General features: G+C 45.6%; 2 protein-coding genes and 1 non-coding gene across 7 annotated transcripts; 2 read left to right on the top strand and 1 right to left on the bottom strand.

Annotated features, from left to right (window-relative positions):
* Positions 1-10,530: 10,530 nt before the first annotated feature.
* On the top strand, positions 10,531-64,076 carry TTC39A (tetratricopeptide repeat domain 39A). 5 transcript variants are annotated; one of them, XM_053655470.1, is made up of 18 exons: positions 10,531-10,586; positions 32,226-32,330; positions 40,088-40,219; positions 41,083-41,159; positions 42,410-42,477; positions 44,158-44,222; positions 46,213-46,312; positions 47,766-47,831; positions 49,701-49,809; positions 50,266-50,333; positions 50,416-50,475; positions 51,327-51,488; positions 55,905-55,996; positions 57,974-58,094; positions 59,786-59,897; positions 60,296-60,410; positions 61,503-61,619; positions 62,084-64,072. In XM_053655470.1, the coding sequence occupies exons 1-18, from the start codon at positions 10,534-10,536 to the stop codon at positions 62,205-62,207; spliced, it is 1,746 nt and encodes a 581-aa protein (XP_053511445.1). In that variant the 5' UTR covers positions 10,531-10,533; the 3' UTR covers positions 62,208-64,072. The 5 variants fall into 5 exon arrangements, with proteins under 5 accessions (XP_053511445.1, XP_053511449.1, XP_053511446.1 ...); XM_053655471.1 differs by lacking the exon at positions 10,531-10,586 and adding an exon at positions 21,184-21,310; XM_053655473.1 differs by lacking the exons at positions 10,531-10,586; positions 32,226-32,330 and adding an exon at positions 39,572-39,640.
* LOC119051814 (U1 spliceosomal RNA) lies at positions 26,529-26,691 on the top strand. The gene has a single exon (XR_005082999.2). It is a non-coding gene; the product is annotated as a U1 spliceosomal RNA (small nuclear RNA).
* A 7,341-nt stretch (positions 64,077-71,417) lies between the features above and the next one.
* On the bottom strand, positions 71,418-120,096 carry RNF11 (ring finger protein 11). The gene is made up of 3 exons (XM_037148767.2): positions 119,491-120,096; positions 74,693-74,862; positions 71,418-73,338 (listed from the first exon to the last, which is right to left on the bottom strand). The coding sequence occupies exons 1-3, from the start codon at positions 119,611-119,613 to the stop codon at positions 73,167-73,169; spliced, it is 465 nt and encodes a 154-aa protein (XP_037004662.1). The 5' UTR covers positions 119,614-120,096; the 3' UTR covers positions 71,418-73,166.
* Positions 120,097-120,853: the final 757 nt, after the last annotated feature.

Below are 120,853 nucleotides of genomic sequence, written 5' to 3'. Positions count from 1 at the left end.
ACCAAGGCCATATGCAAAGGCTGACTGAGAAGGTGGTGTTGGGAGTTGTGTAGGTCGCGGTTTGGGGTTTCTTTGCCCCTTACAATTCAGGAAAAAGGTAAGTTGACTTGAACAACCTTCTTTTGCACTGGGAAAATGAACAGATGTTTGAAATGCTTTTAAAATATTTTTTTTAATTAAAAAACTCCAGAAAAGAAAAATATCTGTAACTTATAAACACCAACTTTCAATGTAATATGTACCCTGATCTTATGTATGTTTAACTGGATTACATAGATTCTTATCTTTTGTTAAAATATGTATACTCAGTGGACCAATATAATATTAAAATATGTATATATTATATAAATATAAGTATATATCTCTTTATCTTTATGCTCACTTGTGTAGGATGACTGTCTTAGAGTTGTTTGTGATTACATTTGACATTGTTGACTCTGACTTCTGAGCCTGTGCTTAAAAAGGACAGATAAGTATTCCTGAGAGCCAAGTGGCAGTATTTACAAAATGTTAACAACTAACCATCTTCTACATCTTTGGTCAGGTTTCTCTCTTTATAGAAAATTCTCTGTTTCCAACTACTAAATTGTAGCCTGTAACTATGAGAACAATAAACTTAAAGTAATAATAAAACCCACTCTCCATACATCCTATTTGAAGTGGAGTGTTGCATGGTTCTCTGCTGCGTCCATGCTGTGTCCAAAGTAGGTCTACAGTCAGGATTAAGTGTAATGTGCTTGTGACACTGACTGGTGTAGAATATATAATAAATGTTAGCTATTATTTTTAGTTACCAAATTCTGGGTTGTTTTTTTTTTTCCATCCTCACCTGAGGACATTTTCTTTTCATTGCTTTCAGAGAGAGAGGAAGGGGGAGAGAGAAGCATCTGTTGGTTGCCTCGTGCACACACCCAGCTGGGGATTATATGCCCCTGGACTGGGGATCAAGGATGGAAGATGGAACTCACAACCTAGCTGTGTCCCCTGACCAGGAATCAGACCTGTAACCTTTTGGTCATGGGATGACGCTCCAGCTAGCTGAGCCACACCAGCCAGGGCAAATTCTGATTTTTGAAGGGTAGGAAACATGTATACAAAGGGACAGTGACTCAGATGTGCGTGCATAGGTGGCTTTGCATACATTTGTTGAATGAGGATTTGTAACATGGATTCTAGAAGGTCAGTGTGGTGTAAAAAGTTCATACAGTCCTGGGGTTGAATCTCTGGTCTCTCATTTTTGAGAAAGATAACAAAGTTGTTTAGCCTCCTTGAGCATTATATTTTCATCTGATGAACAACATAATATCTAACTCATAGAATTGTTCTGAAGGATTTGATTCTGATGGCTTTTTAATAATATGAGTGGACACATGCAGTCTGAGTCTTTGTGTTCAAGGGTCAACTATTTTTGATGTGCAGTGAGGAGTCATATGTAAGGACGGCTGACCTAAGTTGTACATGGATTTTCCACTGTGTGTGGTGAGGGGGTTGGTGCCTTTAACCACCCCTGTGTTCTTCAGGGGTCCTGTGTTTTAATTTTTTAAATTAGGCATGTTATTATTGAAAATAGTGGAAATAGCTATTGGTTATTGAATGTACATTATGTATGAAACACTGTACTAAGCACTTTATCTGTGTTTTTGTTGTTGTTGTGTAATCTTCACAAGAGCCCTAAACAGTACTATTATTATTCTCTATTTTAGAAATAGGGAAACAAGCTCTAAAAAAGTTAAAATAATGGGATTTACATTATACAGCTACTAAGTTGATGAGCTAGGAATTGAACTCTGGTCTCTGATTCTTAAACATGATACTTTTTCCACTTTACCATGCTTTGTCTCATTTTGTGTGGAAAAAAAATGCTTATAGGAAATTCTGGGAACAGAACATGATAAATAACAACACGTGACATGTATTAAGTTCCAGACAGGATCCTTAGTGCTTTGCGTATATTAGTTCCCTTAACACTCACAGCAGCAGGGACCGTGTAGTGTGGAGATGCTGTTTTTGTCCCCACTTTACAGAAGAGGTGCCCTGACCAGGCCAGTTATTCAGCTGGTGAGTGGCGCAGGTGGAATTTGAACCCAGGATACTGGCTCCAGAATTTTAATCACTACTTGTATTCCACACAGCCAAAGTAGAAATATAAATAGAATAATCCATGTAACCCCTGTACTTGGGGATTAATGAAATAGACCTATTACACACAGCACAGTGGCATCTTGCAAAACATTTTCCTGTTCATTCTTATGTTCAGTCCTTACCAGGATTTGGAATAGTTTCTGACACACGAAAGCACTCAGCCACTGTTAGTTATTACTGTTTCCATAAATGATAAATAAGTGTATAGGGGAGATAGCCAACCTTGCTTCAATTAAAGAAATAAATATTTTAAAATCCTGAGGCTAGCAAAAATGAAAATAATTTTTCAGTGCTGGCAAAGCTCCGGACAGAATACGTACAAAGGCGGGGCAGGCTTTTGTCCCACGTCCGTGTGCTAAGCCTTCAGTCGAGATTCCAGGTGACTTGATTTGAGGAGAGAAGAGGAGCCTCACCTGACATTGTGGCAGTTGGCAGTGCTTTGGGCACTTTCCCTGACAGAGAGAGTTGGGAAAGTGATGATACTATTTCTCGGAAGATAGTAACTGCCCTTTAGAGTAAAAGCGGGAACAGGAGGACAGAAATGCAAATTCTCAGGCATAGCCCCAAATCTGTATTAAGAACTGGAAGAGTACTAGAATGTTCCATTGGCCAGGTGGCCCATTAAAATCCATGGGGAATTACAGAAGGCACTGAGTATGGGCAGGTCTTTTAAGACAGTATGGTTCTAAGCCCTGGCTGGTGTCGCTTGGTGGATTGACTGCAGACCTGCAAACCTAAGGGTCACCAGTTTGATTCCCAGTCAGGACACATTCCTGCGTTGTGGGCCAGGTCCCCAGTAGGGGGCACCTGAGAGGCAACCACACAATGATGTTTCTCTCCCTCTCTTTCTCCCTCCCTTCCCCTCTCTGTAAAAATAAATAAATGAAATCTTAAAACAAAACAAAAAACAGTATGGTTCTTGGACGTGGGCGGCCCAGGAACCCTTTTAGAATACACAAGGTGAAAAATTGGAACTAAAGTGTTACTGGCCTTTTTCATCCTCAAAGTTGGTTTTCCTACTATATAGCTAAATGAACAGAAGCTGAAGCCCATGAGAACCTAGATGCCTTTTATTAAAGTTTCATTTCTGATGTATCCATGAATTACAATAAAGATGACTATTAAAAAATACATGAGAAGGTAGGCACAGGGTAAATTGTGAATAGTTTGCCTCACAGATGCAGGGACAGTGCATTCTAGGCAGAGGGCGTGGTTGTATATGAAGACAAGTGGGTAGGACAGGGATTGTGTGCTAGCAAGCAGCAAGAATGTAAGCAGTGTGTGGGCAAAAGAGTAGTTTTGTGTTTGTGTGTAAGAAATATGTCCTTGGAAGCGATCTGGAGGGTTGCTTTAGGAGGGTAAGGCAGGGAGAGCAGGTAAAGGCTGTGGCGTTCATTCAGGCGAGATGGTGAGGACCGAGGTGTGGCCGTGGCCGAGGCCTGGGAGAGGGGGGCAGATTTAGGAGAATTACCAGCCCTTAGAGTCTGATTAGACAGACGTAATACGTCGTGGGTGGTGATAGGAAAGAAGTGGTTTGCAAACATCAGAATCACCTGGAGAGCTTGTTAAACTACAGATTGTGAGTCCCAACCCCCGAGTTTCTGATTTCAGTAGGTATAGAGGGGGGCAGAAAAATACAAATCTGTAACCAATTCTCAGATGATGCTACAGTTACTAGCCCAGGGATCTCACTTTGAGAACCACTGGAATAAAAGCTAACTTCCAAGTCTCTCTGTTCTCCTGTGAGTTTTCTTGAATCTACTTCTTTAGTTTGCAGTGCTATTGAACCTGGTCATTCTGTACTTGACCTGTGGGTTCTGCCTCATAGTATTAAGAACCTCTAATCTTTTTTGTGAATAGAGTTTTAAAAAATAATAACTGCAGGCTAAAAGACAGCACTTACTATGTGCCCATACTACTTGAAATACTTATATACTGATTCATTTTAATCTCCATAACAATGCTTTAAGTTAGGTATTATTTTCATTTTACAAATGAGAAAGCTGAGGTACAAAAAGGTTAAACAGTTCCCCCAAGATCATAGAGCTAAAAAGTGCCAGAGGTAGAATTCAAACCCAGGCAGCTGGCTCCAGAGCCTATGCTCAGTCTCTCTGCTTGGCTGGAAAAACTAAAACAAAAACAAAACGTACATTAAAATACTTGCGATGCATGGATCTACAGTGCACCTGTTACTCTCAGACAGCTCTCTATTGTGAGAAAATCGTTATCCCCTTCACCTTTGCTAAGGGCACTGTGTTCTGGGTGTTGCGCTGGGCCAGGCACAGAGGAGAAGACTGATTTAATGGCCCTGCCAACAGTGGGGTGGTGGCAGAGCTAGACACCTGCTCACGATTAATTCCGCGCCCTTGCTCACTGAGGATTGTGATGGGGATGCTGAGGCACTCGGGGGAAGGCGAGAATAGTTCTTGCCTGGAGGACTGGGGAAGGCCTCCCAGAGGTGTTATTCCAGGACATGTTATTTTGCCCCAGGCGTTAGGAAACACACAAATCGTGACTTCTGAAAGAACAAAAGCACAGGTCTCACAGGCCACCCCTGGATGGCAGGGCTCTGTTACTGCATAAGGCAGGTGGGCTCCCAGGAGGCCTCATTTAGCTGTTCAGTCCTTCGGTGAATCCAGCTGGGTCCAAGGCCTGACCTTCAGGTTTCGAAACCTGATTTTCATCTGTAAAGAAGAGGTCCCATGAAGCCAGTTCGCAGGAACTGGGCAGGGTGCCCCCTGCCTCTGAGGCGCCTCACTCTGTGGCCAGCGCTGCTGCATCACTCTGGTGAACACAGTTTTTAGATTAATGTGTTTAATCGGGTTGTAGTCTGGTTTGGCTGGTTGGGTAGTTGTAATGTCTCTATGGAGTGATTCTGCTTATCTTTGCCCGTGGACTTCACAGTGTAACTCCTCCTAAGGCAGACTTTCCCCAGTTTCTGAGTGCTTGGTGTAGCATCTTAGCGGCTAGACTCTGATTCCTCCCCTTGATTGATTGATTGTATTGTTTACCAGTAGTGTATGTACCAGGCCCTTTCCCTGACCCACCCTCCCCAAACCATCCATGACCTAACAGGACACTGTTAGGATACTGCCTTAATCTCTCTCAGATCGACCTCTTCTCCAGTCAGCGCCCCCGCCCCAGTTCAGGTCTTTATCGTCTTTTTCTTTTTTTAGGCTTTTGCCAAAGCTTTCTAATCTCCTCCCCATAATCTGTTTCTCTTTCTGTTTCCAAACTCTCCTTCATGCTGCAGTCAGATTCTTCTAGAATCAAAATCTGCCCCTATCACTCCTACAGTAGAAGATGCCCCTGACACCCATCACACTCAGGTTAAAACCCTGACCCCTTAGAAGGCTTGTCCTTCATAACCTTAATTTCTCCTTGGTGTTTAATCAGTAATGGCTTGAACATGCAAGTTGGCTTTTTTCCCCTTTAAACAAATCTTGAGAGCCCTGGCTGGTGTGGCTCAGTGGATTGAGTGGCAGCCTGAGAACCAAAAAAGTCACCAGTTCAATTCCCAGTCAGGGCACAAGCCTAGGTTTTGGGCCAGGTCCCCAGTAGGGGGCATGTGAGAGTCAGTTGATCGATGTTTCTCTCACACATCGATGTTCTCTCCCTCCCTTCCCCTTTCTCTAAAAATAAATAAATAAAAATTTTTTAAATCTTCAGAAAATGCTACTTGAAGGAAATAAAGGTAACCCTAATCTGATTATAGAGTATGAAATCCTTCTAAAATGTCCAAAACTTTACTCTCTAACTTGGTATTTTTCAAACTACAGGTTGTAACACATTAGTTGGGTCATGAAATCAGTTTAGCAAGTCAAGCAGCATGGAAAACCTAGAAACAGTGGTGCGGTAGAATGAACTCGTGTGTGCCAGTAATCATCTTCAGTAATTACCAGTCTATATTCAATATTACTAATGTGAAGTCCTACTCACTTAACTTTGTCAGTATTTTAGTAAGTAGGTTTTTCAAAATCACGAAATAGAATTTGTTATTGAATATGTTTGGGGCTACAAGATAAAATGTTTGAAAGCCACTGATTTTTTAAACATCTCTTTTCAAGTAAGAAATGTAGGGCCTAATGTTACGTGTCCTTTGCTTCTATAATGGGCACCCACATTGTGGTGCATATTATATGTGGGGTTATTATATCCATGGCAGGTAATCATTATATCCATGTATAATTCGCATCCTTATTTATTCCCTCAAAAATTTGGGCAAAGAAGTGTGCATTATACACAGCCAAACACAATATCCAGGTTAATATCGCGAAAAATGACCTCATGGAGGGGAAGGTGTGTTTTTGCCAAAAGCCCGTATTTCTTTCCCACCTCAGTAAGTGTGTGGAGTGTGTTCAGCTGCCCAAGACTTAGGGGCTTGGTTTCAGCCTCTCCTGTCTGGTTTTTCTGGAGTCAGAACTTGGGAGGACTGTGTCACAGTCATATGTCACTTAACAGTGGGGACATACTCTAAGAAATACGTCACTGGGTGGTTTTGTCATTATACAGACCTTGTACAGTGCACTTACCCAAATCTAGATGGTACAGCATATTACACAGCGAGGCTCTATGGTATAGCTTATTGATCCAAAGCTACAAACCTGAACTGTGCACTGTAGGCACTGGTTCCAAAATGGTAAGTATTTACGTGTATTGAAACAGAAAAGGTACAGTAAAGCTACGGTATGAAAGATTAAAGATGGTGTACGGCGTAGGGCACTTGCCGTGAACCGAGCTGAAGGACCGGGAGTTGCTGTGGGCGAGTCAGTGAGCGTTGCTCGAGCGCGCAGGCCTGGGGCACCGCTGTACACTGCCGTGGACTGTGAACACTGCCCGCAGCCCTCCCCACTGCTTTCCGGCAGGGTCAGAAACAGCATCACTCCAAATACGTAGGGCTGGGGACAGGCTCCTCTGTGCTGAAAGGTCAGCGACTGTCGGACGGGGCGTAATGCGTGCACTCAAAATCTAGGCGCCGTGAGTGAGAGGGACTCCATCGCCACACCCCACAGGTATTACTCCCGTCAGAGAAAAAAATTCCTCCTGAATTACACATCCTTCCATTTCTCACGGGAAATTCAGCTTCCTTATTATCTTGCCGGACCATTGTCATCTATGTATCGTTGACCAAAATATTGAGTAGCGCATGACTGTATTTCGTGGAAAGGCAGAGACAAGGGAAAGTAGCTGACACTGATGAACTTCTCTGAGGCGGCCATCGTATTCCCCCCTTTACTCCTCACAGCACTTAAAACAGAGAACGTGATGTATAAAGACATGGGAGGGACTTGGCCAGGACCCCCTCCCTCACCTGTTAGAGATCAAGCCAGGTTCCAGCCCAGGTGCCTCAGCTCTGAGACCGGCTTGTCGCCCACCCCAGGCTGCCTTTCACACACCTTCAGAGACCAAGTAGCAGCAGAGATCTAATGCAGCAACCCTGGGCCTTAAGCAAGAACTGATGTTCTCAAAGAAATCCCTGGTTCATCACAGCTTCCTGAGAGGGTTTCCTGGCCTTGGAGAAAGAACCCAGATCTTGGACTCTGATAAACATGGGTCTAAATTCTGGCCTTACCATTTCCTACCTATGTGACTGGTTAAATCTCTTAACCCCTTGGGGCCTCAGTGGGGATAACAGTTACTTCACTGGCTTGTGAAGATGGGGGATGATGGATTAAAGTCTTTGTTCCTGTTACATGGCAGAGAGTCACAAAGAGCTGTCATGTCCGTTTTTAAGAAGACAGAAAAGCTAATAATACATTTTAGGAAAATGCCTACGATTAAAGGGCGTAAACACTGATCATCTTGAAAGCTTATTGATCCAGAACTTTCCCCTCTATGAATAAAACTAGCGCGTAGTAGGAGGTGCACGTAACATACACTATGTGTCCGGCACTGTTCTGTACTGTTTGCATTAGCTCATTTGGTCCGCACAACAACCCTTTTGAGAGTTGCTGATATTCCCATTTTAAAGATGAGAAAGCAGAGGTTAACTTGCCTGGAGTCACAGTTCTCAAGTGCTGAGGGGCCACGTCTCCAACCCCGGAAGTCTGGCTCAAGAGCAAGGGCAAGAATAAAACTTTGGTCTTCTTACAAGAGTCAAAATAAGCTTTGGGGAAGTGGTTCGTAAGTGGCGCATGCATTCTAGGAGCTTGCGTGGCAGACAGACTGGGGCCCAGGTTAAGCTACAGACGAGTCTGGCTGCTTGGGTGGAGTCAGCTCTGCCATTCATTTGCCTGCCTCTGTGGTCTTGAGCAAAGTACTTAATCTTCTGCCTCACTTTCTCAGCTGTGGAAATCGGGGTTGTAAAAGGAAACACCTGATAGAGTTGTTTTGGGGATGAAACAGGTAAAGGGTTCCCATAATGCCCAACAGCATTTTAAACAAATTATGGTGATAATGAAGATACTGATGAAGAAGATGGGGGGCAAAAAAAAAGGTGGGAAGAACAGGAAACAAGCTTTGAGGTTTGAGTTACCTGGGACCAAATCCCAGCTCATAATCTGATCTCAGGAACATTTCTAAACTTCTGACTCAAATATTCTCAAAACAGAGTTGTCCGGATTAGAGGCAGTGTCTATAAAGTCCCTCGGCGCAGCGCCTGCCAGTTAGTAGAGACCGTACGTCTTAGTTTCCTCTTTGCTTAACACCAAGCACCTGCCATCTGTAGCCATGGTGCTAGGGTTTATGGAAGACACAAATGTGAGAGAAATCTGAAAGGGAGACCAGTATGGTCATCAATAACTAATACAAGGTAGTAATAAATGCCAGGAGAAAGATAAAAATGCAACCTCCAAAGAGGAGGGGATTCCTCCATTGGGGAAATACAGGAGGGCTTCCTGGAGGAAGTGGTGTTGGCTGTGGGCTCACAGGCTAGGTGGGACTTTAATCCCATCTGGGCTAAGACTGGGCTCTGGGCCTTTAAGAGACCAGGCTTCGGAGGCCCTGTGGTATTCGCGTCTGCCATCTGGCTGTCCGCATCGCCCAATGCTGCCAAGCTGGTCAAGGCTCTGTGGACTGAGGGGCTGGGGCCCACGGGTGCACTGCAACTGGAATTTCCAGATCTGGAAACTCGAGCTTTGTGGTCAGACAGGCAGCATTCTTGGGCCCTTGTTGATCCAAGACTGACATGAGTGCTCAGAGAAAGGGGGAAAGGCCACATTTTCTCTGTTGCCCCCCAGGGAAAAGTGGGAGATGCTGCCCAGGTGGGCCTTGAGGCTTCCACCCTCTGCCTTGCCCGTGCCTCCCACTCTGATGCCCAGCCCCTCTGTGGGCCACCAGCAGGGTCTGGGGAAGAACCAGATGGCACACACCGGCCTGGGTGACAGACCCGCAGAGCTCAGTCTCGGAGGCAGTTGACACCTCAATCTGTTTCATCAACTGTAAAAATGGGGCTGTTTCATAAGATTAAATGAAGTAAGAACTTGGGCAAAACCCCTGGTTTCAAGCTTGGCACAGAAAATGTTTCCTTGTCAGAATCAGTCACCATCTATTAAACACATGATTTGTATCTAGGACACAAACCCAACGAGGAGACAGAAATGGTCCCTTCGCCACCCAGCTGCCGCCTGGTGCTCAACCCTCGCCCCCAGTCCGGTCTCACTGAGGGAAGTCTCCAGGGGCCCCTCAATCCGCCCCTTATTCTCCCACCCCCCCTCCAGGCGCTGTCCTGCCCCTTGTCCTTAACCCAGCCTCCGCTGAAGCCTGCTGGGCTGGGCTGCCAGGGCCTCACCTGGCTCCAGAGCTGATTCTGCTACTTGTTAACACGTTACTTAAAACTTTTAAATGCATATGACTTATGACAAAAGAGGGGATTTCAGGGAAACTTGGTACTGAAGACGGCTTGTGGCTCGTTCTCTGACCACCACCTCCCACGGGAGTCTGTGAACAGGGTCATGACCCAGTGCCGGGGCAGCAGCCTCCACTCCGGGCCCAGCCTGCCCCTGCCGCTGCGGCCCCTGCAGCGGCCCGAGACCCTGACTCCATGCAGGTGAGGCCATGGCAAGGCAGGTTCTGTACTCAGACAGAGGGGAAAGGCACTGGTGACAGCAGCGGTCATCTGTATGAGGGACGAGCTCTAGCCTGGGAGTGGAGAGGCCTGGGGTGGTCCTGGCAAATCCACCAGTGACCCTCTCTGTGACCTTGAGCAAATCCCTGGCCGTCCTGGACCTCAGTGTCTTCCTGGGACTAATGATGGGTCTTGATGGCGCTGGACGAAAGTGGTCTTGCCCTGGGACCCCAGGTCTGCTCGTGGGTGGCGACACCGACTCCCTTGCCGTCAGGAAGGCGCTGGCCAGGCCGGGGCGGAGCCTCCGGTCTGACCCCGCCCGCCCCGTCCAGGTGCTGCCGCCACCAGGGGCCGCCCGCGCCGCCCGCCGGGTCCAGCCTCCGTCCATGGCCTTTCTGACCGCCCGGAAAGGAGCGGCCCCTGGGAACAGCGACTGCAGGTACCAGGCGGGGCGGGGACTCTGCGAGAGGCGCAGGAGGGACCGAGGGGCCGCTGGTGAACAACGAATGGGAGGGACAACTGAGGGGGCGTAGCTGGAGACAGGGGTGCGCGCGGCTGGGCTAACGCCCCGGGCACGCGGGAGGGGCAGCCTGGCCCGTCTCACACCTCCACGTGCCCCCTGCTTGCGTGTTACGGCCCCCATTCTGATCCAGCCCGGCTTCCCCTGCCGCGACCTGCAGGCAACCTGCAAGGGCAGCTCCAGTGAGCTGGACCTTGGTGGGGCTGTGCGTCAGGTTCGGCCCCCTGGCTCGGCTCAGGGGCGCCCCTCGCGCAGCTAGTCCTCCTCGGGGAAGCGTGAGTGGAGGGATGACAGGTGAGAGCAGGCACACTACCCGCCTGCCGGGCTGTCCACATCTCGGGCAGCAGTGTGGGGGGGAAACCCCAGGTCCCAGGTCCGGTCCAGGGTGGAATCGTGTGCACCACAGGTCCTGCCAGGTCGACCCGTCAGAGATGTGTCAACGCCTCCTGTGTGTCGCCCCCACCTGCCCAGTTGTCCCCACCTCCTGGATGAGTTGGTGTCTCTAGATGTGTTCCCATGAAAGAGAAGAGGAGACAGCCCTGACCTCTCCTCTGAGATGTCTTGACCCTCAATTATTTTCCTATTTAAAGTCTGCTCGGGGAAGGACAGTGCCGCTCCCCAGCAAGGCCTCCATCTGACTGTCCTGTGAGCACCTCAGACTTGGCAAGACCTACATCAAACTTTGCATCTTCACCCCCAAACCTGTTCCTCCTCCTGTTTTTCCATCTCAGAAAATGGCACAGTCATCCACCCAGTTGCCCAAGCCCCGGAACCTGGGCGCTATCTCTCCTCCCTTGCCGCCACCCCAGTCTCCAAGTTCTGCCGGTTTTTCTCCTGGATGTCTCCCAGAGCTGTTCATTTCCTGGGGACTGTGCAGCAGCCCCTCACTTTCCCAGTTCCCCAGACTCCTCCTTTCCATGCATCCTTCAGACTGGTCTCTTCTAAAACACTCACCAGACCATGTCATTTTTCTGCTTTAAAACCCTTCCATGGCTCTCTGTCACCGGGAGGTTAAAGTTCAAGGCTCTCGAGGCGGGAGGCTGTGGCCTGCCCAGGCCTGTTTTCCGTCACTCCCTGACCCTCACACTGTCCACCAGTGGACAGTCCACCAGTGCCAGCTGGCCTTACAGTGCTCTCACAGCTGGGCCAGGCTGCAGGGGCTGCCTCTGCCCGGAATGCCAACCTCCACTCCTGGAAGACTCAACTTAGGTAACCTGGGGTAGAGGGGCTTCCTCACTCAGCCCCTGAGTCAGACTCAGGGCCTTCCAGGGCCCCAGCATCTTTGCTTCCCTCTCATGGCTCTCATTCAGTCTTTCAACAAACACTGTCGAGCATGTACCATGTTCTAGGCGATTGTACCAGGTGCTGCAGATATGCTATCACTTCACACATACAAGTCCCTGCTCTCAGGAGACCATGTTCTAGTGGGAAACAGACTAAACTAGTAGGCAAATAAACAAGTAAACACCAGATAGATGATGTGTAAGGCTTAAAATGGGGTGATGTGGTAAACAGTAAAATCAACCATGCCCAGAGCATTTTCCGCAGAGAGGACAGCTCTGGTCAAAGCCTGCGGTGCACCTGAGGAGCAGAAAAAGGGGGTGGGTTGTCGAGGATCAGTGCCAATGGGATCTCGGAGGCCCGATGCCCAGAACAGGGATTTCATAGTGTGTTGGAAACCGCCAGAGGGCGCTAGGGAGGAGGACTTACAAATTTAAGGACGATCCTGCCGCACCGAAGAAGGAAGGAATTTGTGCACCGACCATTTTGACAAAGAGTCACGGTCACCTTTTTCTGCCACTCCACTGCACATGGAGAGATGACAGTGTTCCTCTGCCCCCCGTGTCCCAGGAGTCCAGCAGAGAATGGGGCTTAGGGTGTGCTTCAGCTTCGTGAAACACACGGGGGGATGACTTTTGAGGAGGGTGGGTCCCCCTGGCTAGGGTGCTGAGGAGTGGCTGTGTCCCCAGGGGGTTCTCGCCTGGGGTCTGTCCTCCCTGTAAGAACCCAGTCGTGCTCAGTCCTGTAGGCCCAGGGAGCCTCATGGGTTTCCAGTGTGTGTACACCGCTGATGCCACAGGGTGGCTGGAGGCAGGGAGCCCGGAGCGGGAGGCGGGTGTGATGACCCAGAACAGATGCTGGGGTGTGGATTAGTAGGACAGAGGGAATGGGGGGAAGGAAACTAAGAAGGAAGAATGGAGAAGTGGCGAATGGACAAGCTGGGAGGCAAGATCCAGAATCACTAGTGACAGGGAGGTGAGAAGGAGTGAGGAGGTGGGAGAGGGGGGACTCTGGCCAAGCAGAGTCCGAGACAGCCCTCCGGGGGCCTGTGTGAGGGAGTAGGCACGAGGGCCTGAACACATGCACCTTTCTGCTTCAGGGAACCTGCTGGAACTTGCTGGACTCAGATACTTAGGAAATTAATTGCTCCCAGTTGCCCCCACCAGGACTCACATCTGAGGCAAAAACCCAAGTCTCCATTCTCCCAGCTTGGGACCTGGGGCTTCACCTCATTCCTCACCCGCCGTGCTCCCCGGTCACCCACAGCCTGGCCCAGGGGTGGAGAGCTTGGGAGAGGGTTCAGACCCTGCTCTGCCACTTACTGATTGGCTCTCTGACCTCGATTCAGTTACTTGGCCTGTAGAGAACCTCAGTTTACTCAGCTGAAAAATCCTGGCTACTCACTGAGTAGTGGGAAGACCTGGCGAAGCCACATAGGTAAAGGACGTAGTCAGTGTTCTGTAAGTGCGAGTTTACTTCCTTCTTGCACGGGTAAGAGGTAACCTTCCTGCAGAGGTATCTGCATTGAGCAGGGGATTCTGAGAGGTTTGGGAGTCAACCGCGGATTCCCGGCACCAGGATTCGGTGGTGTGAAATGAAGGTTGCTGGTGTTGCTCCGACACCAACAGGAATCCCCAGATGGGGGTGCCGTGGAAAAGGAAACTTTACTAAGTGCAAACAGCTCAGTTGTGAGACAGCACCACCCTGAAACCCGCCTGACTCTTAGGCTAACCTTTCACCAGGCAGGTCTGGAGCCAGGCCCTTCTCTGGCCAGACAGCTCTGATCTGCTCCCGCACTGGCCTGCTCTGTGCCAGTCGGCTGTGCCCTGCACCGATCTGCCCCGGTGAGACTCCAGCCAGGAGAAAAGCAGTCTTTAACCTTTGGTGGAAAGGAAAAGTCTGCTCTCAGAACCAGGGAGGGGTGAGCTGGCTACAGAGACAGAAATCCCTGCTCCCTGGACCATGATTGGTTCCTCCTTGTACACCTGAGGGCTCCAAATTATTACAGTCTGATTGGTCAAAAAGACATGGTTCAGCTTGGTCAGAATGGAGCCACTCTGGTTGGTTGGTGAAGAAGCTGATGGGGATGTAACTGTGATAGTGGCACAGCTCTGATTGGACGGGAAAACCCAATCCTGCTGGTTGACATGGGATTCCAGGAACTCCTCTATAAGGGCTGGCTCAGCCGGCCAGACACAGTGCAGGCTGGCAGCTCAGTGCAGGCTTCTCCCTGCCGTGCAGTTTGTGTGAGAGTTCGCTGTGTAGAAATGGCTGGTAGGCTCTGCTTCTAAAATTTAAGTCCAGTTAGCCACAGGGAGCCGTTCCAAGTAGGTATCCTCTTTCTCAGGTCCTCAGTATCTGGGAACTGAAACAAGAAGGAAATGACAACCATGAATCGTACATAATGTGGACCACCACCTACGTGGCCGACAAATAGGGCCCCTCCCCAGACATACTAGACCTGTGCCCCCATTTATGGCTGCTTCTGTAGGAGTCAGCACCAGGAACAAAGGGGGAAGTGCGGGCAGGCAGATCGTTGTAAGTGGCCAAGCTGCTCCGGGAGGGAGGGCCCTCTCCGAGAATGGCGGCCTGCTGGGGCTGCTGTGGACAGAATCGCTGCCCTTGGTTTGAGCCTGAGCTCCAGGAGCTCTCCGACCCCTCCACAGAGGGAGTTTCTGTTGTGGGTTGGTGAGTGGGATCCTTGGGCAGCTTTGGTGTCTCTTCCTTGAGACTGGATCTGAGTCGCAGATCCAGAGTTGAGTACCGGACTTACTGTTTACATTCCAAGATTCTGCGATGTTGAAGCTTCTGATCCCAGGATCCTAATAACCCCTGTTGCCTCTCAAGAGTACCTTAGGAAGTAGGGAAGAGTAACAGAAGGTTTTTATGATTCCGTGGCCCTTCTCCAAGCCCCTCCGCCGTCCTGGAAGGAGCATCCCTGCAGAACTTCCGCTTCTGGGAGGGCTGAACGTATGTCTTCCACCATCTTCCTTCCCAGAAGAGAGGAGGAAATTTCTCAAAACTCAAGACTCCTAAGCTTTGCTTCCCTTTTCTAAGACCAGCCCTTCTCGGGTGAACAGCAATGCAGAAATCTATTCCTTTTAGGTAGAATTATTCCTCCACCCTATAAATGGCCCATGTCCCTCAACAGGACAATTATATTAGGATTTAGGACACTGGGTGCGCCATCGGGTGCCCTGGCCAGGTAGACCTGTGCAGATACTTCGCTCCTTTGGATTCCCATCTTTTCCCACGGGATAAAGTTTGTCCCTGCCTGTCCCTTCCACAGCCTCAGCTTTCCTCTGACTCCCTGGAACGGTGGGCTCCGGCAAGCACCCACCCACCCCCAGATAGACCATCTGAGTCTCATATTGAAGGTGACTCTGCTGTCTTTCCAAGATACTGGCTGGGTGGGTACTTCCTTTACACCTGGCTGACTGAAGGGCACACCCAGGCACTGGCCCTGGGCACAGGCCAGTCAGAGGGATGGCATGTCCACGGACAGGCTCAGCCCACAGCACTGTGCTCACACCGTAACCCTTCTTGCTTGCCACTGATCCCTCAGCCCCAGCTTCTCTCCCAGAGGCCCTCTGAATTAGGCCCCTGCCTCTAGAAGCCCCCCTCCCTGGCCACCCCACTGTCTCAGTGGTCTGTAGTAACGTGGAGGTGCTACTTGATGGTGCTGCGTGCCCTTGACGGTTCCCTGACTTGACCTGCATTGGCCCCTTCAACCCACTACAGCTCAGCCTGGGAAGGTCCGGTTCCCACGCTAAAGGATGAGGAAATTGAGGTCTCCTCCTGCTTTCTCAAATACACAGACAATGAGGGTTTTTTAAGTCTTAATTTTGAATTCTGCTTTTAAAAAACATTTTCCCACCTTTTAGAAAACCCATTTATATAGCAAACACTTATTGAGCACCTCTGTGCCAGGCACTGTCTGCGCACTGGAAACGGAGAACAAAAAATTTTTAAAAATCCCTACCCATGTGGAGTGTAGAATTTAATGGGGAGAGAAAGAGAATAAATGCATCAGCAAAGTATGCAGGATGTCAGATATCCGGTGCTATGGAAAAACAAATGCAGGAATTTGAAGTAGGAGGGCAGGAATTCCATTTTAAATAGAATGAATGGTCAGGGAAGGCCTCACGGAGGAGGCGGAATTTGAGCTGAGATCTGAAGGGGGTGAGGGGGTGCCCAGGTGAGGATTTGAGGGGAGAGCATTTCGGGTACAGGGAATAATAGCATGTGCAAAGGGCCTGAGGTGGGAGCAGGCTGGCTACTTAGAGAAGAGCAAGGAGAGAAAAGGGAGGTGGTATCAGAGAGAGCTATGGGGTGCAGGTGATGCGGGGCCTTGTGACCATGTGAGGACTTTAGCTCTTGTACTAGGAAACACGGGGCGCGGTGTTCGGAACAGGAGAGTGGCATGATCTGATTGAACGGGTCTGGTCTGTGTGGAGAAAGGACAAGAAGGGGACAGAGGCAGAAGCAGGGAACTAGTCAGGAGACGGTGCAGTCATCCCGGCACATACATGATCCACGAACACAGTTTAAGTATCTGCAAGTAGTTCACCCTGCAGATTCACAACGATCCATGGAACTAATTCCTTATTGATGGGTATTTCGGTTCTTTCCAACTGAGGCTTTATTACAGAAAACACTGATGAACACCTTTGTGCCATAGATCTTCATGTCAGACATGTTTGCTGTTTAGGTGTTACTGGGTCATCTTTCTAAGGCTTTCTGTCCATAATTCCAGTCACCCTGAGAAAGAGGGTGCCCCTTCCTGTGGCCACTGGCAGTGTGTGACCTATCACACCTGCCCTTAATGTATATAATGTGTGTCCAAAGGGTGTGGCTCCATCCTTGTGGTCCTGGCCGGGCCTGGATGCACATCTTAGGGGACACCCCTCTTGTTCGGACGGCCTTGCGTGGTCCCAGAGCTCTTTCGAGTCCATTTACTTATTTAATGCTCACCACAGTCCTGTCGTCCCTGCTCTGTAGGTCGGGAAACTAAAACTCAAAGAACAGCAGTAAAGACCCTGTTCCAAGTGCTGTATGGATATCACCTCGTTTAATCTTTGCAGCAACCTGGTGAGGTGGGTGCCATCAACACCCCCATTTCAGAGATGAAGTCCCTGGTGCAGGGTGTCAGCAGGGGCGTTAAGCCCTGGCTTGCAAACCTGCTCTGCAAGCCACTCCTGGCCCTGCCTCAAGCTAGTAGGGCGACTTGCTTGGGGCTGCACAGGTGGACGTGGTGGGCCTGGAAGCTCCTGGCTCTGGAGCCCACGTCCTAGCCGCTGACAAGATGCTACTCAATGCCAGAAACCCTCAGTAGAGCGCTGCCTCTTTCTTCCCATCAAAACTGGTCTTGGTCCCTTGTGTCTGACTGGTGCTTCTTCCTCAGACCCCCCTGCAACGGCTCTTGGAGACCAGACTTTGGTGGAAGAGCTCAGATCCCAGCATGGAGGGCACCAGAGGGCCCTTGTGCTCCTGGTCCAGTCCTCTTTCCTCTTTAAGTTGGACAGGAAGGAAACTAAGGGCCACAGTGGGGCAGTCACCTGCCCAAGGTCACACATCTAGTGGGGGTCTGAACCAGGTGTGCGGGGTGGAGGGGTGGCAGGAGGCTGGCCCAAGAAGCAGGCCGGGTCCCCCCCAAGGGCCCCTCTCCGGGGAACGTTGAAGAGCTGTGAGGGTCGCAGCTGTCTGTCTTCAAAAGCCCTTTGTTGAGGAGCCTGCTGACTTGTTGTGAATTATTAATGAGACCAAGCCTGTAACCTGCTAGGTGGGACCCACTCACTTGAAGACAACCCTGTTTTACAGTCGCCAGCTTCCTGGAGTGCGTGGCCCTAAAGTCTGAGGGCTGGGGGCGGAGCTTCTGGGCTGGCACAGCCAGCGGGGTGGGGAGAGGAGGTGGAGATGAGGGCGCTTCTTGCTAAGGAAAGTCCTGGAGGAAGGGACTGAGGAGGGGGGGGGGAGAGGTCTCCCACATAGTGCTCAGTAAGCCTTGCAGTATCCTTCAGGGGGTGGTACATTTGTCCCACGTTTACAGATGGGAAGACCGAGGTGCAGAGAGGGAGAGGCGGGGCTGACTTCACAGCTTAAACTCTTTCTACAACAATGACACCCTTTTCACATGTTCACACTCCCTTCTCTGGGAGCCCCATTTCCACTTTCCCCACAGGATAAATAGTCAAGTCCTGGGTTTATGCTAGGGCTAGGCCTGAGTCCAAGTCCCACTGGGTCCAAGCCTCTACTGGGAGACAGTTACTGCAGAGCTTTCTGGAGCCTTCTGAGGAGGTTTCACCAAGCAAATGTTTATTGAGGGCCTTCCTAGGCTGAGAGATGGTGCAGGTGAAAGCGGCCCACGCGAGGGCATCAGGGCCGTCAAAAACTACGGGGGGGGGGGGGGGCCAAGCAGTGTGTGCTTGTGGGCGGGGCCAGGGCGGGGGCGGGCGGAAGGAGGGAGGAAAGCAGGCCTCTGTGGGGTGTCCCAGGTCCAGAGGGCTAGGAAACGGGTCCCCTGGCAGGGGAGGAAGGGCCGCAGGACGCTCTCCTGTCCCCAGGGCTTGGCTGCCAGCCCAAGCTGGGGATGCGCAGGCGGCCTGAGCAGGGTCACCTGGGTTGGGAGGTGGAAATCATGGTGACTCACAGGCTCCTTCCTCAGGGCTGGGACTGGGCCCCAGTTCCCAGGGGCTGGGAACCGCTGGGGCAGGGCCCTCCTGAGAGCTGGTGGGCCACTGTGACGCTCTGACTCACTGGTGAGTGGCTCTAGTATCACTGTCACTGTGGGGGTGTGGGGAGAGTCACAGCTCCAAAGGCTGCTCATCCGGCAGAACCTCAGTCGTCATCTGTAAAAGGTGGGGAGCAAAAGCATCTACCGTACCCCGTACCCCACTGCTGCTGTCAGCAGGCCCTCCCCAGCAGGCCCTCCCCAGCACCGTGCCGCAGGCCGGACAGGGCTCCGCACATGCTACACGCGTGGTCCTGACCCTCACCACGCTCCTTTGTCATGAGCAGTGCTGTTATTTCCATTGTACTGAGGAGGCAACTGAGGCTTGGAGCGGTGGTTAAAGTGGGCATTAAATGAGATAACCTTCGTTACACACTTAACGTGTGTGCAATGCAGTAAGCCTCTGATGAACGTCAGTCATTACTGTAACCATTACCTCGGAGGGAAATGAGCAAGTGCCGGCCCAAAATCGGTGCTGAGGGAGTCCTCAGGCACTGACACAGGGGTGTCTCACCAGGCCCCAGTCTCCGGAAGCTCCCAGTCTGACGGCAGAGGCGGTCACAGGCAAACCTCTCTCCACCACCGCCACACACAGCCCAGGGTGAGTGGGGCGAGTCAGGGGGGATGAGGGCCGTTTGTGCCCAGGAAGCCTCCGAACTGGCCAGGGAGGGAGGGCCTCTCGAAAGAGGCAACTTCTGCACTGAAACCTCCAGGGTAAGCGGGAGTTTGGGAAGATGGCAGGTTCTTAGTAAATGTTAATTGACTACAGTAAAGATTTACCTTGAAGTGAATGTAGTGTAGAGGACCTCTCATTCACCTGGTCCCTCCCAAGGCTCTGGAGGAAACCTTTCCATCATAAACTTCTGGACTGACTCATAGTTAAATGAATGAATAATAAGTGACACGGGAGGAAGGTGTATTCCAGGCAGAGGGCACAGCATGTGCAAATGCCTAGAGATTCGAAAGTGCGTGGCAGGTGACAGGGCCCCTGCCTCCGCCAGCCACATCACCCCGGCCCCTCTTTACACGTGTTGCTGGTCTTCTCACCAGCTTGGGAAACTCCAGCTGTCACCAGTGTGCCTTTGCCCACCTTGGTGCTCTCATCCACGCCGTTCTCCCATCCGGTCCACCCTTCCCATGACGTCACTGTATAGAAATAACCTAAACTTCGACGGTCAGCTCTGTGCCCACCTTCTCCAGGAAGCCACCCAGACCCCGCCAGCCTACGTAGCGCTCTCCCTGGTCTGGATTTCTATAGCCAGTGGTGGCTGTCGTTGCAGCCTGCTCCTTGTCGTGACTTCTCTTTTTGTGCCTGTGTCTGAGAATCCCAGAGGAGCAGAGAGCCTTGCAAGTGAGTGTCAAGCCTCTGCTCACATCCGGGCAGGAGAAGAACTCACTACCTTTGCAAAAAGCCTGTTCGGATTTAAACAGCACTCCCCTAAACCTGCCCCCCCTGCCACTGGGCCCCATCGGCCTGGCTCTGCCTGGACCTAGTCCAAGCCCTCTTTCCACCACAGCTGCTTCCGCAAGCTCCTCCTTTTCCTCTTCTGACATTCTATTGCTCAGGGCTGATCCACCGGTGCTAGAGTCCCTCCTCCTTCTGTCCCCTGCCCATGTGAAGGGACAGCTCTAATGGCAGCCACGTGGTCTGATGAGTCATGGTTAAGAGCATCTGGGGCCTAGGGGTGATGGCTGGTTAACTCCTCACGGGCCAGTGGTTCTTCCTGCCAGGAGACCAGGTGGGCTTCAACCCTGGCCCTGGACATAAACCTCAGGGCTGGGCCGGCAGTGGGCATCAGAGGAGTATTTTAGACCCCCACGTAGGCCCTGGGGATTCAGGGTGGAGCCAAGGGGGCAAGAGGCAAGAAAGTGAACTTCGTAGTCAGGAGGGCTGGTTCCAGTCACAACTTGCCCTCTGTTAGGTGAGTGGTTTTGAGCTAGTCACATCAACGCTGTACCTCAGTTTCCCCATCTGTAAAATGGCCGTGATGGGGATTATCTGAGAAGGCAAATGTGACCTGTTGGCTAGCAGAGAGTACCGAACCGCATTATTTTCCACCTCCTTGTGTTCTCAAACACAGTCACCAGCGGGCACGTGGGTGCAATTAAAATCCAAGCCTGATTCCGGGAGCCCCCCACCAATGAATGCAGTGGGATGATGGAGGGCTCAGGTCCAGGCGCTGCGAGGCAGGAGCTGTGGAGGAGGGAGAGTGGCAGGTCTAGAACTTTCCGGCCCCACGGAGGTGCGGCTGTGCAAGGCAGGAGCGAGCTCTGGGTCCCTGGGGGCCGCGCAGAGACGGTACCGGACATGGGCCGTGTAGGCCCTGGGCACCCGGGGCTCTCACCTGTCCGAGCCCGAGGTGCGGGGGTGTGGTGGGGGTGCATTCAGCTTGCGGGCCACGGCCACGGCCCCACTGCGCGGGTGGGCAGCCCGAGGCCCGGCCCGGCCCCGCCGCCTTCCCCGCCCCCGGCGCGCCCCTCCCCGGCCGCCGCGTCCCTGGCTCCGCGGCACAGCGCCCGGCTCGGGGTTCCGGCGGCTGCACCTGGGCCGCAGCTGGCGTCCGGCGGGGGCACGCGGCCCGCCCCGCTCCGCGATGACCACGGCTGGCGCCCCGGGCGCCCTGCCCGCAGGGTAAGTGCGCGGCGGGAACCGCTTGGGGGGCGCGGGCGGGTCTGGGCCCGGGGGTGGGGCGGGCGCCCGGCCGGCCTCCCGCGCACCACCTGCCCCGCAGCCCGCACTGCGGCTTCCAGCCCCTGCCAGGCGGCACCGCGCCCCCACCCCGTCCGCCCGTGGGGGCTGCGGCCGCGGGGAGGAGGGGAGAGGGCTGCGGAAACTCGCGCCAGGAGACTGGAGGCGCGGGCGGTCCTGGGTCCTCACGCCCCTCTGGGTCCCAACTTTCTCATCCGTAGTGACAGGCCTTTACTACAGTCAAAGCCGCCTTCCTCCCCTAGTGGCGTTTACACCTGTGGGTGGTCTCATTATCACCTCCATTACAGAGGAGGAAACTGGTCTTAGGTCACCCAGGAGGTGAGAGGTGGGTCCGGGGTTTGAACCCAGCTCCATCGGAGGCCAGAGCCCCCACCGGCAGGGCACGCGACCTCATCTTCAGGGGTGTTTGGAGGAGTTAAAAGGCTCAGAAATGAACCAGCCGAGCCCACTGGGTGCAGCCGGAAACAGGGCAGGAAAGATGGGTGCTGTCACTTTCAGTGTGGCTCTCCTGCCCACCACACTGAGAAACCCCGTAGGACCCCACACTGTCCCGGGAGCGGTGACAGCGATGAACTGCTGGGAGATAAGGACCAACTCTGCATTTCATAGCCCCTGGTGCTTAGGGGGCGCCGCGGGAGCCTGGACTGCCGGGAGGTTGCTGGGTGGAGATCCGGCCCAGGTGCGCTGGGAGGGGTGCCGCCCGGCCTGGAGCCTCAAGGCCAGGGACAATATTTGCCAAGGACCTCAGGGCTCACACAGGAGCAGTGAGTGAGGTGACGAGGCCGGTGCCAGCCCTCAGCTGGAGTCCTCCATGGGGCCTGGGTGAGGGTGTTCCTCCCGGAGGGCTTGGAAGGCGGGTGGCCAGGGGACACTCAGAGTTGTGGGGGGGTTGGCTGAGGAGTCTTGACTTGCCCTTTTGTTGTATGACTTTGGCCAAGTCCTAATCCTCCCTAGACTTATTTCTCTTTCTCTTTTTTCCGTCTTTCCTTCCTCCCTCCCTTCCTTTCTTGAAATTACTGGTGTGACATTGTTTTAATAAAATTACACAGGTTTCAGGTGTACAGTTCTATAATACATCATCTGTACATTGTGTTGTCAAGTCTCAAGTTCACCACCCCAAGTTAAGTCTCCTTCCATCACCATTTATTCCCCCTTTACCCTCCTATTTTCCCCACCCCACGTTCTCTCTGGTAATCACCATACTGTTGTCTATGAGGTTTTTGTTTTTGTTTTTGGTGGGTTTTTTCATAATCCCTTCACCTTTTTCACCCAGTCTTCCATACCCCTCCCCTCTGACAGCTGTCAGTCTCTTCTCTAATCTATGAGTCTGTTTCTATTTTGTTTGTTAGTTTATTTTGTTCATTACATTCTGCATATAAGTGAAATCATATGGTATTTGTCTTTCCCTGACTAGCTTATTTCATTTAGCATAATACTCTCCAGGTCTATGCTACCCAAAGCAATCTATAAATTAATGTAATTACAATGTAATTCCTATCAAGATACCAATGGTGTATTGCACAGAACTAGAAAGAACAAATATATCAAAATTTACATGGAACCACCAAAGACCCTGAATAGCAACAGCAATCTTGGAGGAATCACGCTATATGGTACCAGACTATACTACAAAGCCATAGTAATCAAAACAGCATGGTATTGGCATAAAACAGACATATAGATCAATGGAACAGAATAGACAGCCCAGATATAAACTTATGCCTTTATAGTCAATTAATACTTGACAAAGGAGGCAAGAACACACGATGTGGTAAAGGTAGTCTATTCAATAACTGGTGTTGGGAAAATTGGACAGATATCTGCAAAAAAAGAAAGAAAGAAACTAGATCATCTTCTTATACCATACACAAGAATAAAATCAAAACGGAGTATAGACTTAAATGTTAGATTTGAAACCATAAAAATTCTAGAAAAAAAAATAGCCAGGAAAATCTCAGACTTTTTTTTGTAGCAATATTCTGTAATATATCCCCTCTGGCAAGAGAAACAAAAGGAAAAAAAATAAACAAATAGGACTACATCAAACTAAAAAAGGTTTTGCACAGCAAAGGAAACCATCAACAAAATGAAAAGACAACTCACTGAGTGGGAGAGCACATTTGCTGATGATATAGCTGATAAGGGGTTAATATCCAAAATTTATAAAACAACTCATACAATTCCACACCAAAAGATAAACAATCCGAATGAAAAATGGGTAAAGAACTTGAATAGACACTTCCCCAAAGAGGATATACAGATGGCCAATAGACATAGGAAAAGATGCTCAACATCACTAATCATCAGAGAAATACAAATTAAAACTACACTGAGCTATCACCTCACGCCAATCAGAATGGCCATCACCAATAAATAAAAAAAAAACAAACCAACAAATGTTATCAAGGATGTGGAGAAAAGGGAACCCTTCTGCATTGTTGGTAGAATACAGATTGGTACAGCCACTGTGGGAAACAGTATGGAACTACCTCAGAAGGTTAAAAATGCAACTGTCTTGTTACCCAGCAATTCCACTTCTGAAAATATCTGAAGAAGTCCAAAACACTAATTCAAAAATATATATATACACCCTTATGCTCATTGCTCTCTAGACTTCTTGTCCCTCCTTTGAAAAACACAGGGAGGCTCCTGATGGCTCCTTTCCTGCTCTGGGCTGGTCTTTGTAAATCTGGAGCCTGCTTAGGTCTCTTCTGCACAGCCTTGACTGAGTACAACCCTACTAGGTCCAGAAAAGTGGTTTCCAGATCAGAAAGTAGGCACAACAGGGCACTTACAAGAAATTCTGAACTCCCAGACTAGACACCACATTTATCCCTCTTCCTTGCACACTTAGATCGTAGCCCATACCCTCTCTACAAGTCCAGGCTCCTCTGGCCCCTTACAGGCCTCCAGGTCAGTGAGCTCACTCTGCTATCACTGTTGGATCTTCCTCCTATTGAACCATACCCACCCACCTGCATGCTCTCCAGGTCCCTGTTTTCTTAGAGGCCACACAGGTCCATCTGCCTCTGGCCCTTGCCCTGGTTAATGCCATCCTGGTGGGGTCTGAGCAGAGCAGAGTCAAAGCAGTGCCACTTTCACCATAGACACTCATTCAGTCACTCAACAGACACCTCTGAGGCCTTTCTGGGCCTGGTCCTGTGTGTGAGGGTCAGTGGAAAACAAACCAAGCTTTCAATCTGCACCACTTCAAAAATCATGAAATAATAACTTCATGCCAAGATGGAGGTGTAAGTAGATATGCTTTACTTCCTCACACAACCAAAAGAAGGATAACAACCAATTTAAAAACAAAAAACCATCAGAACTGCCTGAACATCAAACTGTATGGAAGTCCAACACCAAGGAATTCAAGAAGAAACATTCTTCCAGACTGGTAGGAGGGGAAGACACTGGCAGCTGGAGCAGAGAAGACATGCTGTGAGGCTGTGGCTGGCAGACCAGGTGGTCCCACATTTGTGTGTAGATAAACCAGGAGGAACAACTGGGGAGTGAGACAGTCTGTGCAGCCCATGGTTCCACCACCGGGAAATAAAGCCTCAAAACCTCTGGCTTGTAAAAACCTGTTGGGGTTGTGGCTGTGGGAGAAACTTCCAGTCTCACAGGAGAGTTTGTTGGATGGGCCCATGAGGTCCTAGAATGTACACAAAACCATCCACCCAGGAATCAGCACCAGGGAAGTACCTAGAAGGGTGCAGTTCTCTTGTGGGAAGTGGGGGAAGTGACTGAAAGCAGGGTGAGAGCTGAGCAGGTGGCATTGTTCCCTCTCTGACCCCTCCCCCAAATACTGCACCACAATTCAGTGAAGTGCATTGCCCTGCCCTGTGAATACCTAAAGCTCCACCCCTTACAATGTAACAGGTGTGCCAAGACAAAGAAATATGGCCCAAATTAAAAAACAGATCAAAATTCCAGAAAAAAGAACTAAATGACAAGGAGATAGCCAACCTGTTCAATGTAGAGTCTAAAACACTGGTAATCAGGATGCTCACAGAAATGTTTGCGTACAGCTGCAAAATAAAGGAAGAAGTAAAGGCTATGCAAAGTGAAATAAAGAAAAATATACAGGGAACCAACAATGAAGGGAAGGAAACTGGGACTCAAATCAACCATTTGGAACAGAAAGGAAAAATAAACATTCAACCAGAACAGAATAAAGAAACAAGAATTCCAAAAAATGAGGAGTGCCTTAGGAACCTCTGGGACAAGTTTAAATGTTCCAACATCCAAATCATAGGGGTACCAGAAGGAGAAGAGGAAGAGCAAGAAATTGAAAACTTATTTGAAAAAATAATGAGAGAAAACTTTCTCAATCTGGCAAAGGAAATAGACATACATGTCCAGGAAGCCCAGAGAGTCCAAAGAGGAGCACACCAGGACACATGATAATTAAATTGCCGAATATTAAAGATAAGGAGAGAATCCTAAAAGCAGCAAGAGAAAAGAAGAAAGTTACCTACAAAGGAGTTCCCATAAGAATTTCAGCTGATTTCTCGAAAGAAACCTTACAGGCAAGAAGGGGATGGAAAAAGTATTCGAAGTCATGAAAGGCAAAGACCTACATCCAAGATTGCTCTATCCAGTAAAGCTATCCTTTAGAGTGGAAAGGCAGATAAAGTGCTTCTCAGATAAGGTCAAGGTAAAGGAGTTCATCATCACCAAGCCCTTATTATATGAAATGTTAAGGGGACTTATCTAAGAAAAAGAAGATCCAAATTATGAACAGTAAAACTGTTCCTAATTTAAACTCACAGCTATCAACAACTGAACCTAAAAAAACAAAAACAAACAAACTAAGCAAAGAAATAGAACAGGAACAGAATCACAGAAATGGAGATCACATGGAAGGTATCGGCAGGAAGGGTGGAAGGGGAAAATGGGGGAGAAGGTAGGAATAAGTAGCATAATTGGCAGGTACAAAATAGACAGGGGGAGATTAAGAATAGTGTAGGAAATGGAGGAGCCAAAGAACTTATACGTACAACCCATGGACATGAACTAAGGGTGAGGGAATACTGGAGGGAACAGGGGTACTGGGCGGAGGGTGATCAAGGGGAGAAAAAATGGGACAATTGTAATAACATAATCAATAAAAAGTACTTAAAAAATCATGAAATATATGCTTACCTGGCAGGGGAGACACCAAGATCACAAAAGTGGGTTACCCTAGGTGAGGCTTATCTAGTGCGCTCTGGATGTGCTGACCCCTGCGATTTCCCCAAATGTTGGCAATTGGACTGCATAATTTGTGTCGTGGGGGACTGTGTTCACGCTCTCCCCTGGCAAAAAAAAATTGTGAACTATTTTAAGCCTTCAGAAAAATATAGCAAACAGCGAAGGGAACTCCAGGCCTTTGGCACTCAGCCGTTTCAGAACACGCCGTCACGCCCCGTTTGTCTCACAGTCTTTCTGAGGAAGGAGCCCTGGCAGAGAACCTCTTCCCCTCTTCCCTCTGCAGAAATAATCGCCATTCTGAATTTCAGTTTTATCATTTTGTATTCGTTTTTGTTCTTTTTCCAAGTGTGTAAGTCTTAAAAAATATGTAGTTTGTTCTTTTTTTAAAAATATGTATATAAGTGGAGCCACACAGTGTGAGTCGTTCTGTGGCTTGCTTTTCCCACTTAGTCCGAGTTACTGAGTTTTCTAGATCCTTGTGGCTCCGGCCCCCAGGTGCCCGGATGGTGATACACCACTTGGTATGACCCCCGTTTGCTTGTTTATCCAGCCTCCTTGATAATTACTGAGGTGGTTCCCAGTGTCCTGCTATTCAAACAATGAATGTTCTCATACAGTTGTCCTTTGCATGTATGTGAGTGTCCTTCTAGGTTGCCCCGTAGGAGTAGAATCACAGGGTCTTAAGGTATGTATACTCCTTTTAAAGTTATCTCGCCTCATTATAAAAGCAGAGGTGCTCAATAAGAGAAATGATGGAAATACATAATCTTAGAAACAATAACAATCACATTTTCTGAGTCCTTCATGTGCTTTAACATGATCTCAGTTGTTCTTCACAGTATATGGGAGGTTCCCCCCATCTCCCATTCATTGATGGGAAAACTGAGGCTCATAGAGGTTAAAGCATCTCGCCAGGTTTCTTCAGCAAGTACTTGGGTGACCTGTGGCTTGAGTCCAGGGTTGTCTGCTTTCAAAGCCCTTGAAGGCCACGCTGCACTAGGTCATGTCACCTCACTCTATGCTACATGATGATATTTTCTTTATGCAGAGCTAAGGGGGATTCTTTGGAAGTGGACTCACAATCGTGTTTATAATTTAGAAAGGTCACTTTGGAAGTGCCACATCCCTACAGACATAATGTCTTCACCCCCTGAGCCAAAGTTCCCCCAGATTGGTGAAACAGGGAGTAAAAAGCCAGCTCAGACCCCCATCTGCTCCCTGAATAACATCCTTGCCCTTTCTCCACTCTCCCACAGCCACCTCACCCAGACTGGGTCAGGGAAGGGGAGTTTTCTGCCCCCCACGGGGACTGAGGGTCTCCCTAGCTCTACCCAGCTCTGCCCATCAGTCACTAAGGTAGCAGCTTCCAGGAAGATTAAAAGCAGGGCGGTGAGACTGCCGGAGAGAGTGGGGTGGCTCCTGGCTGTCTGATGCTCCCCACCCGGTTTCCAGCCTCCTTCTTACCTTGGCCTCAAGTGTCCCTCCCCCACTATGCCAAAGCTCCTGACACTGGTCACCATCCAGCTTCATTCTCCAACCTGCTTAGTGCCCCCTCTAATCTTCTGTTTCCCCAAAGCCCAGAGGAGGGGCCCCCATCACCACTTGGGAGCTCAAGAGTATAATGGCCTGGTGGCTTGGAGCAGAAAGACCTTGGGGAAAGCCTGTGGACAAGTGGGGACCTCAGTCAGCCAGGAGAGGAGAAGGGTTTGCTCAAGCTGCTTTTGCAGAAACATTTCTGTCTTCTTCCAGGCTTTTGGGAGGAGCAGACTGGGTTCCTGTCTTCACTTTCTTATCTTTCAAATGTAGATAAGAGCCTGCCTGCCTCTCCCGGCTGGTAGGAGGATTGAGAGGACCAATTAGTCATCAATTTAGATGACTTGAAGTGATAATTTGGGGTGGTTGTTAATGCTGTTATTAAGTCACTGGGCCCAAGGTCCCTAGGCTTCCGGAGCTCCCCAGCCCCTCCCTCCCCCAGCAGGCCTTCCAGAGCCTCTGCCTCCCTGCCCCGCCCTGTGGCTTGGGCCTGCTCCTCACTGTGGTGTCATGTCTCCAGCCCTTTGCTCACACTCTTTCCCCTTCTTAGACTTCTTTTCTCCATCTGGCCCTCAATTCAGTGCCATCTTTTCCAGAAAGCTTCCCTGTATGCCCCACCCTCCCTCCAGGCCTCCTCAGTCCCCAGTGGACCCCATGAGGGCTCTGGCCATCACAGCCTCTGCCTGTCACAACCTCTGCCCTCGTCTGTGGCATCTGTTGTTCCCATGAGCTCCGGAAAGGCAGGTCTAGGTCTGGGTCTGCTCTGTGTCCCCAGGCCTGGCCAGGAGCTGGAGACGAGGGGTATTTGTGGGCGGGAAGGAGGGAGAGGTCACCTCAGGCCCAGCACCATAGTTAAGTAGAAGAGGTGCCGGGGCCGCCAGGGGAGGGCACGCATGCCTGTGTTGTGTGTCCATCTCTCTGTGCCTCCTTCTCTCCAGGCTCCCCAAACAGGTAGAACCTCTTCCTCGGTGGGGGTGAAGATGGTGGTGGTCAGGGGGCGGGGCGTTGCACAGACATGGGGGGTAGGCTCTTGGCTCTGGAGCTGGGTAGAGATGGACATAAGCCAGGACAATGGACTTGACTCCTTGGGGCTGAGCGGGTGGGCACTGGCTTGGGCAGAAACGAGTTAGAACCCGTGCTTGGGCATGTGACCTTGGCCAAGTCACCTGTCCTCTGTGCCTGGGTCTCCTCATCAGCAGTGGGGGAGGTAACCCACTTCACGGGTCAGTGAGGGCTCAGGGAGACAATGCCAGTTAAACACCTGGGGCCGTCAGTGCTCACTGCCTCTTCATCCGTCCATCCAGCTGAGCTGGGTGGACAGAATGGGCTCAGCCCTGGGCACAAAGGAAGACACTTTCCCTGTCTCATGAAGAGAGGGACAGGGCTGCTTCCGGTGGGGCCATTTTGGCCACAGAAAGGCACTTGGTCTTCATCCTAAGAGCACTGAGAAGGCAGTGGAGGAGTGCAAGACCCGAAGTGTGACATGGTTATGTCTGGATTGAAAAAAAACTTCCTATCATGAGAGGGATAGATCAGAGGAAATAATACTTCTAAACATTTTCCTTTTTTTTTTTTAAAGAAGGATTTTATTTACTTATTTTCAGAGAGAGGGGAAGGGAGAGAGAAAGAGAAGGAAAAAAACACCACTGATGTGAGAGAAATATCAGTGAGTTGCGTCTTGCGCGCCCTCAACTGGGGACCTGGCCCGTCACAACCCAGGCATGTGCCCTAATGGGGAATTGAACCAGCAACCTTTCAGTTTGCAGGCTGGTGCTCAATCCACTGAGCCACACCAGACAGGGCTCTAAAATTCTTCTTAAAAATAAACCCAAACCAAACTAAAACAGAACAAACCAAAACAAAACCCTACCTAGAGGCTGCATGAGTTAAAACAAACATCCTTTGAAATACATTCCTGAGCTTCCACAGAAGTAACAGAAATCCTCTCAAGCCAACAATAAAGAGAGGGCTGAGATTAGGCTGGTGAATGAGCTACAGCCTCAGCAACCTGGGGGGATTTACAAATTCCGGAAACCCAGAACCTTGAGTTGTAACAGCCCCTCAGGGGAAGGGAAGTAAGGTCTTGGGCCTGCGCCCCCTCCACATGAATCTGGGGCCTTCAAAAGTCTTCAGCAAACAGGGACATTAATCAGAACAAAACATCCAGCCACCTGCAATGCGAGACAACAGTTCTGGTGGGGACAGAAAGGTTCTGTAGAAAATTATATTGCCCTCACACAAATTTTGGGCTTCAATACAACACTGTCTTTGTCACCTTGAATGTACTAAACAGAAAAGTAACTAAAGCAGACTCAGGGTGGCAGTGCCCCAGGGTATCTGGTGAAGTGAGTGAACATCCTCCCTGGAGGAGCGGCCTCATCCCAAGGGGACCGACCAAGGAGGAGATCAGGGTAAAAGTACAAGACACACAAGGACTCGAGTCCCTGTGAACGACAGGCACCAGAAGCAAGAAATGGCAGGATTAGTTTCTTGGAGAGTCTAACGTGCTAGACTTATGATATATAGAATATAAATGTGTAAATGTGTAAAAAAAAATTTAAAGATGTGCTTGAATCAATAAGCCGGGAGAAAAATACCACCCAAAATGGGCAAGCATATTTGAAAAAGAAAAAGTAGAGTTTCTGGAGATGAAAAATACAACTATTGAAGTGAAGAGAATTAGTGAAACGGACGATCTAAAGAAATCACTCAGACTCTAACAGAGAGAGTCAAAGAGGTAGCAAAGAAGAGAGTAAAGAGACATGGAATACAGAGTAAAATGGTCTAACAGAGGGAGGGAGAAGGGGTGGGAGGAGGAGTCTTCCCCGAGACCCGGCTCTGGGGGGGCACGGCCACTGCAGGCGGTGGGCTAAGAGGTGTTCAGGAGGGAGAACTGACAGGATTCAGGGATGGAGTTGACGACAGAGGCCGGACAGAGGACTGTGTTCAGGATGACTATGAAATTTGGGGCTTGAGGAGCTAGGTTGCGGGGCGTGTCGTTTATCAAAGACTTGGGGAGACCGGGTTTGGGAGAACAGACAAGAGTTGACTTTTGAATGGGACGAGTTTCAGTTTGCCCGGGAAGATCCGCTGATGCATCTCGGAGGAGGAGACTGGGCCTTAGAGCTGGGCCTTAAGGTATGTGTAGGAGTTTATCTGGTGGAGAAGGGACTTGGTCTTCATTTATGGGGAAAAGGATCTTCGGCAAGATCATGGAGGCCCATTTTGGAACCTTCTCTTACTCTAAAGAGACCTCTTGAGACGAGACATTCTCAAAATCATCAGCTAGGACTTTGGGAGCTTCTAGTTTGATCTCTCATTTTCACATGGGGAAGCTGAGGCCCAGAAAAGTCAGAGATTTGCTCTCTTAACCTTAGACTCTCATTCATTCATTCACTCACTTAGCAGATACTTAGAAACTCATTTTATACCAGATACTAGATGCTGGGGGTGTGGCAGGAAACAAAACAAAGATTCTTTCCTCAGGAAGCATATATTTCAGCAGAGAGAGACTATAAACACAAACACAAAAATAAGTAAAAACTGCGTGCCAGAAGGCGGTAAGAGCTATAGAGAAGTGGAAGGCCTGGAAGGTGTTGGAGGTGCTGCTGGGAAGGCCGGGCAGCCCTGCAGGCCCGTGCCCACTGCAGCCCATTGTGACAGAGCCTCGGGTTCTAGAGCACTGGCCGGAGGGGCCAGAGAAGGCCCAGGGAAGGAGCAAGAAAAGGACCGAAGCGGAATTTAGTGGGTGGGCTGTGCCCCCTAGGGGGGCACAGAAAAGCCCAATGGGTCAGAAGGGCCACAAAGATTCCCTTTACGCCTGCGATGGGTAAGACAAATCTCTCTCTTCCTTGCCGCTCTGTCCTCCGTCCCCCTCCACCCCCTCCACCCCATCTCCGACGTCACTCCAATCTGCCCTCCTTCCGCCTTTAGGAACATTTAGAAGTGGGTCCGAATTGTCCTTGTGTCCCAATGGGTGGCCCGGAGGAGCTCGTGACAGGCACCCAAGGCCCACCAGGGAGGTCAGGTGGGCCCTGGGCCCTGAGAGGCTGTTCTGCGCAGGAGTGGGTTGAAGTCGCCGGAATCACGCCCGCGTGTCTCTCCTCAGGACTGCTGTGAGCAGCCTCCATGAGGCCCTGGACCAGTGCATGATCGCCCTGGACCTCTTCCTCACCAACCAGTTCTCAGAAGCACTCAGCTACCTCAAGCCCAGGTGAGTCTCAAGCCCAGGTTGGGGGGGGGGGTAGGAGGTGCACCTGTGTGTGCACCTGTGGGAGCCCATGTGCGAGTGTAGGGACGGGGGTTGCGGGGTCGTGGAGAACCAGACATCTTCTGAGAGAGGGCCCCTAGGAACTGAATGCCTTCAGCCTTCTGGGTCACGGTGACCCCTGGGAGCCCCATAAACACAGCCCTGTTCCACAGCTGTGAGCAGCCAGCCCTCCCCAAGGTCACTGTGACTTCCTTCCTCCTAACTTCTCCTGGCCCCTTCTATTTTGATTTCCTGTTCCCACTGAACCCACCAGGGGCTTCTTCCCCATCAGTTAACACAGCCCCTTTTCTTTATTTTCTCCCAAAGTGCTAAAGACTAGGGCTGCCTTTTTGGGTAATAATCCCAGTCACTTAGCTAATTCTTCTAGGGTTACTGCCTTATTTCTAAATGATCTGTTTTTCGCTTTCTGCAGTTTTTCAGAAACTGAAATTAACATAAAGTTCTCTCTGTTACTTTCTACATTTAGACTCATCTGTGGGTAAACAAGAAGTTAGCTTTCCTCTACCTCTGCCCCGTCTCCCTTCCCTCACCTCCCTCTTATCATTGTATCACAATATTTGGCTAAATCAACAATAAATGTTTACATTATTATAGCTATGTAGTTAATGCTCACCACAGAGACAAGTTGTACATGTACAAAGGAAAAGACTACATTTCCTTTCCAGAGTTACTAATTGTCTCATTTTTTTCACTTGCCTAATTTACTATACATTTTCCCTGAATTCTTTTTTTTTTTTTAAAGATTTTATTTATTTATCTTTAGAGGGGAAGGGAAGGAGAGAGGGAGAGAAATATCAATGTATGGTTGCCTCTCATGGGTCCCCTGCTGGGAACTGGCTTGCAACCCAGGCATGTGCCCCGACCTGGAGTCGAACTGCAATCCTTTGGTTTATAGGCCCGTGCTCAATCCACTGAGCTACACCAGCCATGGCTCCCTGAATCCTTTATAACCACTCTGTTAGACCCTACTATTGCGAGCTCTTCCCTAAAAGCTCAGACATGTGAGGTGGGCACTCAGTTCCCCCTTGTCCCGGAAACCTGTCCCCCGGAGGACAGTCCTATCTCTAGCCCCGCCCTAGCCGTCTCCCAGAACTCCCCCCGGCTTTTTCTCTCTTGAATCCTCCCTCATTTTACCAGAGCATGACCTCTAGAAACTTCCCAAGAAACTGTTGCATGTATATAATTCTTTCTCATCAGAATTTTGAAGGTATTGTGCCTTGTTTTCTAGTCTCTACTGTAGCCGTGAGAACCCTGATTCTTCTCACTTTGCACGTGACCTTTATTCCTCTCTGGGAAAGAGGCTCTTCTCTTTTATTTCTGCACGTTGTAAACTTCACAATGACATGCTGGAATGTAGTTTTTTTGTTTTTTACATTTTATTAATTTATTCTTAGAGAGGGGAAAGGAGGGAGAAAGAGAGGGAGAGGAACATCAGTATGTGAGAGACACATGATCAGTTGCCTCCCCGCAGGCCCCAACTGGGGACCTGGCCCCAGGCATGTGCCCTGACTGGGAATCAAACCAGCGACCTTCTGGTTCGAAGGCCAACACGCAGTCCACTGAGCCACACCAGTGAGGGCTCTAGGCCTTTTTATTTGGTACATTTAACTCGAGACTCTGTGTTTCAGTTCTAGAAAATTCTCTTGGATCATCCCTCCAAGTTGTTTCCCCTTCCTGAGCTTCTTTTAAGTCGGATGTCAGACTTCCTCGGTCAGCCCTCTTCTAAGCCTCTTATCACCCCCTGCCCCCAATTCAAAAGGTTTTATCTTTTTGTTTTTTTCTGATTTCCGGGAGATCTCCTCAATCTTATCATTAAATCCTTCTACTGACTTTTCTTTATTCTTATAATTAGCATATGTGATTAATTTCCTACTACTCCTCATTGTTCTCTAAATATTCTCAGTTCTTTATATCTGTGTTTGGAATGTGAGAGTCCTTAGCTCAGGGTCTGGCCCAGAGCAAGCACTCGAATGAGTATTTATTGTTATTATCACCAAGAATATTGTCTCTTTCAAACTTGTTTTATTCTTTTCCTGCGTAATCTCAGCCTTGCCCAGGTCCCCTATTCTGTTTAATGAGGGAAGTCTCTACCTGTGCAGGCTTTCCCTAACGCCCGCTGTTGCCTGGCTGTTGACATGGTCCTATTTAGGAGTGAGTTTCTTAAAGGGCCGACTGGAAAGTCCAAGCCAAGCAGCCTTGTAACTGGTGGCGTCAACTTCAGGATGATCTGGCCACAGATGTCCACTTCTCCAGAGAAGCCTCCTCCATTCCTCAACCTGGACAGGGAGCCCGGCTGCCTGCACTCGGGTTGGGGTGGGGGCTGTGGGGGTGGTGGGGGCGGGGCCTCATCGTGTCTGGGGCCTGCTTACCCTCAATCCACTCTCTTCAGCTCTAGGTTGTCCTCTGCCACACCTGGTTCCTCAAGCTCCCAGGAAAGGCAAAGAGTGAGGCCAGGGGTCCTCCTTCCCCAAGCCTGACCTGTCCAATATCTCTAGTCTTGACTGACCCATTCATTGTTCTGCCGGGGTCAGTGGCTCAGCTTCTGGGGGGCGGGGTTTCCAAGGCAGGATGATCGCCATGCGTCTTACAGCAGGGCTCCCGCTGCAGCCCCTCACCTCATCCCCGTCCTCTGAGGGGATCGGGCGTGGGCTGGGGTCAGGCCAGGCGAGCAGAGGCCTGCAGCCTGAGGGCAGCCATCCTCTGAGGCAGGCCAGGCCTCTTCCTGCTCTGTCCCCAAACATCCGGTGTCCCCTTCCAGTGTCTTTGGAAGGCTCCTGACTCCACTTCCATCCTGGTCATTCCCTGTTCCTTACTCAGCCCTGACCCCCAGACTGTGGCTGCCTCCCCTCAGTGGCCAGGCTGCCCGGGGTGCAGCTGCTCTGCCCGTCCTACCCACTCCAAGCACAGACACTAGCCCGACTCCTTATCCCCTAAAGCCCAGCTAAGACTGGCCATCCCTTGGTCTAACTTTAAACTGTCCTGCAGACACGGGGCCGACAGAAGGGAGGCGGGGCCCAGAGGAAACTGTTAACACCAGACGCCAGCTGCACCCGTCCCTCAAGTTGTACCCACCACAGAGCCCCAAAGGGACCCCCTGCGGCCCCTCCTCATCACCTTCCCTCATCCTGAAGGTGGCACCCCAGAGAGACAGTCTTCCCACGAGGCCACCTTTTACCACACACGGAAGGCAGTGCAGCTTCTCTTTATCCCTATTCTGGAAAAGGATCTTTGCTTTCTTTCTGAATTTAGGAGTTTCCCCCTAAACAGTAGGTGTCAGTAGCGTGCTCCTCAAGCTCCTGTGACAAAAAATGTTTCCAGATGTTGCCAAATGTCTGGAGGCGGCAAAAATACCTCTCCACCCCAGATAAGGACCACTGCTCTCCAGAAAACAATTCTTGCTCAGAACGGCCTTCCCTCCGCAGTCATGGCCATTGAAGCTTGGAACGATGCTGGTCTTCAGTTCCGTTCACTGTTCCTCGCTGTTTACCAAGTGTCTCCTTTCACCGTCCTAATCCCAGGCGGTGGGGGCTGTTACTGCTCTTTTGCCTTCAGGGAGCTCCTGCTGGCCCCGCTCCTTCCGTTTGTCACTGGTTGAGTAGTGTTGTCTTTGTTTCAAGTTCATTTTGATGGACGCTGTGTCTGTCCCCAAACGCTGTCTCTGGAACATGGTAGCTACTCCATTCCGGTCTTCTTGATGAAAAAATGATCGTAGCTGACAAGTTGCAGAGCCAGGATTCAAGTCCAGGCCCACCCAGCTCCACAACCCATGGCCTCGGGGCTGTCTCGGATCTTGAGCAGGTGGAATAGTTTACTCTGGGTGGGAGGACTCACACCTGCCTCCTCCACCACGAGGGAGGGAGGGCGTGTGCCAAGTGCAGGAAGTTCAGCGTGTTTTCATGCTATGCCCTGGGGCTCCGCTGAGGAAAGAGGCAAAGCCCCTCGCTGAGAGTGAGGGGCAGGCTGGGGTTGGGGTGAGGGAGGAGAGGGGAAAAGTTCTAGTGTGCCAGGTCTGGCTGGGGTTGGTGGCCTCTGCTCAGAGTGTGCCTGTGTGGCTGGTGGCTTCCTTCAGGGTTGGTTGGGACAAAGTGGGCAGTTGTGCGGCCATGGTTCCTAAGTGGGTGCAGCAGGAGGTTGGAAGGCTGAGCAATGAGTATTTCACAAGAAAGCGGCTGCTATGAAGAAGTAAGTTGAGACATCAGGAAGAGAAGACAGGCTGGAGTGGGGGGAGGGGCGGGGCGCTGAGCCAAAGTGGGAGGGTAGGGAGGTGGCATCATTTCCGGCTCCGGAGGCAGAGGTATTCTGTGGTATGATGAGGTCAAGGTGTGATCCATGGGAAGGGGTGGTTTGGGCACCTGTTCCTGGTTCATTCAGCAAAACCTCATGAGTGTTCACCTGGGCCCAGCCATGTGCTGGGTTCTGGGGCTGCAGTACCGAGCGAGGCTTGGGCTGTTCTCAGTGAAACAAGCACTGAGGGGTGTCAGGAGTTATACCTGGACCCCAAACTCATGGGGAGGGGCTAGTCAGGAAGGCTTTAGGGCTGGCCACTTAATTTCTGGGGCTCATTGCAAGATGAAAATATGGGGTCCTGTTCAAAAATTGTTAAGGATTTCTAGACAGCAATAGCAGAACATCAAACCAGGAGAGCGTGGGGCCTTTTTAGGCAAGAAGCCCAGTGCCACTGCACAGATCCCACCATGCAGCCAGCTCTGGACGCCTTCCTGGAGGAAGTGACACTGAGGCTGAGGTGGGCTGCGTGAGGAGTCAGCCAGGTGGAGGACATTTCTAGGCAGAGCGAATGTTGTGCAGAGGCCTTACAGTGATGGAGGGAGGGTCTGGTGCATTTGAAGAACAGAGGCACTTGGCCTGGTTGGAGTGAGGAAAGCTGAAGCAGGTCCCAGGAGGGAGAGGGCTGGGTGGTGGAAGGGGGGCTGGGAGCACAAGTGCCCTACAAGGTGGTCGGGCTGGAGAAGAGGGCAGTGAGGTGGGGTCTGAGAGGACCTGGATGTGCAATAGGAGGGCTTTAATTACAGTGAAGGAAATAAAAAGGGAGGTGGTAGGGTGCTGTCCCCGCCTTCCGGTCTAGTGCAGCCTGCCCAGAGAGGCCCTCGGAAGTGGGGCCTCAGGCTGGGACTCAGGGGGTGCCCCAGGAAGGATCAGTGGGGGTTGGGTCAGAGCCAGGAGACCCAGATGATGGGGACAAAGATGGCAGACAAGCAGCTGACAAGGGCCTGAGACTTGGCTGCTGGTGTAGGCAGGAAGGGCTGGAGGCCATTGAGCTTAACCGACCTCCAGGTGGCCACGGAGTCCCTGGTTCCACACCAGCTCTTCTGAGGGCTCTTCCAGTGCCCTCCCCCTCTTCAGAGTCGGTCTGGACCCAGAAGGTGGGACCCTGGTGGGCATGATGTCCCATAGCCGGTCTAGCTCGGAGGTGAGGGGGCTGTTTCTCCCAGGGGTCCGGATGCTGTATGTGCAGATGAGAAGTCTGTGGTGTGCACACTGAACTTGGAGTGTTTGAGGGCAGGGAGGTTGTGATACCTCTGTATCCCAAATCCCAGTCCATTCCATAGTTGGGGAGCTCCCAGGTGGTGGGCTGGGGAAAGGCCAGGACCATGCTGTGGCCTTGGGCCTTAGACTGGAAATTCCACTTTGCCTGCCAGCTTCCCTGGGATGGGGTGGGGGGGTGCTGTTCCTCCTTGTGGGCCCAGCACCAGACTGGGTTCAGCACGTGGTTTGAGTGGGTGGAGCTGGGGTGGGGGTTAGGGGAGAGAGGAAAAGAAAGTCAGGGGCTTGAAAATTAGAGAGGCCTGGCGGGAGGGGGCTGTCGGGAGGGGGGCATGGCTTTGGGTCTGTGTGCTGGGGAGAGACCCCTCCCCATGGAGAAAGCTTTCATCCGAGGTAATGACTCTCGACCCTGGCTGGACACAGAGAGACTCACATTTATTGATCATTGGCCATATGGCATCCTATTTAAGCCACCCGAGGTCTGGGAGAGAAGGATTATTGTATCCCTTTTACAGAGAAGAAACCTGAGGCTCAGAGAGGCTGCAAGACTCACCAGAACCACACAGCTGGTAACTAGCAAGGCCAAGATTCCAACCTGTGTCTGAGGGACTCTGAAGCCTGAGCTCTGCCCCCACCGCGGGCTTCGGACTCCTTGCCACAGGCCGCTGCCCTCAGACTGAACAGTTCCAGCAGAGATCTGGGAGGTGTCCCAGCTGGGCTGCTGAGGGGGGGGCCAGCCATTCGTCTCCTTCCCAAACCTTTGACTTCCAAGGATAATGTCACCTGAGGGCCACTCAGAAGTGGGGTGGGGGGCAACTTAATTTACAGAGGTGTTTTGTGAATGAGAAAAGCAGGAAAATGCATAAAGTCACGTGATTATGACTGTACAATAGAACAGTCTATAAACCTTGGTCATCCTTTTGCTCTGCAGTTCCCAGTGTAAGCCTAGCACTTAGGAGTTTCATAACTAATTAACAAGGGGATGAAGGGAAGGGAGCGAAACCACTGCAGCACCTACTGTGTGCCAAGCAAGGGTATTCCCCAGCCAGCACCACACGGAGCTCGCTGGGCAGGCCAGCGTCATCACCCCCATTTTGCAGAAGCATAAATCAAGGCCCAGCCACACTCTGACTTCCCCGAGTGCAGAGAGGGACTGGCTTTGTTCTCATCCCTCCCTGCCTGCCGCTCTCTCCGTGTGTTAGACTGAATGTCCCCTCCCTCACCCCCAGCCCCAGCACACCCTTTCACTGAGGGCTGGAGGGGGAGGCTGCTGCCTGAGGTCGGCTTGTTTGGTCCTGTACGTGCCGTTGAGGACAGAGATGTGTCCCCCACAAGCTCTGTCCCGGAGGTGCCCGCGGTCTGGGGAGAGAGCTGTGCTTCAGCAGATGTAGGTGCAGTGGGGGCCTTACTGTGGTCACAGACACCTGCCCCCTGAGGAGGGAGCCCTGGGTTCCCAGTGGCCTGGGAGGCATTTAAAGGCCCCGACAGTCAGGCGACATGAGGGTAGGGGAAGGGCATTTCAAGCTGAGGGAACAGCATGCGCAAAGGCCTGGGAGCAGGGCGAGTGTGGGGTTTTCTTGCGGAGAGCATGTGTGGTTGGGTCTTGAATGTGATCAGATCACAGAGCGGAAGTGACAAGAGGGCTGGGCTGGAGAGGTGGGCGGGGCCCGCACTGAGCGGAGCCTCGGACCGGAGCGCTATCTCTCGGGATGTGGGAGCTACAGAGGGTTTCACCAGAGAGACACAGTCAGGTAGGTGGTGGAATGGGAAGAGGCAGGAGGTGGGAGGCCAGTGCGGAGGTCCAGGAAACACGCACTGGACAAGGCCAGTGGTGGGGCTTGAGGACAGAAGAGACCCCACCGACGGGACCTGGGCTCCGCCTGTGGGGGGCAGGGCAGAAGGCGAGGGGCCGGCCCAGGCTGAGGGAAGGGAAGTGTGGTCTCGGGCCAATTTTAACTGAGCTTCACAGCAGCCTAGTTGCTGCTCTCTGTGCAGAACGGAAGAGAAACTGAGGCTCAGATCTGGAAAGTCACTTACGGCCCCCTCAGCTGGGACCTGAGGTCTTTCAACCTTGGACAAGTGCCTTCCCCTCCTTGGCCCCCATGCAGACGGGAGAGGGGATGGTGGCTGGTTGACACAGGGCTGGCTGTCTCTGGAGTCCTAGGAGTTGGGGCTCTCATGTCCTTTCTCTCCGGCAGGACCAAGGAGAGCATGTACCACTCGCTGACCTATGCCACCATCCTGGAGATGCAGGCCATGATGACCTTTGACCCTCAGGACATCCTGCTCGCTGGCAACATGATGAAGGAGGCGCAGTTGCTGTGTCAGAGGTCAGGCCACGGGGCGGGCAGGGCTGAGGGGTGGGGAGGCCCATCCTTCTGTCACACTGGCCTATCCCAGGGCCTGAAGTGCTGTGATGAATGCTGCTCCTTTCAGCTAGAAGGATGTGTCCCCAAGTGCTAACACCGGTCCCTGTCAGCACTGCCTGGGTACCTTCTTGTCCGAGCCACTGACTTAGCGGCTCCCAGGGGCCAGGTGTGATTGGGAGGAGGCCAAACCTGGCTGTCCCTTAATAAGCCTTTGGCCTTGGGCGAGTCCCTCTGGGGACCCGGCTTTCCCCGTCTATAAAATGGGTATGATGATAGGGTTGTCCCGGGGGCTACAGGCAGGTGCCATCACAGGACCTGCCGTGTAATGGGTTTAGTATATGCTAACTGCTTAACTCAGTGAGGCGACAGACCCCGCGTGTGGTGCGCATGTGGCCGTCATTCGGCGGGCACACACTCGTTCTTGCCCTAGGCTAGGCCCTGTGCTGGGTGCTGGCCACCCAGGGAATCGTCAGGCCTGGGCCGCTTGACGCTCACACTGCCTGGTGGGAAGACAGCCATAGACAGAGACAGCTCAGCCTGGTGCCCAAGAGGTCGTGGGGGAGCAGGAAAGGCTTTTTGGAGGAGGTGGTGCCAGAGCTGGTGAAGGGTGACTGGGAGCAGTGAGGGAGGGGGGAGCTCCAAGCAGAGGGAAGAGCCGGGACACCAGTGTGAGAAAGCCCTGAATTTGGGGGAGTTGCCAGGCGTTCAGCGTGGGGCTGGGGCGGGGGGGGGGGGTCCTCCGGGAGGGGCAGATACAGTCAGAGTCCAGCTGGGACCCTCACGCACCTTCCCTGAATGATGGGAGGCCCCTTTCCGCTCCCTAGGCACCGGAAGAAGTCCTCCATGACAGATTCGTTCAGCAGCCTGGTGCACCGCCCCACTATGGATCAGTTCACGGAAGGTGTGGCCTCCCTCATCCAGGATGTCTTCTCTATCCTGCTGGCCCCAGGCAGCCCAGTTCCAGGCCTGGGAGGGGCAGGAAGGGGCAGTTATCTTCCCAGTCCCACTGAGGGGGCAGGGCCCTGGCCTGATGCTGGGACACTCGTGTGCCAAACCTAGGGACTTTTGAGGAGTGGCTCTCAGGTGATGGGAGAGCAAACAAGACTCACTTCCTTGATGGCATTACCTGCTAAGGGCCTGGAAATCCAGGAAGGAAAATGCATAAAGTCTGTGTACTTTGTTCCTCAGGCCAGGGGGGCTCAGCGTTGCATGTGCAGTTAGGGTTATTGGCCTGACTGTAGTAGTGATGGACCCCTTGTGCCCCAGGGGGAATATGGGCTAGAAGCTGACACAGGAGGGGCGGGAACTGAAAGCAGTGGAGGAGATGGTCCAGGCTGCCAGCGCCTGCATGGCGTTTTCAGTTCTGCAGGCAGCAGCAGCCACCCATGAGCGATTTGGGGCTCTTCAATATAGGGGCAAATGTCCTTCCCCACCTGGAGAGCCCTAGAAGATTCCAGCAAGAAACAGTGCATGTGATGGTGCCATTCTCTGCTTCATACCACCCGTAGCTCCCTGTGGCCCACAGGACCAAATTGGTGGTCCTCCCCCGGGATTCAGGGCCGTCTGCCAAGGGCCCTCTGCACCTGCCCCTGGTCTTGCCTCACCTCGCCCCGATTTCCACCGTCTGTGCCTCAGCTGCCCCCCAGCATCTCAGTTGTTTGGCTCTCCTGGGCTTCTTCCTAGAAAGCTATGGCTTCCTCACTTTTTGTTCCTTTTTCAACTCAAATGCCCTTTCTTCTGGAAGTCTTCCCTGACTCCTGGGCTGTGTTAGGTCTCCTTCCCTTACTCTCACAGCTTCTTTGTTCATCCATGCAACCCAGCGCCTTCTCCTTGCCCAGCACAATACGGTCAGGGTCTTGGAGCCCAGCTACACTGATGCTTGGGGGGAAGACAGCAGGCCGAGGGCCCTGTGCGGACCCTCTGGGTGTTGGGATGGGGAGACCAGGAGCCGGCAAGGGGGCAGGAAATGTAAGCCGATTCACAACAGCGATGAGTACTGCACAGGCTGACCTGGGTGATGGGGTGGAGGATGGGGAGGGTACTGACTCAGGTTCCCTTTGCTTTTTTGGGAAGTGGGGGTGGGGAGGATTTGGCCCAAGCCTCCTGCCAAGAGTCCCAGGAGGCCACAGGGCTTTGGTTTTCTCCCCACAGAGGAAATCCACGCTGAGGTCTGCTACGCAGAGTGCCTGCTGCAGAGAGCAGCCCTGACTTTCCTGCAGGTAGGAACCCTCCGCTTGTACAAGCAGCCTGGGGATTTCAGAAGGTGGATCACAAGGTGAAAGACAGAAGGGCCTACAGCCACCATGATCGGCCCCCTGGTCGTGGTTGGAGCGACACTTCCAGCCCTGGCCAGGCTCAGTAGCAGAGGTCATGGGCTTTACCCGCTCCACACGGAGCACACGTATCCCATCCGCTACCAGTATGTGCTTCCAGCTTGTGACTGCTGCTTTCCTGCTGAGGGTCACCTGGGACACAGGCATTGTCGCAAAGCCTGTTTTATATAGGTTCATTCAGCCGACAAGTTGACTGGCAGTGTCTATGACATATGAGGCTTTGTGCATACAGTACAGACGTGCAGTATTTACATGCCTTATACATGTTGCATGTTTGTGTTTATGTACAGCTACATATATTATTTAATCTTCATCTCATAGGCCTGAAAAGGGGAGGGTCTCAGGGGACAGCCACTTTCCCAAGGCATGTGATTGGCAAATGCGGAGGTGGGATTCGGACCCAGGCCTGGCTGTAAGGAGCTCATGCTCCTTACCACACAGCAGTAACCAGGGGAGCCAGCACCTCCTGATTTTACCAAAAAGTTGGGTGAGCATGATCACATATAATCATCAAGCAAATACGTACATTAGGGTGGAAAACACATATGAAATGTATTGCTGGGTGCTGTTTATCTTTGCTATTTTTCTATCTTTTTGGTGATTAGGATTGGATTAATCCGAACCCTTCACTGGGATCACTGTACTAATTGCATCAGGAACGGCCTTTTATTTTCTTTGTTAATCCTAGTACTATGCACAGTAAATAAACAAACGGCTGTGAACTGGCACCCCCCCACCCCCCACCAGAGGACAGAACATTGCTAAGCGAGTCTCCCCCCCTCCAGGCCCCTCTCCACCCTGTTCCCTGCCTCCCTCCCAGAGGGAAGCCACTAGCTAGAGTTTATGTTCATGGCCCCCCACCCTATTTTTAAAAAAATAGCTTTTTCATCTTCCGATTCGTGTCTGAACAGCGTATTATGTTTTAGTTGGCTTCAGTCTGTGTGGGACTTGCCTTCTTCAGCCCGGCCCATGTGGCTGGGTAGCAATCCTGTGACCGTACCAGCTTGTTCATTCGTTCTCCTCCTGAAGGGTATCTGGGTCGTTTCTGGGTCTTGGCTGCTGTGAACATTCTGGAAGGTGACTTCTGCAGCCTGTGTTTGTCACTTCTCTTGGGTGTGAACTCAGGAGTGGAACTGCTGGGGGGGCTCTAGGTGTTAGTGCTTTAAATTACAAATGTGATCCACAGCAGCTTGTGAAAAAACACAAACAATCCAAAACCAGGCGTCCCTCTTCCTTCCCCACTCCCTGTCCTCACCTACAGGAGGCGCTGTGAACCTTGGGTGCATCACGAGGCCTTTCGCCAAGGGCATAGTACACCTGCAAAGCTGGTGGGGGGGCGGTTGTAGTCAAATCCCTGGGCATTTTGGAGGTCTTGATTAGTAAATAAGACCCTCACCTCAAGTTCCAAGGATAAGGAGGCTGGTTTGGCTGACCTCTGACCCCATACCCTCAGGGCCCCTCAAAGAGCTGGACCCAGGAAGGGGAAGGCAGAGTCCAGAGCCTTGTGTGATCTTTCTCGCTGGCTACCCACCCAGCCCCAGGTTTTAGCATCTCTCCCTCCTGCAGGATGAGAACATGGTGAGCTTCATCAAGGGCGGCATCAAAGTTCGAAACAGCTATCAGACCTACAAGTGAGTGGGGCTGGCCTGGGGGACCTGGGGTACAGTATCTGCTACCCCATGTATCGGGCTGCTTTGGGGAGCTGGAGAACACTGGCTGGAGGCAGGAAGCCCAGAGTGCTGGCTGACCTCAGGCCACTGTCTGTGCCCCCAGGACCTCCGTTTTCTGGAACACTGTTCCCCTTGTTTTCCTGGGTGTGTCTCAGTTCCCAAGTGCTTACTCTGTGCCTGACCTTGAACTCACAGAATATGAGACATAGATTCTGCCTAAACAGCTTGGGCTGGTGGGGGGAGGGGGAAGGACACGGTGATTTTGAGAACAGCAGCAGAACTCCTACACACCCGTTAAGGCCCAGTCCAAACACCACTTTCCCCATGAAGCCTTCCTTGACGTCTGCAGAACACAGGGGAGTTTCCACCCCCCGCCCAAGTTCCCCCCTAAGAGAGAAGCTGAGGGCCAGATCATTTCTGTGCCATCCCAGTACGTCCCCGTCCCTGGGCAAGGTATAGGCCATGTTTATGGGTGAAAGAATGAAGACTCAACACAGAGCAGGTTTGCCTAACATGGCACCACAAATGTCTACCATTCCAAGTTAAAAAAGCTCTGAAAGTACATCTCCCCTCACCCCCACTGCCCGTTTGGCATTAAAAAATCATTTTCCATTGAAAGTTGACTTGAATTGACTTGAGGCTATTTATCATCTCTTTTCCCCCCATTTAATGTGACCATTTGCCTGCGGAGCTATTTCGAGTTTGATTGCAAGGTATTGCTGCTATAACATCCGTGCAGTACGTGGGCACCACACGCCCTGTGGGCCCCTGCTGGGAATGTGCGAGGGGAACCAGACAAGCCTTCTGCCTCCTCTGGTCTCCCCACCAGCCGCCAGCGTGATGTTTGCCAAGTGCAAACCTTGTCAGGCGCCCTCTGCCAAGTCCTGAGGCTCCTCTTGCCAAGTCGTTCCCCTGAGCCCCCCGCCCCCCTCCTCGCCACCTCTCCCGCTGCACTGCGCCTCGGGCGTTCAGGCACTCCTTCGGCTCTTCAGACGTGCCAAATTCATTCCTAGCTCACGGACTTTGGACACGTTGTCCTCCCTGCCAGGAACATTCTTTCTGTGCCAGGCTCATCCCTCCTTATCCCTTAGTTTTCAGCTCACATGTCAGCTCCACCGGGAGCCTTCCCTGAACCCAGACTGGGTTAGGCCCCAGCGTTTTTTTTTCAAGGCCTTTCTTACCTTCACAGTTGACTCCATGGGGGTCTGTCCTGTAGAGAGGGACACTTGTGAGGGCAGCGGGTTGGTTGCTTTGCTCCCTGCTGCCCTTCAGTGTCTGGCACAGAGAGGCCACAGTCAGTGTTTGCTGATTAAAGTCCTCGAGGTACTCAAGGCCGGGGAAGAAGACGGCACACAATTAAAGCCTCTGTCCTGTCCCAGGCAGGCTGGGACATGGGTGTGTGGTACAGTTGGTGGCCGGGGGAGAGAGGGCTGGATTCTAACCAAGAGACTCCAGGAGACCTCCTGAAAGACGGGGTGTTGGAGTTAGCCCAGTGGTTCTCAACTGGGGGTGATTTTGCACCCCTCCCCCATGAGACATTTGGCAATGTCCAGAGACATTTTGGTTGTCACAGCTGGCATCTAGTGAGTGGGGGCCAGGCATGCAGTTCAACATCCTGTGATGCACCCCCCCCCCAAAGAGGGTCATGCAGCCTAGAATGCCAGCTGGGCCCAGGTTGAGAGAGTATTTTAGACAAAATACAGGGCACAGGCAAATGCCTAGCTGTCAGACAAGGCAGGTGCACTATGGCTGATATGGCTGACGCTGAGGACAAGGAGCGTGTGCTGTTATAGTGGGAGATGTGGCTGGAAACTCCTTGAACATCAGCCTTCTGGGTTGCCAGGACCGATGTAAATCTGCGTGAGTCCTGAGATCGGCTGGGAATGGGGGCAACGTAGGTCCCGCTGGAGGAGCTGCAGCCCCCACAATGTGACTTTGCTTCCCTCTGCAGGGAGCTGGACAGCCTCGTGCAGTCCTCACAATACTGCAAGGGAGAGAACCACAGGCACTTTGTGGGAGGCGTGAAGCTTGGCATGGGCGCCTTCAACCTGGTGAGTGGGAGTGCCCCTCCTCATGTCCAAGTGTCTGGGCTCAAGATTAGGCTCCCCTGCACGTCCCAGCCACACACGTGTTCTTTGCTGGGCTCCTGTGCTGGGCCCTGTGCCGACCCCAGGACCCAGCAATGAGCAGATATGTTGCAGCCTTAGGGGCTCATAGCTGGGGGGCGGGTGTGCTTGGGTGCTGGCACTGGCTCCAGAGTCCCTTCTGTGCATTCCTTCCCAGGTCAAGTTGAAAGTTTGAAATCTGCCACAGTGGCAGTATTCAGAGCACCAAAAACTGACAAACAGTAAATCAGGGCCTTTTCAGCCCTGGGGAGCTGGCGGCTGACATTGACTGGTGGGGAGAAGGAGAGAGGCCCGGAAACAGCTGGTGACCCACGGGGACTGGAGAGCCAAACTCTTTTCTGGGGGAAGCTTTCTTCCTGGAGGGGGTGGTATTTAAGCTGGATCTTGGATGACCCCATAGGTGGAGGAGGTTTTCCAGGCAGGGAAGGCCACGCGAGGCAGAAGGAACAGTGTGAGTAGAGCAGGGAGGCTCAGAAGAGCCGTGCCTGCTCCTGGGAGCAGCTGCCCATGGAAAATTTAGCCTCCTGGCCTGGGGACTTTTCCAAAGTGTGAGTGAGTGAGTGTGTGTGTGTGTGTGTGTGTGTGTGTGTGTGTCTATGTAAAGGGGTAGGGAATACAGAGCAGGGCGGTTCTCTCCACTTCAGGCAAAGCCTGGTCCAAGAGCAGGCCTTGGGGCAGGGATCCCTGCCCGGGTGTGAGTTTGCTTCCTTGTATGTAAAATGGGAGCAGTGATTCTAGGCTGAGTGCTGAGGAATACGGCTGCAAAGTGTGTTGGATGCAGGTTATAGCCAAACTCTCCTGGGTTCAAGGACTGGCTCCACCTCTGATGAGCTTTGGCGTCTTGGACATATTCTGTCACTTACCTGTGCCTCTGTTTCCCCATCTGTCAAAAGGGGCAGTAATCCCTTCTGTGCAGGACTGTTCTAAGCATGGAATGCAGTGACGGAGCCCCTGGTGCCAAGTAGGGATTCAATGTAATAACAACTACAATAGCTGATTATTACATGCAGGCCCCCTTCTATGTGCTTTACACATATTAATTTGACCCATCTGCACAGTGCCCTTATGAGGTAGGGGCTCTTATTATTCCCATTTTACGGATGAGGAAACTGAGGCATAGACAGGATGTGCGTTGCCCAAGGTGACCCAGCTGGGAGTGGTGAGACTAGGATTCGGATGCAGTCTGCTCCTGTCACTGAAACACTTCTCTATCTGGGGAAGCTGGCTTTCCCGGGAACCCGGGGGCATTGCAGACACAAGGCCTGCGCCCCCAGGATTACAGACATGGGATCTGTGCCCCCAGGATTAGACACAGGTCCCGAGTCCCACTGGGCACACCGGGGCCTGTCCGTGTGCCCATCTGCCTTTGTTCCTGCAGACGCTGTCCATGCTCCCTACTAGGATCTTGCGGCTGCTGGAGTTTGTGGGATTTTCAGGAAACAAGGTAACTACCTGCTTTCTGGGACCCCCAACCCACTCAGCCCCAGGACTGGAGCTCAGCCAGATGAGGTGGGGCTGAGGGGCCACAAGGCCCAGGTGCCAGTTCTGGCCCAGTCCCCCTCAGTGTGTGGCCCTGGACAAGGCCCAAACCTCTCTGGGCCTCAGTCTACCCTCCAGTCAAGTGGGGCCAGTGACCCCTGCCTGGTCCCTCCCAGGGCAGAGGTCTGGGGCTGGGGTGGCTGTGGAGGGCAGCGCTGTGTAGGGGCCTAGGGGCGTGTTGTCTGTGCATCACAAGCATCAGGAACTTGGTTCTTCTCCCCTCAGAAGACCTGGAGCAAGTCCCTTCCCCTGGGACTATCTTCTGGTTGGGACTTGCCCCAGGGAAGCCCTGCTGTGCATCAGGCCTTGAGGGCAGAAACCGAACTCACTATACCGAGGCTTTACTGAGGGCAGGACACTGAGTACCTGGGAGAGGATCAAGGAGGGCTCCCTGGTGGAGTGGGCCTGATGTGATGGAAGGAGCATTGGCCTAGAAGGCATCCCCTTCCCCCCGTGACTCTGTCTTTTCATTAAAACAAGGGGCTTTTTCTCCTTTTAAAAATCAGGTTGGTGTCTCTCAAACCCGAACTTTTTCTGGCCCTTGCTGATTTTTGACATGTCCATGGACCGCTATATTATTATTACTTATATATTATTTTTCTCAAAAGTGGCTTGAAATTTTTACTTAAGCTTATTTAAAGTGAATATACAATACAGAACACCTACGTTATTTAGCATGATAAGAGCATAGCCATATCAATAAGCCCTGTGAGGCCCAGACAGTCTTATGAAAGCCCAGCTGGGCTGCGTGGTCTGCCGAGGCTGAGAGAGGGGGTTCAGGGCGATCGCGATGTGCAGCCGGCATCGGCACGGGACCTGGGTGCTCCTGGCCACGTCAGACGGACAGAGAACTGACAAGGGAAGACCCTCTCATGGGACTCTGCTTCCTCGCCTGCCAGCAGACTCTGATACCTTGGCAGCCACCTGTGGTCCATGGGCCCAGGTGGGGAGACACTCACTGGAGGCTCTGAGAGTCCCTTTCCGTTTTGTTTTCTTAAGAAGGCCCTTGGGTCATGAGTAGGCTTTCAGGATGATGATGGGAGGGAAGAGCATGAGAAAGGCCAAGAGGTGGGACAGTGTGGCTGCCTGGCCAGGAAGAGAGGGTGACCAGGCCAGAATGGAGAGACCCCCAGCACAGCGCCAGCTCTGTCTTCATCCTGAAAGCAAGGGAGCCATGGAGGGTTTGAGGCAGGGGTGAGGCAGGTCAGACTTGTGTGTTACAAAGAACAAGAACATCCTGGAGGGTAGACTGAGGCAGAGGCTGCGGACAGGGATACAAGTGGGGTTTTGGCCTCTTGCTCCTCCCCAGTCAGGCTCTGGAGCCGTCTCCTCCAGGAAGCCTCCCCAGACCACAGTCCTTGTGGTCCCATGTGCGCCTTGAGCCTGTGGTTAAGATTATCTGCCTCCTTGTCATTCCTCTTCCCCTGATCAGACTGGGGCTGCTCAGGGCCTCAGCACCCGCCACAGGCCAAGTAGGCCAGTGAAGGGAGGAATGGGTGAGGGGCTGTCGAGGAGGTGGCCTTGGCAGTGGTGTGTGCTGCCCCCAGGAGGGCTTCTAAGATTCAGAGAGGGTCAGCCCCTTGTCCAGGGTTGCACAGCCTGGGAGCAGCTGACCTGGCCTCCTGGGTCTAGCACTTTCCTACCCTCCCCCAGCTCCAGCAGCAGCCCTCACAGCTGTCTGGGGATCTCTAGGCCCCTGTTCCTCCTCGGGTCCCAGCCCGGGCCCTGGGGAGCCCGGGCCTTGCTGGCCTCAGCCTGTCCCCTCGTCCCCCAGGACTATGGGCTGCTGCAGCTGAAGGAGGGTGCCTCCGGGCACAGCTTCCGGGCCGTGCTCTGCGTCATGCTGCTGCTGTGCTACCACACCTTCCTCACCTTTGTGCTCGGTAGGAGGCCTCTGGGAATGGTCGGCTCTGAGGGCAGGAGGGTGAGGGGCTACACACCTGTCTGGACCCCTGAGACTGGGGATGGGGCACTGAAACCACAAAGAACAGCTACATCCACTGTCCTGGGCCTGGCCCCTGACCACTCCCTTCCCCACAGTTTGACTGGGGTCTGGCCTCTGTGTTCTCATCTGTGAAACGGGGATGCTCATGTCCACCTACGAGAGGGTGTGAGGACACTGGAGGCAGCTCCTTGGGGTTCTGGACACAGCCTTGGTTGGCAGTGACTCTTGGTTATTACGACCTGTGATGTGGCTTCTGCACTGTCTTATTTAATCCTCACCTCACCGTGGAGAGAGGAGAGTATTACCCCCATTTCACAGAGGGGAAAACGGGGGCTGGGGGCAGCACAGGGGCCAGTGGCGGTGGTGACATGCGTTGTGCCCCCACCTCCCTCAGGCACCGGGAACGTCAACATCGAGGAGGCAGAGAGGCTCCTGAAACCCTACCTGAAGCGATACCCTAAGGTGAGCTCTACCTCCTGGCAGGTGGCCCAGCGCATGTGTGCCCCACGGCACCCACCCCAGGCCCACATGTGTGTGTTTGCAGGGCGCCATCTTCCTGTTCTTCGCTGGAAGGATTGAAGCCATTAAAGGCAATGTTGACGCAGTGAGTAATGGGGTGCAGGCTGGTGCCGAGGACCCCTGGGGGGTTGGCAGTGCCGCAGGAAGTCAGACACAGAAATAATGTACTCAGTGCCGGGGCCCACGGGGAACAGGGCCCCAGGGGAGAACTGACAAGCCAGCAGCAGTGGGAGCGGCACTTCCAAGGCCGTCTGGGAAGCCGAGGGAGGCGGTGGCATGGGGGCGGGTAGCGTTTTGACAGGGAGATCGGGACCTCGGCACTCCTGGACAGGGAGGTGCTGGAGTAAGGCAGGGACAGGAGAACACGCACTTACTCAGGGCACGTGATAGGCCGGAATCTGGTGAGTGCGGGGCTCCACAGCGGGACGGGACGGGAGCCACTGAAGGGGTTACAGAGGGGAGACCGCAGTCCCGCCGGGGACCCGGGCACTAAGCCAAGGCCTGGGCCGGACTCTGCAGTGTGGAGTTCTGGGGTCTCCCGCTGGCTCTGGCTGTGATTCCTCAGGCATCAGGACAGATGCCCCTGGTCCAGGTCACTTCACAGCAGCTACAGAAACCTTTGGAGCTTGCTCTGAGGCACAGGCATCATTACATCACTTTCATTGGAACATCGTCCACTGCCTGTTATCCCTCCGATGTAGCTCCTTCCTGTCCTTTCACTTAGTGACCTGCAGACTAGAGCCCCAGCAAGGGCAGCCACTGGGTCTAAGGTCATGTGAGACTGCGGGGGGGGGGGGGGGGGGGATGATCAGGACTGAGGCCAGTCTGCCGGCATGGGGCTGGGCCCGCAGGGGAGTCGGTGGGAGCAGGGGGTGCGGGGCGTGGTGTGGGCGAGGGCCGGGGCGCCCTCGGGGACTGACCAGCAGGTGCCCGCAGGCCATCCGGCGGTTCGAGGAGTGCTGCGAGGCCCAGCAGCACTGGAAGCAGTTCCACCACATGTGCTACTGGGAGCTGATGTGGTGCTTCACCTACAAGGGCCAGTGGAAGATGGCCTACTTCTATGCCGACCTGCTCAGCAAGGAGAACTCCTGGTCCAAGGTGGGCTCACACCCAGTGCTGGGGGGCCCTGGGGGGCCAGGCCGAGCCAGACCAGCCATGTGCCCCCAGACCAAGGGCCAAACCCCTGAGTGGACAGAGGTGTCTCTGCTGGAACTTAAACGGAACTGTAACTTCTAATAGGACTTAGGGCTGGAAGGGACTAAAGACCGCGGGGAACAGAGAAACTTCAGACCTGTAATGTGTCTGTCAAGAGTTTTAGTCACCAGGGACAGAAACGTGGCTCACACTGCAGGCAAGTGCTGGCCGGCAGCGCCTTTGGCTGTGGCGGAAATGTTCTATCCCTGCAACACCCATGGTGGGAGCTGCCAGCCACATGTACACACTGAGCACTTGAACTATTCCTAGGGAAACTGGATGTTTTTATTTTTGAGTCAAGTTTAAATTTAAAAGTCACATGGACTAGTGGCCACAGTATTGGACTGTGTGGGTCTAAAACACACAAGGCTCATTAGTTCATACAGCAGAGAATTCTAGGCAAACTGACTTCAGGTAGGGTTGGATCCAGGAATTCAAATTATGTCATCTGGGCTTGGTTTTTCCATGTGTGACTGTGCTCTGCTCTATGACATCTTCACTGTGTAGGCTGGTCCTCTCCATGAGACAGGCAGGGTGGCCATGGGCTGCCTGCCCCAAACTGGCATCTTCCCTTCGGTCTCAGCGGCAGTGCCACGACCTGAGCCTTCCTGGTCTGGCACAGACTGCATGCCAGTGCCTGCAAACAGAGGGGCGGGGAGACTGAGGGATGGGAGTAGAAGAGGGGTGATTCCCCAGAAGAAAAGTGAGGTGACGTCCCCAAAAGAAGTAGCATTGGGGGGAGGGCATTAAGGAGATGCCATGTAGGCAAAACAAAGCAAAACAGGTACCCACTGTAGGTGAAAACTTACAGCATCCAGATAAGTGGTGAAATAAGTATTAGCCATTATCATCGTAGTAATGATAGCACCAAATTCCGAACAGTTTAAGAATCATTTAGATCACCAGAGAGCATCCATCCTGGTATTGGCAAATACGCAGCACTGTGTCTCAGTGAGTTTAGGTCCCCATTTCTCATCCCTCCCCACCTCTGTGTGGAAGTCCTTTTCCAGGACCCTGCCTGGGGACCAGGCTGTAAGGGAATTAATTCTTGGGGTCTGGGCAGGTGGGGCTGGGGGAAGGGCGGGCTGTCACTGAGCTCTCACCGCGTGCCCAGCACTCGCCACTTCCTCCACACCACATCCCCTGAGGCAGAGGTCATCTTCACTGGGCACACGGGGCCATGGAGGCCAAGAGAAGGTGTGCGACTTTCCTCGCCAGCACTGCTGTTGGTGCGGACTCTGGATTTGCAGACAGCCCTGTGTGACTCACAAAGGCCCCTGCTTTTCCCAGCTTGCCCCGAGGCCACCCTGCTGTTAAAGGTGCTCCCTGTGGGCCTGGCATTCATTCTTCATAGCTTCCCACTCCCAGTTAAGAGCACAGGCTCGGGGAACCTTTTTGAACCAGTGACCCAGAAGCCCTCCGGTGGAGTGGGCCGGGCAGCTGGGGCCACTTAAGAGGGGAAAAGGTGTGGGAGTGCGCACAGCTGCTGTGGGCAGGAGAGGCAGGCAGTCTGGCTGTGAGCCGGCTCAGTCTCCAGCTCTGTGTGACTTTGGGGTGGTCAGCACCCCTCTCTCTAGCCCTTTCCTCAGAAGGGTTTCCTGTGAAAGTGGGGGTGTTGTAGCACCCTGAGTTCTGGGGCCTCATTTATTCCTAATGTCCAGTCCTTGGCCATTTCAGAGCCAGCCAACTTTCAGCTCTGGGGACTTGGCCTGGGGCTATGGCATCTCCCCCTGCCTGGACCTCACACCCCGGCGGAGCTCTGTGTTTCTCTCGGTTTGAGATGGCTAGAATCGGGCGGCGACCCCTGTGCAGCGCCGTAACAAGGGAAACAGAGAGCTCATGCAGCACTGGGCAGCCCCGCCGAGAAGACAAGAGAGGCTTCTGGAAGAGGAGACATCTGCACTGAGTTGTGGAGGAGGAGGAATTAGTGGGGAGAGTGGAGGAAGCGAAAGGACACCCATGCCAGGAGAACGGCAAGGTCAAAGGCTTGAAATCCCTGGTGCTGCTAAGAAGCTGTGTCGCCAGGTGAAGGGCTGTGGGTAGAAGTTCAGGGGCACTATGGGAAAACCATCCCTGTTAGGTCACTTGCTGTAGATTCCTGAGGACAAGGACTAGCTGGCTGCACAGACCCTGGCAGAGTAATCCAGAAAACTGTGTCATCAATGGGCAAACAGTCATTACTGGGGAGACAGGGCTCCCACAGGGGAGGAGGCTGCTGTTTTCCAGCAATGTGGCCCCAGATTATTCCTTGGTAACTTGATGTCCACGGGTGTGAGAACTCTAGGTCACTGCACCCACCCTTCCTCCTGGTGACTCAAGGGGGCGAGCTGTCCAGGGGGGAGCCGGAGAAAGCTCTTAACAGAAGCCATTGGTAAGCCTGGCAGAGAAGGAATGATGACATCCTGGGCAGAGGACAGGCACAGTCAAAGGCTGGGGCGAGTTTAAGAAGTGGTGGGGAATAACTGGAAGAAGAGGAGCCAGAAAAGCCGGTCACGGAGCCCTGACTGGCTGTTGGGGCTTTAGTCTGGCAGGGAATGAGCCCAGGATGCTTGTGGCTTAGCTTTGGGCTTTAAGAAATCTCCCCTGCAGTTGCTGGGCACCCCTGCCTGAAGCCGAGTGCCTCTGATGTACTCTGGGAAGGCCCCGGAGGCCAGCGTGGTGGGAATGACACGAGGGGGCGGAAACAGTGGAGGTGAAATTGGAGAGGACACCGGGGAGACTGGCTGGGGCCCCCGAGAGGGGGTTCGGGTTTTATCCTAAGTGCGGTGGGATAGCATGAGAACATTTCAAGGATGAACTGATGTAGTTTGACTTAAAAAGATCTATGGAGTGGGAAACGGCTCGCAGGGGACAGGCATGGGAACAGGAAGGCTGCTTAGGAGACGTGTGGTCTAGGGCAGCGGAAGACCCCTGGTGGCCTGGAGCAGGGAGGCGGCGTGTAGGCTGGTGCGATAGACAAGGTGAACCACAGAGTCAGTAGGACTCAAGAACTGGATGGGAGGTGAAGTCAGGAGGACTTAGTGACTCAGTGCCAGGACGGGGAAGAGGGAGAAGGGATGGGTGACACCAGGAAGTTAAAGACGGGACAGGAAACAGGCTCTAGCAAGGGGAGAGATTGTTCCCACCACACCCGACAAAAACCAGCTTTTCCTCATTTTGTGAAGGGCAGACTGAGGCGCTGAGGGAAGAGAACTGGGAGTAGCCCTGAGCTTCAGCATGGGTGGGGCTGCCAGGTGGAGGCTGCTTTCCACCTTCTCCAGAAACTAGACTCCAGGATGTCCTGCTTCCTTTCCTCCTCCACCCACTACACTTCTTTCTGGGCTAATGGCAGGTAGGTAGGTAGTTCCTTGGCAGCAGCCCCGGGTGGCAGGAGCTGTGGTGCAAGGCTTGGCCACTGGAGGGCAGCACAGAGCCAGGCTCCTCTGGCACTGGATTTTTAAGGGGGAAGGGGCACAGCTTTTCAGGATAGATCTTTTTGGGAGGAGGAAGGGGAGTCTGCACAGCCGCACCTTCCCTCCCTGTGGACAAGGTCCTTAAAGCCACACAAATATGGTGTCACGCCCAGCTCTGCCCCCAGCAGCGCTGAGGTCCTCTTAGGAAGCAGAAGGTGGGTACAGATTCCTTTCTGGCATTGTCCGCGGGATCAAGTAAGGTGATGTACGTACAGTGCCTAGAACAGAGTAAGGCAGTTCCACCCAGGGATCCTGAACTGAGCCGTGTGACCCAGGGCCATGCTCACTCTTCTTGCCTCACCCCTCTTCTTTTATGCATCCCAATACTTCATGCTCCCTATTTGTATCTTTGCTATACACAAGCTCTGCTCAGGCTGTTCCCCTTCCCTGGAAGGTCCATTTTCAGGGTTTCTGTGAATCTCTCTGATGGCCTTCAAGGGCTCGGTCTGAAGTAACTGCTTCCCAGAAGCCCTTGCTGCCTTGCCTGTGTCTCCATCCTGGCCTCAGCACTCACCGCCCGGCACCCGCTGGTGGCTGGAGTTGTTCTGTTGCTTCACAGTGGAGAGGGTGGCAGCGGCTTAGATGTGGGCCCGTCCTGGATTTAACTCCCAGCTCAAGTCCTCAAGTTGTTTCAGCTCCCTCAGTTTCTCCCCTGGGGCTTGAGGATAATGTTAGCTGCTAAATGAGGTATTTGCGCCAAATGAGTTCCCAATGAGTTGCCACGGGAGTTGGGGCCTCCGCAGCTGTTTCCAAGGGCAGAGGAAAATGTGGCATGCAGCTGGGCCAGCCCCCACCGCCGAGCCTCGCCCGTGCTGTCTGCAGTCGTGACCGGGTTCCCCACACCTGACTCTGGCCCTGCCTCTCACAGGCTACCTACATCTACATGAAGGCTGCCTACCTCAGCATGTTTGAGAAGGACGACTACAAGCCGTTCGGGGATGACGAAGTGGAGTTGTTTAGGTGAGCCCTACCTCGGCACCCCCATGGCAGGCCCCGCCAGGCTCCGTCCAGGGCACTGGGCAGGAGGTGCTGGGGTGGTCATCACCCCTGGCCCCGAGCTCCCTGGCCCTCCCCAACGATTGTGCACAGCCCGCCATGCCCTTCCATCACCGCATTCTCCTCCTGATGCTTTTGGAATCCTTTGCATCTGTTCAGAGGCTTGCTTTCACCAAAGTGGTTTCGTCAGCGCCCTTTCCTTTGAGCCTCTTTCCTCAGGTCAGGAGGACAGATGTGGACACTGAGGTCCAGAGAGGTCCATTCTGCTGGGTTAACCTGATACACTCAAAAAAGCACAGTAGACAGCCAGAGTCGGATCAAATAATCGGGATTAAATCCAGCCTGTGCCATTCCTTAGCTGTGTCACCTTGAACACTTTCAGCATCTATAGAACGGGAATAACCTCTGCTTTGCAGCATTGTTTTGCAAATCAATTAGAGGATATATTTACAGAGCCCCGAGCCACTAAACCCAGGCTGTTTTTACTTTTATCTGTAAGGCTGGCCTGCTGAGTTTGCCTTTGCTAAGGCTCCAGAGCAGGGCTCAGCCTCTGCAGGTTGAGAGTGGTGGACCTTCCCCCAGTTGTGGTGAGAACTGGCCTTGAGGTGGCGATAACCTGAGCTTCCCCAGTTACCAGCATCTTAGTCACAGGGCGTTTATCATCTGCTGAGTGCCTCTGTTTCTCCATCTCCCGGACTCTCCCAGAAAGCCTGAGAGTATCGTGGGGGAGGAAGATAATTTTCCCTCTATTCTTCTATGTTTTAAGTTGAGTCCCTCTCCCTGTAATAAAAGACAGATTAACAAGAGAAAAACAGAGAAGTTTAATAACATGTATGCCTCCTTTATACATGGGAGATACCCCAGGAAAAACTGAATAATTCTCTGAAATGGCCCAGGCCATCACCTTAAATACCATCTCCAACTGAAGACAGCAGATGGCTGGGCTGGGGAGCCGTTACAGGAGGTTTCCAAAGCACAGCAGAGGAGGGTGTGAGTGCTGTGCAGATTAAGTCTCTACTTTCTCTACTGCTAAGTTTCTGGAGGTTTAGTCACCCTCCTATTCCTGTTACAGAGAAGGGGGATACACCCATACAGATGCTATTTTCCTTAGAAACCTCTCTCACAAAAGGTAACTTCCAGGTTTTCAGGAGTTTCTGTGCCTGCTATTTCTTACAAATAACCTGCCTAAAATAATCTTTAGGCCAAGGGGTCATGTTGTGGGGTGACAAATTCTGCTCCCCTTCATGTCATTATCTCCATTTTAGAAATGAGAAAACAGGCCCTGAGAGGTTCCACTGTGAACAAGCAGGGAGGTGTCTGGTGGGCCTCACAACTAGGTCCAGCTGGTTCCTGGGCTTGGGCAGCTCAGGCTTGAGGGTCACAGCCACACCCTGTGAATGTGGCAGAAATCAGAGGGCGGGGTGGAGCTGGGTGGGCGAGGCCCAGTGGTGGAGGCTCGCCTAGCTGCGTACCACATTGTATTCTGCCCCTGGAAACAGCTGAGGAGGCCCCAACTCCCACAGCAAGAGGCAATTAAAGGTTCGAGCTGTGAGGTCTTGGGCAGGCCCCTCCCTTTCTCTGGGTGCTCATCTTCCCTGGGAAATGGGTCAGACTTCCACTGGGCCCACAGCTCAGCCCTCCAGAAATGAGGCCTGAGAGTGGAGACAGAAGGCAGAGCAGGCTGGGGCGTTTGTGTGTATTCTCACTTCTGCCAGCCGGTGAGGAGGAACCCCTTGCCTAGCCACAGGAAGTGGTCAGGTCTTGGGACAGGGCCTGTGAAATAAGGCCATTATGAATCCAATACTGTTTCATCATACAAATGAGGAAATTGAAGCTCAGAGAGGTGCCAAGTGGACACTGGGCAGTCTGGGGACTCTCAGTCCTCTCCTGCTTTTTCTCACCTTGACTGCCTTACCCCCCACCCCACCTCTTCTCTCGCAGAGCCGTGCCAGGCCTGAAACTCAAGATTGCTGGGAAATCTCTACCCACAGAGAAGTTTGCCATCCGGAAGTCCAGGCGATACCTCTCCCCTGAACCCGTCTCTTTGCCAATCCCTGCTCTGGTGGGTCAGAGGGTCGTGACTGGCTCTGCCCTCCAGTTTGGAATTGTAGGGATCAGCTGAGAGCTGGAGATACAACCATGGACCCAGGGGAAGTGGATCAGGGAGAAAGACCTTTATGCCTCCAAGGCCTGAAGAGGCTTTCACAATTCACCTGGGCTGGGGGGAGGGCAGATGAGTCTGGCCAGCCCTTGCCTCTGAGAGAGTGGTGGTCTGCTGGGGGTGGGGCTGGGAGTCAGGAGACAAAAGAGCAGATTTCAGACACCTGAGGGCAGAAAGAGCAGCTCCCCCCCCCCAGACAGCTCCAGCTGCCTGTCCCAGGGCAGAGGCACCACTCAGCTGTTTTGTTTCTACCCTGATTGTTTCAGTCTTGTCACATGATTGTACTTGTTTACACTGTTCCCTCCACTGGGCCTTGCTTTTCTGAGGCCTGGGACCCTGTAATATTCCACTCTGAAATAACAGGAATAGCTGACATTGTTATTGGGTACCTGTTGTGTTCCGGGTTCCTTACACCCACTGCCTATGGCCTCATTTGATCCTCGAAATAACCCTCTGAGTAGGTGCCAGTGGTGGCCCCATTTTACAGATAGGGATACAAAACCCTACTAGGTAAGTGATGAAAATAGATATCTAAATGGATAAAATATAAGTAGAAAGATAATTTGTCCAGGCTGCACAGCTAGTGAGTTAAAAGTCAGAATTTGAACTCAGTCTGGTTCCAGAGACCATATTCTGAACCACTGTTATGCCCATTCCAGGCATGATTTTAGCAGTCATCAGAGAAGGTTCCCGTTTGTGAGGAGTCCTTGTTATTCAAATGGTAAGACAGCCAGAAGAGTAGAAAGGGTCTTCAGAGACCTTTCATTGGTTCTGGCTCTACCATTCACTAATTGTGTGCCCTTAGTGGAAAATGGGGTAATTATTTAACTTGCCCATTTCATGGTACAGTTATGAGAATCAGCTGTTAAAACGTGTTAGATAGTTCACAAAGTTCGATATTTAAAAAAAAATTTATTTGAGATTGATTTGTTGTTCCACTTATTGATGCATTCATTGGTTCCTTTTTCTATATGCTCTGACTGGGGATTGAACCTACAAACTTCGTGCATTGGTATGAGCAACCTGGCCAAGGCCAAAACATTCAATATTTATAGAATTTATTTAGAACTTGTATCCTGAATATCTCTAAACAAATTTTCAAATATTTTATAAAGTAAAGCTATTCTAAAATTAGGGGTGGTGATGTAAGGAAGGGCAGAGGAAGTACCTATACAGAAAATTTAGGGGATAATTTCCTAACCTATAATCTGAAAAATGCCAGTAAATATATTGGGTAAGACTGCTCTAAACAAATGATTTCTTCAAAAATTTAGTTTAGCCCTGGCTGGTGTAGCTCAGTGGATTGAGCGCGGGCCTGCGAACCAGACAATCGCGGTTTGATTCCCAGTCAGGGCACATGCCTGGGTTGCAGGCCAGTTCCCAGCAGGGGACCCACGAAAGGCAACCATACATTGATGTTTCTCTCCCTCTCTCCTTCCCTTCCCCCTTAAAGATAAATAAATAAAATATTAAAAAAAAATTTAGTTTAGAAGGGCCTTTTAGTGATCCTCTGATCTGAGATGCTCATTTTACAGACAGGGAAACTGAGGCCCCACTGAGGAAACCTGACTGCCTTGCTCCCCTGCCCTCAGGAAATGATGTACATTTGGAATGGCTACGCTGTGATTGGGAAGCAGCCAGAGCTCACTGACGGGATACTTGAGATTATCACCAAGGCCGAAGAGATGCTGGAAAAGGGGCCAGGTGACTCCCCCAGGCCCTTGAACCTACCAGACTGGGTCAAACCACAGGACTTTCAGTTGAAGCTTCCTCTACTGAAAATGTCCTTCCTTTCTTCTCTACCCTGGTAACTGACCTTTGCCTTTCTAGAGTGAGCTTCAAGGACAGCTCCTCCAAGAAGCTGTCCCTTGTCCCCCAGGTAGAGTTAAGGCCTTTCATGGACTCCCACAGCCCCTGGGCTTCCTTCTCTGTCAGCCTTGATTTCACTCTATTGTCATTGTCCCAGTGTGTCTTTCCTTCCCAGTGTGAGTTCCCTGAGGATAGGGACCATGTGTGAGTCACCTCTGTGTCCCCAGGGCCCAGCACAGAGGGCCCCCAGAAATGATCAAGCCTGTTTTCCTCTCTCACTGCCCTGTTCTCAGAGACCGAGTACTCGGTGGATGATGAGTGTTTAGTGAAGTTGCTGAAAGGCCTGTGTCTGAAATACCTGGGCCGTGTCCAGGAGGCTGAGGAGAATTTCAGGAGCATCACTGCCAAGTAAGTGCCTCTGGCTACTTCTGATCCCCATGGCCTACTGCTGGGTGCAGTTCTCTCGGATAGAATTTTCAGGCATATTTTTCCCTCATGTGCACTCACTCCAGTGTGTGGCCCTACCTCTATGCACCATGCAGTGTCTACTCGGTGCCAGGACCCGTGCTGGGCACTGATCATTAAGACCTCATCCCCCTGGGCCACCAGACTGCTTAACTACAGGAGCCCATCTGCACTGAGCTCCATCTGAATAGTGCCCCCTGAAGTTTGCAATTCACCAACTCTGACCTTGCCCTTGGGGATCACAAACATGACAGATAGATAGCTACAGGCAACTCGATCTGGTATGATCAGGACTGTGCTAGGGAGAAGCAGAGAAGATAGAAGGTGTCCTGAAGAGGACCCTAAACCCAAAGCAGGATATGCCGTTTAAATTGGGAAGTTTAGGAGGCAGAGAAAGCAATGGAGGAGGAGTTTTCAGTGGAGTAGGTTACAGCACATGCAAATGCTCAGGCACAGAGACACCTGAGGCTGGAGGGACAGTGCCTAGGCTCTCCCTGACCATGTGAAATTATAGAGGGAAAGGGCTGCAGACAAAAGTGGGTGTGGGGGGTGGGGTTTACACTGCGAAGGGCCTGGCTGTCTTTCTAGAAGACTGAGCTTGATCCTGCAGAGAGAAAAGAGCCAGGAAAGATACCAGACAGGGCAGGTCTGGGTCCTAAAAGGGTGTTTCTGGGGCAGTATGGTGCGTAGGTTAAAGGGGCCAAATTGGAGACAGGATACTTCCCAATATAATTAATCATTCAACTTGGGAAGAAAGGGAGGTTGGGGATTTAGGTGGGAGTAGGCTAAGGATATGGTAAGAGCCATAGGTTGTTAGGAAGCTGGGTCCCAGGTGCAGAGGCCTGGAAGGCTCTGTTGTGGATCCTAATCCTTTCTAGGGCTGGGTAGTGGGAACCCTCCTAAACTGTAATTCAGAGCTGGAAACTCCACTCAAGGGCATGGGTTGGATCCTTTCACTTGGAGAAGGCTCTGGAGGAGGGGCTTGAAGGGCATCTCAAGGGCAGGGCCTGTAAACCACGTCCTCCTGTCTCACAGTGAAAAGAAGATTAAATATGACCACTACTTGATCCCAAATGCCCTGCTGGAGCTGGCCCTGCTGTTCATGGAGCAAGGTAGAAATGAAGAGGCTGTCAAGCTCTTGGAAACTGCCAAGTAAGACTGGATTAGCCCAGGCATCAGTGAGGGAGGGTGTAGGCAAGGCAGTATGGTATCTAGAGGCTGGACCTGTGTCCCTGGGAACCCAGCTCTCACCTAGCATGCAAAGGCTTCCTCAATTTACCAGTGAGGAATTGGAATCCCAGAAGTAGGGAGTGAGTTACCCAAGGTCACACACAAGTAAACCACAAGGCTCTGTGAAGCTTCAAGTCTCCTGCCTTCTAGCCCATTGAGCTACCTCTCGAAACCTCAAGCTTGGGGACCCATGAGGACCAAGAGCAGCTCCTTGAGGGCATGATATCTGGGTGAGGAGATTCACAGCCTTGCTGCTAATTCCTGTTGGGCAGGCCCAACATTTTTTAGACAGACAGGGATTTAGACTGCAGCTCTTCCTTGGCTGGTGGGCTCCCACAACTCAGACTGAAGCAGCCTCATGTGTCTGATTCTCTGGTCTCTTCCAGGCAAAACTACAAGAACTACTCCATGGAGTCAAGGACACATTTTCGAATCCAGGCAGCCACACTCCAAGCCAAGTCTTCTCTAGAGAATGGCAACAGAACCATGGTCTCCTCGGTGTCCTTGTAGTTTTGTGCAGCACTCCCAAGCTGGAAGACAGAGACAGCTGAACAGAGCTCCTGGAAACATTTCAAAACCAATCCCCTCCCCCTGCCCTGCCTTCGGGGTCCACCGGTGCTCCAGTGGGATGGCACGACCTGAGTATCCGTGAAGCCACGCTGGCGTTTTCACCAGTGTGGCCAAGTCCTTTGCCAAGGACAGAGCAGGTGGAGCCCTCTGCCTGGCCTATCGCATATACGGGTACTTGTTTTTCACTGTGATGTTTAAGAGAATGTACGAATAGTTTACATTTTCCTTAGAAATACAATGATGGGATCATAGTTGGCTTTTTAAAAAACCACCAACCAACCACCTGCATATCTTTGCTTTAATCCATACTGATCTGGAGGTAAATCTGTATGATGCCAAAGGCGAAACTGCTTTTCAGACCTCAGCAAGGTCTCAGCTACCCGGGCTGGAAGGACCCTCAGGAGGGTCTGCACCTCAGGCTTCAAAACCTCTGGGGGCTGCACAAAGACACCCCCTATCTTACTCCTTATACTTCATTTTAATTCCCTTTGTATCCTTCCAATTTAAAAAAAATCAAACTTATCTTTTTAGTGAGATAATTTTCATTTGAGTTGATCTGCAGGGAAAAAAATCAATCTCTACCAGTCAGGAGCAGGGATGCTGGGGCCTGATGGGGAGCTGCGTGGCTCTTTCTGTGCCAGGAAGTTTGGGGGGAGGGGTGGTTCTCAAACTGAAACCACTGGGAATGATTTGAAATCTTCTGTACTTCACTCTGAAGTACACTTACTTACCAACAGCATTTTTTTTTGGGGGGGGGTTATCCTTGGCCTACTGTCTATGTTTTAAACTTTTTAGTTAAGAGAAAATAGATATTTAAGTAATAAAATTTATATACTTAAAAGAAATCATCCAACATCTATTTCAGTAAAATGTGTTGCTTGAATTCTTAGGCAGGGCAGAAAGTCTGGATCAGAAACCTGTTTTATTTAGATTAACAGCATATTCTAAAATTTTTAGGATAAGTCACCAACATTTAAAAATGGGGAGATTTCACAAATAAATCATGTTTCCAGCCTCTTATTAAAAAAAAAAAAAAAGATCTGGCAACATTGGGCCTTATTACCATAAGCAACAAAGCAACAATCAGTTGGAGCTGAGTAGAGGTGTCTTCAAACACTTATGTTACCCTTCTGGTCCCTAAAATCACCTGCACTGGCAACTTCTGGGACTGTTACAATGAGAACTCAAGTTCAGTGACTGAGTTTTAGCATTCAGAATCTCATGACGGCATACTTCGATGTAACCATTTCCATAGAAAACTTCCATAGTAAAAGTATTCATCTGTGAACAGGTCACTAAAATATATGAATGCAATTTCCCTAAGAGAAGAACCACAGACAACTCTCCCATCTTCTAGCATTGCTATATTTAGCAAACACTCCTGAGCATCTGCCAGTGGCTGGGTGGGTTAATCTACTAACATACAGTCAACCAGCTTCCTCTGGCAGATACTGAATGGGTTTTAGGTAAGGCATATTACCATTAGGGAAAGAAAGCAAACTGTCAGCAGAGCTGCTGTGAAATTTTCCCCCCATTCTGTTAGAACCAGACAAAAGACTAATCTCCATAGAGCAGCCCTCTGTAAGTGCTATCTCCTCCAAAGACTGGATGCTGGGAGACCTGTTTCTAGGTTGCTGGGCAGGGCGGGTGTGAGAGGGTGACTACAGGCAGGCTGCTGAGAGGACAGCTTTCTGTGGCTCTCCCACACTTTAGAACCCTACCTATTACTGCACAGAAGCAGAACTAGACAGAGGATACCAAACATAATTTGCAAAATAGTTTATTAAAAAAACCCTTTTATCTCAACATTTATTTTAGGTGCTTTTGCTTATATTTAAAAATTTATGCCAGATGGTTTCCTTGTATTTGTTGCTTCTTTCTTGCTGGGCTTCATTAATTAGCCCAGTTCACTTTTACCCCTGTCTGCTGCCCTGGCTGCTGTCTGGCTGATAAGAGAAATCAGTAGGTTTTGTCTCCTTTATCCCATCTGCAACTTGAGATAGTCTATGAAAAACATGCATGTGAGGGAGGGCGGAGGGTAAACACGCAGGGTGTCTGACACCGCTTATCCTGTGCAGAGGCCTTTGAAGGTGAAAATTCTGTTGTAAGCTTCTTACTGTGTCTGCTTTGGGCCATTTCTGGTTACTTCTCTTACAGATCTTTCCACCATGTCTGCCTTGGATAGGGAGCTGATCAGGTGGAGAGTTTTGGCCTAGAAATAAGGAGACTTCAATTCTAGTCCCTGCTTTGCTTTTTTAGAGTAACCTTGGGAAGGTCAGAGACCTCCTGAAAATTAACAACTTGACCAGATTATATTCTTTCCTGCCGTCGACAGTTCTGATTCTAACTCTGGTTAAGTCTGTTGGTGGGTTTTCATCTCCAAAATGAGGAAACAGATATACAACTCTCTACTTTTTGCCAAAGCCTTGCCCAATCTACTCAACCAGAAATGATAGGCTTCCTCAACCCGGGGCCTCGACAGGAGCCCAGGATACCCACAGAGCAAACAATCCCCATTCGGGGCAAGTCTGTGTCCTGTGCCACACACAGGAACTCGGTTGTTAGGAAGTGGCAACTGTGTAACATGACCTCAACAGGCCCTTGACAACGGAAATTCTACCCCTGACTCTCACTGGTCACAGGCCCTTGGGGCTTTCAGCAGCGTGCCGGTCCCTATCAGTTCTGCCAGGCGTTGGCAGGATTCCCTGTTCCTTATCTCTCCAGTCAGAACAGGAGTGCTTCCAAAACAGCTACGGTCATTCATAGCAAAAGCCATCACCTGAGAGCAAAGTCAGGACCCTCAAAGGCCAACGCCACCCCAAGACCTGGCTGAGGTCCAGGTGGGAGATTCCCAGCAACTGAACAATAGCACCAGGAGGTTTTTAGAAAGCCCTAGCCTGTAAGGACTAGAATCGTTCAACAAAGGAATAAAGTCTGAAGACACTTTTCTCAAGTTGCTCTCAAATTTATTTCTTCTAAAATGACCGAGAACAAACAACTTATCCTTGTTTGCTTCAAAATTAAAGGTTCACAGTGTGCTTTTTCAATAACTGTTTCCTATGTCCTTGGCACCATCACACTAATTCAGTAATAATGAGAAGTGCCTGGATTCCAAAAGCCATGCAGCCAATGAGAGTTTCTCACTCCCAGTCCCCAGATGCAGTTTCCAACGTTGGAAAGTGCCTTTACGCTCAGGTCAGCACAGCTCCTGGGAAATCTGGTGCAAAGCTCACTACTGCCCAACAGGGTAAGTCCACAAGGAGCTGCACTGGGGGACTTGAAAATTCATTTCTCATTAGCAATCTATGAGTTGCCTCCACTGTATAAAGTCAAGTGTCAAATGACAAAATGTAACAGAGCCCTTCGTTTGTGAAGACGTACAAATACTGAAGGTCACAATGGACTTCTAAAAGTTGACATTCAAGTTTAATCAGACACGTCACAGCTAATACCTCACAAATGACGGGACTGGGTTTTCTTGTTTTTCTTGACATCATTAACAAACACTTCTGAACACCAGACACTGTATATATGTTCTGGACAAAATAGCTACTATCGAGTGCTCATTATTTACCAGTTGCTATTCTGAACACTTTACATAGTTCTAATCCTCATAACCACATTAAGGAAGGACTATTATTGCCAATTTACAGACGAGAAAACCGAAACATGTCAGATAACTTGCCTAAGACCACAGGTACTATGCAGCATGAAGATCTCAAAGCAGTTGCCCATGCTCTGCTAAATTGCTGGTGGAGCTTAAAATGATCAGATTCAAGTTGAATCTGACTTACAGTGACTTGGGCCACTGTTAAGGTAGTAGCTAAGAACTCAAAAACCAGAAATCCTCGGCTTGGAACACATAAGAGAACATATGTCTGTGTGGCCCCTTCCCCAGGGCACTTGGCTTCATGAGGTAGGGACAGGGTCTAACTTGGACAAAATCAAAAGAAATCAAAGGCAACCCTTAAGCAACAGTATTTGCTCATAGAATCATCAAGGGATACTGGAGGAAAAGGCATGATCGAATCCCCAGACGGACAGGCAGAGTTCTGGTCAGCTACTCTACAGACAAGAAGTGAAGCCTGAACAGATGCAGAGGCTCAGGCCAGGATTGAGGCTTGAGCAGTAGCAAGCCATGTGCTTGAAGATAAAGACAGTAAGAGATAGGAACTTTGACAACTGGGAAGCACATGCTATAGGCATTCAATTTGAAGTTTGGCTGGCCAGCCAAACACACCACATCTGTGGGTCAAAGTGGTCCATGGGCCAGAAATCTGTCACCCCTGAATTGTAGCCTTCAGATAACTAACTATGGGAAGAGACTGTGAGCAAATTCACAGTAAGAGAAAAAGCCTGCTCTCCTAAAAATACCAACATTAAGTTCTATTAATTACATGGGGTAGTGGGGAAAAAGCACAGACTGGATTCAAACTTAGTTGGAATTATTTCACTGCTTTGAGAATCAGTTTACACTTACATAAAACAAGGCTAATGCCACTGTTTCACAGCATTGCTGAGGATAAAAAGAAATCATGAGAACAGTGTAGCACAGCCCCTAGTATATTCAGGGAGTATGTTTATTTGGCCTCATATACTGTGGGAAGGCGGTGGTGGAGCTGGCCTTGGGGATGACTGAATCAAGGGCTCCAGGGCTGCTTCATCTCTTGGCTTTGCTTCTGTGTTAGATGGGGTACTGGGCAGACAAAAAACAAGATGTATCCATGCTATGTCTTTTTTTTTTTTTAACGTTCATATGCAGAAATTGGCTTGCTATATTCCAAGGTAATGGGAAGGATAAGGACAGTGGGTTCAATCTGTGGCACTGGTTAATGACAAGAATTGCCAGAAAGTTTTCTTTGCCTTTCTTGCCATCCTCAAAAATCCTGTGTATACGATCCCTATTTTCCAACGGGAACTTCCTTGATAATGGCTTCCTCTCCACCAGAAATGCTCAGGTTGCTTAGGACCTGTCTTCTTCCCTATTCTCCTCCCCTTCACTTAGTAACCATCGATGCCCAACTGTCCTGATCTCATGGAGTTTGGTCTGATGAGGAAGACATAAAAGTAACCACAGAATTACAGCCATGGTGTAAGTAAATGGGATGTGTTTGGTCCAGAGGATAAGCCAGCCATTGGAACAAACTGAGGGAGTGAACTACAGGGCAGAAATTGTAATTTCAAAAGATTTGAGACAGGAATGAGCTTGACATTTTAGAAAGCACAAAAAGAAAGTACACGTGGCTAGAAGGTAGAGTATTATGAAAGAGGAGAGGCAGGAAGCCAACTCTCTTTGGTAAGAAGTTTGGATTTTACTCTCAGCACAGTGGGAAGCTATACAAGTTCTAAGCAGAGGAATGACATCATCCAATTTACTCAAACTTATTTTAGCTGCAATGTGAAGAATGGATTATGTAGGGTTAAACTTGGAATTTTGGAGGCTGGTGCCCATGCCAAACGCTTCCAGCAACACTTACCTCTGCTTTGTGTAAAACTGCTGGGTAAAAAATACAACTTCCCTTCACCAGCTATAAGACTTAGGGAAAAAAATACTTTCAGTATGCTAAGTTGCTCTAAGCATATTGAGAGGCTCTAAGGGTCAATGTAAGTTGGCATTTCATATCCTTTGCTTGTCACAAAAATCAGAAACCCAACTTATCAAACTTCAAAGATATTAACTCAAAGTTTAAGAAATATAGTCCCGAGAATGGTACTTGCAATAACCATCTCAAAATACCCTACTAGATATAATACCTGCTAACTACCACAAAGAATGTTTATAAATTATTCCTCCTCATGTCAAGATAACATTACATTGATTATTAGTGTAAGCAAGGCTGTGAAGACAAATAGTTTTTTAAAAAAATAATTCCCCTTCCTCATATACTACACACCCTAAAACTATAGCTATTAATCTATATTCTGTCTGCTGAGTTCGGTGACCCTCAGAGACAGGTCAGGATGCTACGGTGTCAAAGCTCAAGGACCGGCTCTGATTCCGGCATTGGCAGAATGTAGCCTGTTCTCCCAACTCTGGCATGGAGAGTGCTGGAAGCAACCTCAATGTCTTTCTGATAGCATAGTCCAGGCTTCCCATTCATACAATGCTTTGGGATCCTGAATGACTAAATTAACTATCACATGGCCCCCAGAGAAAAGCTGGGCTTACCATTTTTCAAAGCCAACCAAATCTGCTCTGACCCATGTGGCTCAGTTGGTTGGGCACTGCCCTGTCAAGTGAAAGGCTGCCAGTTCGATTCCCAGTTGGGGTATGTACAAGAGGCAACCAATTGATGTTTCTCACCCTCTCTCTTTTCTTTCCTTCCCTATCTCTAAAAATAAATTAAAAATCTTAAAAAAAAAGTCAACCAAATCTTTTTGCAAGCATTCAGAGTTCACCACTATGACCAGACTCTTGAGGCAAACCCTCAGTTACCTATTTCAACTTTTTTTTCAGTGCCAAGAAATCTGGAGCCTATAAGCACCGATGTTACAGAAGCGGTTCAAAGCAAACAGTTGCTGCTCACCCTTTGAATACAATCAGTCCTGGACACCTAAAGTGTGTACCTTATTCATAATGCTGCTTTGCTCTTCATTTGTATGCAGAGGAAAACAAACTTTCTGTCGAAAGCATCCAAAGATGACTAAATCTTCCAGTGGGCATTAACTTTTCTCAAGAAACAAAAATGTAAAAGAAAGTTAGTATCTCTCCTAAAGTTGCCTATAAACTTTATGAACTGTAAGTGGTTTTAGTCTCTCAGTCACAGTAATCAGATGGTTCCAGTTACTGTCCTGAGCTAATGCCTATTACTCAGAGTGACAAGGCAAACAAGAACAACATGGACAATTAAAGTGTGCAGATAGGTCTGACCACCTTCTGTAAAACTTCACTGATGCCTCTAACAAAACTTTATGAATCAGTGAATGGGTTGTATAGGGATTCATCGGGATTTTCTACTTCCATGCTAAAGAATAAGAGAATAACTAAAGGACAAATGGAAAAGTAAAGTCTGGGCACTCTTACCTGAACAGCCAAACTCTGAATAATCCACAAGCACCCAATACTGTTGTTATTTTTTAAATTACCCTGTGTGGTTTTAAAAAGGACTGGTTAGAAATAAGTAAGCTAATCAATTTTGGGGGGATGCCTTTGGACTCAGAGGCTCTCATAAAAGGAATTACAAAGTATTTAAAAAATTAATACCCCCAAATACATGTGCTTCATCCATTTACTAAATTCCATATGTTGTTTTAATATAAACCTCAATGTGTTGTAATATGACTCCTAGGAGCTAAAAAAAATACATGGAGGTTATTTTTCTCTAGCTAAAAATACTGTAGGTGCAGAGCTACCAAACAGTCCAGCAAGTTTTCCCTAAATACATAAAATTAACTTACTGTATCTTTTAAACCACATAGGAAAAATACTATTTTAAGATGTTTATATAATGCAATTCAACCAAACATTTATAGTTACTTGATTAAACCCTTATGTTTCACTCAAATCATAAGCCTGTCTAAATCTCAAATGTGAACATTAAATCACAACCTGAGCATAGGCAAATACTTATTTTGATGTATACAGAAGTGAGAAAAAAATTCTTTCAGAAACTATTTTTGATAGCTCTTAGAAAAATCTCAATGGTGGGCCAATCAGTAACTGTATTCAGTGCAATAATGAACATTTTGTAGTTGCACATTTAAATTCTATACGTTACTTAACAAGCATTTATTAAGCACTAAAGTTTTGAGTACCTCTTCCTAAGGAAAAAAAATGTATGTAAAGAGAGAAATGGGTGGACCCAAACTTTTCACAAGCTCTCACACTCATGCCTCCCATGATAGGGAAGTCCTGAACCAGGCTTGAGTCTTAGGGAAGTCCAGGTGAGCGCAGTAGGACTACAGCATGGGAGCAATTCAGAGGGCACAGAAGGAAGCTAACAAACTATTTCCTCTGGCTTTCTCCTCACCTAGTAAAGTAGATGATCTTTAAATTCAGATGAGTAAATTTAATATTACTTCAGGAGCTACAATGAAAAATCCAACTTTTCACACGTCCACTAATTTCAAAATTAAAGGCTTAAAAAATTAGTTGAGGTTATTACATCAGCTATGTTGCACTTACATGCAAGTGAGTCAGCTGACTAAAAACTGATTCCTTGCTGGTGCCTTTGCAAGCAGAGGTAGATACCGACCTGTGCACATTTCTAATTTATGCGAAAGAAACTTACCTTCAATTTTATTGTTATTCCTTTTAAAAAATGCATGCTTCCTTATGAAGGAGCTTTGTACGCAGAGAATCTGCTACTTCAATGTCCACTGTGTTCTGTAAAATCACACTGTTTTAATATCACACGGTATACTGATAGTAGGGGAAAAGTCTTATGATACCTCTTTAAGAGATTCTCTACAAAGAACACTCACTGAATTGAAAAGGTTTGTGTGAACCAAACTATAAGTAGCTGAAAGTACTTTAATTTGTCGAATTTACGTTTAAAAGAGTAAGCTTCTTTATTTTTGCCTCATTAGGCTTCTCAGACATTTAAAATCCTATAGACAAGCATGAATACATCTTACTCAAATCTAAATATGATGAACCTATCATCTGGCTTTAGAAAATTGAAGCTATCAAGCTTCTAAACTTATCATTAGATGGTATTAAATGCCAAGCCATAAAAAATACTCTCCCAAAAGTATATATTCCTAGAGATTTAAAAGTAATTAATTAAATCTATACGTATCTATTTTAACAAGAGGATTAGACAACTTGGGGAATACTGTCACGTAATCAACTCTTAACTTTAGCCCTTTACAATTGTATCATAACTTTATTTAACTTTGGAAAAGCCAAAATTGATAGTTTTTAACAGGGTGAGTAAAGACTGAAATCAAAGAATACAAAGCACCCTAAAAAAAAAGCATTCAGCTCAATACTGGTTCCTTCAATGTCACTGCCAAACTTCTGTGAAGGAAGCCTTGTATAAAGAAGACTAACGGTAACACAGAAAATGGTTTTTTAAAAAAAGTTCATTAACCAAATTTAACGATCTAGGGGAAAAGGTCTGGCTGTAAAACTTGATGACACAGACATCATATTTAAGCAGAAAATACAAGAATAAAAAAAGTAATGCCACTAAAAATACTACACAATTTCAGGTTTCCTCCAAATTTGTTTTATGTAATTGGGTGGATATAAATTAATAAACAAAAACTTAAGCAAGATACATGTAACAATTTAACAGAACCCGACAATCTAATTTCTTTCATCCCCCGCCCCCCCGAAATTCACCTTGAAGTTTTTCCATCATGGGGCTCATAAGAAAACAAACCAACACATGGATAGTAGAGTCAAATGTCAAATGTTTAAGAAGTACTTATGACATACTTAATTCCTCTATAATGCAGTTATGAAGAACCTTTAAGATACTTGTGTTTTTTATGTAGAAAAGTGTTAGAATCAAATATTCAACTCAATATAAAATAATAAGAAACATTTCTGATTTGTTAAGTTGAAATTGCTTCTGTTTCTAATTTTTTTTTTAAGATATCACTGAGCTGAACAAATGAATCACCTTTGAGTACATAAGGGAAAATAAACACATGCTAAGTGGATAAAACATTACAACTACATCTTTACTAGACCATCTCTACCTCTAACACTTCAGAAGCTTAGAGATTCAGTGTTCTTACATTAACTGCAAGAAAAAAATAAAGGAGAAATTCCTTCTTTTTTCAGATCACAACTATGAAGTCATGTGATTATACAAATTCTGCATTTGTGTGCAAAACATGAAATACGTTTATCTTAATTCTCCTTGCTTACCAGACTTGTCAGTCAGCTAGCAGGACTTTCCAAGAAACAGAGACTGAGATGCATTTTGTGTAACTTCAGTTAACCTCAGCACTACAATAATAAGAGATGCAGTATCCTTTTGTTATGGTTCAAGACAGCAGGGAAGGGGGTCACAAGAAAGAAATCAAAATTGTTAAAACTGAGAAACTTTTCTCAGTTTCACCATGGTGCCACTTTCATTTTTACATAAACCTCATGGCATAATTCTAGAGCAATAAATCAGAAGTCTTAATATTTAAAATTTACCTTGACTTTTATCACCATATTAACCAATATAGTTAGATAAAACACATAGGAAAGGGTAATATTAAATCCCACTTAGAGTTTGTTTCTTGACACATTATCTCATTTTTTTAATAGAAAAGGGATAGTGCATCTCAGTTTGCTTACAAGCTAGGAGATCACTTTGAATTCTGCATTTCCTAACTGCAAACAGATATAGCACATAACAGGTTATAAATAAACTGGTTTTCAAGCATAGAGCCAGCCCCAACGATAATAATACACTATTAAAAAAGACCTAAGGCAATGAATTCCATTTCCAATGGAAAAAAAGAACTGTGCAAACAAGCTTAAAACTACTTTTTTTTGTGCCAGTGTTATAAAATGTAGCTTTTAATAAAACCTTGACCCAAATGCCAGCAACTTGAGAAAAGAATTTGGGTGGGGGAAGAAGAAAGTTATTTCATTTAGGAAAAACAATCACTATCTTTTTCCTAATCTTCAACACACACAATTTAAACATGTACAGCTGCTGTAACACTTTACACAATTCCTATGTACTGGAGCAATAACAAGATCTAAATACAATTATACTTTTTTTTAAACACTGGGTCAAGGCTTTACGTAAAAATACCATCCTACTTTTCCCCCTAAGTTTCTAAAATATGACATACTTTCCCCCAACATCTGCAGCCATTCAGAAATCTTTAGGAAACTTTTGTGCATGATCTTAGTTCCTAATCCCTGGCTCTTTGGGCTCAGTGACAAAAGATCAAAACCACCAAAAATGACGGTTCACTTGAAGTCAGATGAGAGATCCTGGCTCAATTTGTCTCATAGGATGAAAGCAGTGCTGCATCAACTGGCTCCATGCAGGAGGGGCACGTGAAGGATCTCATCAACCAGTCATCTATACAGTCCAGATGATAGATGTGCATGCACGGCAGAAATCGAATTGGGTCCCCATAAACAAAGTCCATCATACAGATCACACACCTGTTGGGAGTGAGGGAGAGGAATCAGGAAGCATTGTTAGAGAAGTGATCTATTCAGAATACTCTTTAAAATCTCATTACAAAGACAGCCTTAATCTGAACAGATAAAAAAATAGCCATCCTACCACCAAAGCAAATTGAATTTTTTCCTGCATTAAATCATCCACAATCTCTTATTTCAATTCCTGTGGAAATATGTAGAATTTGAGAGCAATCAACACAACAAAGAGAAACGGACCACACATGGATCAAGTCCATTGCCAGAACTGCGCTTGTAAAACAGATACATGTAGAAGACAGTGAAAGGAGAATGTGATGCTTTAGGTAGGAAACTACTCAGTTTACATGAACTGAGTTTTTAGTCTAAGTCCAGGAGTAAGACAGTTTTCATTTTAATAACTACATATAGAAACAGAACACTAATTTCAGCCTATTTATTGGGCTGCTGTAGGCTGGAATTCTGTTCATTAACCCCAGTTTCAAGTTGACCACGCTTTTCTTCAGGTTCAAAAGGCAACCCAATTCCACAGTGTTTCAAGAGTCAGTATTCTAGACAGGCTGTGATCTTAAGTGCTAGCACTAAATGGTGCTATGGCTCAAACAGTCAAACATCAACACAGTAAATTACACCATACTTGAATTGGCAAGACCACTCTCAACCTAAAATGAGCATGGCTGTCTTCATTAGAAGCTTTCAGACAGTAATTCTGAGGACAAAAACTCCCGAGAAGTAAAATTTTATATTCAACTCATCAGGCTTAATAAAATTATTCAAGAGACTGATACAAGATTTTCCTTATATCACTAAAAATCCTTAGTGAATTTTTCTCAGTCTGATTGACTGATTTACTTATATAAGCCAACTGATTTATGCATACATAACCAACCAAAGTATTCCTATACCATAATTTACTACTTAACTATATCTCTACTGTTGTTTTTCACCTAATAAAACTATGGTGCATACCTTTATGCATAAAGCTATAAAAACTGAAGTGAAGCACACATTTTGGGATAAACCTCAAGAATTAACTGTCTCAAAGGGTACAGTAGACCTGAAGGTCCTTGACACACTGCCAAATTGCTTTCTCAGCTGAGGTAGTGTTGGTACTAGTTCATACAAAGATGGATCATTTTTAACTGACATCAGCTTTCATCCAAATGGACACAAGCAACATATAAAATGGTTTACCGCTGTTTTTATATATAAAATTTTCTTACATTGCTACATCTAAATATTCTCTTGCATTAAATGATTATAGTATCTGACTTTTAAAATGCAGGGGAGTATTTTTTGAAAGAAAATCTCTTAAGGTATTGACCTCTGAAACATGTATAAATTTATTAGAACTTACTCTCGGATCTTTTTTTCTGATCCATCTCTTCCAGGGTCATATACTCCTTTCGGCAGATGCTGTATGAGGCCTATTCTTTGAGCTATCCTAATCTGCTCCTCTTCAGTCAGCTGAGTTGCTAGGCGAGTCTGGCTAGGTGTTGGATGATAGACCGGAACTGGAACTTGTTCCTAAATTTTAAGAAATGGAGAAAAAATATTTTATTAAAAATCTGTTTTCTGGGTTTATATTTTCCCTTTGTTTCTTTTATTTTTCACTGGAGGAAGGACAGGAGTCTGGGGAGAGGTAGCCTGAGCTAGAGTACAGTGGTATGAGATTCTATTTTATTTCTATTTAACTTTAGCATATCTGACCTACTTTGAAGGATATAAACACAAGCTTCCCTGAAAAACCAGTATGAAATGTGATGTGAAATATTTCTCCATGAGGACCATAAAACCCAGACATATATTCATTCCTGATACATGATAAGATAAATCAATATAATTAATTCATCTAGTAAACTGCATGCAATATCCTGAAGGTCACAATGGAGTTTTGTGGCTTCAGTATACCATTACATTATGTACATTAAAATTGGTCAAAACTTCCAGTCAAGATGGAAGTGTAGGTAAACATGGCTTGCCTTCTTGCACAACCACATTAAAATTACAATTGAAATATAAAATAACCATCACTCAGAACAATCAGAAATCAAGATGAATGGAAGCCCTACCACTACAAAATTAAAGAAACCACATCCATTTCAGGGGAAGAAGAGAAGGGTTGACAGAAACAAGTATAAAAGATACATGGACAAGACTTCCACCAAGATGAAGGCGTAGGTGGAAGCACTGTGTCTCTTCCCACAACCAAATTTAAAAACAACAAAGTTTTAGCAACAAAAATGCAGCCAAAACCACAGAAAATTGAACTTCACGGAAGTCTGACAACAACGAACCCTTCAGCCAAACCGGTAAGAGGGGCAGAGCCAGCAGCAGAGTGGGGTTGGGCTGGAAAGATCCACCAGACCGACCCGGGCCCAGAACCCAGGCGCACCGGCAGCCATAGGTTGATCCCAGGTGTGGAGAAGCGGGCGGACCCACTGAGGGCTGGCCACGATCACACATTTGCGTGCAGATAAACCGGTGAAGGAGGGAGCAGTGAGACAGACCGTGCAGGGCCCAGTGGCAGGAAGCAGCAGAGGGAACCGCCATTGTCCCTCTCTGACCCTGCCCACACCTACAGCGTCACAAACCAGCGACCTGGGTGGCCCCACACTGGTGAACAACTAAGGCTCCGCTCCTCATACATAACAGGCACGAACAGATCAAAACATGGCTCAAGAAGAACTTAGAGCCCCAGAGCCAATAAATCTAAGCGATGAAGAAATAGCCAAACTTTCAGATGCACAGTTCAAAACACTGGTGATCAGGATGCTCACATAACTGGTTGATTTCAGTCACAAATTAGAGGAACATATGAAGGCTAAACTAATTGAAATGAATGGAAATGCACAGGAAACCAATAGTAATGGAAAGGAAACTGGGACTCAAATCGAAGGAGTAGACCAGAAAGAGGAAAAAAATGACCAACCAGAAAATAATGAAGAAACAAGAATTCAAAAAAATGAGGAGAGGCTTAGGAACCTTCAGGACATTTTTAAACACTCCAACATCTGAATTACAGGGGTACCAGAAAGGGAAGAGGAACAGCCACGAGTGGAAACCTTATTTGAACAAATAATAAAGGAGAACTTCCCCAATCTGGCAAAGGAAATGGACTTCCAGGAAATCCAGGAAGCTCAGAGAGTCCCAAAGAAGTTGGACCCAAGAAGGAACACACCCCCTGGCTGGTGTAGCTCAGTGGATTGAGCGCAGGCCTGCGAACCAGACAATCGCGGTTCTATTCCCAGTCAGGGCACATGCCTGGGTTGCAAACCAGTTCCCTGCAGGCCAGTTCCCAGCAGGGGACGCACAAAAGGCAACCATACATTGATGTTTCTCTCCCTCTCTCCTTCCCTTCCCCTCTAAAGATAAATAAATAAAATATTAAAAAAAAAAAAGGAACACACCAAGACACATCATCATTACATTAGCCAAGATTAAAATGAAGGAGAGAATCCTAGAAGCAGCAAGAGATAAGGGGACAGTCAACTACAAAGGAGTTCCCATCAGACTGTCAGTGGATTTCTCAAAAGAGACCTCACAGGCAAGAAGGGGCTGGAAAGAAGTATTCCAAGTCATGAAAGGTAAGGACCTACATCCAAGATTGCTCTACCCAGCAAAGCTTTCATTTAGAATGGAAGGACAGATAAAGTGCTTCTCAGATAAGATCAAATTCAAGGAGTTCATCATCACCAAGCCCTTATTATATAAAATGTTAAAGGGACTTACCTAAGAAAAGATAAAAAAGATGAACAGTGAAAGGACAGCAAACTCACAGTTATTAAGAACCACACCTAAAACAAAAGCAAACTAAGAGGACAGCTAGATCAGGAGTGAACCATAAAAATGAAGATCACATGGAGGGTTAGCAACAGGGGAGTGGGAGAAGGAGAAGGGGGGAGAAGGTACAGAAAATAAGTAGCATAGATGGTAGGTAGAAAATAGATAGGGGGAGGGCAAGAATAGTAGGGGAGATATAGAATCTAAAGAACTTGAGATACGTGGTCATAAACTAAATGGGGAGGGGAACGGTGGGGGAGAGGGTGTGTAGGGTGGAGGGGCATGAAGGGGGGAATAGAACAACTGTAATGGCATAATCAATAAAATATATTTTTAAAAAGACACATGGAAAAAAACTAGGGTGGGTGGAAATAAAAGGCGGGGGGAGGGCTGGGGGGGGAGTGAGCTGGGATGGGAGTAAAAGATAGAAAACTGTACTTGAATAACAACTAAAATAAAAAATAAAATAAAAAAAATAAAGAAACCACATCCATCCAGACTGATGGAGACATATAATGGGCTGGTCTCACATTGACACGTGATGGACAAAGATTCAGGAGGAATAGCCCAGAAGCAAGGAGTTCTAGCCCAACAGCAGGTCCTAAAGCCCATGGTTCCAGTGCCAGGAAGATAGGTCCCAATAACTTCTGGCTATGGAAACCAGTGGGGATTGAGTTGGTACAAGAAAATTCTGGAGTCCCAAGCAATTCCTCTTAAAGAACACATACAAAAACTTACTCAGACTCACTCCTTCTGAGCTCCAGCATGGGGGTGGCAGCTTGAAAGGTAACCATGGCACAGAGGGAGGAAGTGAAGTGCCTGGCATCAGGCGAGAGCTAGGGAGCCGCTTTCTCCCAGTCAGAAAGGTGGGCAGAGGCCATTGTCCCTTTGATGAACCCTCTGCCTACAAAGCCATACAGCCAGCAAGCAGGTGGCATATCTGAGACTCTATCAACCTAACACTGTTTGCCCCACCCTGGAGATCCCCTGAGGCTCTGTTCCACCCAAGTTGTTAACCATAGCTTTTCCATATGAATGACAGGACTTGGTTCACACTCACAACTTCCTAGATTTTTTCAAACAAGCAGCTGACTTTTAGTACCCAGGCCTCATAACTCTTGCTCAGTGGCCCCAGGCCCAGCACTAGGAGCAGCCAGCCAGCCTAGGATTACAGCTTGGCTTTGCTTGGGAAGCTCCAAGCCCAGCAAAAGTTAGCAGCCATCTCAGATTGCTTTATAGTTCATGCAGGGTGGCCTGGGACAGAAGACAGGTTGGGGCTGACCTTGGCCTGCACCACCTGGGAAAGCCCAGAGCCTGTGCATCCAGTGGACAGCTACAGACCACATTAGGGCACCACCACCCTGCCCCTGCACAGATGATCTTCCATGGAGGGCAGAGGCTGGTGGTCTGTGGTCACATACAGTCCTTGTAGCTGACTGGCCTGGGTAAACCCCTCCCACTGACTTCCCAATAGCAATCAAAGCTCAACTACAAGAGGAGGGTGTACTCAGCCCACAGGAAGGTCTCACCTTGAGTACCCAGCTTGGGTGATAGGGGAGGCTGTGCCACTGGACCCCACAAAACACCTACTATATTAGACTACCCTACCAAGACAGTGAATCATAGCAGCTCCACCTAATACATAGAAACAAACACAGGGAGGCTGCCAAAATGAGAAGATAGAGAGACGTGGCCCAAATGAAAGAACAGATCAAAACTCCAGAAAAAGAACTAAACAAAATGGAGATAAGCAATCTATCAGATGCACCGCTGAAAACAATGATTACAAGAATGCTCAAGGAACTTAGTGAGGACCTCAACAGCATAAAAAAGATCCCTTTGTCAGCAAGAAAGGATATACTATTTGAAAAAAAAATTTACAAGGAAACAGTAGAGCAGATGAAGCCAAGAATCAAATCAATGATATGGAACATAAGCAGCTAAAACAACCAATCAGAACAAGAAGAAAAGAGATCAAAACCAACAACAACAAAACAAAACAAACAAACAAACAAGAAATGAAGACAACGCGAATAGCTTCTGGGACGACTTTAAGTGTTTCATCATTTGCATCACAGAGGTGCCAAAAGGAGAAGAGAAAGCATGAAATTGGAAATCCACTTGAAAAAATAATGAAAGAAAATTCCCCTAATTTGGTGAAGGAATAGATAAGCAAGTCCAGGAAGTACAGAGAATTCCAAACAAGATGGTGCAAAGAGGCCCACTCCAAGACACAGCATAATTAAAATGCCAAAGGTTAACAATAAAGACAGAATTTTTTAAAAAGCAAGAAAAACAGTTAGTAACCTACAAGGGAGTTCCCATAAGACTGTCAGCTGATTTCTCAAGAGTCATGAAAAGCAGGGACCTACAGCCAAGATTGCTCTACCCAGCAAAGATATCATTTAGAATCGAAGATCAGATAAAGAGCTTCCCTGACAAGAAAAAAATAAAGAAGTTCATCATCACCTAACCATGATTATATGAAATGTTAAAGGGACTTATTTAGGAAAACGAGTATCAAAACTATGAACAATAAAATGGCAATAAATACGTATCTATTAACAATTGAATCTAAACAACAAACTAAGCCAACAAGAAGAGCAGAGACAGAATCATGGATATAGAGAGCATTTTGATGGTTGCTAGATTGGAGGGGGGTGTGGGAGAATGGGTGAAGAGTTAATGTGATTAAGAAGTACAAATAAGTAGTTACAGAATAGCCATGTGGATGTAAAGTACAGTATAGGAAATGGAGGAGCTGAAGAACGTACACACATGACCCACAGATATGAACAATGGTATGGGGACTGCCTAAGGGAGTGGGGGGTGCTGGGTGTAGGTGGACAAAGGGAGGAAAATTGGGACAAATGCAATAGCATAATCAAAAACATAATTTAAAAAGTAATAGACATGGAAAATGGAGGGGGAAAAGCATTGGCCATTACATACTCTTATTAGCAATTTTATTTTTTCTTTCTATATAGACAGCAACCTTAAAATTAATTTATTCTTTACCTGAAAAGATTGGAATTTGTTGCAATAAACTTTTGTAAAATTCATTTAGGTTTTTGGATACATATTTGGATATGATAACTGAGTGAGTCAAAATGAGACCATCTTTCCTCCCAAATGCAATACATAGCTTTTAGGGATAGAAATTAAATAGCCAAATATCAGCTTATCATATTATTACTATTTAAAATGTATTTAGACATATTGCCATATTGCTTTTCTACTCACATTTGTAGAACAATTTTATTCATACTCTTCATGTATTCTTTCCAGAGATATCCACTGAGTATCTGTTATGGGTCAGGTGATGGGGAGTTGAGAATAAACAAAAATAAAGTTCCTAGAGTGGTGGAAGTTGCTACTTTACATAGATGCTCAGAGAAAACCTCTCTGATGAGACATTTGAGAAGACACCTCAATGAGGTATGCCTAAGATAGCACATCTCTGACCTAATAATTTCATTGTGGCTAGAACTATTTGAGCCACTTATTTTCCAAAGAACGTCTCCACTAAGTAAACTGAGACATATCGCTTTGCATCCATGTATGAAACTGTCACGGGGGATATAATGTTAAATCACAGCTACTTACTCATATTACATTAGAAAATGCTATTTCCATTCATCCTGTAGGATCACTCATGATCTCTACAATTTAAGCATTTGTTTACAATATCAGCCAACATTTGCAACTATGAGATTTTTGCTTACAGAAGTAACTGCTAAATTTGTGTTAAGCTTAAAAAACCAATTCTGTGCTGCCCTGGTTGGTGTGGCTCAGTGGATTCAGCACTGGCAGTTCGATTCCCAGTCAGGGCACATGCCTGGGTTGCAGGCCAGGTCCCCAATGCGGGGGGCACGCAAGAAGCAACCACACATTGATGTTTCTTTCCCTTTCTTTCTCCCTCCCTTCCCCTCTCTCTGAAAAGAAATCAAATCTTAAAAAAAAATTCCGTGAAATGAATGACCTCTATAATCATCCAGAGCTAGAACTGAGGCTGTTTTGAGCTAATGTCTTCTGTGGTTCAAAATAAAATAAATGAGAGAGCATCCATCCTGAGAATTTATAAAGGTGCAAATATAAACATATATATCCTTTCCAAAGAGAAATTTTAGGGGGAAGTCTCAGACAGATAAAAGTTAGGAGAAAAAAACTTTACCACAACATCGTCTAAAGATACCATTATGTCCCTTTAAATTAGCCGTATCCTTTATGAACCCTGTTTCTGACAGTAGTTATTGAGTTTCTTGTCAAAGATAGTTCAGTGTAAGACTTTAAATATTCCTTTTCTCTGAGATTCAGAACAAATGTAAATCTGTTAATAAACAAATAACAGTGTATTCTCTGGTACAATTACCAGTAGTTCAAAGTTTCATGTTTTATAAATTTCCATATAAATTCATTAATACTTTAAGAATGCCTCTTGGATCCTGACAACCTTGGGCTTAAGCTACTTCTCTGCCACTTAACAGAGTGACCGTATTTAACCTATCTGGATTAGCTCCTACCTTACTTACAGGATTGTTATAACCCTTAAAATGAAAAAGCTGGTGAACTCTGGACCTGGAGAACCTCTACAAATGGTAGTTATTATAACCATTAATACTACATTCAAAGAGCTATACCTATTATCGTAGCTGAACTAGCTGTTTTCTATAAGTTCCATGCTTTTCCATCTTACTGTCTTTGCTCTTGTTATTTCCTCTACCGTTCCCTGCAGGTCTACTGATAAACCTTCTACCTGTCCAATAAGTTGACATGAATGGAAGCCTTCCCCATTCCTCCTCTCTGACACCCAGTATTGAGAGACTCTGCCTCTAACTTTCAGCTGAATTATATAGGTGTTGTCTACCTAGAAGAGAATTAGGAAGATTATACTGAATACAGAGAACTTCTGTTACATGTGCAATCATCGAAAACTGTCAACTGTTCTAGCTGTCACAGAGGAAGTACCCAAATGACTGCATTTCTCTGGGAAAGCTTGAAAACTTTCTCTCAGCCCTGTATATCTACACTATGACAACAGGCAATTTTTTGCTTTATAAACAATTAAAAAATTAGTATTTTCTTTTAAATGAACTTTGTACACACACAAAAATTTTCAATTTGTAGCTCAAACTCAGAACATTTTATATGCAACATGTATATTAAAGCCCTATTTTATGCACTAAAAAAATAACTGTTTACTAGGCTTCATAGGGTATATGAAAGCAACTTTAGTTGTTAACGACTATAAATATAGCCATTGCATCTCTTGTTTAGCTAGTCACCCCTTCAAGGTTTTATTGCTGACAGGCAAACTTTCAATGCAGAGAAGTTTCATGGTTCAGGGTTAAAAAGACTGACTTTATGCTGTGACTTACTAGGTTTAAGACCTTGACCAAGTTTGACCTCTATGAGCCTCAGTTTCCCTAAGTGTCTCTGGTACCACATGAAACAAACACATAAAGGCTCTTTAAATAGTTAGCTATTATTATCACAGTTCTAATAGTATATGACTATAGAACAGTGCCCCAATATTTTGAGAAATGAATTGGGTTTACAATTTTCTTATGTCAATCATACCTCAATGAAGCTGAAAACTCAAATAAATAAAATTTAATTTTTTTAAAAAAGGGCCCTGGCCAGGTAGCTAAATTGGTTAGAGTATCAGCCAGATATTCCAAGGTTGTGGGTTCGATTCCTGGTCTGGCACATACAAGAATCACCCAAATGAATGCATAAATAAGTGAAACAACAGATTGATTCCTTTTCTCTCTTTCTCTTTCCGTTGCCTCCCTAAATAAATAAATAAATAAGCAGAGGCAAGCACAATTTTTCAAAAAAAGAGTCTTAAGAGTTCATCTAAGACCAACCCTCTCTTTTTATCAACTTAAGCTTGCCCACCTTGAGTCACATAATGTCCAACAATGTTGAAATTAAAATTTTGGTCTCCCTTTAAGCCAGTAGTTTCTACTACACTATGTTTGGTTGCTGGATAGCAAGAAGATTAGTAAGTTAAATGACTTGAATGTTGTCCATTTACATCACTTTGAAGAACAGTACATTGAAATAACATTTCAAGGAAGCCATCAAAATAAGGCATTTCTAATAAATGGTTCTATAAAGGTTTTTCACCTGCAATAAAGGTTTTATAATTTCAATAACAAGTAGAATTTAAGAACATCAAATCCATCTACAAACATCCCCTGTAAAAACAGATTCTATTACTGGTAGAAAAATAAACTCTAAAGTCTAGCCCTACCTTTTCTTGCCTGTCCTTCGATTAACTCCTGTGGGCTACTTTAGGCAGTTCTTACTGTACATTTGGGGGAAGGTCAAATTCTGCTCCTACCTAAGCAAGAAGACTAGAGGACAGTGTGCTTACTTTGGGAATGTCTATTCTCCAGTGTCACTTTCATAAACTAACTGATCTGAAGTGGTAATAGTCTACTACTTCACTGGGTTTTATAAGAATCAAAACTATTTTGTTCAAAGGAATCTTAACCCTGGTAGAATGGGGCTGGGATGGAATGGTCACCTAGAGGGGATAAGCATCCACATCCCTTACCTGGGGTACCTTGACAGAATCCTAGGAATCAAAGGAACACAATTTTATCTAAGAATGTAGGATTTTCACTCTGAAAAATTAAAAGAGTAGAGTCTCTGCTATTTACTGTGGTGACTTGAGCCACACTGCTTCATATCTTTGAATATAGGAAATAGCAGCATTTTAGAGGATGATGATACATTCATATATAAGATAGTATCAATGAGCTTTGCGAATGCCAATATTTGTAAGTTATTCTAATCCTTAGTTTTCTCCCCATCATCGAATGACTCTGGTTTGCAGACTTTAAGCTAATTGCTCTAGTCCCTGAACACAAGAAAACATTTTGGCCTCCGTTACAAAACCCCTGCCAGCTGTGTTTTTCAACCCTTGCATTACCATTTCCAGTCTAAACTACCGTCCTGACTCTCAATTCCAGTCCAGCTGACCAGTCTTGATGAACTGCCATCTACACCAGGATATGACACACGTGAAGTCACTGTGGAACAACTGGTATAAATAAGACTATGGGTAATAAAGGACTCCAAAATCCTTGAACACACCTATTACAAACAAAAAGAACTAAATTGCTTACAAGTAGTGTCTCTATGCATGTGCTGTTTAAGAGGCTAGTCTCATTATGGATGCATTTTCTTATCTGATATTTTTTGTTAAACCAAAGAAACCTTCTAAGTACCACCTAGATATTTTAAATGATTTAACATTCTAATTTCAGTTTACATACAACTTTTCAGAAAGCCATGGGGAAGAAAATGACTAAGAACTCCTGATATTTTAAAGACAGATGTTGCCTCACCCTTCTTACCACACACACCTCATTTTAAATGCCAGCATATCTGTTAAAAATGGCCTGATATATGTTATTGCTTAGTAACTAGAGATCCAATGGTATTCTCTAGATGGTGAAATAGAATCTTAGATAGGGATATAAAAACCACAATTTTTAAAGACTGAGATTCTGGGACAGTTCTCATCATTCCCTAACTGATGGCTTACTGTCCCTAAACTCTTTGTGTAAATAATACGATTCATGCTGAATACCTGATTTCCTTCTGGGAATCTAGAACTTTGGTATGTGCTAGGCAGTTAGTGCCTAGACAGGGCCTTGGGTTTCTCTGGTAGACAACTATTTACACATACTGGTACCATTCAATGCTAGAGGAATTAAGTGCATTCTGTTAGACACCACTAGGACAGGACTCTCAGAAGCTTCTGTCTGTTTGCTATGAATACATGAAACTTTTCCTTTTGCTGATTTTGATTTGTATTCTTTGCCATAATAAATCATAGCTATGATTACAATTATATAGTCAACCTCAGTTCTTGAACAGCCTTCTGGAACAAATTAAATTAAAGAACTGAGGTCCACTGTATATGCTGGGTCCCATGAGTCCTTCTATGGAACTGATGAACATTCTAGATAATGTTCATAATGAGGGATACCTCCTGCACTCCCTTTGTTTTCAAATAGTTTATGTGGAGACATTCATTAGAAATGTCCCTTGGAAAAAGGAGTATTGTGACAATAGTAGTTACCCAGTACTTGTGTTTTATTCCTTTTCTCAAAGTAAATTTTAAAAGACCCTTAAGAAACTAATATTCTGAACACTTTTTATATAGCATACACAAAATCGTCTTTGGATAGAGATGTTGTTATGGGCTAACTCGTCTCTCCCAAATTCCGTATGTTGAAGCCCTAATTCCAATACCTCAGAATGTGACTATTTGGAGTCACAAATGTGACTGGTTTTGTCCTGGCTTCTTCTGTCCAATTCTGTTCCCTTAATAACTATGTCCATGTTAACAGCTAAAATTTCCAACTAGATATAAATGATTAACAAATATGTATTTCAGTCTAAATCTCCCTTTTAAAACTCTAGGCTCTACTTGACAGTTCCAATTCAGTGTCCCAAAAGTAACTCAAAATATCAACTTCCCTCCAAAATCTGGTCCTCTTTAAAGCTTCACTGTCTCAATGAATGACCCCTTTTTTCTAGTTCTGTAATACAGAGACATCCATGGTATTTCCATCTCCCTTACCCTACCATATTCAACACACCACCAAGTTCTAGTAAATGTATTTTCTATTGAAATATTGACAGAATCTGTTCTTTTCTTTCCACATCTATTGCTAATACTCCAGTCTAAGCTCCCATTTCTTCCCTAGTGTACAATATTAGCTACAAAATCTTAATTTGTTATCTACCTAGAAGTAGGAGCAATCCTTTCAAAACAAATCCAACCCTATGCCTTTGTCACACACATCTTAAAACTCTTTCAGCCCTGGTTGGTGTAGCTCAGTGGATTGTGCATGGGCCTGCGAACCAAAAGATTGAGGTTCAATTCTCCTTCAGGGCACATGCCTGGGTTGTAGACCAGTTCCCAGCAGAGGATGCACAAGAGGCAACCATACACTGATATTTCTCTCCCTCTCTCCTTCCCTTCCCTTCTAAAGATAAATTAAAAAAAAAAAAAAAAAACCCAACAACAAAAAAACCACCTCTTTCAACTAACTTCCCACTGCTGTTAGGGTAGAGGCCAAAGTCTTTAACAAACCTCCAAAGTCTGGTAACCTACCTATCTACTTCCTCTTCCTCCTCTAACAATCCATTCGTTGCTGTCTAGCCCCACTGCCTTCTTTCAGACCCTTTACAGAACTCTGCATGAAACTCCTCCATCACCACTCTGCTTAAATACCTCCTTTTCTTCCCTCAGAGCTCAGCTGAACAACTACTTCCTCGGAAATCTTTCCTAACTAACCATTCTTCTCTACTATAGGTTCTTATACACCAAGTTACTTTCCTTCACAGCTTTGTCATGAATGTAATTTTATGTTTACATAGTTATAACCTGAATGTCAGTCTTCCCTAACAAACTGTTAAGATTCATGATAATTATCTGTTTTTACTCCTTATTGAATACATAGATGAATCAGTTGTCTATTTAAAATGTTACTCACAAATGCTAAAAATAGTCACCCATTAACTTAGTCCAGTGTCTGTTTTCATTTCAGGGTTTCTTTTTTTTAAAAAATGTGATTGATTTTTAAAAACATTTTTATTTATTTATTTTTAGAGAGAGGGGAAGGGAGGGAGAAAAAGAGGGAGAGAAACATCAATGTATGGTTACCCCTCACACGCCCAAACCAGGGACCTGGCCCACAACCCAGGCATGTGCACCCTGACTGAGAATCAAACCAGCGAGCCTTTAGGTTCTCAGGCCTGCGCTCAATCCACTGAACTACACCAGCCAGGGCTCATTTCAGGGTTTCTTTACATTTCCTGGAACCCTCTGCCAATAGTTAACTACCTAATAAAGTTAGTGCACATGCAGTAACACTGGGGTTATAGAGTGAGTTGTTTTTGTTTTGCTAACTATGTTTCCATAAGAATGACCGAAAATAATGATACCTTCCTCCATCACTGCCCCCAAATAAGAACCTAAGTAAGATTCTGAAGACCTGTGCAGAATAATATTTTATTTTTTGAACCTCGCCTGAGGCTATTTTTTCCCTTGCTTTTACAGAATGAGGAAGAGATGGAAGAAGGGGGAGAAACATCAATTGGCTGCCTCCTGTATGCGCAGACTGGAGATCAGACACACAACCTAGATAAGTGCCTTGCCTGGGAATCAAACCCACAATACTTTGGTTTTGGGGAAAACATTCCAACTGAGTCACATGGGCCAGGCCAAAATAATGTTTAAAAATGAGCCCTGGCTGGTGTAGCTCAGTGGATTGAGCACAGGCCTGCGAACCAAAAGATCGCAGCTTGATTCCCCATCAGGGCACATGCCTGGTTCCCAGCAGGGGATGCACCAGAAGCAACCATACATTGATATTTCTCTCCTTCCCTTCCCTTCTAAAGATAAATAAATTTAAAAAATTAAAAATATATTTTAAAAATTAATTATTTCCACAGTATAAGGGAACTTAGTACAAAAGGGAATGTTATAAATTAGTTCATAAATGCTAGCACCTCCAAGGGTGGTTCAGGTGGTTGCCCTCATCACTATGTCCATGAATATAATTCATGAGGTATTTTGTGTTTGGGTTAAAAAGGTATGTGATTATCTGTGCAATTATTTGATTAATGTATTTCCTTAACAGTAAACTATAAGCTTGATAAAGGTAGGGACTGTGTCTGTTTGCTTACCAATGTAAACTATATACTCAGCATAGTATCCAACACATAGTAGGGACTCAATAAAACGTCATATAAATTATAACCAAGATTCTGCCTCTTCCAAATTTCTGCCTATCTATCCCAGAGGAACTTTAAGATGCCTAAAACCAAACTAATTACCTCTTTCTACTTCCACAATCCTTCCCAAACTGAGAAAATCTATGCCCACTATTTAGTTTAATGACAGAGAAATATAGTGGAAAGAGCAGACATTTCATGGAATTTCAGCTCTGTCATTCACCAGGTAGGTAACTATAATACCCCTAAGCATAAGGTTCCTCACCAGAAAAACGAACAGAATACCTATCTTCAAAGACTGCTACAAGGAATAACTAAGGAAATGTACCTACCAAAACAGGGGCTCAATACCTACCTAGCCTTCCTTTCATGACATCACTAGTCATCCAAGGTAGATATCTCGTTCTTCTTGATTTCTCTTTGTTCCCCCTTCCTGATAATATCAACTACTTAAATGTGTAATAATCTTATCTATCATCTCCTCAGTGTTGACAGAAAACACACATGCATTTGCTCTGTGAATTTAAATTTTGAGAATTTATAATAAGAGAAGCTACAATGTTTTAAATAAAATTAAACATTTTTCCTTCTGAATCCTTTAATTCGCTGTACAAACAAGATAATCCATTTACCTTAAATAAAAATTTATAAAATTATAAAATATGTGTTAGGAAAAGAAATGCAGCATCATGGAAGGGGATGGAAAAATAAAGGAACAAAGGGTTACAAAACAGGCTGAGGCAGAGCAAAGGAAAAGGACAGGGTCAGTCATACAAAAAAGCAAGATCTGACCTTCTCATGAGAAAAATCTCTGAAGCATTCCAGTTGCTTGTTAACACATAACAAAGCACCTATAAAATGATGAATGTTGTGAAAAATATAATGAGCCCCAATCTTATGGAGTTTACAAGCCAAGAAAGTTCAAAGAGTAAATGTGTCTATCTGAAAGGTACTGCATTAAAAGTTGGACCAAATTTAGGGAATATGATTTCAGAAATTAAAACAATGAATACAGTGGTGAAGTGCCTAAGTAATGTGCTGAGGCTGGAAATAGTACAAGTCTCATTTGTGGTGAAGGAAAAATAAAGTCATTGCTAAAGAATGCAGCTTGTCACCAAAAGCTGTATCCTTTTCTCCAGTAGGAAATAAGAGTCAGCTCTTCTGATTTTCTCCTTACAGCCTTATAAGCTGCTGCTGGCACCACCCCCTCCCCAGCTGCAGTCTCCCACTGGGAATGTTTTCTCTGAATTTTGCCAAACTGAAACTCAAGGCCATAAAATGGAGGATTTGGAATAGATGCTCTCAGTGCACATTCTAACTGCTGTTCAATGATTCTTGGCCAAAAAACCCCAAATCAACCCCAAACCCCAAAGATTAGCATTAATGAACTTCCTGAATCATAAGGATAATTTCTATATAAATTATACAATTATACATACAGAGGGGGGAAAAAAGCCAGCATTCCCATCTATGATAGTGATAAATGAGAGCATGTTATATTTAATGAGAAAATATATAAACCAGAATGATCTACATAGAAATAAACACTGCCTCCAGGGAGGTGTTTTGACATTTGTTTGATTGTTTTATAAAGAAATGAAAAAGTTGGTTTCTTTCATTCATTGCGTAAATATTCACTTATCATACAGGGTTATAAACAGTATCTTAATTGGAGGAGAGTTGGTAGGCATTATCACCACAGGCACTCAGCGTTAAGCAAGTCATTAGATAAGCTTATTCATCCATCTAAATCTCAAGGCTACTGAAATCAAGGTCACATTTTGAGCCCAGGCACCTCAATCACATTTCAGATGTTGTTACAGGCAAAAGAGAGATGTTGACCAAGACAGATGTAAGACCTCAGTCTTTATGAAGCCTAAATTCCTCATAGTGAAGGGATGCTAAGGGATAGCAAGTAACAAGAGGATAGCTACCTTGCCCTCAGTTGCTACTATCCCTAAATCACCCACTGTCTGGCAAATTCTAGGACAGGCACACATTCTAGTTGACCCATAGGCTAGCCAACATTTATTTGATGACTTGTATCCCCTGAGTGGTGAAGAGAGGCTGAACTAATCAGATTCTTTCTTCTCTTAGAATTAGAATTGGGAAAATAATCAACTGACCCAAAAAGTCATCAGGCAACAAATTAAGAGGCATGTGTAAACTGAGGTTATGAAGAAACTAAAAGGATTAAAAATATATTAGAAATGCTGAATGAAGTAGATATTAGGGGAGCCCACAGATGAAAAACCCTGAAGCCCCTAAGTAAGAGAGATGGGCATTGGCTCCTTGAAACCTTTCTGATTCTAACCATTAAAATAAAGCATCTCAGAGTTAACTTTGTCTAAGACATGAATCTCTTAAGCACCACTACCCATTTTCTTTCTTAAGTTAGACTACTTTTTCCTTCTCACCCAGCAAACTGGTTTCCAGATGGGAAACAGCATCCACTTAATGAAGAACTGCTTATCAGTAGGGCAGATCTCCAGGGCAGTTGGAAACCAAGAGAGATATTCCTCCAACTAAGTGCGTTAGTTATGGTTGGACCTACTTCTTTGCTACAGTCAATAAACACTGGAATTTTACTCATTTAAACATTCTATCTTTAAATTTTACCAGCTAAAATAGAATATGGATTTTAAAATTTGCCTTTCATCCTTAAATGGAAGATGCAAATATAATATTCTTATTTGAAAGCCAGGAGTGATAAGCCCAAGAATTCTTTGTAAAACCAACCAGAGTCAGAATATATGCAGCCTTTAAGGAGTTGAAAGATGCAAGCTTAAAAGGTATATTAATTCCAAAAAGAATTATGTCTGTAGCAGCCAAGGGTTGGCTTTGGACCTCAGGAAGTCTGTTATTACATTTACTGCACTAAGTTCTCTAACAGATATCCACCTCCCCCGCCTGTAAGCTATTTTTTAAAGGGTGAGGACTAACATAACCAATAAAAATCAATTTCCTCCAAAGACTGCTGAACTTAGGTTGAAATAATTTTGCAAAATAACACTTTAGGAAGTATATTTCTTGGATTATAACAGTTTTTGAGGCTAAATGGAAAACCATTTCAACCCATTAATTGTACATACCAATTAAAATATACATTCTGATTTTAAAAAGCACTGAAAAGTTTAAATAAGTATATCCCAGAATTGAATATGATAAAAGGTAAATATAAGGTAAAAGGCCTACATTTAATATAATACCTTTATTGAGATATAATTCACACAATATAATTAACACATTCAATGATGTTTAGTATGTTAAAAATTATGTAACTGGCTCTGGCTGATATGGCTCAGTGGACTGAGAATCAGCTGCAAACTTAAAGGTCGTCAGTTTGATTCCCTGTCAGGGCACATGCCTGGGTTGAAGGCCAGGTCTCCAGCTGGGGATGTGTGAGAGGCAACCAATTAATGTTTCTCTTGCACATCGATGTTTTTCTCCCTCTTTCTCCCTTCCTTCCCCTCTTTCTAAAAAGAAATAAAAATAAAATCTTTTAAAAAACTGTGTAACCATTATCACCACTTTAGAACATTTTCACCATCACCCAAAAGTAACCCCATATACCCACTAGCAGTCATTCCCCAATTCCCCCCCAAACTCCCCAGCCCTAGGCAACTATTAAGTTGCTGTCTCTATAGATTTGTCTATTTTTGATATTCATATAAATAGAATCATGTTTTCAAATTTCACCCATGTTATAGCCTGTATCAGAACTTCATTCCTTTTTATTGCTGAATAATACTGTGTTATTATATGTATATACCATATTTTGTATAGCCATTCATCAGTGATGGACAAGTGGATTGTTTCTACTTTATGCCTGTTATGAATATACTATAAGCATTATTTCTGTGTACAAATTTCAGTGTGGATATGTCTTCCTTTCTCATGGATATATAGCTAGCAGCAGAACTGCAGGGTCATATGGTAACTCTATATTCAATCTTTTGAGGAACTAACAAAACTTTCCCAAAGCACCTGTATCATTTTACATTCCTACGAGCAGTGAATTAGGGTTCCTTCCAATTCCTCTAAATCACCGCCAAACCCCAATGGTTTTGATTTGCATTTCCTGGAAATAAATGATATTAAGCATCTTTTCACATGCTGACTGGCCATTTATATCTTCTTTGCAGAAATGTCTATTCAGATCCTTTTGCCCTTTTAAAAATTGGGTTTTGTCTTTATTGAATTGTAAGAGTTACTTGTAAATTCTAGACATCAGTCCCTCATCATATAAATGATTTATAACTATTTTCTTGCATCCTATGGACTTTTTTACTCTCCTGATAAAGCACTCTTCTACTGAAGCAGAGGTTTATAATCTGATGATGTATATCCTTATTTATTTTTTAGTCACCCATGCTTTTGGTATCATATCTAAGAAGGCTTTGCCTAATTCAAGGTCATGAAGACTCACTGGTGTATTTTCTAAGAGTTTTAGCTCTTACATTTAGGGATATAAACTACTTGAGTTAATTTTTGTATACAGTGTGAGAAAGGGGTCTTTGTACTATATGAATAGCAGGTGTTCCAGTACCATTTGTTGAAATTTGTTTGGCAAACGCCTACATTTTAACATGAGATTTTCCCTAGAAGCCCAGTAAAATATGTGTATTTTGGCTGGAAGTGAAAGGAGTAAGTATCTTGTAAGACTGCTTCTCTGAAACAACCAGGGTCTCTTGAGGAGGCCTAAAATTAGTATGACCAGGTAGGTTTTCTACATCCTCTAGTTGGATGAGTTGTTGCAGCTTCTACACAGGTGCTTCCTTTTCTTTTTAAATGCACTATTCATTCAATACCATATCCCTAATACTTGCCTTCTAATTGTTCATGTTGTTTCATGTAACATATCCTAACACAGGAAAGAAGAAAACAGAGTTATTTTATGATGATGCTCTTTAAGACAAATACCAAGAATGGCCTGATCTCAACATTAAGACTGTGCTAAATAGCCCTGGCTGGTGTGGCTCAGTGGATTGAGAGGCAGCCTGCAAACCAAACGGTCACTGGTTCAAATCTCAGTCAGGGCACATGCCTCAGTTGCAGGCCAGGTCCCCAGTGGGGTTGTGCAAGAGGCAACCACACGTTTCTCTTTCTCCTTCCCTTCCCTTCTGTTTAAAATAGATAAATAAAATCTTTAAAAAAATCAACAAAATAAAAAGATAACCTACCATATGGAGAAACATACCAATGATACACTGGACACCGATTGCCAAAATATGTAAAGAATTCACAAGACTCCATACCAAGAAGAAAAAACAGTCCAATTAAAAAATGGGCAAAGGACCTGAACAGACACTTCTCCAAGGATCACATACAGAGGGCCCAAAGACATATGAAAGAATGCTCAACATCATAAGCCATCAGAGAGATGCAAATTAAAATGACAATGAGACAATGAGATACCACTTCACAATGGTCAGAATGGCCATCATAAACAAATCAACAACAATTTAACAAAAATACTGGTGAGGCTGTGGAGAAAAGGTAACCCTAGAGCACTGTTGGTGGGAATACAGACTGGTGCAGCCACTGTGGAAAACAGTATGGAATTTCCTCAAAAAAACTTAAAATGGAACTGCCTTTTGATCCAGTGATCCCACTGCTGGGATTATACCCTAAGAATCCCGAAATACCTATTTAAAGATATCTATGCACCCCAGTGTTCATAGCAGCATTATTTATAATACCAAAGTGCTGGAAACAACCCAAGTGTCCCTCAGTAAATGGATCAAAAAACTGTGGTACATTTACACAATGGAATACTATGCAGCAGAAAGACAGAGGAGCTCCTACCCTTTCAACAGCATAAATGGAACTGGAGAACATTATGCTGAGTGAAATAAGCCAAGTGGTAGAAGACAAATGCCACATGATCTCACCTGTAAGCGGAACCTAATCAACGAACAAACAAATAGCAAAACAGAACCAGAGACATGGAAATAAAAAACAAATTCACAATGATGGGGGCAGGGAGATGAGGATAGTGGGGGAGAGAATGGGAAGGATCAAGTCAAGGAACATCAGGCTAAAGGAAAGAAGCCAGACACAAAAGATCACTTTGTATGATTTATGTGAAATGTCCAGAATAAGAACACGTTTGTGGCCAGTGGCTGGGGGAAAGGCAAATGGGTGGTAACCATCTAATGGTTACAGATTTTTTTTTACCCTCTAAGAGATGTTTTATTCTGACAGGGAGGTAGCATTTTCCATATTTTTCTTTAATCATTTAAAATTTTTCACATGGGCATAGGCAATGGGGCGGGTGGGGACTGACTGTGGGAGCAGGGGGGATTGAAACAACTGTAATTGAGCAACAATAAAAATTTTTTAATAAAAGCATTTCACTTGGAAAAATAAAAGAAATATACAATGAAATGTTAACTGTACTTGTATTAGAGCATTGAGATGATGTTATAGTTACTTCTATGTAATTGTATTTAATTTGCATCTATAAAAAGGAAAGAGAACCTTGTAAATTGGTGTAACTAAATAAAATAAATAAAAATAAAAAAGAAAATCCAATATCTAAGCCAAACAGAAAATGAAAGCAATATAGAGGCAAGTCACAGTGTATACGTAATTCTGCCAAGAACATGATTATTATCACTGATGGCCATTCTGATGATTTCACTCTTTAAATTGAGTGAAATTCACATAATATAAAATTAATCAATTTTAAAAAGAACAGCTCAGTGCCCCTTAGTACATTCACAATGTTGTGCAATGACCATCTCTATATACTTCCACTTTCAACACTCCAAAATAAAATTCTGAACTCATTAGCTGAAATTAATATAATAAAAACATCTCTTAGAGGGTAAAAAAATAAAATTCTGTAACCATTAGGTGGTTACCACCCATTTGCCTTTCCCCAGCCACTGGCCACAAACGTGTTCTTATTCTGGACATTTCACATAAATCAAATCATACAAAGTGATCTTTTGTGTCTGGCTTCTTTCCCTTAGCCTAATGTATTCAAGGTTCATCTATGCTATAGCATGTAGTTTTAGGATATAGTGAATTAGTCATACATATACAGGGCAAAAGTAGGTTTAAAGTTGTAATACAAATAAATACTATAATTAATAAATAATAATATAAGAATAAACAGTGCTTTGTGTACTCACAACTATATAGCTATTTTGCTCACCCCTATATAATACACACACACACACACACACACACACACATATATATACACTTTAGTCCAATGTTCTTTTTAAAAAGATTTTATTTATTTATTTTTAGAGAGAGGGGAAAGGGGGGAGAAAGAAAGGGAAACATTGATGTGAGAAACATTGATGGTTGTGCCCAGAGGACTGAACCCACAACCCACCCATGTGCCCTGACTGGGAATCGAACCAGAAACCTTTCACTTTGTCTTATGATGCCCAACTGAACCGGGGCTGGTTCAGGGCTAATATTCTTTTGAGAGTTCCTTGCACGTAGGGTACTACATATTAGCTAAGCAATGTATTTGGTTTCAACAATGCAATTTGGAGTGCAAAGTTACACACATTAGTGGAAATTAACTTTGTTTTTTACTCTTAAAAGTGTATATAACTACAAAAGGAAAGAGACAGGCTGTTAACAAACACCTTCTGTTGAATTGATTTTAGAGAAGAGAGGAAGGGAGAGAGAAATATCACTTTGTTGTTCTATTTATTTATGAATTCACTTGTATGTGCCCTGACTGGAGATCAAACTGGCAACCTTTTAGCATATTGGGATGATGTTCTAACCAACTGAACCACCTGGCTAGGGCCATCAAAATATCTTTTTAGAGACTACCAACTACTCTTGGTTTAGAAATATGTAGTGAAACCCAATGGTAAAACATGCTATGTACTATAAATCAGGAATATTTACTTCAGTCTGGTGTTATGAAACAGCTGTGTGACCCTGTCACATCCATTCAGTCAAACTTCCAAGAGTAAAGGACATCAAATGTTCTTAAATAATGGCCTTTATATTAAGTAGCAAGCATTGAGGAATCTTTGAAGTGTTGTAACATAAAGGCTATATTTTAACAGGCTACCTGGCTGTGGCAGACTAGATATATTGAAGAGGACAATTAAAGGTGGTAGGAACAAAAGTTTGATATAATAAACCAGAGGTTGTTAATCTAAGGCCCAGGGCTTAAGGGAATACATGAATTCCTTAAAATTGCATGCAAAAGTCTGTACTTTTCCTAGGAAGAGAATTTATGGTTTTCAGTTTCTCACTAGTTATTAAATTAAAAAAAAAAAAACCAGGTTAAGAGACACTTCTGTGACTTAGATGGTTGTCGGGGAAACCGAAAAACCATCTGAAGGGATATATGCAAAAAATCCAAACAAGGGGACAAGGAAAGTCTTGATTTTTGGATACTCAAGAAGCCCCCTCAAACAACTCTAACCAAATGTTAGTTCTCCCACCTCAAACTTCCTCTAGCACCTGTGCCCTGTTACATAATTTGTATCTTATACTTGGCTCATGGTAACCAATAGTGTAACAGCATGGACATACTGAATTTGTTGAAAAAAATTATAACTGCTTGACAGTGTCTTAAGTCACTCTGCAAACAACTTTGTAACTTAACCAATTTTTCTATTTTAGATTAAAATGACAAGTTCTACTACTGAAAAAGAATGGTAGAAAACAAATTCTTTGGAAATTAGGCAGTCGTGTCTTCTTAAAGAGCTTCTGAACTCAGTCTTTTCTCTAAAGAGGGTTTCTTGCCCTCCAGATGGGCTAGATCCACTTAACCTTGAATGAAGGGTCCCAATTTGAGGCTACCAAAAATAGTCTTAATTCTTCTCTATTACAGGGGTCTTCTGAAAGTGACTTTCAAATGACAAAAACATGCAGTTTCAGGAATTTTCCTGGCTGTTGTCTCGGACTCTGGTCCAGTGACTCCTCTCCCCCATCTGCTTTACTGGCCTGGTCAGACTTCCTTAGGTGAGGTATAATTACTGCCCATTTTGATAGAGGAACTCAAGAGTTAAAGATTTTAGCTTTAATTCATAGGCTTAAGTGACTAATGCATGTGGATTGCTGTTATTCCAGGAATTGGAATGCATGACCATGTAATTCTAGGAGCAAGTCAATCCTTTGTTCTCCAGGGGTTCTGCAAGCTTTGGAGACAGTATCTGAGCTACTGTGTTCCAGTCAGAGGTCACTGGTGATGCAGATAAAGAATTGTTGATCAATGGATAAAGAAGTACTAGTAAAATCACTGCTGGACTGCTACTCTTATCCAATTAACTTTTTTTCCAAACCTCTTACCTACCCATTAACATTTTTTATGAACTGTCACCTACCCTTTCTTCTCCTCATAAAAAGGTCGGGTCAAAAAGGGATATTAAGATGGTTTTTGAGGGTTTGTAAGCATCCACCATCATCTCAGATCACTGGCCATCTGAAGAAAGTGCCTATGAAGACTCAATCCTTGTCTCTACTTATTGGTCTGGTAGTGACAGGCAGCACGAATGCCAACTTTTGTGGTTTCAATTTGATCAACTAAGTTTCCTCATATCAGCTTTTAACCTAAATATTCAGGTTGATTGTTCTATATTTTAGTTGTTATTCCAGTTTGGTCCTGGGAGAAGGTCTAACCTAAACATTCAATTTCCATTGGCTGGCCCGAAAATGGGCCACCTAGCTTTCTAAACCCAGAACATCTGGGTACTTTAACTTCTCCTAATGTCAAACATATGGGCCTATCTATGGGTTTACATGTCTCTAGTTAGTTTTTTCATCTTAAGATATAGGCACTATCAAAAGAATGGTAACAACCTAAGTGTCCACTGAGTAGGGAACTAGTTAAATAAAAAAAGGGTGCAGAATGTGGATATAATGGGCTATGTTTTGTGTAAAGGGGTATTGTTTGCATGTGTATAAAATCTCTTGGAGGATCCATAAATACATTAATATGAGTTGCCCATAAGGTGTGGAACTCAGTGGCTGGAGAACAGAAGATGCTTCATCTCTGTGCCCTTGTAGGATCTGACATGAATGTATTATTAATTAATAATTATTAAAAATAATTTTAAATATTTTGTTTTCTTTTATGTAGGCCAATCTTAATAAGTCTGCATACCATTGGTTTCCACCTTCTCAGAAATCTTATACTATGGAGTCTGGCTGCTGGTCCATTCAACCTCTTCTTTTCACTGGCTCCTTCCCATCACAGGTTTTTTTCATTAAAACAAACTTTTAAAATTTCACATTCTATTACTGTCCTTATTCCTACACCCCTTTACAGCCAGCCAATCTCTCCCTAATCTGTCCTTGAGGTTTCTATATCCTAATCTCCTGGACTCATTCTTTCCATATAATCCATTACTAAGTTCCGCTGTTCTTCTTGCTTAAATATCAACAGAATTCATACATAACTCTGTATCACCAACACCCTAGCTAACATGTTATAGCTAATGCAATGCCTTTCTAACTAGTCATCCCGTACCCACTATCCTCTTCAAAACTGGTCTCTAAGATCTCTTTTTAAAATGAAAACCAATTTATGTAACTACTCCCTGCCCCAAATCCTTTAGTGGCTACCTTTCCAATGCTCTAGGATGAAGTCCAAAATCCTTAATAGGACCTGGCACAAGCATCTTAATGACTATCCCCACGGTATAAGCATATACCCACCTCTCTAAAATGCTTTTATGGAGAGGCAAGTTTAGATTCCTAAGAGACTTTGTTTGAAGTACAGGACTCACAACTATTTTAAATATATTTCACAATCTTATCTTTTTGGCTCTTTATCATGAAGTGTTTTCTAAGCTGCAAGTCATGAACCCACTACTGCGGGCGGTGAAATCACTTTTAGAAGGTCGCAGCTAGGAGCTTTTAAAAAATAGAATATACAGATATAAGAAACTTGTTTCCATTTTTATAGACTGAAGCATGGCATAAATGTGTTTTTCATTTTGAGCTTTAAAAAATGTTTGAAAGCAATTTTTTGAGACTGTGATACAAAATTTTTTCAACGACTAAGAAATTATATGTCAAACTTATTTTCTCAATAGATTTCAGAATTTCAGCCACTTAAAAATGACCCTATTTCATGCTACCTAATCTTAAATGAGGTCTGACAATTTACCTAATAGTGTTGCAACAACAAAAATTTAACTGAATTCCTGGTCCATACACCTTCATCAGAACTCTGGGGCTCAAACCCCAAAGGCTTTGTGGTTTCTGGCAGCAGTGATATTAGCTCATGACCTGCAACTCAGAGACTGCCTCTGAGGAATCCTTAACCTTCACCGTGGCACAGAACCCTTTGGCAATCTGATGAAAGTTATGGACCCCTTCTAGGATATTGGTTTTGAATGTATACATAAGATTACCAAGGAAGTCAGTCATAGTGAAATGCAGTTCTATCTCTGACCCTATGGGCATCTGTGGACCTAAAGGTTAAGTATTCAACAACCTAAAGATTACATTAAGTTTAAGAATTTAGCTCTTATAAGGAGTCCTAACTAATTAAAGCATGTTTTAGGGAATAAATAAAAAGCATCTTGAGTCCTAACTTCCATGGCTCAGTGGGTTGGGTGTTGTCCTGTAAACCTAAAAGTTGCTGGTTTGATCCCAGTCACGGTACATGCATGGGTTGGGGGGGGGGGACATGCAAGAGGCAACCAATCAGTGTTTCTCTCACACATTGATGTTTTTCTCCCTTTATTTCTTCCTCCCTCCCCCTCTAAATCAATCAATCAATCAATCAATCAACCCAGATAAGGAAACTGTGGGGGGGGGGGTATGTGAAAACTGAAGCACTGATAAACTTACCTCAATATTAAAGAGGGTTCCCTTACTTTTATTTTTTTTCTACTCTCACATGCATGTGGATTTCCTGATAAGACTGACTTTATTTACTTACGCAAATTTGTGCCAAGGAAACTTTAAAAATATTTTTTTTAACTTAAAAAGAGAAACAAGATGCCTGTGTATGAAATCCCAAAATAGTTTATTCACAAATGAAATTATTTCTTTACTCATAGGCATTGACTTTGGGATGTCTATTGGCAGCAGGTAGAAAATATTATGACAAGTTTGATTATCTGATTGTCCAATATGCAGAATTTTAGAAGAGGTACTGCAAGGGCAGACACATTAACAGTAGATAGAGAACCATCTGACAGTGAGAAAAGACAATGAAAAAGATTAAAACCAGGTATAAGAATTAAAAGCAAAATAGACATCCTAATAACACAAATTGTCCTACATAATCCACGACTATTACTTCCACAGTGTAATAACCCATCTAGTAATTTTGAAATAAAATTGAGATAAAAAAATCTGCTCAGAAGTAAATATTTCAGTGATTTATGGGAGGAGTGAGAATGAAGAGTATTGTGAAGTTTGGAAAAGGGCCCAGTTAAGAATTGATCTTAGTAAGACAGTGTTACCAAAGGTAGTATATTGAAACCAAAAATGTTGACAAAGGTACTGTAAAAATTTAGATTTGAGAACTTTTTAAAATCCAAAATAAATCCTGTTTAAACTAGAAATTTTCACTTAAATTTAATTGTAGTTGTACTTTCTATAATTAGATCCATTAGATTCTATGATTTTAATACCTCTTCCTCCTTTTTTACTTTTATTTGAAAGTCCTGATTTTTTTAACATTGTCGCTCCTCTATCACCCAGTGGACTACTTATCAATACCTATGGCTTTGGGGCTCTCTTATCTCCAAATCTACTAACGTTACTTTCTACATTTTAAAAAGTATCACAATAAACGGCAAGAAACTAGGATACGAATGAACAGTGGAGAAAACACTAAACAAAATACATGCACTCCATGATGTCGCCAGTAGGTTCTGGGAAGCTGCAACTTTAAATGAAATAATACAGTATTAAAAAAAAAAACAAAAAAACAATTTTAGCCCTGCCTGGTGTGGCTCAGTGAATTGAGCACCCACCTGGGAACCAAAGGGTCACCGGTTAGTTGGATTCCCAGTCAGGGCACAGGCCTGGGTTGTAGCCCAGGTCCCTAGCAGAAGACCTCTGAGAGGCAACCACACATTAATATTTCTCTCCCTTTCTCTCTCTCCCCCTTCCCCTCTCTCTAAAAAGAAATAAACAAAATCTTAAAAATAAGTAAATGTGTTTTTAAAAACCCCACAATTTTACCACAGGCTAATTGATATAAATAAGAATTAAGTTCCTATGGCATATTTTTGGTCACAAAAACATTTCTAAATTTCCAAATACAGACCCCAAACACGTCTAATATTACGTACTAGATAAATGTGAGCTATCCATACATTTAAGAAAGATTAATAAAAACAAGTTAAGAAAATTTTTTCCAATTCACTTATTCTGGTTTCAGGTTGAAGGTGAACAGAGTCCATCTTGGCTACTCAGGTCATGAGGAGGGAACCTGCCCTGGACAGGATGCCCTTCCATCACGGGGCACACTCACATTCGCTCACACAGGACACCTGAGACACACCAATTCACCCCAGGTGCACATCTCTGGATGTGGGAGGAAACTGGAGTACCTGGAGAAAACTATGCAGAAATGAGAACATGCCAACTCTACACAGACAGTGGCCCAAGCCAAGAATCCTCCCCGCCCTTCATTAATTATATAATGAGAAACCACATTGAAGGAAATAATGTTATTTGAGGACCTGCTGTACCACCATTAACCTTAATTAATAGACAGAAACTGGTGCCTTAAAAGCAATTAATGATAAATATACCATATTTTATTTTGATTTGGGAGAGAAAGGTCAAACAGGGAGCCCTTCCTACAAAAGGGAGGAAAAAAAGGTAAAAGGGGAATGAATCACCAACTGAGAATAGAAGAAAGGACATGGGAACATCAAAAGCATACTTTGCTAACTTCAGCATTTTGCTGAGTGGCAGCTCTGTTTATCTTCAAATGACAAAATAGATGTTATATACAAGGGTATTTTTGTCAGTTTAACAGAACACTGTTGGGCAATATGAAACCTACCATTATATGATGTATGAAATATTTTTAGACGACCCACTTCATTATAAAGGAAATTAGCTCAATTACTCAATTATCTCATTACCTTGATTATTATTTTATAAACCACTTCATTCCAATACCCCATTTTTCTGACAGATTCACTCTACTAGAAATGGACTCCCAGGTTCCCACGACTGCCTTTGAGCCAAATCTAGTGTATCATATCTACTTTTATTCTACAATTCTTCTGCCACAATGTACAATTACTTCTATTATCTAAAACTCAATTCTCATAAGATGCACAATTCTACTGTAAATCCTATTTCTTCTCTTATAATATGGGAATAACAATAACCACTTTCACAGAATTACTATGAAAATCAAGAACTGGTTTCTGGTCTGGCCCATAAGGAATTTTTAAGTTGCCATTCTACCATAAAATTTTTTAAAAAGCTGAACAAACTGAAAAATCAACTCTTCTTAGATCAGTCAGAGAAGTGAGGTCACAGTGCAGACTACTGATCCAAAAATTAAAGAGAAAGACAGTTGGATACAGAAAAATCACAACTTACCAGAGCAGAACCCATGAGCAGAACCCATGCCGGGGTAGGAAAACGTAAACAGTAATTAATGGACTGCTGGGGCCTCAAAGAGGACAAGTCTGAGTTAAAAACTCCAGAGGGACCTCACACTTTTGTAAATTTTATCTCCAAGAGCTCTACCAGGGTCTCACAGTAAACACCAGAGAAAAATGTGTTTCCAAAAAGGGGAGGAGAAAAGAAACCATTTTGATATACTCCAAGAGCATTCTATTCTAATAAAGCCTGCCCTCAAGAGAAACTATTTTGCCAGAGCCAGCCATCTGTGATTTTACCAGACCCTAACCTGAGAAAAGGGTAACACTCAAATCCAGCTGGCTCTAGTCTTCCATTCTGGGGGAATGGAAATGTCTGAACCCATTCACCACTTGCTATCCTATCCTACCTAAAGCGGCGGGTAGGGGGGTGGGGAGGGTGGGAGGTGGTGTCACACTTAGAAACTCTGGGAATTAAAAATTAAAACAAACATAAAAAAAAATACCACTCTATATACCTATTAGAATGGTGAAAATCCAAAACGCTGACAACATCGAATGCTATTTAGGATGTGGAACAACAGGAACTCACTCCCTGCCATTGGGAATGCAAAATGGCACAGCGACTGTGCAAGACAGTTTGGTGGTTTCTTACAAAACTAAACATACTCTTACCAAAGGTGGTCTAGCAACTGTGTTTCTTGCTGTTAACCCAAAGTAGTTAAAAACTTATTTCCACCCAAACTTACACACAGATGTTTTTAGCAGCTCTATTTATAGTTGCCAAAATCTAGAAGCAGCCAACGTGTTATTAGGTGAATAGATAAACTGTGGTAAATCCAGACAAAGAAACACCATCTGGTGCTAAAAAGAAATGAGCTATCAAGCCATAAAAAGACATGGAGTAACCTCAATTGCATATTATTAAAGGAAACTTAAATGTGTATTAGTATATTAAGTGAAAGAAGCCAAATGAAAAGGCTATATACTGTATGACTCTATATGTCATTCTGACAGAGGCAAAATTATGGAGATAGTAAAAGGACCACTGGATGCCAGGGGTGGGGGTGGGGGATGAATAAGAAATTTTTAGAGCATGGAAACTATTCTATATGATGGAACCATGTCATTATACATTGTCCAAACTTATACAGTGTATACAACACCAAAGAGTAAAAGAATAAAACTGTAATGTAAACTATCGAGTCTGGGTGATAATGATGTTTCAATATGGGTTCATTAAAAAAAATTCAAGCCCTAACTGGTGTGGCTCAGTGGGCTGGGTGTCATCCCCCAAACTGAAAGGTCACTGATCAATTCCCAGTCAGGGCACATGTCTGGCTTGAGGGCCAGGCCCAGAGCTGGGGTGAACAAGAGGCAGCCAATCGATGTTTCTCTCACACACTGATGTTTCTCAACCTTTCTCACTCACTTCCCTCTAAAATCTTTTAAAAAATTATCGCTGGTTAGTGTGGCTCAGTGGATTGAGTGCCAGCTTGCAATCCAAAAGGTGACCAGTTTGATTCCTATTCTGGGTACATGCCTGGGTTGCAGGTCAGGTCTCCAAGTTGGGGGTGTGTGAGAGGCAACTGATCAATGTACCTCACACGCCTCAATGTTTTTCTCCCTATTCCATTCCCTTCCCCCTCTCTCAAAAAATAAGTAAATAAAATCTTTTTAAAAGAAAAATAAAAATTCAAATGTTACCCTATGAAAATCCCAGCTGGCTTATTTGCATAAATTAACAACTGATCCTAAAATTCATAAGGAATTACAAGAAACTAAGAGTAGTGAAAACAAGGTTGAATAATAACAAAGTTGGCAATTCACACTTTCTGTATTGAACTTTAAACTTACCAGAAAGCTAGGGTAGTACTAACATTAAGGATACATACAAAAATCAACGGAACATATCTGAAGTGTCCATAAATAAACCCTTACACTTATGGACAACTGATTTTGGGCAAGAATGCCAAGAAAATGGGGAAAAAACACTCCTTTCAACAAATGGTGCTGTAGGGACTCCTCAAGATGGGAGAATAGGTAAATACAGCTCAACTCCTTGTACAACCACATCGAAATTATAGCCACTATAGAACTATCACTCAGAACCATCAGAAATCAAGTTGAATGGAAGTCCAACAACTACAGAATTAAAGAATCTACATCCATCTGGCAGGAAGGGCAGAGATGCAGAACGGGCTGGTCCCACATCCACGTGTGGTGGATAAAAATTCAGAAGGGATATCTCGTGAGTCCTAGTAACTTCTGGCTACAAAACCAGTGGGGATTGAGTTGGTGGAAGAAAGTTCTGGAGTCCCAAGCAGTTCCTCTTAAAGAACATACACAAAAACTTACTCAGACTCACTCCTTCTGAGCTTCAGCACTGGGCTGGCAGACTGAAAGACACTAGAGGCATACGGGGAGGAAAAGAAGTATCTGGCATCGAGGTGAGAGCTGGGGGACAACTTTCTCTCAGAGAGAAAGGCAGGTAGAGGTCTTTGTCCCTTTTCTGATCCCTCCCCCATACAGAGCCACAGGGCCTGGAGGCAGATGCCATAGCTGAGATTCCATCAACCTGGCTAATACTGCTTTTGCCCCACCCTGGAGATATCCTGAGACTCCATCCCACCCAACCTACAAACCCAATCAATATGTTAACAGTGACTTTTCCATATGAATGGCTGGTATTGCCTCATGCTCCACAACTTCCTAAATCCTCTCCAACAAGCAATAGCTAGCCTCAGTGAACCCCCAGGCCTTGTACCTCTTGCTAAGTGACCCCACCAGCCTAGGATCACAGCTTGGCTTTGCCTGGGAAGCTCCAAGCCCAGCAAAAGTTAGCAGCCATCTCAGATTGTTTTACAGCTCATGCAGGGAGGCCGAGGCAGAAGACAGGTTGGGGCTGACCTTGGCCTGCACCACCTGGGAAAGCCCAGAGCCTGTGCATCCAGTGGACAGCTACAGACCACATTAGGGCACCACCACCCTGCCCCTGCACAGATGATCTTCCATGGAGGGCAGAGGCTGGTGGTCTGTGGTCACATACAGTCCTTGTAGCTGACTGGCCTGGGTAAACCCCTCCCACTGACTTCCCAATAGTAATCAAAGCTCAACTACAAGAGGAGGGTGTACTCAGCCCACAGGAAGGTCTCACCTTGAGTACCCAGCTTGGGTGATAGGGGAGGCTGTGCCACTGGACCCCACAAAACACCTACTATATTAGGCTACCCTACCAAGACAGTGAGTCATAGCAGCTCTACCTAATACACAGAAACAAACACAGGGAGGCTGCCAAAATGAGAAGATAGAGAGACGTGGCCCAAATGAAAGAACAGATCAAAACTCCAGAAAAAGAACTAAACAAAATGGAGACAAGCAATCTATCAGATGCACAGTTGAAAACAGTGGTTACAAGAATGCTCAAGGAACTTAGTGAGGACCTCAACAGCATAAAAAAGATCCTGTCAGAAACAAAGGATACACTAATTGAAATAAATATGACCTGGAACATAAGGAAACAAAAAACAACCCATCAGAACAAGAAGAAAAAAGAATAAGTCCCAAATCAGAATCCAAAATAATGAGGATAGTGTAAGGAGCACCTGGGACACCTTCAAGTGTTCCAACATTCACATCATAGGGGTACCAGATGTAGAAGAGAAAGAGCAATAAGCCAGAAATCTATTTGAAAAAATAATGAAAGAAAACTAGGAAACAGATATGCAAGTCCAGGAACACAGAGTCCCAAACAACATGGATGCAAAGAGGCCCACTTCAAGATACATCACCATTAAAAGGGTTAAAAATAAAGAAAGAATCTTAAATGCAGCAAGAGAAAAGCACTTAGTTACCTATAGGGGAGTTCAGATAAGACTGATTTCTTACAAGAAACTTTATAAGCTACATGGGGTTGGTAAAAAACATTCAAAGTCATGAACAGAAGGGTCCTACAACCAAGATTGCTCTACCCAGCAAAGATATCATTTAGGATTGAAGGGCAGGTAAAGATCTTCCCAGACGAGAAAAAACTAAATGAGTTCATTACCACCAAACCATTATTATAAGAAATATTAAAGGGACTTATTTAAGAGAAAGATCAAGACTATGAACAATAAAACAGAAAAAATAGCATAGTATAGGAAGTGGAATTGCCAAAGAATTTATAGGTATGACCCACGAACACGAACAATGGTGTGGGGATTGCCTGAGGGAATGTGGAGTACTCGATAGAGGGGGCCAAAGAGGGAAGAATTGGGACAATTGAAATAGTTATGATCAATACAATGTAATTTTAAAAAATTTTTAACAAAGAGAAAAATAAATGGTGCTGTAACAACAGCGTAGCTATTCACAAAAGATTAAATTTGAGGCTTCCTACACTATACACCAAAATTAATTCCAAATGGATCATATACCTAACTGTACAAGCTAAAAAATAACTTAGAAGAAAACAGGAGTAAATCCTTGTCATCTTAAGGCAAAATTTAGACACTATACTAAAAGCTAAAGCGCAAAAGAGGTTGTGAGGATGATCTGGCTGCGACATCTGTCACCCCACTGATCACCAAGGCTGACTCAGCAGATATGGTTGGCTAGGCTGGTGTCCCCTTCCTCTTTCATTGATCCATGTGCATCCCTCCCAAAGCTGCACACTTGATCAAAGAGGACAACCTTCCCTACTGGAGGAGAGGACCAGTCTTCAGTGAAGGGTATATGAGGTTCTAGCAGGGGATTCCCCTGCTAGAACCTCCAAACAAACTCTTAAAGTACACGGTAGGAGAATGTAGGGTAGTCAAATTCCAAGACTCCAAACACATTTAGATGAGGTATTGCACAGGGCAATATGCCTTTCTTTAAAATAAAAATAAAAATTAAAGTGACAAAAGAAAAAATAAACTGAATTTCACTAGAACTAGTAACTTTCGTGCTTCAAATAACACCATCAAGAAAGTAAAAAGATAACCCACAAAATGGTAGAAAACTTTTGCAAGTCATATATCTGACAAGGGACTAGAATATATAAAGAACCCTTACAGCTCAAAAATGGACAACTCAACTAAAAACGGGCAAAGGATCTGCATATACCTCTCCAAAAATGATATACAAATGGCCAATAAGAACACAAAACATGTTCAATGTTATTAGCCTTTGGTGAAATGTGATCAAAATCACAATGAGATACTTTATAGTCACTAAGATGGTTATAATAATAATAATAAGAAGAAGAAGAAGATAGTAAGTTTTGGCAGCGACATGCAGAAACTGGAACCCTTGAGCTCTGCTGGTGGGTATGTAAAATGGTACAAGTGCTTTGGAAACAGTTTGGCAGTTCCTCAGAAGGTTAAACACAGAATTATATGACACGGCAATTCCACTAGTAGGTATATAACAAAGAGAAATAAGAACACATCTGTATACAAATGTTCACAGCAGCATTCATAAAAGCCAAAAAGTGGAAACTCAATGTTCACTAACTGATGAATGGTTAAACAAAATGAGGTAGATGCATAAAATGGGATATTTCACAATAAAAAGGAATGAAGTCCTGATACATGCTATAACACAGATGAATCTTGAAAATGTTATGCTAAGGGAAAGAGGCCAGCCACAAAAAAACATGTATTAGTATGCGAATTAGGATGAATTTCTCATTGGGGAAATGCAAATTAAAACCACAATAAAGTACTTCTACTCACTTATCAAAATGTCTAAAATAAGACCAACAGTATCAGGTGCTGGTAAGGATGTAGTGCAAATAGAACTCTCACATACTGTCGCTAGGCATGTAACTTGGTGAAACCATTTTGGAAAACTATTTGGCAACTTATTTTGAAATGCATCAAAAAAGAGGATGGACTGATAGAGGGATGTCTATGTGTAAGAACAAATATGGCAAAAATATTAACTGTAGAATCTAAGTGGTAGGAATATGGGTATCCAAACAATCCTGTCAACTTCTCTGTATTTTTGAAAATTACTGTAATAAAATGTTGTAGGAAAAACTAAATATATACCTGCTATTAAATACTGTACAGCAATTAAAATATATGAATTACTATCACATACATATAAGAACACAACTTAATTTCACAGTGCTGAACAAATTACTCTAACTTCAAAGCTAAGCAAAACAAAACCATGGTTATAAGAGGTAAAAATAATGGTTATCTTTGGGGAAAAGATACTGACTGTTGGATGGGGTATGAGGGAGTTTTTTGAGCGGTGGAAACAGGCTATATCTTAATAGTGGTTCTACTATGTAAAAGTTCATTAGGCTATACAGTTAAGATAGATACACTGTTAAAAATATACTGTTTATTATATACAAACAATTAAAAGGGTTACACAAATATATATGGGGTTTGCAAAAGAAGGTTTACAATTGTACATAAAGTACAGTTTATTCTTGTATTATTGTTGTATTTGTATTATAACAGTAAACCTGCTTTTGCCCGTTCCTGCATATTATACTTTAACTGTCTGAGATTATATGAATCCCTTTAAATTCATGCTCACAACCTAGTCATTATTCTTTTGGCTCCAAGTTCCCCAACTCATAGTTTAATAAGGACAGCTCTTTTGCTTTACTCATTTTTAACACACATAAACTTCATTTGAAATCTTCAGAACCTAAAAAGTAAATTTATGAGTCACTGCCTTATCATAACTCAATCCCCCAACTTCAAAGTCTATTATCAAACAATGTAATACTTGATTATACACTATTTTATACGAAACTAAAAAATGCTTCGTGTATATACATTAATCTTGTCCACTTAATTAAAATGGCAGCTCCTCATGAGTAAAGGACTCATTTCTCCTTTCCTCTTGGTGCCTAACACATACTTCCTGACTGACAGAAAATAGGTATTAAGGTGCTGTTTTTCATCCTTAAAACCTTGCTACTCAGTTTACAGTAAACCGTTTCTCCCTCCACACCCAAATATAAGAATTAAAGGGTTATACAAAAGTATATGTAATTTTAACTAGTTGGGTCAGTTATAAAAGTCTCATTCTTAAAGTCATTTTGCTTCATAAGAAATTCATAAAATTTAAAGAAATTTAGAAACAAATATATCTGGACAACTGCTTTCTTTTTCACACTTTCGGATCCCTTAGTTACTTTACTGTATGTTCTCTGGGTTAAGTAACAAGATAATTACTCAAATAGCCCCTGGGAGCACATTCCAGGTTGGCTATTTAATTAAAAGTTAGTTACATGACAAGGTCTGTCCAGAAGGTATCCAGCCATATAATATGAAAAATAGAGGCACTTATTGAAGAAGATACGAGAAACACTGTATGAAGGACAATGACACCTCAATCTCCTTCAAGTAGGCACCCTGGGACCTCACATAGTTCTTCCAATCACTATCAGCTGCCCCGTCATGTTTTCCTGAATCTTAACAATGGTATGAAATCTATTCCCTTTCAAAGGTGATTTTAATTTTGAGAAAAGCCAAAAGTCACAAGGCACCAAATCTGGGCTGTAGGGGGGCTGAGTAACCAGGGTGCTTTGATGTTTTGCCAAACAACTGTGCACGAGACTTGATGCATAAGCAGGAGTGTTGTTGTGATGAAGCTGCCAATCACCAGCTGCCCATGACTGTGACTTTCTGAATCATCTGAATAGTTTCCACAGAGGAATGTTCAAGCTTAATACAAACTCTGATGCAGATTCATTGCTCTACTCACTCAGTCATTTTGAATATGTCAGCCACACAATACACATACATGCTCACTCAATGGCATCTACTGCCCTCACTGACTAGTACAGTGAAGTCATCATTGTTCATGCATGCCCATTCCAGTCCACTCTCCTTGGCTGCCAGGTTACATCGATGTCACGCAAACCTTTCTCATTACATTAACAATGGCTGGAGTTTTTCCAGACAGACCTTGTATGTGCATTCACATTAAACTAAACTCAAAGTGTTCTTTTTTTAAATTGAATGATTATTTTTAGAGAGAGGAAGGAGAGATATCTATTTGTTTTCTACTTATCTATGAATTCATTGGTTGATTCTTGTATGTGCCTTGACCAAAGATCAAATATGTCTCATACTGGGATGGGGCTCTATCCAAATGAGCTACTGGGCCAGGGCAAAATATTCTTAATTAGAGAAAACAAAGGACCTCTAAGACTTCAAAAGTAACATACCATAAAGCTAAACTGAATGTCAAAATGAAAAGGTCAGGCAGCCTCTCTAAGAGCAGAAAATACATTTAGTTCTCCCTTATCACTTTACTTCTTGACTGCACATGGCAATCTCTTCTGCCATTAAAAACACACACTTTGGCTGTCTACAGCTGGCTTTTCCTTACATTTTTCACTTATTTTCTACTCGCTGTGAGTCTTTAGTATCTTGACCTTCTTACTCTTAATTTCATTTATATCACAACTGCAAAAATCCTGAATTCTGGGCTTGTAAGCAATATTGTAAGTGCTTGTTAAACTCATTATTAAATTTCTGGTCAAGATGGAGGAGTAGGTAGATACACTTCACCTCCTAGCACAACCAGAAGAAGAACAACAACCAATTTAAAAACAAAAACCAACCAGAACTCTCAGAAAATTGAACTGAATGGAAGACAGGACACATGATGAGGCAGCAGCTGACAGACCAGGCAATGCCACAACTGCATGCAGATAAAATCGATAAAAACCATAAGGAACAACTGGTGAGCAAGCAATCCCAACCCAGGATAGAACATGCAACCCAGGGTTCCAGAACTCAGCAAATAAAGCCTGGTAACCTTGAGCTACAAAAAACGAGTGGGGGCTACAGCAGGGGAAGAAACTACCAGTCTCTCAGGAGAGTGTTTGAGGGACCCAGGGGGTCCTAAAATGTACATAAACCCACCCACTCGGAAATCAGCGGCAGGGCAGGACCTGGAAGGGCAACATTTCCTTGTGGGAACCAGAGGGAAGTGACTTAAAGCAGGGCAAAAGTTAGGCAAGCAGCACTATTCCCCCTCTGACCCCCTCCCACATACAGTGCTACAACTCCACAAAGCAGACTGCCCCACTCTGGTGAATACCTAAGGCTCCACTCCTTACAATGAACAGGATGACAACAAATTGAGGAGACAAAGAAATATGGCCCAAATGAAAGAACGGATCAAATCTCCATTAAAAAAAAAAAACAACTAAATGACAAGGAGATAGCCAACCTATCAGATGCAGAGTTCAAAACACTGGTAATCAGGATGCTCACAGAAATGATTGAGTATGGCCGTAAAATAAAGGAAGAAGTGAAAGTTATCCAAAGTGAAATAAAGAAAAATATACCAGGAACCAACAGTGAAGGGAAGGAAACCTGGACTCAAATCAACGATTTGGAACAAAGGGAAGAAATAAGCATTGAACTGGAACAGAAAGAACAAACAAAAATTCAAAACAATGAGGAGAGGCTTAGGAACCTCTGGAATAATTTTAAATGTATCAACATCTGAATCATAGGGGTGCCAAAAAGAGAATAGGAAGAGCAAAAAAATGAAAACTTATTTGAGAAAAATAATGAGAGAAAACTTCCCCAATCTGGAGAAGAAAATAGACATACAAATCCAGGAATCTCAGAGTCCCAAACAAGTTTGAACCAAAGAGGACCACACCAAGAAACATCGTAATTAAACTGCCAAAGATTAAAGATAAGGAGAGAATCTTAAAAGCAGCAAGAGAAAAGAGTTATCTACAAAGGAGTTCCCATAAGACTATCAGCTAATTTCTCAAAAGAAACTGCAGGCAAGAAGAGGCTGGCAAGAAGTATTCAAAGTCACTAAAAGCAAAGGCCTATATCCAAGATTACTCTATCCAGGAAGGCTATCATTTGGAATAGAAGGGCAGATGAAGTACTTCCCAGACAAGCTAAACTTAGGAGTTCATCAAGGCCTTATTATATAAAATGTTAAAGGGACTTATCTAAGAAAAAGAAGATCAAAACTCTGAACAGTGAAATGACAACAAACTCACAACTATCAACAACTGAACCTAAACAACAACCCCCCCCTCCAAAAAAACCTAAGCAAACAACTAGAATGGGAACAGAATCATAGAAAATGGAGGGTTATCGGCAGGGAGGGGGAAGGTGGAGAATGGGAGAAAAGATACAGGGAATAAAAACATAAATGGTAGGCACAAAATAGACAGGGGGAGGTTAAGAATAGTATAGGAAATGGAAAAGCCAAAGAACTTATATGTATGACCCATGGACATGAACTAAGTATAGGCAGGGGGGAATGTTGGAGGGAATGGGGGTACCAGGTGGAGAGTGGCAAAGGGAAGATAAAAAAAATGGGACAACTATAATAGCATAACCAATAAAATATACTTAAAATTTATTATTAAAAGTTATTGGTAAGGAATCAACTTCCAGAAATTTGTTACAGCCTATTTTTTAAAATAATCTACTTGAAAAAATTACAGAAATAACTCTTTGTTTGAAGGAAGATAATACACAGAAGATAATTATATTCAAAAAGGGCTTGAGACAAGATGACAAAGAAATAGTAACATTTAACTCCAACTGTATTTACAATCATCCTCTTTTCACTCCCCTCCTCATTTCCAGATTTTAACTTGGCTGAGACATAATAAAGACAGAAGGCAAGAAGAAGGGATGCAAGCTGAATTTAAAGAGTCATGAGGCAACCTATAGCAGCCATTCTGTGATAATTTTTCTGTTTAAAAGAAACGAAATAAAATTAAGACCTTTTAAAAAAGGATCCCACTCTAAAGTACTATAATTTTAAAAGATCTGGATTTTATAATAAAATATAAAGGTTTCTAGAAAGTATTAATTAAAAAATATTTTAAGAAAGTCAAGTTTTTGGATCTTATGTACCAAGTAACTCGTTACCCCATCTTCTCAAGTTACCCTATAATTAGCTCCAGAATTAAAGTGACACAGACTGCCCTAGTCTTAAAGGTGCATACATTCCTAATGGCAAAGAATCAGTTTTAATTAAAGGCCATCCAGAGTAGGAGATCGGGCATAAACAAACAAACCCCCTGAAACAAAAATTATAAGCAAATAATCAAACAAATAATCTTTGCTTATTTATTTTTTAAAAAATCAGGGCAAGCTGAACTATATATAAAACAAACCAAACCCAAATGAAAAAGATATAGAAAGATTAACTTTCTCAAACCTCATGCACTTTATAAATCAGAAGTGACAGGACAAAACTGAATATAGTCAGCTAAAAACAGTTAATGTGGCAGAGAAAAACTAGCAGAACCCTTTCGAGTACAAAGGCCAAACATTAAAGCACATGATTCTGGGAACAACTTAAACAGAAGCAAACAAGCACAAAACTTCACACTCTTATAGAAAAACAGTAACTGAATTTCCCATTTACTCAAGTATTTGAGTGCCTGCTATGTGAAAAGTGTAGTTCTAGCAAAGATGAATCATCAGACTTGGGACTCTAGTAGAGGAGATGTAACATTGTTATAATTAAATTCAAATAGGAAGCATAAATAAAGTGTCCTAAGAATGGTAAATGAACTCCTCAAGAAATTCAAATTAAGAAGTTATTCATATTGGGAAAGATGAGAAAAAGATTCATGGCATTTGAGCTGGACCTTGAAAGCCAGGATTACACTGGACATTAAGAGAAGAGCATTCCTGGCCATGGGAATAGAATGAGCAAAGGCTGAGGATGGAAAACAGAAGGCATATATAGATTACAGCAAATTGTTCAGTCTCACTAGAGTCAGGCTCAAAAAGCTGGAAAAGTATATAAGGAGCCAGATTATGACTTTGACAGAAATCTATAACAGACATCTTCAATGATGAGTCATGAAGACTCATTACAGATTAAGAGGCAAGGGATCTAGCTGATCTGGACAGAATCTGTCTAGCAGCAAGGAATGAAATGAATGGGGGGCGGACAGAGGTCGGTTACTAGGTTACTGTGGGAGGTAATGAGGACCGCAAACGTGGTGGTGACAGTATAAGAGGGAGATGGCATAGCTCTAAGTGAGTCACTGGGTGTCTCCAATGAGTGAGGTACCATTCCACTCCACCTAGAAAATTTAAAACCTTTCTTCATTCTAATTTTTAAGGAAACTGTAATCCGAAAAAATAATAATTGTTAAAGAACCAGAGCTAATTTTTAAGGTAATATGTGATTTCCAGATAAATAATACAAACAAAATCAGGAGTGAGGGGGGGAAATGGCCAGGGTTAAAGAGGTTGAAGTTATTCTGAACCTCAATGAAAAGGCAGGACTTCAAGAGGGGAAGGATAAAATTTCATACACAGGGCATTTTTTAAAAATTAAGTAATTTGTTCATTAAGACCAAGATATGTTAAATACATTTTCAGCGCTGGGCTACCATTTCCACCAAAATGCTAAAACCTAAAAAAAAAAAAATCTTCAATTACTTGAATTTAACTTCATAAAGGTATCAGAAAAATAAGATATCAATATATTACAGCTCTGAATGCTTAAGAGTTGTATAGGAGATGAAGCCTTCTTTTTTTTTTTTTAAAGTATCATGAAGAAAGCTTTATTCAGTCACAATTTGAAATATCCAAAATGTTATGATTTGTTACTTGTAAAAGAAGCTCCTCAAAATACAACATAAACTAATAAATTCTCTTCATATTTTATGTGTAAGTGATAACCAGAATTTGAATTCAGATCTATCACTCTAAAACCCGAGCTACATTTGCACTCACTACTGTATTCACAATAATTGATTTTATTTGTTTTAAAAATCTTAAGCATATTTAAAAAAAATTTCTTATCCTCACCCAAAGACATCTTTTTATTTATTACTTTTAGAGAGAGAATAAGGGAGAGAGAGAAAAACAGGGATGTGAGAGAGAAACATAGATTGGTTTCTCCCTTCCCTGCCCTGACTGGGGACTCTTACCCAGTATCCTTTTGGTTTATGGGACAACAATGCTCAACCAACTGAGCCACCTGACCAAGGCAGTATTAGGCTCTTTTAATAGAATGCCACTCTTGAATTAGCAGATGACTAAGAGGGTCTTAAGAGTGACAGTGGTACCTCAACCAGTTCATATCTTTGGGCCCTGGGCTACCTACCAGGCCCTTTCCTCTTCAAGACCTTCACTCCCTACTTTTCCATGACTTACCCAACCCTTCTGAGACTATCCTGGATGAGCCAATTTCCTTTGCATTATTTCTAAACAACCAGGAAGGAGAGAATAGAGAACATGTCAAATTTCTTTACTTTAACCTTCAAATTCAAGAAAAGCTGTAACTTCTTCCCTCTCTAATTTTTAAGGACAAGGATTCAAGTACTTTGTCATAAGACAAATGTTTTGTTATAGAATATATACAGGGTGGAAAAAACCCTATATTATAATTATTGTCAACTAATTGCATATTTAATATTATTGAGATTTAATTTTTTAATTGAGTCCTTAAAAAATGACCCACAATAAAGGGGAAAAGGCACTATGAATATACATACTTCTTATAAGACATGCAAATGCACTTGACTCAAAACAAACACATAAATTCTTTCAAAAGAAGCCCTGGCTGGTGTAGCTCAGTGGATTGAGCGCGAGCCTGAGAACAAAAGGATGACAGTTCAATTCCCAGTCAGAGCACATGCCTGGGTTGCAGGCCAGTTCCCAGTGGGGGATGCATGAGAGGCAACCATACATTGATATTTCTCTCCCCCTCTCCTTCCCTTCGCCTCTAAAGATAAATAAAAAAAAAAGAGAAATACATTCATTCAAGCAATAATCGAGTACCTAATGCGTGCCGGGTACTGTTCTAGGTACTTGTAAAACAATTTTTAATAAAATTCCCTTTCCTTGGGAAGCGTACCACTTAGGGGGAGAAGACAGACATTAAACAAACATAAGTAATGATAGTATATCAGAAAGTGATAAATGCTATGGGGACAAAACGGAATGGAGTAGGTAAGAATTCCAGGATGTTGTGGCAGATTGCAATTTTAAATAGGGTGGTCAGAAAAGGTTTAAGGTGTCTTTTTTTGGGTAAATACTCTGAAGGCGGTGAGGGAGTTAGCCACCAGATACCTGGGGTAAGAGCACTCCAGGCACAGAAACCAGGGCAAAGGTCCTGGAATATCCTAGCAACTAGGAAACCAGAAAGGTCAAAGGGAAGCCAGCAGTGGGGAGAACAGTGCAGGTGTCAAGAGAGGCATGTGCGTGGGGCAGAGGGTAGAGATTATATAGGTTTTATAAGACACTGTAAGGAATTTGGCTTTTATGTTTAATGAAATGGGGGTCCACAGAAGGTTGAGCAGGGTGTCGAGATCTGTTTTACCAGAATCGATCTGGCTGCTGAGTTTTAAGAACAGAAGAGACTGGTTAGGAGGCTGCTAAAGAAACCCAGGAGAGAAATATGTACTTTCTATAAACTTTGACTGTAATGGTGCAATGCTTACTTTTAACCAAAATAAAAAAAATCTATCAGATCCTGCTAACAGGAAATAACTGGGATTTACAAACAAGTTTACAATATAGAGTTTTGGGCATATATTTACATTGTGCAACACAAGCACAAAATCTCTTAACTACTCACTACAGAAAAAATACCAGTGTGTTCCCTTATAATCAGCTATTTCCTTTACAAAAAAATTTTTAAGCCTATTGCAGCTGAGATTATTCTTTAAAGAAATTAGCCAATATTTTGTAACTGTTAATTATGTACTATTTAATAACAACAACAAAAAAACAGTTACTTCTGTCCACTGAAAATATAAATTATTTATCTTGGACTGGTGTTTCACAGATCATCTAAATAAACCATTCCTAAAAATCTTATTTCCTTCAGGGGAGACAAATTTTTTTCTAACAAAGTTTCTCTTTTTATGTTCTCATTTTTCAAAGAAATTATTTCCTTTCAATTACCACCATATTTGCATATCAGCATCTGGGTCATTCATTTCAAGAAGGTGAACCACAAAAAACTCCTCCTGTCAAAAATAACATGTTTCAAAAAAATGTTCCTCCACAATACAAAAGAAAAATTCTCTCATCATCTAGTCCTCCTGGAAAGGGTGAATAAAACTCTCAACACTGTGATATCATAAAGATAATAGAAAAAAAAGGGTAATAAGTCAAAAATACTTAATTTGCCCGGAAAGGGACTGGGAACATGAAAGGGGATTTTGAAACAAAAATTCATACCTCTACAAAAAACTTGTTGATAAAACTAAAATAAACAAATACAGAATTCAGTCTTACAGAATTTTGAGGGAAACAAAAAGTAAAATATAAACAATTTACTTGCTTCAAAGATTGAGAAAGACATACAGATTTAGCTTGGATTTTTCTAAAGAGACTTCCCCTGTGACATTGTTTGGAAGAAATGAATGTGTAAACTTACAAAACAATACTGAATTCATATTCATTAACTCATTCAATATTTAAGTGCTTTTTTTGAGCCAGAAATTGCACAAAGCATTGGGAACATATATCATGTTCTTCATTCACCCCACCGTTACTGAGTTATCTACTATGAGCCAGATACTGGGGGATACAAGAGCAAAGTGGAGACAGACACAGGGTCCCTACTTGCATGCAGTTTACACTGTGGGAGGAGGGAAATGCCTCAAGGATGACACATACATCTAACTAAACAAGGATATTAACACTCAAGTGTTCTATGTGCTGTTTATGGAAATGTAGAGGGTGCAGGGGGACACAAACAAGGAACTGATGGGGGGTTTAGGATGGGAGGCAGGGGAATGAGGAGAGGGGAGAGCTGAGTCCTCAAAAGAGGATTATATGTTCACCTGGCCGCCCTTGGGGGAAGGGCTTCAAGCAGAAGGAGCAACTCAAGCAAAGGCAGAGAGGTATGAACAGGCTGGTGGTATATGTGGTAAACCTGGAATACAGAACTGAGATAAGTCATAGAGGCTTCTGTATGCCACAATCAAGATTAGACTTTACTGGTATTTAAGAAAGGCCCCTGAAGGGTTTTATTCAGAAAACCAGCTTGTGTGATCAGGTTTTCATGAGACATTGATTTACATAGGAATGAGAAAAGAATAACACTAGATAATGATGTCACCATGAAACAACAAAGGAGACTGCCCAATTAGAAAACTGACCCCCCCCCCCCAGGTAAAAAATGAAGCCTCTTAACTATGCAAACCCTTCTGGAAAAAAAGTTTTTAACCAACATCATTTAAAACTAAAGTAGTAAAGGAAAGGTTTGTATATATTATGGATTATAACATTCACGTTTCTTAAGTTTTCTCAAGAGGGTTGATATCTGTATTTGTGTGGGTATGCTGATTGCTGTATGAAAAGCAATGAAACTATTCAAGAGAAACTCTTTGATACAAAGGCAGAAACATGAGTAACAGAAGATATTTCTAAAGTCAGTTTAAAGGTTTCCAAAGTTCAAGACAATCAAGTTTTATTAAGTCAGAGCGTTTAAAAGGTGTGTCATGGGGTGGAGTAAAGAAGGAGGGGCTTAAAATTAATATATAAATATATAAACAAGGAACACACTCTCTTTTTTTTAAAGTAACTCCTGACATGATGGGACTAAAATCACCACTTGAAGATCTTCCAAGTAGAAAAAATGAACACCTACCAGGTCCAGTTAATACAAACAGGAAAGGGGGAGAGGAGGGAGGGAAAAAGAGTATGATCGCACATGAAAACATCAACGGGGTAGGGGCAAACACCCATCCAGAACCCAGAACCCAGTTGGCTGTGAGAGAAGAAAATCATCTCCAAACCTCACAGCTCAGACTCCACGACTCAGACATAAAGGCAGGAAAATGTCACTCCCAACTCCACAAGCGAACCACCAGCCCCTGGCCATGAGGATACACATGATCCCATACTCAGATCCCAGAACTCAAGGACGGAGTACCATCACCACACCGTGCCTAAGAGGTGCAGGATGACCCCAATCCTGGGAGTGGGAAACAATCACCCTCAGATCTGGCCCTAAGGGGGTCGACGCGCCGCCCCACCCCCCACCCCCGCCAGGCCAGGCCTGGCAGAGCCCAGGGGTAGTGACAGCCTCCAGGCCCCCTCAATCTCGGCCGGAGGTGCCTCTAACTCGCACCCCGTCTTCTCCAACATACGCCCTCCCCTACCTGATATGGCGGCGGAGGCTCCTGATCCGGCTCCGTCCCCTCGCCGAAACTAGCCCGGTCAGACTGAGACTCGTGAAGCAGGGAGATGTCATCCGAAGTGGGGGATTTGAGGCAGTTCCCCATCTTCCAGGGCTAGGGTGCGTGATCTGCGGGGTAGGGGGAGAAAGCAGTGGCGGGGTCTTTCTTGAGCTCCGCGGTCAGCCTCGGTCAGCGAGGTGGGGTCGGACGGCAGGCCGGGGCTCAGGCGGCGGCGGCTCCCCCGCCCCCGGGCGCCGCCGAAGGGCCGCTCATGCCAGCCCCCGGGGGTGGGGGCTCAAGGCTGGGCCGCGGGCTCCGCTGGGGTCCCGGCAGTAGCCTCCTGCGAGGCGGCGAAGTGGTGGGGGGGCGGGCGGGGAGACGAAACACTTCCCCACCCCGCCCCCCCGCGGGGCGGCGGCGGCGGCCACGGAGCTGCGGGGTCTAATCCAGGTCAGGAGGGGGGGGCGCGGCCGTCGCGGCTGCCTCAGCTGCTGCCTCAGCTGCTGCTGCCCTTGCAGACGCCGGAGCCGCTGCCGCGGGCCTCATCCTACTCCGCCTCAAAGCGGCGGCGGCGGCCAAAACGAGGCCAGCTGCGGCCGCGCGTCACGCCGCCGTGCGTGCTCTGGTCCCGCCCCCGGCGCCGGGAGGCGTGGGCAGCTCCGGCTGCGACCCCCCTCGGTCCCCCAGCTCACCCCCCGACCCCTCCGTCAGCTGTTCCTGGGGCTGTGGCTATGTCTGCGTAGCCTGTTGGTTCGGTACCTGACTCCGAAACCTTTCTAAAGTTTCCGGCGCTCCACTCAGCCACTTTTCCGTCCTCGCTGGTCTCAGCCCTTGCGTGTGCACTGTTCCGACAGTCTTCTCACAACCTTCTGCCAAGAGGTCTATTTATAAGCCTACATCTGAATGTAGCACTCCCATAGTTAAAGTATTAAGTGGCTTCCTCTTTACACCTTAAAGATAAAATCCAAGATCACTAACGAACCTTCCCAGTCTATCCAGTGACTTCCTTATCCTACTACATCACAGCCAGAGAGATTCTTCCTCTAGTTGTGTTTCTCTCAGATTGTTCTCTTTGCGTTCCCACAACCATAGTCCAAGCCACCACTAAATAAGGCTTGTATTTCTGGTCCACAACTATTGCGATACTCACAACTGTGCTCTCTTCATTCACCCTAGCCGGGTCATACGGAGACTCAGGAACAATGGACTTATCTTCTTAAAATGAAATCTGATCATATCGTTTGGTTTAAAACCTTCGACGTCTTCCCGATACTGTTGTCACTAGGTATTAATTTTTAAATGGTTTACAAATCTGCCTACCTCCCTAATCTCATTAGTAGTAGCT

This window comes from Artibeus jamaicensis, unplaced genomic scaffold, assembly GCF_021234435.1.
Source record: "Artibeus jamaicensis isolate MK-2021 breed Jamaican fruit bat unplaced genomic scaffold, CSHL_Jam_final scaffold_1019, whole genome shotgun sequence".
In the NCBI taxonomy this organism is placed as follows: domain Eukaryota; kingdom Metazoa; phylum Chordata; class Mammalia; order Chiroptera; family Phyllostomidae; genus Artibeus; species Artibeus jamaicensis.
This window is presented reverse-complemented; position numbering and strand designations above follow the sequence as displayed.

Excerpts from the sequence above, each read along its gene's own strand:
- TTC39A (XM_053655470.1), top strand. The coding sequence starts at position 10,534 with ATGGCCTTTCTGACCGCCCGGAAAGGAGCGGCCCCTGGGAACAGCGAC. Across the intron at positions 49,810-50,265 it reads CTTCCTCACCTTTGTGCTCG|GCACCGGGAACGTCAACATC; the intron begins GTAGGAGGCCTC and ends CACCTCCCTCAG. Across the intron at positions 58,095-59,785 it reads CTTTGCCAATCCCTGCTCTG|GAAATGATGTACATTTGGAA; the intron begins GTGGGTCAGAGG and ends CCCTGCCCTCAG.
- RNF11 (XM_037148767.2), bottom strand. The coding sequence starts at position 119,613 with ATGGGGAACTGCCTCAAATCCCCCACTTCGGATGACATCTCCCTGCTT. Across the intron at positions 74,863-119,490 it reads AGCCTCCGCCGCCATATCAG|GAACAAGTTCCAGTTCCGGT; the intron begins GTAGGGGAGGGC and ends CTTAAAATTTAG. Across the intron at positions 73,339-74,692 it reads TCAGAAAAAAAGATCCGAGA|GTGTGTGATCTGTATGATGG; the intron begins GTAAGTTCTAAT and ends CACTCCCAACAG.